Source organism: Manis pentadactyla, chromosome 16, assembly GCF_030020395.1.
Source record: "Manis pentadactyla isolate mManPen7 chromosome 16, mManPen7.hap1, whole genome shotgun sequence".
NCBI classification, from domain to species: Eukaryota; Metazoa; Chordata; class Mammalia; order Pholidota; family Manidae; genus Manis; species Manis pentadactyla.
Window position 1 is genome coordinate 23,569,793 of NC_080034.1, and position 144,179 is coordinate 23,713,971.

General features: G+C 36.0%; 1 protein-coding gene and 1 long non-coding RNA gene across 3 annotated transcripts; one reads left to right on the forward strand and one right to left on the reverse strand.

Moving 5' to 3' along the window:
* Positions 1-14,653: 14,653 nt before the first annotated feature.
* On the forward strand, positions 14,654-74,972 carry LOC130681320 (uncharacterized). Of its 2 annotated transcripts, XR_008994371.1 has the most exons (4): positions 14,654-15,490; positions 18,548-18,628; positions 56,506-56,571; positions 74,763-74,972. It is a non-coding gene; the product is annotated as an uncharacterized LOC130681320 (long non-coding RNA). The 2 variants fall into 2 exon arrangements; XR_008994370.1 differs by lacking the exons at positions 18,548-18,628; positions 74,763-74,972 and adding an exon at positions 60,012-60,107.
* Positions 69,746-71,337, reverse strand: LOC118927668 (serine/threonine/tyrosine-interacting protein-like). Its single transcript, XM_036916147.2, has one exon. It carries the CDS (start codon positions 71,332-71,334, stop codon positions 70,708-70,710), a length of 627 nt encoding a protein of 208 aa, XP_036772042.1. The 5' UTR covers positions 71,335-71,337; the 3' UTR covers positions 69,746-70,707.
* Positions 74,973-144,179: the final 69,207 nt, after the last annotated feature.

Below are 144,179 nucleotides of genomic sequence, written 5' to 3' on the forward strand. Positions count from 1 at the left end.
AAATCAATGCTAATTAAACAAGAACAGGCTGTTCTTTCTAACAGTACCCTGAGGAGGGAAAACCTGACATTACCTTTTGTCACAAGACTTACTGTCAGCATGTCAAGCTTTAACACAGGAGGTGATTGTACAGGAGTTTTGAGCATCTACAAATAGCCAGTGAGGAAGGGAATGTATCTGTGTTGAGTTCAGTGAGTTTGTTCTACTAGAGAAAGTGCAGATTCAGATCTTTTTGATGAAGGCATGGTTGTGTTAGTGGTAAGAGGCTGATCTTCCAGATGTTCTTTAAAACTGTTAATAACAAAATGTTTGTGTGACAGCCTGATATTTTGTTCCAGAAACAGTGAACGAACCAAAGTTATCTTTTGACATTAGGTCAGTCCTTTATTTGTGTCACCTCTTCATTGAGTCTCCAATTCTTACTTCCTAATTGACTATATAAACATGTAACTCCTGTAACGCTATTTCTGAGGCTTGTTTGTCCCTTCAGTTCTTCTATCTTTGAAGATCTCATGTTCTTACGTCTCCCCTGGGGCATTACCTTTGTAGACATTTCTTCTTTTTCCTATATCTTCAGTCTTTCCCTCTTTTCTGGCTTGTTTCATCTGGCCTCTATTTATGCCCTTGCTAAGAGATACATTATCTGTGACCCAATAGCTCCCCCTCTTACACAAACTTCTCTTTCATCTTCACCCCTCACATACTCCATAACCCGTGGCACTCTGCTTCTGCCCTTACTGCTCACATGAAACTGCTCTTTTTAAGGGCACTTCTGAATTCTTGATTAGACTTCCGTTGGACATTTTTCACTAATTGCCCTCTTGGATTGCTCTGATTGCTCTGTTTCATTTGCTGTTGATCCACTATTGACCCCTTTTGACTTTTCAAAATGACATTCTGTTTCTTTGAACGCCATGGCACTACAGTCCATACTGTCTCTTGGTAATTCTCTGCCTCTTCCTTTTTGTCTTCTTTGTAGGTTCTTCTTTTTGCTTTAAAAAAAATATTCCTATTTTCAGAGCTTCTCATTCAACTGACAGTTAGCTCTCAGTCTGCACATATATTCTCCATGTTACCACTAAAGGAATTCATTTAAAATTCAGGTTTGACAATACCACTTGATTCACTTAAATCCTTCAGTGACTCTGCAAAGGTGAACTCTTTAATGTGCAGATACTCTTATCTATGATCTGTCCCCTGCCTAACTCTAGCCCCATATCTCTTCATTCTCTGCCTCATAATTTACATTCTGGCATTTTAGAGCTGTTCATGCTCCCCAGCATATTTTCTCACTGCTTTGCTTTTGTTACTGTTACCCCTTCTGCCTGGCGTGTCCTTCCCTACTCCCCTTCACTCCAGCCTACCCTTTTACCTGGTTAACATCCACACATAATGATCTCAGCTCAAGTAGACATTCAGGAAGCCTTCCATTACCCCAATGGCCTCAGTTAGAGGTCACCCCCTAGTGCACATATAATACGTGTGCATGTGTTCATCAGTATACCTACCTCAGATTTTATAATTGTCTATTTATGGGTCAGTATTTCCCATAGATGATGGGCTCCTTATGAGCAGAATCCATCTATTCATCTTTGTATACCCAGAGTCCAGCATAGTTCCTGGAATATCAGTTTGTTCATCTCTTACGATTGTCTCCCAGAAAGACTTCTAATGAGAAAAGCACCTCTATTAGTCCATATTTTTTAATTTTTTGAACTTGGTAACTGTTAAATATATCAGACACTTTGTGTTACTTGTAAGGATTAAAGGCTTTGAGGATCTAGATAAGAAATGAGAGATTAGGTAAAAAATAAAATAGGTGAAAAGATATACTATTTTCTATAAATTCATATTATGAAAATCCAAGATACTTGATTTACTCTGGAATGCCAAAACTTAACTAACAGTCATGACATAATGACATTTCTATTAACTACTATAAGTAGTACTTCTAATGAAGAGTCCCATGTGACTTATGATGTAGGAAAAAAGGTCAAGTTCCATTCTTTGAATGGAGTAGTTTTCTTTAGCCATATGCCTGATTAACATTCAAAGAATAAAAAACCTGAGTTCTTTCATTTTTCATTGCATCTCTAATGCCTTTACACTTACTTCAAAGTCAGGGTAAACTTAGAAATGTGTACCTAGATGATAGGTAGCTCCAAATTGCAATATTTGTTAGACCTCAGTGATTCATGCCTACATTCTTGAGTTGCATGGTAACTGGTTTTATCAAACTTATTCTAAGTATTAGTTCCAGAGAAGCAATCAGCTCCTTCATCTATACCTCTAGAAAACCTGAGACTGTCCTACTTTCCTAATGTACCTCAGTATTTACCTATGGGTAGATCTTCTTTAATTGGAGTTATCAGGCATAATGCCCCAGAGATAGTACTAATGGCATAACTTTTAATTATTAAAATATCCCCACAAAACCTGTGGAACTGCATTTATACCCATGATTTTTTGTTAATGCTTTGCAGCAAAGGGACTCTCATGATTCATTAGCTCTTTTCACTGCTGCTCAATCTCTTCTGATTGCTGTTTCACTAATGTACCACTGGGATGCATTGCTGCCAAATGAAAGAGTATGTCAAAGGAGAGGAAAGAGTTTCTGTCCTTAAAAATCATCTGGAGCCTTCATTAAAAAATCAAGAGACTGGCCCTAATAAAACATTATAGGAGAACCAAGTTGCATAAGCTCTGAAATCATCTGACAGCATCTCCCCTCAGGACAGGACCTCTTTTTAAGTGCTAGTAATTCAGTTCCCACATGGATAGAAAAGCAAGAGAGAGTATTCTTGCTCATGACATGCATATTTTCTCTACATATTTTAAATGATTGAGTATTGTGTATTTCATTTTATATCCTATTCATTTGCTTTATATTATAACCTTTAAACTTTTCCCAGGCCTACATGGCTTGTCTTCCGTCCATTCCTCTCTTCCACTTAACAGACATTGAATTTGGTGGTCAGTTTGTGGTCAGACAGATGTGCACCTGAATCTTGACCCTAGTACTTCTTAACTGAAGGACATCAGCCATGTTACTTAACATCTTTAAGCTTAATTTCTCATCTGTAAAATGGAGATGATAATGTTTACCCAGTTATTATAATTTTGGTAAGTACATACGTGTTAATTATATCTCTTTCCATTTTTTTGGAATTAGATATCTAGAAGCGTAAGACTCTGGTCCTGAGATCAAGTTGCTCGGAAACTACTGAAGAGAGTGGACAAGTGTTGATTACTATAATGTTATGTGTTACTGGAGTTATACACAGTGCAAGCCTTTATATACATGTGACAGTTCATCAGACTATCCATAATTATCTAAATATAACTTTAACATTTTCAATAGTTTTATCTGTTTATAGCATTATCTTAGAAATTAAAATAATTCAAAGGAGGGAAAAAAATCATATTCCATGCTAAGTACTGTTGATGTCTTATATTTATTTTCAGATATTTTTCTTCTGTGTGGTATATTTTTAAAATATCTATATAGCATATCTTTGTAAATAAAGGGGCTCACATTAAATACTGCATTTTTATGACCTTGCTTTTACTTTCAACAAAGGACTATGACTTGCTTTCCAGAGCAAGAGCTTTTAAACACTTTTTTGGGCTGAAGTGTTGGATTTGGATATTCTCATCCCCTATGTCAGTGTTTCTGTTTCCTTTTTCAAGGCATCCCAGGGGGATTCAGTTCGTTCTACGGAGGTTCTTGCCAAGATTTGGTTGTGGCATATTGTGGTACCGCGTACCATCAAGTCTGGTTTCCAGAATTCTAAATATTACTTTTAACATCTGCTGTGTTGCTGGACCCTTGACAGAAAAAAATTAAATATAGGACAAGGTTATTCTTCACTCCCCCATGCCCCACCCACCATCATTAGTACTGCAGCACTTAAAAGCAGAATACAGTGAAAGAACATGTAACCTCTTTAAGCTACAGTTTTAAAAAATCTTTTTAACTGACTCAATTAGCTAATACTCTAAACTAATGCAGACAGAAAAGAGCTGAAGTTTTCTTTTTCATAATGTATGCAAAGAAGGTTTTACAGAGAAAGTTAAGAATGTAAACATGCCCAGAAAGGGATAGTTTAGATTCTTAAAAATTATTTCTTATCTGTTGAACCCATTATTTAGTTATAAACCTTATTTATATAGTACATGTGTTTTGGATATCTCAATTTCCCACCTCCTATGTCTACTTTCAGTGAATTCGCAGTTCTGATTCTCACTCAGAGTAGGCTGCAGAAATGGGTATATAGTTGCTGTGCAAAGGTTTTTGGTGGAGGAACATGTTCCCAGTGCTGCTTTCCTAGATGCTTCAGGGACCACTTCTCTTGCAGGTTCAGCAGAGTGAGAGAGTGGGGACAAAGTATTAGGGTTCTCCTTTCCTTTCTTGCTGTTCAGCTTAAATTCTGCTAAACGGACTAGCAAGATCTGAGATGCTAGGTTTATTCTTAAGATTCAGGCTATTGTTCAATGAGTATAAAGCTTCAGTTATGCATGATGAATAAATTCTAGAGATCTGCTCTACAACATAGTCTATAGTTTACTGTATTTGTTAAGTGGGTAGATCTCATGTTAAGTGGTCTTACCACAATAAGCAAGAAAGGAAGAGATGGAGAGAGAGAGAAAAGAGGGGGAGAAAAAGGGAAGGGAGTGGGAAGGGGGAGAGGGAGTGAAAGGAAAGAGGGGGAAGGAAGAAAAGAGACTAGGGGAAGTGGGATTTAGGGATAAAGGAAGATGATTCCCTTTCCTGGTTTGATTAACAGGGCTATTTCTGACTTTAAATTTGGATAGCTTATTTTCTAATCTTTTATTTTCCAATTATTTTATAGAGCTGTTCAAGTAATTGATAAGCTCTTGCTTCAAATTGTTCCTCTTTAAGTAATGTTATCATCAGATCACTTTTTTTTTTTTTTTAATGCAAGAGTTCTTTCTGTGTCTCCAGTGGTGGGAGATGGAAGAAGATCTTCCCTTCTCTATTTCGATCCTTTGTTTTGGGATTCTCTCTGACTTTTCATTATCTTATTGATGAAATATTTTTCCAGGTGTGTCTGTGTTTAGATTAGGAGCTTCTTTGAAAGCTAGGATCTGATCCTTTGTTTCCTTTTTTATTTCTCTGACTGTGCTTTATTAAGAAGGGATTTAATATATTTTGGTTAAAATACTGACTGATAGACCAAAGTTTTTAATGTCAAAGAGAATATTCTATTTTATAGTACATAATTCACAAGGCCTTTGAAGACCAGAAATAGCAAACAAAGAAAGTCATTGAAGCCTCTTTGATTGCCACACTGAAGTCAGAGCCATATCAGGTATTCCACTGGCAGAGAAACATCTGGGATTCTGTGCAATTCTTTTCTTCCTTACTACTACCAGCAGAATGAATTTGGACTATTTTTATCATAAATGAAGGTAATAAATTGACATGCTTCAGTATGCAAGGTCCATCCCCACATAATCCAGGTACTTGACTTAAAGAAAAAGGTATGTTGCTATTTGCCAAAAGGAAAATGCAAATAAAAAACAAAAGAGTAAGGATGTTGACTCATAAACTTCAAGACTTTTCCCAGCTTGGACTATGTATTCAAAAACCCCAATAAATGGTGTGTGCTGAGATGCATTCTACAGACAAAAAACAAATCATGTACCCTCACTTTACCTATTGTTCTTTGACATCCCCAAAATCAGAAAACAAGTTTCAAAAACCCCATATTTCCTTCATCAGTCCAAATGAAATGTCTTCTATATGTATTACTTTGCTGGGATTGCCATAATAAAGTTCCTCAAAGTGGGTGTCTTAAACAGTAGAGATTTATTTTCTTGCAGTCTGGAGGCTAGAAGTATAAGGTAAAGGTGTCAGCAGGGCTGGTTTCTTCTGAGGCTTCTTTCCTTGCCTTGTAGATGGCTGTCTTTTCCCTGTGTCTTTACATGGTCTTCTTTCCATACGTATCTATGTTCTAGTCTCTTTTTATAAATCATACTGGATTAGAGCCTACCCGAATGACCGTATTTCAACTTCATTACTTCTTTAACACCCTGTCTCCAAACACAATCACATTCTAATGTATGGGGGATAAGGACTTCAACATAGGAATTCTTTGAGGACACAATTCAGTCCATAACACCATGTTCGATGATACCTAATTGAAAAACTCCTAGACTTTGCTGATAATGATTCATTATTTATGATTTACATTGAAAAGTAATTAAGTAATCTTATTCTCCATAAAAAAGCTCTGTATAAGATAAGAGCAGGATTAGCAGAACTACCATGAATTAGATTTGATGCATTTAATTTAGATTTCCATTTCATTTAAAGGATCTGACTCAATAGGCAATGACCGATTGTCATTTAAATTTGGAAAGGGATTTAAGGTTACTTTTTAAAAATTAAGTTAAACCTTGCAGATTTTCCCCCCTTTATCCTTGCAAAAACATTGCTCTCCAGAATATGTATACGTGTGTTTTGGAAGTAGGTAGTACACTGAGTTTTTCGGGAGCACAGTGATCCTTTGGTTTATTTATATACATGCTATTTGTCTATATGTACAGTTTCCTTCATGTTATTGACTACTTTTTCTCTTTTCCCACAGGAATATCATAAGTTAAGATTGAGCCTACATTTTCAGTCTTCTTTATCATTCTTTCCTTTATTATATTTTTCATAGCTGTCTTTTTCCTTTACATTGTGAGAATTTCTCAATTTTGATTTTCAAATGACAAATTTTATTTTCTGTGGTATCTGTTATGTTTTTATAGTCTTTATAGTCAAAACAGATTTAAACTCTGCCCTTACTCTTTTTTTTTTTAGATAATTATTTTTTATTGAAGGGTAGTTGACACACAGTATTACATTACATTAGTTTCAGGTGTACAACATAGTGATTCAACATTTATATACATGACAATTCTAGGTACCAGCTATCACCATACCAAGCTGTTACAATATCTTGACTATATTCCTTACATCCCGGTTACTATCTTATTATTTTACCATTGGAAGTGTGTACTTTTTTTTGTTGTTGTTTGTTTGTTTGTTTGTTTGTGAGGGCATCTCTCATATTTATTGATCAAATGGTTGTTAACAACAATAAAATTCTGTATAGGGGAGTCAATGCTCAATGCACAATCATTAATCCACCCCAAGCCTAATTTTCGTCAGTCTCCAATCTTCTGAGGCATAACAAACAAGTTCTTACATTGCCCTTACTCTTTTAGGTACCTTCTTTTTAAAATATACATTAAAAAATTATCCTTTATCATTAAAATATGAAGGGGAGATTAAACATTTCCCAGATAAATGAAGGCTGAAGAATTTATAACCACTAAACTGGCATTACAGGATATGTTGAAGGGACTTCTGTAGATGGAAATGTTCTTAAGCCTAAATAGTTTTCACCAGTGGAAAAAAAAACAGTAGTAAACCAATTAACAAACAAGTACAAAATTAAAGCAAAACCAACTATACAAAAAATCAGCCAAGAAATACAGAAAAAATTCATTAAGTGTAAGGGAGGAAGAATAAAAAATAATCACTTTTAGATTGTATTTGAAATAGAGCAATCATCAACTTAATATAGACTGTTATACAGTTAGGAAGCTATCCATGAACATTATGGTAACCACAAACCCAAAGCCTGTAATAGATACACAAAAAATTAAAAAAGAAATATCCAATCACAACACTAAAGAAAACCATCAAAACATAAGAGAAGAATATAAGGGAGGAAGACAGGAACAGAGGAACTATAAAAACAACCAGAAAACAATTAATAAAATTGCAATAAGCATATACCTGTGAAGAATTACCTTAAATGTAAATGGATGGAATGCACCAATCAGAAGACATAGAATGGAAGAATGGATAAAGAAACAAGACCCATCTATATGCTGCCTACAAGAGACTCATTTCAGACCCAAACACATGCACAGACTAAAAGCAAAGGGATGGAAAAAGATATTTCATGCAAATAATAGGGAGAAAAAAAGTAGGAGTAGCAATACTTAGACAAAATAGACTTCAAAACAAAGAAAATAACAAGAGACAAAGAAGGACATTATATAATGATAAAGGGGTCAGCCCAACATGAGGATATAACCATTATAAATACCTATGCACCCAATATAGGAGCACCTATATATGTGAAAAAAAATTCTAACAGAATTAAAGGGGGAAATAGAATGCAATGTACTCATTTTAGGAGACTTTAACACACCACTTACATCAACATACAGATCTACCAGACAGGAAATAAGTAAGGAAGCAGGGGCACTGAACAATGTATTAGATCAGTGAACTTAACAGATATCTATAGAACACTCCACCCAAAGGCAGCAGGATACACATTTTTTTAAGTCCATGGAATGTTCTCTAGAATAGATCACATACTAGGCCACAAAAAGAGCCTCATTAAATTTTAAAAAATTGAAATTGTGTCAAGCAACTTCTCAGACTACAGTGGTATGAAACTAGAAATAAATTGCACAAAGAAAACAGAAAGCCCACAAACACATGGAGGCTAAACAACATGCTTCTAAATAATCAATGAATCAATGAAAAAATCAAAACAAATCAAATAATACATGGATACAAAGGAAAACAGAACTACAACAGTCCAATATTCGTGGGATGCAAAAAAAGCAGTTCTAAGAGGAAAGCAATACAGGCCTACTTCAAGAAATAAGAGAAATTCCAAATAAACAGTCCAAACTCACAATTAAAGAAACTAGAAAAAGAAGAACAAATGAAACCCAGTTAGTAAAAGGAGGGACATAATAAAGATCAGAGCAAAAATAAGTAAAATAGAGAAGAATAAAACAATAGAAAAAAAGCAACAAAACCAAGAGCTGGTTCTTTGAGAAAATAAACAAAATAGACAAATTCTTAGCCAGAATTGTCAAGAAAAAAAAAATAGAGTATGCAAATAAACAAACTCAGAAAAAAAGGAATCATTGCAACAGATACCACAGAAATACAAAGAATTATTAGAGAATTCTATAAAAAATTATATGTGAATAAATTGGACAACCTAGAAGAAATGGACAAATTCCTACAACAATATAACCTTTACAGACTGGCCCAGGAAGAAACAGAAAATCTGAACAGACCAATTACCAGTAATGAAATAAAATTGGTAATAAAAAAAATTCCCAAAAAACAAAATTCCAGGACCAGATGGCTTCACAGCTGAATTCTACCAAACATTTAAAGAGGACCTAATTCCCATCCTTCTTAAAGAATTCCAAAAAGTAGAAGAGGAGGGAACACTTCCAAACTCATTCTATGAAGCCAACATACAAAAACCAGGCAAAACACTGCAAAAATTATAGAAAATTACATCCCTGATGAACATAGATGCAAAAATCCTCAAGGAAATATTAGAAACCGAATTCAAAAATACATCAACAGGATCATCCATCATGACAAAGTGGGATTTATTTGAGGATGCAAAGATAGTATAATATTAATGAATCAATCAGCATCATATACCATATTAACAAAAGGAAGGATAAAAATCACATGAAGATCTCAGTAGATGCTGAAAAAACATTTGACAAAGTTTAACATCCATTCTTGATAAAATCTCTCAACAAAATGGGTATAGAGGGTATACCTCAACATGTACCTCAACATAATGAAGGCCATGTATAACAAACCCATAGCCAACATCATACTTAGTGGAAACAGCCAGAAGCTTTTGCTCTAAGATCAAGAACAAGACAAGGATGTCCTTTCTTATCACTTTTATTCAATATAGTACTAGAAGTCCTAGCCAGTAATCACACAAGAAAAAGAGATAAAAGGCATCCAAATTGGTAAGGAATAAGTTAAACTGTATTTGCAGGTGATATAATATCGACTCCACCAAAAAACTATTAGAACTAATAACTAGATACGCAAAATTCCAGGATGCAAAATTAATAGAGAGATCTGTTGCTTACCTATATCTTAACAATGAAATAGCAGAAAGAGAAATCAGGACAACTCCATTTACAATTGCAAAAGAATAAAATATCTAGGAATAAACACAACCATAGAGGTAAAAGACCTGTACTCTGAAAACTAAAAATAGAAATACACTCATTAGAGAAATTAAAAAAGACACAAATAAATGGAAATCTATCCCACACTCATAGATAGAAAGAATTAATATTGTTAAAATGACCATCTTGCTGAAAGCAATTTACATATTTAATGCAATCCCTAAAATACCAATATCATTTTTCAATGAACTAGAGTAAATAATCCTAAAATTCATATGGAACCATACAAGACCCCAAATAGTCAAAGCAACCCTGAGAAAGAAGAACAAAGCTGGGGGTATTATGCTTGCTGACTTAAAGCTATATTACAAAACTAAAGTAATTAAAACAATATTAATGGCACAAGAACAGACCCATAGATCAATGGAAGGGAATAAAGAGCCCAAATATAAACCCCCACATATATGGTTAATTAATGTACAATAAAGGAGCCATGAGTAAACAATGGGAAAAAGGCAGCCTCTTCAACAGCTGGTGTTGGGAAAACTGGACAGTTACATGCAAGAGAATGAAACTGGATTACTGTCTATAACTCAATATGCAAAAGTAAATTCAATATGGATAAAAATCCTGAATGTAAATCGTGAAACCATGAAACTCTTAGAAAATGTAGACAAAATCTCTTAAATATAAGCATGAGAAATTTTTTCCTGACACATCTCTTCAGGCAACGGAAACAAAATATAAAATGAACAAGTAGGACTACAACAAACTAAAAATTTCTGTACACCAAAGGATACCATTAGCAGAATGAAAAGGCAGAATATGGGAAAATATATTTGTAAATGATTTATCCATAGGGGTTAACATCCAAAATATATAAAGAACTTAATATGCATCAAAATCAAAAAAACAAATAATGTGATTAAAAAATGGGCAGAGGACCTGAACATACATTTTTCCAAAGAAGAAATAGAGATGGCCAACAGGCACATGAAAAGATGCTCCACATTGCTAATCATAAGGGAAATGCAAATCAAAACCACAATGAGATATCACCTCCTACCAGTCAGAATGGCTGCTATCCAAAGGAAAGAAATAACAAGTCTTAGCAAGGATGTGGAGAAAAGGGAACCCTCCTACACTGTTGGTGGGAATGTCAATTGGTGCAGCCAATGCAGAAAGCACTATGGAGGTTCCTCAAAAACTAAAAATAGAAATACCATATGATCTAGTAACCCTACTTTTAGGAATTTACCTAAAGAAAACAATCTTTGATTTGAAAAGATATATGCAGCAATATGTTTATTGCTGCATTATTACAAGAGCAAAGATATGAAAGCAACCAAAGTGTCCATCAGTAGATGAATGGATAAAGACTGCATAAATAACCACATAAATCTGTCAAAATCATTAAGATGGTCAACTTAAAAAAAATGGTGATTCCTATCTTTCTAAAATTATGCTTGATCAAAAAAATATATAAATATCTGCTTCATTAGTCAAGGTAGTAAATGAAAATTCTCATACAGTGGAATTCTCATAAAGTGGACATATCTTTATGGCCTTAAAAGTAGGATAATTTTTTTAAATTGAAGTATCATTGAAATACAATCTTATATTGATTTCAAGTATAAAACAAAGTGATTTGTTACCTGTATTATTAAATATTTAATCGCAACCACCAGAAAGACATCAACCATTACCTTCACTCCAGAAAGTTCTCTTGTTTATTCCTGTTTCTACATCCCTACCCTGGCAATCACTAATTTGATTTCTGTTTCCATAGTTTTGAATGTCACATAACTGGAATCACAGAATTATGTAGCTTTTGAATCTGATTTTTTTTACTTAGCATAATGCCTTTGACATTTATACATTTTCTTGCATATATTGGTAGTTTGTTCCTTTTTATCTTAAGTAATACTCCATTACATGGATGCATCACAATTCATCCAATCTCCAACTGATGAGAATTTTGGTGGTTTACTGCTTTTAATGATTATAAGTAAAACTGCTTCAAATATTCATGCACAGGTTCATGTCTTCATTTCTGTTCATTAAATAATAAGGGGAATTTAATGTAACTGCAAATTTAATGTAACTGCAAATGTAATTTCTTAAGAAACTGCCAAACTGTTTTTCAAAGTTGCTAAAACATTTTGTTTTCCCACCAGCAATGTACGAAAGTTCTAATTGCTCAGCATCCTTGTCAGTACTTGTTATTTCCAGTTTATTTTAAATTTGTGGCCATTCCAATTAGTGTGTAACAGTACATCTCTGTGGTTTTAATTTACATTTACCTAATGACTACTGATGCTGATATTAAACATCATTTTATGTGCTTGTTGCTATTCATCTCTTCTTTGGTGAAGGCACTGGTCAGATCTTTTCATCATATGTCTATTGAGTTGTCTTCTTCTATATTTTGAACTATAGCTTCTTTTTTAGAATCATCAAAGATCCCACAGACAATATGGCTCAAGTATTTCCTATGAGGTTCATTGTTTTGTTTGTATTAATTATTTTATGTCAAGTTAACAAATGACAAGTATGGTTGATAATTTGATTGATTATGGCTATATGGGGACTCGGAATTAGGGTAAGGCTAATCTAATGATTTAAAAGAGATGTGCCTACCTGTAAGTGATTAGCATTTTGTTTATGAATTGTAACATAGTTTGTAAGCATCAGTTTTTCAGAGTTGGCAAAATAAACAAGGAAGTTTTAAACAAGACTTAAAGGAGGTGCTTGCAAATGCAGTAAGGATTGTTGATTCTAATCTAGCTGAGAAATAGGGATTATAACAGATCCATCCTGACCATTTGGGAAGTCAAGCTACTTTCCCTTTAGCTGTCATCACCTATGATCATCATTCCCAGGACTTCTGAGAAGCATGTATATTATTAATGTTAGGACAGATTCTCAGAGCTTCTGAGATTCAGATGGTTGTCACATGTATCAAAAAAGAGTAACATACTTAGCTAAAAAAACATTTTATGAAAAAGGAGGCAAGGAATATAAACCATGACCATTTAAGATGCTTCATCAGGATATCTCTTCCTTCCTTTGGCTCTGTGGCAAATGCAGTTTAGACATCTGCTGGGAGAGATTTTCATTTTATATTAACTTATCCAACTTTATAATGGATTCTGTAATATTCTGCACAAAAATCAGAGGAGAATACCACTTCAGAAACTCATGGTTTTCTTATGCATAAAGTCTTTTTTCACCAGTATGTCTTAAGGCCAATGAAAAATGGCCACATGAATAGCTGTCCTCATTCAAGGAGATTATTATAATTTTTTTAGTAGTTACACTAAGGATAGTTATCAACTAGGGATTGCATTTAGCATTATGTAACAGAAACCCGACAACAGTGGCTTCACCAAAAAAGAATTATTTTTTGCATAATATAGTAACTATAGAGATATGTGGTCCAGGTCTGAGGTAGCAGCCCTTTGAAAATATTCATGTCTCAGTTTTCCTATAGCATTATGCTCCGTCATCCATGAAGTGTGGCTCTCGTACTTAATGGTTTCATGATGGTTGTTTCAGGTCCAGGTTGTATTCCAGGCGTAAAGAAGTATGTCACAAGAAAAAGTAGGATAATTGCTCATCTTAGTAATACAAAGCATTTCTAGAAGCTTCTAGCAGAATGTGGCTTATATCTCTTTGACCAGAAATGTGTCACATAGCTATCATTGCTGTAAGGGAGGTTGAAAAATATTGACTATCTGTTGTACAAAATATGTAAGTAAGAATGAAGGGGAGAATGGAGAATGGATATTAGGTAGGGGAACAGTAGTTCTAACAAAATAGGTTTCCACTGCTATTTTATCTCTCCTCCGTGAAACCAGCCTACCACTGCTAGATTTTGTTGACTTACGCCATTGTCTACTTAAACACTAAAAAGTTAATGATATATTTCTCTAGAGTAATTCTTTGCAAATAAAATGGAATTAGAGTATGCATAAAAATCTCTCTGAGTACTCATTTTTATGAGAGGAGCCATTTTCGATGAAGAGATTGCCAAATTATCTTCTTAATAGTATTGCCAAATGTGTAATAATATTTCACTACTAAGAAAATTACTGTATTAAGCATGTTTCCTGATTAACTAATTTTAAAAAGTCATCTTTTAATCAATGCCATTTAAATGAATTTTTTTCTTGGACCAGATAAATCATTTATACCATATATGATTATATGCCTATTTAAAAAAAAATAGATGAAATGTATTTTTTCCTTACACCTGATAATACTCAGATTTGTAAAGGCAAACTTAATTCCCCAATTTTAATCACAAAAGGGATATCTGTGACTTCATTAGCAATAGAATGACTTGCTTTTCTTCATTAACTTAATTCCTTGCTTAATTTCACTGGCATGCTCTTTCTAAAAAAGGAAAGCTCCAAAGGACAAACTTCCAGACTGCCAAATTTCATTAAAGACAAGTCCTCTGGGAAGGAGACAACTTGAAAAGAGGTTCAGTATTTGTTTACTGCCATCATCAACTCCTTCTGTACAGATGGAAATGTAAAAAAAAAAAGTCAAGTGGAAGCTTATAGCAATTTCAAATCCAAAAATGAGTGTTGTTGATTTATTTACCAAAGAAAATTCTAGGGGAAAAATGTTGCTGCAATTGAAATAATACAATTTTAAAATTGGTTTGTTATTATTAATGAAGTAGAAGTTTTGGATATGTCCTGATGGACATTTAGCAGAAGATTGCAGTATTGATAGTTTTTTTTTAAAGAAAGTCATTAGAATTGTTGCTTTGCTGTTGTTGTTAAGTGTTATTTAAAAGTAGAGAGGAATAGTAGATATAAGAAAATGCAGCAGGAGATTAAAGGCAGAAGAAAAAAAGACATCTTAGGAGAATTTTTATTTACTTCATGCAATAAGCAATTTAGATTCATGCAGCTTTTTACTTTTTCAGTCATTTTTTGACATTGAATAGCAGTGTATTTAAGTGAGGGGAAAGAATTATATTTGGAGACAAAGTGTTTTATACTGGAAAAATTTAAAAAAACCTTTAGAAAATCACTTTTCCTAGGGAATGTAGAATTAACAGAGAACTAAGTAAAATTAACCACTTAGTGACTACTTCCCTCAGCAGCTATTTAAATCCTGATGTGGCACAATAGATCTTTTAGCTAAGGATATCAGAGGAACTTGTCAATTTTGCTGGAGGGAAAGTCTTCATTACAAAAGAAATTAAGTAGTTGATATACCTCTCAGGATAAACAACACAGAAAGATAGATAGACATACGTGACACAGTAACAGATGCTGGACAAGTTTCTGGCCTCCTACTGTGAATAAGCACCTGTGTTTCTTTGCAGCAGATATTTTTTTCTGCTGTGCTCGGTCTGCCCAGGCTAGAAGCTCTGAGCAGTGATGCCCCAAGAAGCAGTCCGCAACAATAATGACGGGACTTGAAGGATAAATACCTCGGCTGCCTTCAGTGGGATAATTCTGAGGTGAGTTTACGTCTTCCAGAGACCCCTAAGACTTCGGAAGCCCAGCTGCCAACAGCAGTAACTGGTTCATTAGCACCCCCATATTGATGCCCTTCCCTGCCCGGTTTCACTTTCCCTCTCCTATATATTGGTGCTTCCTAAGATCATCTCACAAATAAACCACTTACCCTCAAATTCTTGTCACAGGGTCTGTTTACCGGAGAACTCCTCTTAAGACATATTATCCCATTTAACCTCAATTGCTTTACTTTTATTGGAAAAAGTCTTGAGTTTTTTAAACTTCTTTCTGATTGCCATGTTTGTTTTTGTTATTACCAGAATTATTCAGTTATATTAATTACTTGCTTTGGTTTTAAAGTCCTACCTTTAAAATGCATTATTTGTTTATATATTTGTTTTCTACTTGGTGAAAAAATTTGAGAGCATGGGAAAATACCTATGAAGAAGTAAACAAAATGAAAAATTTCCACTATTTTCTGTTTTTTCCTACTTTCCATTTTGTCTAATCTAGTAATTTTGTTGGCAATATCTGTGAAAAGGTAAAATGTCACTATGAAATGGATTGATGTGATTATGCTCATTTAATAGATATAAGCATTCCCACTTAATGATTTATCACTCAATTTTCTGCCATGTAAACCAGGTAATCAAAATAGGAATTTTCCCTCACAAAATTGGACCTTTTATAAAGTTTGTGGTCCATGCTTCTCTCATGCTTTAATTTTCTAAAGTAATACCCCCAAATTCTTTTTGAGTTCCTGTGATACCATAATTTTATATCTTCTTTTGCCTTCTGGCTACTTAGTAACTTCCCAAAACAGTCTCTCCCCAGTGTACAATTTATAAATATTCACTGAATATATGCTGTGAGGATAACTTTGTTATCCTCATTTGTAGCAAAATTGTTCATCTTGAAGCCAGAAGCTGGGATATAGGCTTCTTGATTGTGGCAATGTAGAAGTCCACTTGTTGGCTAGTTCTGTATTATTTTCCTGGAAGTAATTTCTGAAAGTAACCACAGAGAACTTTAATCCTCACATCAATTTTGTAAATACCCAATTCCCTGTATTAAACCCCTTGCTGTTTTAAATATCCAGAGTGTGTTTTCTGTTAGACTGAACCAATACAGTTCAGTGTAACGATATAATTAAGAAGACAGTATAAGCAACAGACCTCAGGGTTGGTAATTAGGAATGTATTATTTAACCTAATTGGATTTGAAGGCAGTGAGGAGCAAGTTACCATTAGAGAATAACATATTAACCCATGATATCAATCATTAAAATATTTACGGCAGACCAAGTGTGGTTGCTACAGCATATTATGATAGTCATAAATTATACAGGGACTGTAGAGTGAGACAGTTTCTGCAAATTCTGCTAGAGAGAAAATGATTGAATCAGGACTTTTAATTCTGCACTCAAGGCAATATCAGAGGGTCAGAGACTATAGTGGCCTCTGAATGCAAGAAAACCAAAGATTAGTGGCACCATCAGAGTCTTAAAAGATGTACACAAGGTTGAGGATCCTTTTATACACCTATATCAATCAATAATTTGGCCTGTATAAACAGACAACATTAAAAAATAATCTCTTATATCTTGTAACCAGCGTTTGCTTAGGTAATTCTCAGGTGCAGATTCTGTTTTGGTTATTTCCTAAATTTAAATAAAGATTAATTTTATAGTCTCAACATATCTCTTGGGGAAGTTAGGATTTATTGGGAGGGTGAGACATTGAGATATGGAATGAGGGTTGTAACTCTGGGGGAAAATATGTTCCCAGCCTGGGGCAAATTACCTTTGAAGCCGAAAACAGTCAAAGGGAGAAATGAAGTGGGAGAAACTTGTTTATTGTTTACAAGCAGTTGTCCACTTCTATTCACCTGTGTCTCTCACAACCTGGCTGCAGAAAAGGGACCCAACCAAACCTCTTCAGTCCAGACATGCCCCTGCTCCCCCAGCCCTTGTAATCACCTATTGATATGGAGAAAGACTACTTCTCTCCACCCCTTGGAAATAGCTATTGATAGGGCGATGCATTAAGGCCAACCGAGAGATTCTGGAAATATTGCTGTTTTACCCACAGGGGTATTTTGGAGGATTCAGATATATCTTATACCTCAAACTCCAAAATTTTATGGAACTTTCCATACCAGTAGAAGCTGTCCTTTATCTGTCTGAGGACCTGGTCTACATTGCTTGAAGACTCTATATTAAACTCAATATGAGCTTGCTATCTGGCAGACAGATGCCAATTCTCATGTCCAATTCCTGTAACCCCTCATTGCCTTCTCTTATATAACTAGATTCACAATGCCTGTTTGGTTTGCAAACTGGCCCCCATATATGGATGGCAAGGAGAGAACAAAAAAAGGGACAGACCACTCCAGATTGGTAGTTAGCAGGTTTAATAAGCAAGGAACTTATAAATGAGGCTTGTCTTGGGTGGCTGCATAAGAGTAGATCTCTATACCCAACTACCAGAATCTTAAAAGTTTATATAGAGGCCTTACTAGGCTTAGTCATGTGTACTATCCAGATGGTCTCAACAGCACATTTTTCTCTTAAGGCAATGTCCATGAAAACAGCTTCAGCTGTGGGAATGGACATTCCAAGGACCAGGAGGGGATCCTACAATTGCCTGGGTCCTTCTCAGTTTAACAGGTATCAAGGCCTATCAGTGACCTCCTCTAATAATGTGCTATGGTGAACAAGGCTGATTGTAAATTCAAGCCTTATAGGAAAGGTTTACACATGAAAAGACTTGTAAGACTTAAAATCTGGAGAATTTGTAGTACAATAGGTGCTAAGAATGCTATACCAGGGAGAGGGGAACAAGATTTTAAATAAGACTGGATTTATTAATCTGAGGCATGTAAAAGAAACTCTGCCCTAGTCTGAGCAGCTGATAGACATTTAATTTGTTAACTACAACTAAGGGGAAGCCTATAATGAAAAATTTCAGATGCTAGAAATTGCTACATATAATATAGAGGAAGGAATCCAAATGTTTAGGAAGAAAAGGCTCAGAAGACTTTCCTTTTTACCAAAACAGTAAGAGCTACATTGATGAGGAGGACACCAATTTCTCTGAGGATTCTGTGGTGGCTCTGTTGGATTCGGAAAGAAGGATAAGGTAAGAGATGCTGCCAGTAAAATGAATTACCTCATTTAAGCAAAGAAGATCCCTTAATTACTACTGACTTGGTGGACATAGTTACCAAGATAGCACATGACCCGAGGAATTGGAACAGAATGGTTTAAATTTCACTGACCTTCGGAAATAGTTATCTGATCATGCAAGAACTAGGACTGAGGGTCCTAGATGCCACAAAACTCAAGGCCAGAAAATTTCTACCTTGACCTGTTTAAACAAAAGCACTCTATGCTGACTTGAGTCATCAAAATTAAATTATGGTTTCTCTAAAACTAAAATGAGAGCCATGTCACAGAGCCTCACCTCTCTAACGGAAGAGTGGCCAGGTACACTTGAGAAGGACCCTTTAGGATTTTACATGCCACATCTTCCTCTTTCCACAGACCTGCAGACATTTACTAAAGTAACAGTGGACTGGATGAAAGGATATTCTCAGACCTTCATAGTTTTTTTTAATTAAGGTACTATTGATATACACTCTCATAAAGGTTTCACATGAAAAAACAATGTGGTTACTACATTTACCCATATTATCAAGTCCCCACCCATATCCCAGTGCAGTCACTGTCCATCAGTATAGTAAGATGCTACAGATTCACTGTTTGCCTTCTCTGTGCTACACTGTTTTCCCTGTTACCCCCCACACCATGTGTACTAAACATAATACCCCTCAGTCGCCTTGTCCCTCCCTCCCCACCCGCCCTCCCACACCCCCCCTCCTTTGGTAACCACTAGTCCCTTCTTAGAGTCTGTGAGTCTGCTACTATTTTGTTCCTTCAGTTTCACTTCGTTGTTATACTCCACAAATGAGGGTAATCATTTGGCACTTGTCTTTCTCCACCTGGCTTATTTCAGTGAGCATAATATCCTCCAGTTCCATCCATGTTGTTGCAAATGGTAGGATTTGTTTTCTTCCTATGACTGAATAGTATTCCATTGTGTATATGTACCACCTCTTCTTTATCCATTCATCTACTGATGGACACTTAGGTTACTTCCATATCTTGGCTATTGTAAATAGTGCTGCAATAAACATAGGGGTGCATATGTCTTTTTGAGTCTGAGAAGTTGTATTCTTTGGGTAAATTCCAAGGAGTGAGATTCCTGGGTCAAATGGTATTTCTATTAGTTTTTTGAAGAACCTCCATATTGCTTTCCACAATGGTTGAACTAGCTTACATTCCCACCAGCAGTATAGGAGGGTTCCCCTTTCTCTGCATCCTCAGCAGCATTTGTTGTTCTTAGTCTTTTCAATGCTGGCCATCCTTACTGGTGAGAGGTGATATCTCATTGTGGTTTTAATTTGCACTTCCCTGATGATTAGTGATGTGGAGCATCTTTTCATGTGCCTGTTGGCCATATGAATTTCTTCTTTGGAGAACTGTCTCTTCATATTCTCTGCCCATTTTTTAATTGGGTTATTTGCTTTTTGGGTGTTGAGGCATGTGAGTTCTTTATATATTTTGGTCATTAACCTCTTATCGGATATGTCAATCACAAATATATTCTCCCATACTGTAGGATGCCTTTTTGTTCTGTTGATGGTGTCCTTTTCTGTACAGAAACTTTTGATTTTGATGTAGTCCCATGAGTTCATTTTTGCTTTTGTTTCCCTTGCTTGAGGAGATGTGTTCCAGAAGAAGTTGCTCATGCTTATATTCAGGAGATTTTTGCCTATGTTTTCTTCTAAGAGTTTTATGGTTTCATGACTTACATTCAGGTCTTTGATCCATTTCAAATTTACTTTTGTGTATGGGTTAGACAGTGATCCAGTTTCATTCTCTTACATGTAGCTGTCCAGTTTTGCCAACACCAGCTGTTGAAGAAGCTGTCATTTCCCCATTGTATGTCCATAGCTCCTTTATCATATGTTAATTGACCATATATGGTTGGGTTTATATCAGGGCTCTCTAGTCTGTTTCATTAGTCTATGGTTCTGTTCTTGTGCCAGTACCAAATTGTCTTGATTACTGTGGCTTTGTAGTAGAGCTTGAAGTTGGGGAGCATAATCCCCCCAGCTTTATTCTTCCTTCTCAGGATTGCTTTGGCTATTCAGGGTATTTTGTAGTTATATATGAATTTTTAAATGATTTGCTCTAGTTCATTGAAGAATGTTGTTGGTATTTTGATAGAAATTGCATTGAATCTATAGATTGCTTTAGGCAGGATGGCTATTTTGATAATATTAATTCTTCCTATCCATGAGCACAGGCTGTGTTTCCATTTATTGGTATCTTCTTGAATTTCTCTCAGGAGTGTCTTGTAGTTTTCAGAGTATAGGTCTTTCACTTCCTTGGTTAGTTTTATTCCTTGGCATTTTATTCTTTTTGATGCAACTGTGAATGGAATTGTTTTCCTGATTTCTCTTTCTGCTAGTTCATTGTTAATTTATAGGAATACAACAGATTTCTGTGTGTTAATTTTGTATCCCACAACTTTGCTGAATTCAGATATTAGATCTAGTAGTTTTGGAGTGGATTTTTTAGGGTTTTTTATGTACAATATCATGTCATCTGCAAACAGGAACAGTTTAACTTCTTCCTTGCCAATCTGGATGCTTTTTATTTCTTTGTGTTGTCTGATTTCCGTGGCTAGGACCTCCAGTACTGTGTTGAATAGAAGTGGGGAGAGTGGAAATCCTTGTCTCGTTCCTGAACTTTAGGGAAAAGTTTTCAGCTTCTTGCTGTTAAGTATAATGTTGGCTGTGGGTTTGTCATATATGGCCTTTATTATGTTGAGATTCTTGCCCTCTATATCGACTTTGTTGAGAATTTTTATCATGAATGGATGTTGCTCCATAGATTTTTAAAAATATTTTTTCTTGAAGTAACAGATTCATAATGCTATTGAGTACCATCAGGCAGAGTGGGGAAATTAGGTATTTGGGTAGATGGCATTTTGGCCCAAATTCCTGTCTCTAGTGGTCCTAGTAGGTCTGAGAAAACTTTCTATGGTTATTTTATCAGTTCCTGACTTAACAGTAGGAATAAATACATTCAGCAACTGACAGAATCCTTACATGGACCAACTAGTGTAGGCTCTTATGGTAAGAAAGGCCATGGAAGAGTTATGGAAATTTCCCATTATCACTTAAATAAATCAAAGTCAATGCCCAATCCCTTGGAGGAATTAGGAAGATTAGTGGCACCATCAAACTCTTAAAAGATATATACAAGGTTGATGATCCTTTTATACACCTATTTAAAATGACAATTTGGACTGTAGAAAACAAATTCTGTTGGACAGTGAGTAAACTTAATCAATGAATGACTGTAATTACAGATGCTTGTCCAAATGTGGTATATTTAATGAAGCATATAAATAGAGCCAATGTCTTTGTGACTTGATCTGGTGAATATATTTTTAAAATTGGAGTTAAAAAGCAGTTTGTTTCACCGTATTAACATAGCTATATGCCTTCATCTTGTCTTAGGGTTAGAGCAACTTTCCAACCTTCTGCCATGTTATTACTTATATTGATGATATCATGTTGATAGTTCCTTGATGAGAAGAGCATAGCAAGATGCATTGATTAAACAAATATGTAAAAGGAGATGTGAGGTAAACCCTACATAGGCTATGTTGAGTATGAAAGATTTTACGATTTGGCCTAAGAGCAGGAATAATTGTTTTACTGTAAAGAATCAGATAGCAAAATATGTTAGGTTTTTCAGGCCAAGAGACCAAATCAAAGGTATTAGATAAGTACTTACACAATGAGAGAGAAAACACATTTTCATGACTTTTTACTGATAAAATTTTAAATATAATAATAATTGAGTACAATATTTTATAATACAGGTCTATTAATGAGAAGAGTGGAATAGCATTTTATTTTGGGTGAATAATAATTTACTTAATTGGTATTATAAATTAATGGTCTCCATCATCAAAACTGACTATAAATGTATATCTGTTAATGCTAAACTATAATAATATTTTGTATATTTCATCTTTGAAAATATATTTTCACTCAAAAAGTTGTTGCCAAACACTGATATGAATACATGAGCATATGATTTTAACTGAACATATTCAATTTGTATGGTATTTATGTTTCTATTATTATATGAAGTCATATACACCGTTCAGATTGTCTAACTACCACATCACTGTCTCAAGGCTATTGCTCAAGGCTATTATTCTGGAGTATTACCTTGTTCAGTTCTCATAGCCCACTGTGATCTGCCATGAGCCATCTGGCTTTTTGACTGGCCATACCTGGCTGTTGAAAGGAGGGAAGGCAAAGTATGCAATCCCCACTCACTGCAGTTCTTAAATAATTTCCCCTGTCTTCTTATGGCCCCAGGCAATTTATATTGTTTGACAGTTACCACTGTTTATGGGCTCACAGGCTTACTGGTTCCCAGTTGGTATTTCCCCCAAACACTGGTTTGATTATTTTAACCTGGTAGCAGAATTCACTAATGGAGGTTTGCAGAGTTTAACTTTGGAGGTTAGTGATTCCCAATATGTTCTCTAATACTGGAGAAATTAGAAACCTCATGTTCTCAGCATTAGAATATTCAATTTGCAGTGTCAAAAGGATCTTCCTGACCATAACTGTCTGTCCTCCATAACCATCAATGGTACTGAAGGGACAAGAAATCTTCTGAGTTTGACCATGTGTTAGAGTACATTTGGCTCCAATCCCTTTTGTTTATTTCTGGGGGACCAGTGAATAGTGAGCTCAATTGATTGTTCTGACCATCTCTAATGGCCCTCACCTGGCGGCAATGACCTGCATTGCTATAACCAGGATATGGAAGGCACCCACCCCAAATGGGACTGTATCCCAGTAACTCTGGGGGGAAATATGTTCCTAGCATGGGGCAAATAACCTTTGAAGCTGAAATCAGTCAAAGGGAGAAATAAAGTGGGAGAAACCCATTTATTGTTTAGAAGCAGTCATCTACATCTGCTCTCCTGTGTCTCTCATGACCCAGCTGCAAAAGGACCCCCAAAATAATTCTCTAGTCCAGGTGTCCACTTCCTCCCCATCTATTTTGTAATCACCTATTGATATGGAGATGGACTACCTCTCTCCACCCCTTGTAAACAACTATTGATAGGGAGATGCACTAAGACCAGGTGAGAGATTCTGGAAATATTACAATTTTACCCACAATCCTTGAGGCCTTTTTTGGAGGAGGCCTCATACCATCAGGGATGATAGGACCAGATACGGTGCAACAAAGGGTCATTCATTCATATCACGTACCCTATGCCCTCATGTTCTCTCCCTGTATTCACTTCCAGAAACTTCCCTCTGCTCTTATGAAACATAACAAAATGAACTATTAGAATAAAGCATTTCTTCTCCTAGTGATATTTGCTTTTACTTGATTAAAACCTCAAGTTATAAGCCTATGATAATCAAATTTCAGGAATTGGAGAACATTTTGGAAGAAAATTCACTCTAAAAACTGACCTATGATCGTAGCACAGTACAAAAGGCATGGGCTTCAAGATTTTTAAATTGTGCATTGATTTTTTTGAAGGATTTTAGCTGGAAAAAGATGGTTATTTTCTATTATGCCTGGAGGTTAGCAGTACATTTTGGTTCCCTAAGAAAAGCCAATGATGCTCAGTGTGATTTACAAGAAGAGTATTTCAGGAATGGTGAAATACATAAAGACAGTGTTTTTAAGGACAACTCCACCACAGCAGTATAACTCCCTATGGCAAAATTTCTTTCAAAGGCTTATGAACCTGACAATTATTCAGTCAGAGAATTATACTGGACAGGGAATTAGGAATATCTAGAAGGCCCAAAGGGGCAAGTGCTGAATAAGATGTAATTTTAAGGTGTTAAATTAGTTTTAACAAAGCCTATAGGGTAATTGAATCTAGTATTCTCTGAACACTGCAAAATTAATGTTTTTGGCCTAAAATAAATATTTGTGTAGAGATTAAGCTCTCTTTGATGCAGAATAACATAACAACAGATATATGGTTGGAGAGAGAAATTGAAGTTCATAGGTGTGTTCCATGTCAATAGGCAGTTTAGAATTATTACAGTAACCCTTCTAGCTTGCACATTCTATGTGGAAGGCTTGGAATCCCTTGGTACATTTGCTCTCCTAAGTAACATGTCTGATCCTGATGAATACCCCCCACCTTCCTCAGAATTTATCTGAGTTGTTGAATGTGAAAGTCAATAGAAACTCTGCAGTCTGGATTAGAGATATTTATCAGAACAAAGAAATGATACAGATATGGAGCAAAGTGAGTATCCTCAGGCCTAAAGTAATGATGATCAGGCCTATGCAGGAAGATGAAGTCAAAGTCTTTTGGCAAAGACAATAGGAAAACACAAAAAATAAGACAGAAGCATTAACATTTGCATCTGTGACGGGATTTGTGGCTAGGGAGCCTCAAATAATAAATCTGCGATTTACTAGCCAAATGATTTGTAACAAAAAAGTTCTTTAACTTAATTTAGCTTGTTTTTTTTCATTATAAAATGGGGATATTAATAATAAAAATAAATCTGCAGTATTGTTTTGGGGTAAAGGTAATATATAGAAAGTGCCCAGCCCACAGGTGATGTTCAGAAAAACTACTATCTTTCCACCATGCAGTTTATTACACTTGCAGTGTTCCTCTCTCTTTTGGGTAGATAGTTAAATCTCACATATACTTTTAGACTCAGCTTGCATTGTTTGTGATTATATTTTGCCAATTTGTGAACTGCACTGAAAGCTGCTGGCAGATGGGAACACGTCATGTTCTTTTTGTTTTCCTAGCACATAGCACAATCTGTGTCATTAGGTAGAAGCTTCAGTAACACTCCAGTTCAGACGAATGTCATCGTCTGAATTTAAATGTGTAATGTCTGTACCACTTATTTGTTAATTAAGGGCCACCTTTCCTATTTCTCAAGTTAACATCTTGTGATTTGGTTTTCACATGCAAGTCTCAGCTCACAAGCAGATTTTAAACTCCTTTAGGGTAGAAATCAAGCATATTATTTCTTTATATCCCATACTTTGCTTATTACAATGAATACACATAAAACATTTGTTGCAAGAACAAAAGTTTGAGTGACTTGGGTAGGAATATTAGAGTAGAACCTAAATTAAATATCTATGGGTTAACATATTTTGAACTTTTAATTAGTCTAAGTATTTTGAAGTTATATTTGCTGTTATTAAGTAGATTTTTCACTCAATTTCTTTCTTTCTTTTTTGTATGTACTGAAGTATAGTTTGACTTCAGTATCATAAATAAAACAATTTTATAGTGTATAAGGTATGAAATCTAGCCTGGAGATTTTAATGAAAAATTAGTCTCAGAGAACTTGTTGAATTTGCTTCTTAATTAGGATAGGATTCATCTTTGCATTTTATTGCAGATGAATTTTGAACTAATTTAGAATTAAATAAATGGGAACAATCTTGAAATGAAGAAACTGACTTAACAATAAGGAATCACTATTTCTCAATGTGAAATGAAAAAACATTTATTTCATATGAGAGGTCAATTTATTAGCCAAGGGAAAAAAGTCTTAAGGTTTTTTCAGGAGGAAATTATTAATTTATGTTAATGCTAAGATCAAGAACATAAATTAATTTAATTATTGATGAGGAAATCTTGTAGCTTAGATTTACTAACTGAAGAAAAGTTAACCAAAAATCTAGAGGTTGAAGGTGGGATTTGTCTTCATTATTCCTCTCCAAATGTTGTCTAATAATCTATTGTCCATTTTTTCTGCTGAAGTGGATGTGAAGTAACAGTTCTGGAGAAAACAAAGCCTATAGTCATTGATCATACTGATACATTTAAAAATAATTTTCTATTGTAGAGCACAGTTTGGCTCTCTTTAAATTATAGGAAAACCAGTTTCACCTTTTTTAGTCTAATCATGTATCATAAATCTACATTGATTCTTAAAAACCTGCAAATGGATATTGACTTTTGTAAAATGACTTTTCTACTTTTTGCTGATCTTTTTGTGATTTTTTTTTTCAGTTCTTTAATATAGTAAATTATATTTTTGACAAATGTTGAATTAGGATTGCTTTCCTAGGTTAAATTATGCTTGGCCATAATATTTTAACATCTCTATGTTTCTGGATCTGACAATATTTATTGAAGATTTTTGCATATATGTTCATGAGCAATATATATATTTTTTATTTTGGTATCATTAATATACAATTACATGAGCAACATTATGGTTACTAGACTTGCCCCATCATCAAGTCCCCCCCATATACCCCATTACAGTCATTGTCCATCAGCATAGTAAGATGCTGTAGACTCACTACTTGTCTTCTCTGTGTTATACTGCCTTCATGAGCAATATTGGTCTGTGGTTTTACTTTCTAATATGTTTTTGGCCTTGATATCAGGGTAATCCTGGCCTCATAAATAGTTGGAAAGAGCTCTCCTCTTCTCTGGATTTTATCATATAGGGTTGGTGTTGTTTCCTCTTTAAATGGTTTGTCTGACTCACCATTGAAATGACTTTGGCTTGGAGTTTTCCTTGTGGAAAATTCTCTACTACCAATTCAATTTATTTCAGAGACATAAAAAAATTTAGGTTATCTATTTCTTCATGGCTGTGTTTTGGTAGTTTGAGATTTTTAAGGAATTTGTACATTTCATCTAAATTGTTGGACTTATGAGAATTATGTTATTCTGAGTATTTATTCCCTTACTGTTCTTTTAATGTCTGTGTGGTCTGTAGTGATAGTCACTTTTTTGTTGCCAATATTGGTAATTTGTGTCTTTTCATTGTTTTCTTGTTTATTCTAGCTAGAGATTTTTCAATATTATTGAGCTTTTCAAAGACACAGATCTTGGTCTTATGGATTTTTCTTTATTGTTTCTGTCTTTAAATTCATTAATTTCCCCTTTATTATATATTGTTATCATTACTATTACTACTACTATTAATATTATTTCTGATTGATTTCATTTAATTATCTTTTTCTAGTTTATTAAGGTAGAATCTTAGATTGAGACCTTTTTAAAATTAATATAACCATTTCATGCAATAAAATTCTAAGTACTTCTCTCTTTCTCATACATCTTGATATTTGTGCTTTTATTTTTATTCAGTTAAAAATATTTTCTAATTTCTCCTGGTATTGTGTCTTTGGACCATAGATTATTTAGAAGTTTTTAAAAATTTATTTCATTTAGATTTATCATATATTATAATAAATTCTGTTAATTAATTAATTAAAATATTTGAGAATGTTTCTGATATCTTTCTGTGATTTTGTTATTGTTTAGTTTTAATATGGCCAGAGAACATACTTTCCTTGATTTCAATTATTTTATCTTTGTTAAACTTTGTTTTGTGACACAGAAAATAGTCTATCTTGGAAAATATTCCATGTGTACTTCAAAAGAACGTTGAATTTGTCTTTGTTTGCTTTCAGGATTACATTAGACATTCTGTACTATGTTGAAATCACAGAGGACAATATTATAAAGCACAGTCCTTAATTTGCCACTATTAAGGCCATGAGAGACTAGAAATTGGAAAATAGAGGAATGGGCTAATGTCACAGAGCTGACTTTACGTTGGTGATTATTATTCTTCATCACATGTTGTAGTAGTACAGAAGCATTGGTAGTATAGTCTGGTACTGTTAGCTCACTTTTCAATTTATATTTCAAAAATAAACTGTAAGCTCCTTGAGTGTAAGGACAGTGGAGCTTAGAGCATAGCATGACTTGAATGCAGTGGGCACTCAACATTTACAAATAGATTTATAAAGATTGCTAAAAACTGGATTTCTTGGTTTTTTTTCCCTAGTTGTGGTTTCTCACTGATAAATTATATTCCTTCCTAGCACATGCAAACAGGATTACTATCTAATTGAGTACTTCTAGAGTGGTTACCTAAAATAGCTTTCTACCAAGAGTACTATAGTAATTCTATATATACTTATTTGTGATGTGATTTCAGCAAAATTGACTGGACTGACATTAAAATATGTAGCTATATGAGGTCTCTAAATGATTTCCTGGCTCTCCTCAACATGTGTATACAGAAATGCCATAATTTCTGTTTGGATTCCTTTACACCTCATTTGGCAGAAAGTATAACTCTTCCATAATCAAAGCCAGAACATGAGAGAAAAGAAAATTAAATTGTTAATTACTCAGTGTCATCTAGAGTAAATTGTTTTCCTCATCTACAAAAATATGGGCTAGATGACCTATAGGTTCTTTCCAATCCTAACATTTTATGCTCCTATGAGACAGCATAGGGCTTGCACATTTGCAATTTGAAATCAGAAAGAGAGGAACTGCCCTGGAAATAGGACTAGGTGGGGCACTAAAATGAGGGGAAGTAGATAGTGATGGGTAGCGTGAAGATACTAGGCACTCAAGGAATTTTATGTGTACAAAACTGGGATGCTAAAAATAAGGACAAGGGAACATTAAAAACAACATTAAATTTTACATATGACTAGGAAAACCAATGAAATTGTCTATATCTCAACTTCTATTTGTAATAGTAGATATAATCATATGCACTATCTATTTGAAAACATCAATTAAAATGCCATATACGTAAATTTTGATTATTGAAATATTCTAAAAGAAGCTACTAGAATATGTTTCCAAGCAAAATGAAGATAGTCATACTTAGAGAAATACATATTTTATACTATGCAGCTTTCTGGAAGGCTTATTTCTAAGAGATCCAGGTAAAATCTGTTTTACTTTCCTCAGTTTGATAAATTATGCAGACATTTCCTGGACTCAATCTTGGGCATTCATTTTCCTTTTCTCTCTTTCTCTCTCTCTCATTCTTTCTTTCCTTTTTCCTTTTTTTCTGCTTGAAGGTTTCCATAGCATGCTTTTGCCTTATAGATCTTTGTGTTTTTATTATTAAATAAAGCAGTTTACCAGCTCTTTTAGCATTTCATGGCAATTTGTTGTGGTTCTTTCTTTATTAACTTAAAAATTAACTAAAATCATAAATTTTCATTGCTGCAAGAAGGCTTACATTCCAGTATCTCCTCAGTAGGGTGACATTGATCTTGAGAATTAATCAACCACATTTTGGGTCTGGGATATTTTGAACATCTTTTCCAATTTTTAGATAGCTTTTTCAGAAAATTTAAAGGTTGAGTAGATAGGTATTGACTTGCACATACCATCTATGGGGAACCTGGGAATTATCTCTTACTGAAATGCTTTAATTAGAAACTCCTCCACTATGTCTATACATTTTTGAAAACACCACAAGTAATAAAAATTACTTTGAGTGGTTTAGTGACATTTTTAGGCATTAATTAAAACTTAAAAGATCTCTATGGGCCTATAAGATGGTAATGTGTCTTGCTGCAAAGTCTATTAATAGTTTTGATATGGCTTATTAAAACAATTCTGGGAAACCGAAACTTAACTCAGTTTAAAAGAGAATTTCAAGTACCATCCTACAAAACAGAAACATTAAAAAGTTCCAGCTGACACCCAAGATTTAGCTGAGGTGCATTTTTATGACAATCATCCCTTAATAAATATGCAGAACCATAGTACATAGATGCTTTCAGAGAAAGGGAATCTGGTAAAGCCCAAAGTATCACTGTAATACATCATAAACAATGAAGTGGAATGGAGAGCTTAATGTAAGAACAAAATGGCCTTTCCACAAAGAGAACCTTCCTAGGTTCAGACTTCGGACTGAAATAGAGGTTTCAGTCTACTGAAATCTGTTGGGTTTGTGTACCTTGCTCAGTTGCTTACTCCACAAGATCAGAGCTGACATGGAATTGTTTTCAGTCTACTATTTTGAAGAGATGTAGCACTTCGCAATGTGAGGGTTCTTACAAAAGGTTCAACCTGGGGCAGGGTCAATGCTTTCTCCCAGCTTAATATTTTCTGCAGTTCCATGGTGGGGAAACCTGGAGCTGGTGGAGAGACTGGGACCTAAAGATGAAATAAAGCAGGCTTCCCTAGATTGGACTGGAGCAGAAAGTTGTCAGGGAGTGAGGAGCACTGGTGTTGAAGAGTTACGTGGGGATGAGATCATGAAGCACCTTGAATGCAGGCTGAAGAGTGTTGGGGAAACATACCATGGTGTGAGGAACCTGAGGCCAGTCTTTTTTTTACAACTAAACACAAAGACGTCTATTCATATAAAGAAATGGATGACTGAATAATATAGTAGTGGTAGTAGTGAGGACATTTCTTTCATACTTCTGATTTTTCCTTTTGTCGGGGCTGAACTGGGGAACACTACATCTATCTCTCCACTTCTTCACCACTTCCTTTACTCTGGTGGAAATGAGTGGCTTATCTCCTGTTAATTTGTGAATAAATTAAACCAGCAGTGAGTACCTCTACTATTTCAGTCTGAAGTCTGAACCTAGGCAGGTTCTCTTTGTGGAAAGGCCATTTTGTTCTCACATTAAGCTCTCCATTCCACTTTAATGTGATAATTTGGACTTTACCAGATTCCCTTTCTCTTATTTCTAAATTTGTTTGGAATTTGTAAAGAGAAAAAGTATGCTCTTTGTTGGGCCTCCTGCAAGATGCCAGCTTTAATACCAACTAACATTTATAAGGTAGTTCATGTGTGACAGGTCCCAGACTGTCCTTGTTACTGACATCAAGATATAGGTCCTCATCACACTCGGAATGTACCCAATGTTCCTGTCCTAGTATAATTGTTATTTTATTATTTTAGTTTTAATAAGGGTAAAATTTCCATGACAGATCAGAATTAAAGAATTTGAGGGCATACATATATAGGTTTTAAAGAAATGGGCTCTTGTGTTGAGTTTCTATAATACATGCTCTACCCAAACTTGAATCTCACATGCAGTTTGCACATAAAACAAACACGATGTCCTTTGTTGATATTTCTAAGATCCACAACATCAATTCCATGTAGGTTGCTTTCTTGGAAAATGGTATGATTTGTCTGAGAGATGGAATAATCCATGAGCATTTTTTTTCCAGCTTAAAATTATTTTTTTTTTGTATTTCTCTTTTTGAGAGATCCATTAACTTTTCCAAGTTCAACAAGGATAAAGCCTTCGTTGTGGACATGTAAATGTTCCTATCTGCTTATCTCCATTTTACAAGCCTGGGAGTAGTGAAGGACATGTGGAAGTATTAAATGGTGCTGTGAAGGCTTCTTAATTAGTGGTAATTAACTGAAGGCTCCACTGTGATCACTGCAACAGCGCTTTGATACCACATGAGAAGTTGTTGGTAATGCAAATTTTGGGCCCCAATCCCAGATTTATTGAAACTCTGGGATGGGATTTAGCCATCTTGCATTTTAATAAGCCCTCTAGATGACACTAACTTGAGAACCACTGCCTTACCTTAGAGAAAGCAGTTGTCTGCTGAAATCCTCAGCATGGGAGATCTCATTTGGGAAATACATCCTCAGCTCCTGTAAACTTTCTGAATGCAGGCAGAAGAAAAATAGCCCCATTTGTGAGATTACTACACCCCTGGTTGTGAAGAATCACTTCTTCTGAATTCTAAAAAGATTACACAGTTATTTCCTGAGTAGCTGCTATGTGTCTGGACTGGAAATATTCTAGGCTCAGTGAATGTAGGAGTGAACAGAAGGAAATATCTCCGCCCTCATGCATTTTACTGTTCACGAGAACAGTTAGGAAGCAAGCAAACAAATTTGCAAACTGTGATAAGGTTTAGCTGAGAAATATCAGAAAGTGGATCTACTTAAAAAGTGTGGTTGGGAAAGGGCCTGCTATGTCAAGAGCTGGTGAAGAGTATTTCAAAGGTTCTGAGATAGGAATACGTTTAGCCTTTCCTAAGAACCTATGGAAAACCAATACAACTACATGATGAACTACAGGAGATTGGCATGAAGTGAGGCTGGATTTGTAAGCAGAGGCTAAACCACTCTATTCCAAAAGGGTTAGTCTGTGCACCTCTTCCTGACTGGTTCCTCATCCCTTGTGAATATCAAACAGTTGTTTTTTTCTTACAGTCAGAATATACTCACCCAGCTTAAACTTCAGGCTGTAAATATTTGTCCTTGCCTGTGTTTTCTCTGTGGCTTAATACCCTCAAGTTTAGAGTGTGTTTATATGTGTATAAAATATCCTTAATACCCTTTATATTAACTTTGACTTCAAGACTCTTGTTTTTCAGATATTAGTATATAATAGTGTTCTTCCCTAACCCATTTATCTTTTAGAGCCTTTTATTAAAAATAGACCCAGGGCAACTTCATTCATTATACATAACACATTATCCCATACCCTACAAGTTTAAAACAACAACTATTTATTATTTAACAACTTACTCAGCTCAAGAATACAGGAGTGGCTGCTGGGTAATTTTGGCTCAGGGTCTCTGATAAGGTTGCCATCTAACTACTGACCAGGACTGCAGCCCCCTGAAGGCTTGACTGGTCTTGGTGAATCTGTTTGTAAGATCACTTACATAGTTGTTGGTATGAGCCTCTCCTGTAGACTCCTCATAACATGACATTCAGCTTCCCTCAAAGCAAATGATCCAGGAGACAGAAGAACCAAAATGGAAGCCATGATGTCTTTTATAACATAATATCAAAAAGTGACAAAGCATCACTTCTTCCATATTCTATTGATCACAGATGAACACTGGTACACTGTGAGCAGAGATTACACAAGGATATGATATATGATGAGGTAGGGATTATTAGGGGCTGACTTGGAGGAGGCCATCACATTGATTTTGGATTAAAATTGCTAGTTTTAAGTTTTAGCTCTCCCATTTACTACTTATATGTATGTTTTCATGTATTTGTACCCTTACACACATTTTTACCTCTTCTCAGCCATGATTTCTAGCAAAATGCTTTCTAAAACATTTGCCTACCAATCTGTCCCTTCTTTGCTCTTTTGTCCTTGTCCTAATAATGATCACATTATGGTAGCAGCAGCCACCACTAAGTATAGGAACAGGCCAGGAGGCACATTCAGAAACACAGACATTGGAAACCTAAAATGGGTTACAAGGGAAGATTATATACATTTCTAAGTATTCATCATGAATCACCAATAAGGCCATTGTGCTGAGTTTCAGCCTTGTGTTTTTCTCTTGTAAATTTTCCAGTTTTGTAAATATCACCCATTAACTCAAATATTATTCAGTGTACAAGTTTTGCTGAGGCCAGACCTCTTTTGAAAATGGCCCTCATATTTATCAAAGAGCAGAACATCCTAGATATTAGTGGCAGTTAGCAGTTAATGAAATTAAAATAAGAAAAATATCATTTTAAACATTTAAATTGTCTTTTGTGCATGATGTAGTACATTTCTGGACATTTTTTATTTAAAAATCTGCTCAGCCTTTTTTTTCCAATAAAGCAATTCTCAAAGCATACCTCCTTCAATGGAGCCCAAGAGACATTGTTTAATGGACAAATAGGGGAGCCATTGAGCTCTTAATTATAGTGACTTTGTATCATGAATATTTGAGATAATAAATTTTGAGGTGTTTTTTATGCTTAATAATGAAAAATGGGTAGATATTACAGGATACGCCATGCCTTGTTGGTATTCTCTTGTTAATTATATTTATCACTCTGAAGTCTTACTGCTACAGCATATGTATGAATTAAATTCAGTCAATTAATTTGTACATATTTTAGGAACTGCATTTATTAAGCATAACAATGCCAAGACTCTTAGTAGAATTTAAATGGCTGTGCTTAGGAGATAGCAACATTTATTTAATTATAATTATTCCTGAAGCTTGAAAGTGATATATATATAGCAAACCCTTTTTCCTTTTCTGCAATATCTTTATGTGGATGAAGATTGGTCTAGTCTGGTTAAGAAGTAAAAGAATGAAAATGTCACTTGGTTTTTATTTATGGCCATTTTATACTAAATAATTTTTGATGCTGAAATGGTCAAGGAAGCTTGAAATGTAAATTAAGTTTGGTGCCATCGAGGATAGTAATTATGGAAGTAAAGGAAATAAGAGAGTATATGGAAAACAAACCCTGAGTTCGTGGTTTATTTCTCTTAAGAAATTTATGATTCAGTATTAGGATTATCTATTCACATGTCTGTTTTCTCTAGTAGATTTTGAATTCTCTGGGCAAGGACTGAGCTTTGTTTATATTTTATCCACAGCAGTAAACACAATATATAGGACATACTAAGTGCTTTGTAAAATAATGATGAATAAGGGAAACTATCTTGACCCTGGGTCAAGATAAATGGAGAAGTATAGCCTATAAATAGTAAATAATTAAAATATATAGTATTAATATTAGAAAGTGAGGAATTGAGTCCAATAAAGGGTGGTAAAAATGTATTTTGGATAAGATGTGAGGCATATTCCATTCAAACTCATGAGAGAAAAGAAAGATGTGACCACAGTTAGAACTATATTTCTGTCTATAGAAGATAGCTGGGTGTGTATGGAAGGCTGATGTCACCAGATCAAAGTGCCCTGTTATCTTCTCCTAAGCTCTGAATAGAGTTGTCCTGGTGATATTAAACATGTCCAATCGTTTATATTGGAGAAGTCATCTAGGCACTTCTGGTGTGCATGAAGGATCAGTAAAACTAAATAGGTTTGGTAAGGTTTCAATAATTTTTTCCAAAATAGCCGAGATACTCTTGACTTTCACATCTACACTATACAGGTTGATTGGAATTTCATAAAGTAAAACTAAGAATTCATTTTTACTAATCATGCACTTTAAAGTCTAGATATGGTATATGGTGCTGAGAATGACGAAGTCAGCAGTAGGAGTTAGTTAACCCCACAGAAGATGTGAAATACAATGTAGTAAGATGAAAGTTAATGAATTTTTGAATTAAGATTACCAGTATGAAGTCCTACCTCTTTTATTTGATGGTTGTATGACCTTAGAAGAGGTCATTTTTGCCTCTTTGCTTCCTAGTGTCTTCATTTGTAAATGAAGATTTTAATGGTTGCTGTAAAGTACTAGGCATAGGGCTTTTGAGTATTTTGAAGGTCAACACATATTAAATATAGGAGGAATTCCTGATCTGTTTGGAGGTAGCAAATAGATGAGAGACAGAAACAGAGAGAGAGACAGAGTCATAGAATTAAAATGTTTTAAAAGGATTTATAGCAATTCCATTGGCTGAGTTAAATTGTGTTTAAGTTATCATCTAAGAAAGATTAATTTAGGCTCATTTCTCAAAGAAGCAAGTGAATTGATATACTGTATAATTATTTAGTGAATATGATTTTTATTATAAATTATACACATAAGTACCATTTCCCACCTATTTGGTTTAAATCTTATATTATTTCCCTACATTTTAACCCTATTTTACTCTCAATTATCAATTTTGCTTTTCAATCTTTTCCTCCCTTCACTAAACTTGTATCCAGTACATTTCTTGTAGGTCCTTTGTCTTGGCCCATGAACTGGTGTTTCTTTCCTGGTTGAGGATATGCAATCTCTGTGATAACTGGTCCAGAAAGTTTCTATTGCCATATCTTTGAGCTCTCTGATTCTTTCCTTTGCTGTGTCTAGTCTACTAAAGAGGCATTCTTCACTTCAGTGCTTTTGATGTCTAATATTTCCTTTCTATTTTTTCATAGAATTTCTCTCTCTGCTGTTATTATCTATCTGTTTGTTTACTTTTTCCATTACAGGTCTTTATATATGAATCCTAGTGATTTTAAAGTCCCTGTCTGATAATTCAGTATCTGTTTCATATCTGAGTGTGGTTCTGGTGCTTGCCCTGTTATTTCAGTCTGTGCTTTTTCTTGCCTTTTAGCATGCCAGCATCTGCATCTATGCCATACCTTGCTTCCAGAGCATAGCCTTCCAGGGACTCCAGTTGATGATCTGGTATGTTTATTGGGGCCCATTTCCTTGAAAGGTCTTTATCTTAGTACCATGAGAATGTAGCAAATACCATTCTGCTTTTCAGAGTTTTTGGGGTTTTTTTAAGCTCATTTCTGGAATCCCTTGTTTTGCATAGCTTAATAATTCAGCAAATTTCTTGAGAAGCTTGCCAATTTTACATTTATGTCATTCTGGCTCCTGACGATCACCAAAGCTTTGTTGGGTTTTTATTTTTTTATTTTTTATTAAGGTATTATTGGTAATACACTCTTATGAAGGATTCACATGAAAAAGCAATGTGGTTACTACATTTACCCATATTATCAAGTCCCCACCCATACCCCAATGCAGTTACTGTCCGTTAGTGTAGTAAGATGCCACAGATTCACTGTTTGCTTTCTCTGTGCTACACTGTTTTCCCTGTGACCCCCCAAACCATGTGTACTAAACATAGTACCCCTCAATCCCCTTCTCCCTCCCTCTCCACCTTCCCTCCCACACCCCTCCCCTTTGGTAACCACTAGTCCCTTCTTGGAGTCTGTGAGTCTGTTGCTATTTTGTTCCTTCAGTTTTGCTTCGTTGTTATAGCTTTGTTGGTTTTTATGTCCCTTAGAGGTAGTCCTATTCCCAAGCAAAGTCTGAATTCTCAAGCACTAGTCCATTCTCAGAACAGGCAAATGCCCACAGGGAAAAGGTAGTTGTCCATCAGGTAATTGCTGAAGCTCTTCTCTATTGTAATTTTACATTTATGTCATTCTGGCTTCTGACGATCACCAAAGCTTTGTTGGGTTTTTATTTTTTTATTGGAAAGGACACTTTTGAAATAACTTCTGTGATTTGACCTTTGACCCATCCCTTGAAGATTTATCTGTAATTGTTATTTATCTGAGAGCTGGAAGAGTGACCAAAAAAAAAAAAAATAATATCTTTATCACTTCAAGAAATTGAGAGACCATTTTGTGGACTTGTGGCAAAATCCATTATACATATGATCAAGACACCTCAGCAAGAATAAAGTAGATGGCAAAGAAAGAAAAATTAGCATACAGCAGAGTAAAGACCTTGAAGAAATAACATGAACGCCTTGGACAAGTCATTACATAGATCAAAACCATGTCCGTATCAGTTCACATCATGTTGAATCCATCACAAGCTACAGAGCTTAGGATAACAGGGACACAGGGAGAGGATCTCAGTCCACCTGACAACAGTGAAAGAGTTCAGCACTCATCCAAGAGACTGGATGAGTTGTCTTGGGACTCTGCCAGGAGTAGAAGGACTTTTGCAAGGTGAGAAGAATGCTTTGCGTCTATTGATTTCTCTAGTGGTGTCCAGACTCTCAAACTACTATTAGTAAGATCCACATAATTTGGTTACATTCTCCAATGTTGCTGTGGATATTAGAAAAACATAAGACAGGTGAATTTGGTTAGGTGAGAAAATTACAAATTATGCTCAGAAAATAGGAAGTACTATGAGACCATTAGCTAATACTACAAATAAGACTTTTCTTTAGTTGAGAGTCTTTATTTCATTTATTGTTTAAAGTATCCTTTGAATTGTCAGAATGAGAAATCACTTAGAGGTAAAAATCATTTTTAACAGAGTCAGTGATTAAGGCTGTGGGCCCTAAAAAAGCCTTTTGTCACAAATAGTCTGAAATGTAAGATGGTATCCTCTGTATATTTCTCCTGTGGATCTAAAAGAGTAATCATTTCAACAAAGGCTTGAACTCTAAAGCATCTGAGTTTGAAAGAATTTGTTTTGATCATATATTGCATTTCTGTTAAATGCCCAGGCAATAAAAGTAATTCATTCTGTCTTCCTGGAATATTAAATTGACAGAAGAATTGGGAGTTTTGGTAGAAAGCTCATCTGTTTGATGTTACATTCTTAGGTGGAGGCATTTAAAAGTGACCCTTCTGTGTACTCACATTATAGATACTCCCCAATAATATGTAAAAATTCTTTCTCCTTAGAGGGAAGAAGGATGACACTTCTAAATGCTCTCAGTCCTCCAGGTTTCTCCTTTCTCTGGGACTAGAGGTCAGTGTAATAGGCTAACCCAATTTAGTCTTTCAACATTTTCCTATTGGCAGGTTATAATCAGAGTGAACCTACCTGCATCTTCAAAAACTGCTCTGAGTGTCCACACTTCCCAACAGGACAGACATAAGTCTCTCAGGGTTTTGAAGATTTTATATAATTGACCCATCAGGATTCTGTTGATAGAGCTACTATTTAGCTAGAGAGCAAGCCTTTGAGATGCTGCCTAGTAAGAATTTAAGGGACATCACACTGAAGGGCTAGGACATATCAGCTTGGAAAGATTATCCCTAACATATAACTGTATGGCCAGACTAAATATCTGTCCCGTGAATAGTCAAAGGGAGATAAGAGACTGGAGAGAGGAAGATTACAGAAAGAATGAGGGAAGAAGCAAAGGGACACAGAGGGGAAGTTTAAATCAAGCTGATTTACGGGAGGCATGAATTTCAATCCACAGATGATAAGGGTTCTGACAGCACTAGAGATAAATTATTTCTTAAAAAGAAATGGCACTGAGGATTTCCTACTGAGAAAGAAATGAACAACATAAAGATAAAAAATTGAGGGAGTTGCCTAAAAGAAAGAAAACCCACCGAAAATGGCTTTGGTGTTCACTACTGCTATTCAAAGATACACATCTTTAGAGATGAAATGAGAGTACTGTATACATCAGGAGACTATTACTATTTTATCTTTTAGTTAAACAGACTTTAAATAAAAGAGGCTGGGAAACACTATACTACTAAAGCTTGTATGAAAAAATCAAGAGAATATAAATTACAGTATGCAGCTGAGCATTTGCTTATTTAGGAATGGATGTAATTTCTGAATTATTTATGCCCCTCTCTGAGGAAAACCCCCTGCCTTTCGATACATATTATATTTGTATTTTTGAAGATCGGCTGCCAGCTTCTGTTTATTAGGGATACTTGATTGCTCTTGCAATTGTTTAAGAGTTAAGTCCGTAATTTATAGGTGATGGATCATTTGGGCCCCTAGCCAGAAACAGATGGTACATTCGAAAGCATTTGCCTAGAACTAATTTAATAAAAAGCTTTGTACAAAGGCATGTTCAGAGTGATGGGAACCAGCAATAAGGCAGCCAGACACTACTGATCATCAACCAGGAAGCAGCTAGAGCTGCATCAGCCATTGCCAGAATTAAGCTGGGAATAGGAAGGGATTCTGGTCAGTAAACATCCAACCTCTCTCATTCCCATCTTTTATCTCCTTTCAGAGACCCCCAACGATGAAACCAAAAAGGAAATCAGAGACTAGAGAACCTCTGCAATATAGTCTGTAGAGGTTTCAGCCTCTGAAAATAGGGCAAGAGGATTGATTTATTTAGTATGTAACATAATTAAATTTGGGAAATAATTTGCTTGATGAACTTATAGAAATGCAGATGGATATTTTTCATTAGAGCTATATTTGGGCATGCTGTTTATGTGTATCCATATCAAATGGACTTCAGGATGTGAAAAATGATTTAATATAAAAATAAATATGACAAAATGCAAACACTGGCACAGAAAAATTGATGAATCAGAATGAATGATAATGTCAGAGATAGGGCTGTGAGATAAAATTCAGGACTCCCAGTTACATGTAAATTTCAGATAAATTATTTATTTCAATTTAAATATGGTGTGCCTTAATACTTATTACTCATACAATTATCAATCAATCTCTAGATAATCAAGTAGTTGATTTTATAAAAAGCATTTGCTATGTATCAGACACTATTGACTTAATTCTTAGGACCCTCTGAGGTAAACGCATTATTATCTTCATTTAATGTATGAAGGACTTAAGGCGCATTAAGTCCAAGGTTTTATAGCTAAGAGTTTCTGGAGCCAAAATGCCAACCCAGGGACTTGCATTCCTGAGTCTGTGTTTTAACGGCATTTCTGCCTCTGAATGAAATGAAAAATAGGTACTAAAATTTATCAAAAGAGGGTGAGTCACAGTAGACCCTGGAATGTTAATCATATCAATGTGTAGGAGGTGGGGTTTAAGACATCACTGTGAGTTAAGTCTAAATGTTTGCTTTTCTAAAATCTGAAATCTTAGACACCTCTGACAAGAAAACAGTTTTAATGAAATCCTAAAGTTTTAAGTTCTGTAATTCCATGATTTTTCCCTTTGGAATAGAAAATAATTTTCCCTTTGTTGTTTACATGCCAGAGGTATAGTGCATTTTTTTCTTACTAGAATATGTCATGCATCTGTATAACCACATGATGCTCTGAGAATATTAAATATTCCCTTCTGCAGCATATAAAATGCAGTAAAGTTTATTCTTTTCATTTTTAGTCAAACAAAAATAAAGAGTAGCAATGCATAGAAAGTTATACATTTTAGATCGTGATGGATAATTAATGCATCTTCCTGTGTCTAATTGTATAATTTACAACACATCAATTATACATTACAAATCTTTTCTTTTAATTGTTCCTCAGAGAGCTTTAATAAAAATTGGAGAATATCTTAAAACAATCAGTTTGCTATCTTAAAGCTCCTTGTTTATAGTAAATTGTATAACAAATTGATAGCACCTAGTATGCTGGCTTTTCTGCAAACATAGGAAATTACAGCTTTTAATTTCATTTTTCCCAATATAATTTATTTTTGTACTTCATTAATAAAAAGGCTTTGTTTATGAACGTGCTTGTATGTTTGTAAGATACTTGATTCCATCCAATGTTAAAATGAAAACATTTACTCTTTCATCAAAATTGTTTTGACAGCTTTGTTTCTATTTCCTAAAACTTTCCTGCCAAGACCTCATTATGAGTATACAATATTTTAATCTCTCATTTTATATGCAGTTGGAAGGGAGAACATTTGGACAGGAGAAAAAAATAAGCCTAAATTGTCACAAAACTTACAAAATACCTCCCTCTGTAACTTTTACTCCTTTCTTTTTATTAGGGGGAAGGAAGTGTCCTTCTTCTTACTATGGCTAACTCCTCTTCCCCTGCTCTGGATCCCAAACATTAGCCTACCTTCTAAAATAAATTGAATGTATGTATGTATGAACGAATGCATTCTGTATTCCCCTTGACACAGGAAGCTAATTTGGGACTCTAACTTTGACCAAGGCCCCAAATACCAAGAACCACACAACTGATGTCAAGAATTCCCACATTTAAAGCAAAGCAGAAGACTAGTAAGATTATTTACAAAGGAAGTGGCTTAAAACCAAAGTTGGAAGCTTCTTTGGAGAACTCAAAGCAGGTGAGGGCATTAGAGCATTAAAGCAGGCCAGGAGCCATCTTAAAGAGCCTTTGTCCAAGAGGGCTGTCTAGAGGCGGGGTGGCCCTCATAAAATGTCAGTGCAGCAATAGACCACAGAGAATCAGGGCTGAAATAGGCACTAAAATGTTCACACAGATAGTAAACCAACACTTTCAGACATTTGCAGGTATGAGAGCACAATCAATGGGATGGGGGATATTTCTGAAGGGTGAGACAGACTGACAGGAGAAATTTTGCATGGTCTAAACTCAGCCTTTTAGTTAACCACCCATCACATATTGTTATGCCAGCCATTCCCCATTATCAAAATAATTACTTCGTATGTGGAAAATAGTTAACTGCAATGGTTGCAGCTGATTTACTGTTTGAAAGTTATCTATATTTTCCTGATATACTAATTTAATCTTTTAAGCACTTTTTTAAAAAATAGGCACTTTTTTTCTATAGGGATTCTGTAGAAGTTATATACAAAATTAATTTAAGTGCAAGTCAGTAGTTCTATAGATCCAGTCATGAGTTGATCTTTAATATATATAATATTTATAAACCTTAAATATTTGAGATTTAAATGTATGAGCCTAAATGACTTATATATAAATCCAGAGTATGAATTAAATACATTTATATGTATGTATATAAAATTGGGATTTTCTCACTGGAATATAATGTGGACTTTGTAGAAGCATGTAATTCGCTCATTTATGCTCCTTAGTGGTCTGTGATTTAGATAAATTCAGCTGTTAGAATCCCTACCAAAATTTATTATCCAAGAATTATCTGTATGAAGAGATAACTTAATGATATTATACTTACTTTCCAGATTTAATGTAGCTTTTCCAGAGAAGAAATATAAGAATCAAGCAGTTATCTGTGCAATTACTAGGTTACTACTCTTAACTTCCTCTGTCATTGTGATACTGAAATTGATAAAAATCAAGGATTTCAAGTGTCTGTGTTATACTCATAAAATCAAACATGATGTTTAAAACTCTGCATTTTAAAATTATGTAAATATGATAATATCAAATGAAATAAACAACATGAGGAAAGGAAGAGCAAGATTTCAACTTTCCCCTCTGACATTTTGTCAGTTTATAATCCACTATTATTCATAGAGAGCATTAAAAATACATCTGTTCTTGAGTATTCAGACTTTTGTTTTTACAGATGACACTGGGTCTCATAATAACTCATTAATCATTACAGCAAATAAAACCAAAGGTCATTATCACTTTCAATCTGGCAGAATTTGTCATACAGCATTAATCTCCTGTGTTGACAAATTTGAAAAATTGCAATGTATGCAAAAAGAAATTAGATGAGGGAAACAAAAGAAATTATTGACATGAAGTTTAAAGGACCTGTAAATAGTCCTATTTTACTATGATGAAAGACTTATGTTTCCTATTTCACATCTGGAAATATTTATAGCATAAGAGTTTATAGTTTTGCTCATGCATTGTCACATTTAATCTCAAAATAATCCAAGAGATAAAAATTATTATTAACCATATGAACAAATGAGGAAATTGTAGCTCAAAGAATGTTTATCATATTGCATATCTAGGAAGTGACTAAAATCGGACAAACTCAGGCTTGTCTCCTACAGAACCCATGCTTTTAACTACTGTTGAGTGGAAATAACAGATCATATATGAAAACCACCAAATGTAGTGCTTGGATGACAGATTTTCAATAAATAAATGCAGTCCTTCTTTTCTTCTGAACCTTACTGCAGGTCTTAATTTTCTAAATTCATGATAAATATTCAAAAGAAAGTTTTTGATGTATAAAGATGGTGACCAGGAAACTATATAGTGTGACACTTAGATTACCTAGGATTTTTCATCTCTTTTCCATTCTGCTCTGGGAATAAATCCCCGAAATTTACCTTATCTTACACATGTAATTGGTAATAAAACAGAATTCATTCCTTAACTCTCAAGGTCATCTCAAGGAAAGCCATTCTTAATTCTGTTAAAACAGTGTTTCTCAACCAGCAGTGACTTTACTTCCCCACTCTCCTCCAGGGGACATTTGGCAGCGTTTGAAGAATTTTTGGTGTCAAAATTAGGAGTGTATGTGTGTTACTGGTATCTGGTGGTAGAGGCCAGAGAGACGCTGAATTTTCTACAAGGCACAGAGCAAATCTGCAACAAAGATGTGTCTGATCCAAAATGCCGATAGTGCCAGGTTGAGAAACCCTATGTTAGAAAAGATGAATTAATGACAAAGAGAGAGTAACAGTTTGGAAGCTGGCCACACAATACATTTTCTATTTACCCTCCACCCCACCAAAAAATCCCTGGCTACAAATATATCATTGTGTCAGTTTAGTAGAACTTATACTCATTTTCAAAAAGTGTTTTCGAATGGCTGTATCAAAGACATGTGTGTGTGTGTGTGTGTGTGTGTGTGTGTGTGTGTGTGTGTGTTCTTCATACAATATCATTATTAAAATAGAAAACAAAAGTCACAAAGAGGACAGGTCTAGGCTTCTTGGAGTTAAGGCAGGTAGGGAAGCAAATTGTTGCCTTTTCTCAAGGCAATCTTAACTCAAATTTTTATGTGGTCACGTTCTACTGATGTATTTCCCTCTATTTTACTCTTTAGCTCTGTGAAAGTTCAGACAGAGATGAGAAAACTGAGACATAGAAGCACAATTACATTCTTTAAAGTAGTTGGTACTATACAGGGGCAGAAATATGACTTCCTGACTTTCAGTGTGTTTCTACTTCCTTACTCTGAGAAAGATATAAAGTTTGTATTACATTGTATCTCATAAATCAAAGTTGACAGCTCATAATCTTGACCATGAAAAAAGAATGAAAAGGAACACAAAATAAGCACAATTTAGAACTAAGAAAAATCAAAACCAACAAATTATAATTTGGAGCTTATTGTAATATTGTTGAGGCAACAGTACCCTCCCCAACACACAAAACAACCTAGAAACAAAGAGAATTCAATTAAAAAATGAATAAAATAAAATTGAGAGTGTGCATGTGTCAATATACTTGTAGAGCTATAATGTGTGTGCCATGGTCTATCTCACAGTCTGAGATCTGGTGTGATCTCAGGCCCTCTCGTCATTCCACTTCCCAGAACAAGTGCCATGGGCAGGACCATCTGGCCAGATGAAGCTTTATCTGAAGTATCAGTAATATATTGATGGATCAATAATGCATATTACAGTGAATAAACATATGGTGGGACAAATGGACCCTCCTTCTCCACTTAGTGTGATATTCCTTGCAACCTGCATTTATAGACTCTTGCTCATGCCATGGTGGCAGGACCAAGCAGGTTTATACTAGAGGACCTGGAAAAGAGGACCTATACTAGAGGCCTGGAAAAGAGGCCATGGAAATTAGCCTGATTTTTATCTAAGCTAATGCCTGCCTCTAGTTTGATCAAAAACTGTCCATGTACCTCTTATGCAGTCTAGTCTAGTTAACTAGGTACCCTACAGTGCAATTGAGGGGAATGTAAAAGAAAAATATAGAATAACTTCTGCATATTTGGCTTAAAATATTGCATATTAGGCAATAATATTTATTAAGAAGGTAGCCTGCTTTTCAATGATGGAGGATGAGAGTTCCCTTTGCTGCATTAAATTAGAAATAGGAAACTTTATAAACATTATGACATGTACATGAAAGGTCTATGCTAGAGAGAATAATTTGGGGTTCATTGATATGTAGGTAGTTTTTAAAATAAGAAATATAAGCTTCTTTGGATGAGTAATATACAGAAAGAAGAGAAAGGGGTGTTGGACATCTTTGGACACATCCCAACATTAATATACCAAGCAGAGGAGGAGGTGGCAAAGAATGCAAAATAGATAGTATGAAAACCATCAGAGATGGTGTTCAATCTGCCATGAGAAGAAAAATTTTCAGTTATATTTATTTATTATCTGTTTGAAAATTGAGAAGGTAGTTGAATGTGATACAAATTTTTTTTATTTTGTTTCTTTCTTTGATGTAGAAATTAATATATATGTTTGCAACTATTAAGAATGATCCACTAGAGACAGGGAAATTGATATGACAGGATATAAGGAAGAAAACTGTTAAGTATAGATTCCCTGAGAGAAGAATGGATTCTAATCAGAGGGGATATGTGAGCCTTTTAGGAGCAAAGACCATCTCTGGGGTCATGGCAGCAGAGCTACTACAGACAAAAAGAGATGTGGATGGGCTAGATGTGTGGTGACTAGTTGTGGCGCTTCTATTGCCCTACTAAGATAACAGACAAAGCCATTTGCCAGGGTGGAGGTAGTGGATGGAACGTAAACTTGTCAACAGAAGAGAAAGTATGAATCATTTGGGGCCATGGAAAATCAAGCATATTAGGAAAATGGACAAGGTTTCTAGGCAATGTCGTGTGATCTTTAATAATCTGTGGAAGAACACCTCACTGGTGGTGATGAGGTCCAGGAATCAGAGACCTCACTCTGTTTCCTAAGAGAGGTGGGTAGGTATAATACATGCTTATGGCTGTGCTTCTTGCCTCACTTGCCCTTTTGCTCCCCATTTTAACTAATTCTTGAGTTTTCACTTCCTGTGTTTGCCTATTTTGGGATCCAAATGTACTCTCAGTTTCCTATATGTAAGAATAAATATAAGAAATCTGTTATATTATTGGTTGCAATTAAGTATCAAGGATATATCTGATGTATGGATACATAGATGCATAGAGCCCTAGAAGTAATACACTAACCCTATAGGAGATACTACTTTGGCACTATATTGAAAGAAAATCTACAGAGTAACAAAACTCAGGGGTCTTTGAAATAACCTAACCAACACAATGAGTACAAAATAAAAAAAATCAGCAATATTAAGCAAATAAATTAACTCTGCATGTCAGAGTTTGACTTTTCTTTTCCTCTTTTTTTCTTTTCAGACATTTTTATGAAAGATGCAAAGGGCATCATAAAACGATTCTAGGAAGTTTTAATTTTATCTCACTTTATATATGAATGCACTTTTAAGGAAAAAAAATGTGTCTATAGGACACTCTAAGAGAGGATCTTAGGGATATTGGAAACTTTTTTTCTTTGTAAATCTTGTATTTTTTTCTATTTTTCTTAAATAGAGGTAAATGTGCCAACTTTCACTGCATCTTTGTCTTTAATATTTATAAAATAAAAACCTGCAAAAAGTTTACCTATTCCCCCAACTGCAATCAGGCATATCTAAGGCATTGCTGCTTCAATTAGTGACAAGGTGATAAGCTAATTTTATTGTTACTGCTTTCTTCTCTCCCTATAAATTGTGTCTATTAGTGTTTAGACTTATATAAACCCATTTTGTCAAAATGTGAACCTTGTTTGAGGAAGGGAATAGCAATTAGAAGAAGAGGAACTGAATTTTGTGGTATAATCTGTGCTAAAATGTATCTTCTTGCTCCAGTGTTTCCAGAAATGAGGTCCCTCTGTTTCTCCTTCTATAAGTTATTTCATTTTATAAGGGTGATTTTGGGAAGTAGAGGCCTAAAGAATCTTCTGTGTAAAATATATATTTGTACTGGTTTCTGTATGGGCCACAACCCTATTGATATTCTCTCCTTATGTCTGTCTTCTCCACATATTTCTGTACACTGTTTGACTTGAAAAATAGGATGATACATACTTTCTCCTCAGAAGAACATAGGAGACAAATCACCATGAATAAACAAAGTGAATAGCTATACCATGCACTTTTCCTGAGTGGTAGCATCTAAATCCATTTCCTAATTTCCACTCATATGTTGATGACTGTCTAGTGAAAATGTGCCAGGCTTTTGACTGAACAGTACCTTTGAAAATCTGTCCTTTGGGGAATTTCACAAATCACTTGTTTGTGTTTTTCCAAGATGAAAGCCAGAAACACTTTCACTGCTTCCTTAGCACCTGGGTCACAAGTATGTGTGACCCAAACTGTATCCATCAGACATAAAAATATGAGACTTTGATTCAGAAGTAAATGTGATGAAGCAGATAACATGGAATCCATTCTTGTTCAACTGACCTCAGTACTATTCAGCTTCAGAGACAGCCTGAATTATAATGTTAACATCTAGTGCCCATCATCAATGATGCAAGTTGTGGTATCTGTACTGAACATCAGCAGTGTTGGATCGATTATGGAGTAATTCAGGGGACATTCTTGGCTACATAGCTTTTTGCCTGATCCTTTCATTCCTCTTAGAGCACCCACATTACCCTAATAGTTTGATTCCATCATTCCTTGGAGCTATTGATTTAAAATTTAAGTCTACTGTAGGTATCTGAACTAACAATTGCAAGATCCCTAGCAGAGAATGCACATTTTGTCTACAGAGCTTGTGTTTGAATAAGGATCAGATAGCCTCCCTGGGGGAAGAAATTAATTGAAGAAGCTTTGGAATTAGCAACCAGCACCCTAAAGACTAGACATTGACACTAAATTAAAAAGGGTAAAGTATGTTCCTTGTAGGCCCAATAAATGCCCTTGCAATGCAGAACCATGAAGTAGATGACTCTTAAGTTAATCATTCTTTTTAATAATATTAATTAATTTTCCTCACAGGAGACTATTTTGTAGTTAGATAATAATTTTTAATGTCAGTTCTGAAGCAATTTGTCCAAAATTTCTTCAAGAAGCTAAAATCATTTATCAAATAAATGCTTCTCATATTAGAGATGCTATAAAAAGATAAGAGATAAGGTCATAATTTTTGACATTTAAAATAAATTTAGCACCGTTGGGGAGAAACAATGCTCTCAGAGACCAAGCAGCTGATGCATTTGTAAAATATAAAGAAGACAGAAGGAGTGATACCAATGAAGCAAACCCCAAAGTCACTCTAAGGTTAGTTCATATAATTCATATACAGAAAATAATAGCAGGAGAAGAGCATCTGAAGCTATTAGTAGGTGGTATGGTATAGGGTACTGGATGCATCAGGGAAAAAATCTTTAAACATACAAAAGAATGTATGACCACCATGTGGTTATAATGGCAGGAACTGGAATTCCAGCAACTTTGCAGATAAAATATCAGATCCAAGAGCAGTTGTCATCATTGTTATCATTCACATCTAATCTGTAAGTAGGCTAGAGTGTCATGTGTTTCAAATTAAGCATGGACTTTGGTGTAAGACACATGTTAAAAGAAATAACTTGCAAAATGTTTAGTACAGTGCCTATTATAGATTAGAAATTTGATAAATATTATTTTCCTCTGTTAGCAAATAAGATTTTATGGTTTGAACATTCAATGTGCTGAAGAGACAATCCAGTGGATGATGAAATAGCTGTGAAAAGTAGAACAACCAACTAGGAGATTTAAGGTAGGAAAATGCAACATCTTAGCTAATAAAAGTCCTGATAGAAAAGGATGAAACTTATGTATGACCTTGATTTTTTAACAGGAAAATATCTGTAGCTTTAAAAATAATGATATTTCAGCTGCTGGTAATGACAGAGTAGCTTGTTTGGATAGACTAATCATCGTAGAGATAGCAATTATAAAACCCAACTATTTCAAAGCACTGGAAAGCAATAAAAAGCAAATAGAAATTGTACAGGAGTTTACCCATGAAAGAGAAATAGGAATGTGAAAGGTGTGTGACTTTGTGGCCTTTTGCCTGAAAGCACTCCCTGAATCATACATAATTTGAGATTCAGGAAATCACAAATGTATAATCTTTAGTTGTCATAGGACAGAGTTAAGGTCTGGAAGAACAGTCAGAAGTTTAGGGGAGAAACTTCTTGAAGGGAAAGATTATAGGAGAGCTGAGATCCCAAATATACCCTCATAACCAGATGACTGTTAAATTATATACATAAAGACACCAAGGGACCCTGTGGAAAAGCATCAACTGGAAGCTGAAAAAAAAACTAAGCAGAAATATCAACTGCTGCACATTATATAGAAGCAGGATTTATAGTTCAAGTTTATTCAGATTAACTATACTAGAACAAAAATCATTCAGAAACAACACAGTGATCTTCTTTATGTCCTTATTCATCCAAAGTTAAAGATATATGAAAAAAAAATGTTTAAGTGACGCATACCTAAGAATAAAGCAGTCTGTAGAAACCAACCTGAGATGACCAAAATGCTGCAGTTATTTAAATTAGGCATGAAAATGTGTTCAGAGTTTATAGGAAAATTCCTGTAATAAATGAACACTGGGAAAATGTAATCAAATAATTAAAAATTATAATAGTGAGTCAAATGGCAATCCTAGAACTACAAAATGCAATAACATTAATGAAAAATTTGATGAATGGGCTTAAAGTCAAATTAGAGCCAGCAGAAGAAAGAGTCAAGGAACTTGAAGATAGATGAGCAGAAATTATCCAATCCAAAATATTGGAAAAAATTGAAAACAAATGCACAGAGATAAAAGACCTGCAAGACATTAATAAGCAATCTAAAATACATATTATTAGAGTCTAAGAAAGAGACACAAGAGAAAACAGAGCAGAGTAAATATTTGAAGAATCAACAGCAAAATGTTTTTAAAATTTGGTGAAATTTATCTCCTAGGAGATCTACAAAGTTCAAGGAAACCCAAGCAGGATAAGAATAAAGTCACATGTAAGCACACTATGGCCAAACTGCTAAAATCCAAAGCTAAGAAAAGCTTAGAAACAGAGAAAATGACATGTTACTTTCAGAGGAACAGTGATTCAAAGGTAAGACTTGTCATCAGAAAAGATCAACAACTTTAAAGTGTGTAATAAAAGAGAAGTTAACCCAGAGTTCCATGTTATTAAATTATTTAAAATAAAGTAAAATAATTTTCAAATAAAAAAATTAAACTTTCATTGACAGAGATATGCATTATAAAAAAATAGCAAAAGGAAGTTCTTTGGGCTGAAGATAAATGATTTTAAATAATAATTCAGATCAACAGGATGGAGAAAGCTGCAGAAAATTTCTTTAAAAGGCATATGAATGTTTAAAGAAAAAGGTTTTAATATTACATTGTAGGGTTTGTAGTATATATACTTGGAATGTATTTTTAGCATAATATTATTTCAAACCAGTATACAATTTGATTGTTTCTTGTGTTTAAGAACACATCTTTTTGAGAGAATATTCCTAATTATTTTATACCAGAAAGGATGCTGAGTAAATGTATTTTGAATAAAAATTAATGACATCTCAAGCTTTTGGTGGTATTTGAATAACATAATTGTTATAAATTTTATATAGATCAAAATCAATTAAAAGAGAAAAAAGAATGGTAGTATTTTCCTAATATACAGTTATGTTGAATTAATAAAATTAATCCAATTAATCAATAGATATGTTTATATTCTTCATTTTGTAAATAATACTAAATTGATGTTTCACACAACTGAGCCATTAAAGAACTTGTAAGTAGATTTCTATACAAGAATTACCAAGATTAATGAGGGCAAGAGGGAAAAACTAATGGCAGAAAGGGCATAAAATATTATTTTAATTTTACAGTTAAAAAATGTTATGCCATCAAATGAAAAAGGCCATTACCCGCTGGTTGTTAGTACCCCAGAAATGCTTTTTGTGCAATAATTGAAATGCAAAAGCCTGTCATTTCCATTTTATTGGGTATAGGAAGCCACAAAGTAGATTTTTATAGGGACATTCAGAATTACAGCTATTATCCATAGCTCTTCTTTCTCAAATGTAACCAACTAATGTAAATTGTTTTCAGTTGTACTGATTTATGATATAATCATAGCAATTATAGCAGGGCAAGGCCTGTTTGGCAAGTCAGCCAAACACTTTTAGCTGACACTGTTGAATTACAGCTTTCAGAATGCACCCCCTGGGTCTTTAAAGTGTGTATCACCAAACCTGGAATGAAATCAATTTAATAAACAGCAGAAATTATGGGTGCTACCACATGTTATGGTGTCACTTTGGAAGATTTTGTGCATCCATTCCAATGCATTTATCATTGCCCAAGAGCATTTTGTTACTTTCCTTTAAGAATTATTACAATGGACTTTATTTTAATTATCCTGAATGGTAGAAAACCTATTCTTTGTGGATGATCATAATGTTTAAAAACACATGTAATTGTTTTGGAGCCAGGATGGTGAAATGAATATGTGAATATTCAATATATAACTCACTATGTAGAAATTGAATATATATTCATTAATGTCTGAATATATACATATACATTCCTATCTATCTATCTAATTTGGATAGTAGTGAAAAAAATCCCCACTTTTATAAAGTAATCAATATTCTCAGTGGCGCATAATCTTTTGTGGCAGTTCTGGAAAAAGTATTTGAGAGATATTTTAAGCAAAGAATCATTACTATAATAGTCTCCGAGGAAGATACTTCTGCAAAGTATAAAGCACAATTTAATATGTATTTCATGGCATGTTAATTAGAATATCTATCTATTTTGTAGCTGCATATTTACAAGGACTTTGAATACTTCTAAAAGTGGTTTGCTTTTTATTTTTAATGTTATTTTGAAATAATCTGAGATATGTAAAATTGCAAAAAGAGAAAGTTCTTGCACAAAGGTTAATAGTTTATTTAACTAAAGTACAAGGAGTAAAACCAAACCAACACCTATATAATACTATTAACTCATCTACAGACCTTATTCAATGGCCAATTTCACAAATTTCTGTTCAAGGATCCCATATTGCATTCAGTTGTCATGCTGTTAAATTTCCTCCAATCTGAAAGTTATTCAGTCTTTTTTTTTTGTCTTTCATAACCTTTATATGTTTGAAAAGAAATGGCCAATTATTTTGCAGAATTTCTTACAATTTGGATTTGTCTGATGTTTCTTGATGATTAAATTCAGAGAATGCATTCTTTTTGAATGTGAGAAAACCACAAAAATAATACTATGTCCCTCTCAGTACATCATAATAAGAGGCACATAATGTCAGTGTGTGTCATTAATGGTGATTCCAGTTATACATATATTAGATTAGTGGTATTTTCCAACAAGTGTCTGATTCCCTGATCCTTTATTCTTCTGTGGCCATTCTAATATAAAGTCCATCCAATAAATTCTTAATCTCAAATATTATATATTTTTCAATTCCACAACTTGTATTTGGTTCTTTTTTAGGGATTCCACTTACTTTTTATTTTTTTTAATTTTTTTCTTCCTTACCCCTCCATTTATCTTTTTAAATGCTCCAACTTCTCCATCATTTTGTCTATCTTTTTTTCTAAAACCTTTAACATATTATTAATGGTTATCTTAAAGACTTTGCTATTTTTGATATCTGGGTCATTTGTTGGCCTGCTTCTATTGATTGTTTTATTCCCCAATCACAGGCACATATTTTTGCTTCATATTTTTCCTATTTTTAAATTTATGTCAAATATTGTTCATAAAGTATTATTAGAGATGGAAATGGATGTTTCTTTTTCCAGAAAGTGCTCATTAGTTCCACTGTCAGACAGGCAAGGTTGAAGGGATGATCTTTCTGATCAAAGTAGGATTGAACTATGTTGGACCTGGGTTGTAGCCTTAGTTAGCTTGGTTCACCTCTTACATTCAGTGTCTTTAGGATGGAACAAGGACCTTCCTTTCAGCAATGCTCTGGATCCTTAGCATTGTAAGACTAAGAAATACTTATTTTTCAGCCCAGTCTTCAATTTCCACTTTCTTAGCAAAAGTTCTATGAGGGAGAAATGTTGATTGAGGAGAATTAGCTTTGTGTTTGGGGCTTCTTCAATTTCAGTTTAACATGCCAATCCACAGTGATTTTAAAAATTAGCTCATTTTCCTTATTACAATAAAGTCTCTTAATTTCCTCCAAGTGTTAATATTCAAGCTAGGGAATTAACTCCAGGAATAAAAGTGCCACTGTTTTCTGCTTATCATTCTCTTCAATGACTTTAGTAAAAATTATGGTTTTTAAAAATATTATCTGATTTTCTTTTTGGTTGTTATAGTACAAGTAATGATATTTGGCAATTGTCTATAAACTAACTAGAATTGAAACATAGATTCTTTAAATTTGAAGATGAATTGATGCTTTTGTTACTTACTCTATGAACTATTTTTATAGTTAGTAAAGTGATATTATAGACATTGAGGTCCTACTAACATTGAGCTATGGCAGATATACTGTGCTATGAAATATTTGGGAAAATACTGCTGTAGAGCTATTATTTTTAGGCAAAAGAATGTGATTTAATTTATTGAATCATCCTTAAGCCTTATTACATTAAACATTGGTTAATTAAATAGATCTTGTTTCATTGATTACCTTATAGACCTTAACTGTTTGGATTTCTATCTGTGTTAAATAGCACTGTCAGAAATATCAAAACTGCTTACAAATAAATATCATCGCTGAGGGTATTGATGGATAGTCAGAACACAATAAAAATACGAGGAATTGATAAACAAAATCCATGTTGGAGCCTTGTCTTTTTTTCTACATCCTTTAACATATTATTATGTTGGTAAAATGATGGCAGATGAATTTAAACAATTTTTTAACAAATACTTATTGATTGACAACTACTTCCAAGAAACCATGGCAAAAATCATAACTGAGAAATACTTTAAAGTTTATGTGCCTGTGTATACTTGGAAGCTGAATATAAACTGGGAACTCCTGGTACTGGAGATATAGATAGATACAGTAGTATTTCAAGAGTGACCTAGTGCCTCTCTCTTTCTCTATGAAGTTTACCTTTTATTTTTTTAAGAAATGTGTAAGAAAAGTAAATGTCATCAAAATAGATCAGCACAATTCTGTTCCATTTGTGAAGTACTAGTTTTTAAAGATCTTTATTTTTAAACGGGTGTATTAAAAGGGAATTGAGAATATGTCATTAGAAATTGTTGACTTTTGCATTCTGTCCTGTGTTCTAAAGGGAAAAATGCAAGGCAGATCTAACAGATTAGAAAAAAATAGTGATTTGAAGAAATGGTTTGAAAAATAGAAACTATTCATCTGTGTTTATTTTGGGAGACTTTTAGGTCAATGCTTTTTAAATGCTACAAGTGAAGAGCTGACTCTTTTAGAAATTTGTGACCCTGCTCATCAGATATGCAGATTGATTTGACTTCCAAGCCTGTGCAGTTAGTAACCTCAAGGGCATCAAATGATTCCTTCAAACAAAAAGATGAACTCTCTTGCTTTAATGCTGTAATTAACTACTTTTTATTCTAAGTATCATTCTCTATTACAGAAGTAATGATTGATAAAATAACTATTTTAACAGACATTTATTATTTACCAAATATGTTTCAAATGCTGTTTGAGTTGCTAGAGATACAATAATAATGAGAATGGTGACTAAATATTTCATCACCAAAATGAGATCCTTTTGAAAGTGTTACTACAAATATACCTGAATAGTAAATGTAAACTGTGACTATGGTCACTGACAAGGCATTTTTTAAAAAGGAACCTAAAAAAAACCCAAACTTCCTTAAAGGCTGTTGGCACAAAAGAGAAAATAAAGAGGTGGATGTTTACAATACTATGTAGTAAGTGCTAAATTAAATACTAGGGTAGGGTGTAGGAGTAGAAAGCTGATTGTAGTGGTTAGGCTTTAGGTCAACCCTCACCCTCAATAATCCTTGTCTACTGGTATTTGTTCTTGTGGAGTCCCATTTTTCCACATTTTTGAATTAGAGATGGAGCTGTGTAACAAAGGCTACTTCATAAATGGACTTGCAGCATCCCCCCTCACCTCTAACTGTTTGGAAGGGTACTTGATAAGCTTCTGGAAAAGGAGATAAATTAATGTGACTTGACTCACCTATGGGTAATTTCTTATGGACCTTCACCTTGGTAGGAGAGAACAGGCAGGCAGCTAGAAAAAGCTGTTTTGTGAGAACTATTGTATTAGAGAAAATACTGGGTTCGTACTGAGGTGAGATGAATTCCATCCAGGATTAGGATCTGCACTGCCATGTGGATAGCCTCATGCTTTCAGCTATCATGCACTCAGTTCCGTTAGTCCTTCATATTGCCCTAGTAACATTTCAGCTCTTTGCTCACACATACAGTCAGATTATTTTTCGAGCATAAAAGGGCGCAAAAGCTCAAATCATATAGTTCTTCTTAATTGCAGTATGGAAAAAATTGCATTCAGATAATAATTATGTGTATTTTATAGTTTTTATTCCAGGATATGTTAAGATGTTGACTTATAATGAATGTGAAAAGCCATCAAGAATGAGGAGGGACACTCTTTTTCCTTCCTGTCAATTAATGTCACAATTTGATTCTGGTTTTCTAAGTCATGGTTTTTCCCATGGTTAAGACAAATGGATTGACCAGGCTTTTTAAATTTAAATAAATTTAAAATATATTTCCCTTTGTTTAACTTTAGGTTGGATGAGAAATTTTGGCCATCCTAATTCATTTTCAGTTAAAAGTAATGGTAACAACCTCAATTCAAATCATTTATAGAACCTCACAGCCTTATAAATATGGATTATAATAAGAATGATGATTTGTAGAAAATGGGCTTTTTGTCTTTCTCTGGCATGTTCTTATGGCCGAAGGACATTCTGGGTTCTGTTCCTGTATTTCTTTTTCTGTGTCTGTCACTTTAGCTGTGACTTTAAGTTCTTAGTGTTACTGCTATCTAGGAGAATGTAATCCAGAATACATGGCATAAAAAGTAGAAGTAACAGCATAAATTTGATTATATTTTTCCTCTTATTATGAGGTTAAAACTATTGTGGGATTGATTTTTACAGTTTTCATTTTCTGAGTTCCATTGAAGGCAATAAAAAGGATCTAATGCTTTTCCTTACCTTCCTCCAGGTATATGAAGTCCACGGAAGTGCGTTATTATGCACTATTTGGAAAGGAGGAAGCAGGAAGCTGGAAGTAAGTAAAATACAGAGTTGATGGATACAGAGTTCACAAAACTGCGCCACTGTTGGTCATTGATAACATCTTTAGACAAACTTTAAAGAATTAAGTAAAATATATACAAAGTTAAGGAAATAATGGGGTTAGTGGACAATGCTGCCTTTCTGAGATCTTCTGGCAAGTAAGAGCAACCTAGATGTATACCACAGCGGTAAGTTCCTAGACTAGAGATTCTTCATGCTGTTACTAATATTGTGATATTAGGTAGATAACATGACCTCTCCATACTCATTTTTTTTTCATCTGTAAAATGAGGTTAAAATTAGACTAATAATTAGATCTACTTTATGAGAACCCTATGAAGGGCAAGTAAGAGTGTATGTACAGTTCATAGCCCAATGCCTGAAAAGAGTTAACATTCAATAATGTTGGCTATTTTCATCAGAGGTAGACATACTTGCCTCAGGGAACTGGAAACAGAGCTGGTAGAAGTTATCCAGAAACTTTCTCATTTGCACTGAGGCTCAGATTTTGCTTTCTGTCTTGTGGAAGCAGTATAATATTCCCTGTATTTACTGGTTCTTTCTGGTCCATGTAAAGGTAAGGGGGAAAAACAGATAGTACTTGTTCCAATGTCTTCTCCTTCAGCTAACTGAGGTGCTTCCAGTAGGGTGAATAGTAGTTCAAGGGACTGGGTACAGTAAATAGCTTATGAACTTTACTTTACCTCCCTTTGTATCCCAATCTGTTCAAAACTTATAAAGTGGATTAAATAATGCATAGAATATGTGGAAGCCAAAAATTTTTAAAGAGTGTTATTGTAAAATGGCATGAACCACTATTATAATTAATTATATACAGCTCTTGCCTAGAAAATCTATATAAAGTGTTACATTCTTTGAAGCTTTTTGGAAATATTGTATGCATGATTTATGTTTAAGAAAACTGAGGCAGAGACTTAACATATCTTGCACAACACAAAATTATTAAGTGAAATTCAAATGTTTCATTAATATTGCCTCTAATGAGAAGTGAATGCTTTACTTAATAATTGTTATGTGTGTTTTATATAGCTTGTGAGGGTGTTATCTAGGAAGTTTCTTTAATTGTTTACCTTTCCTTGGCATAAATACATTAGTGATGCATGGAGTATCTTTAAAATTTCAGAGGCTTGTGAAAATAATTTATAATTGAACACAAAGAGCAACACACATTTTACCTATTCTTCTCCCCTTCTATCACGATTACCCTTTCAAGTTTGTAGTAGGCTGCTTTTTAAAATTTGGTGATTGTAATCACTAATTATGAATGATAAATTTCTGTATTTAATTTATTCTAAGAATGAATTTATTCTAAAGATGAGATTCCCTATGTCCATAAATTGTAAGAGAAAGGATTGTAAATTATATTGTGGGAATTGGGAGGATATAAAAAAATGTAGGGGATAAGCTGTAATCTGAGACATTAAAAAATATTCTACTGTAATTACACTGATAATATAAAATACAAAATAAAGTAACTTGACTACTTTAATTGCTTTAGATATCAGTATTAGAGAAATCCTTTTTTACTACCTTCTCTTTTTAAGGACAAAAATTTTAGCTAGTTTACAAAAGAAGTGGATCCGTTAATATAATTGATAAATAAATGGCTATTTATGTAGAACTATTTTTGCCTCCAGATTGAGAAGATACAAAATTTACTTAAAATGGATTGAAGTACCTCAAAACAACTAATTTTGTTAGCATTTTAAACAGTTCATAAGGAAGAATGACATTTGTTCATAAAACATGATCAGTGAGGTCTGCAGTATTTTTTTTATTATTATCCAAAAAGTTGTTGCAAATAATCCTGAGTTTAGAAATGCTCAATTAATAGCATTGCTGTAGATAATTAACTTGAAAGTTCTACATATTCTGCTAAGTTGTGCCTGATAGTGCCTAACTTCATAATAGTTAAATGACAAATAACAACTCAAAATGATGTGTGAAGTTCTATTATTCAATGACATGACAGAATGGATGAAAGGGAAGGAAACAAGTTGCTATTTGAAGGGAAAAAAAGGGAACAGGTCTCAAGAGAATCCAAAGTGAGCTAATCATCATTACAAACGGGCCGAGAACCACAACCTGATTTGGTAAATACCCTCTAAATGGCCAACTTCTCCATGAAATATGTTATGGTCAATCAGTTTTTTTTTCTTGCAGTTTTATTGAGAACAGTAGACAGATATCACTCTGTAAGTTTAAGGTGTACAGCATGATGGTTTCTTTACATATATTGTGAAATTATTTCTGCAATAGACTCAGCTTACATCCATCTTCTCATATAGATACAATGAAAAGAAAAGAAAGAAAAAAGGAAAATCATGTGATGAGAACTCTTAGGATTTAGTCTCAATAAATTTCCCATATACCATACAGCAGTGTTAACTATAGTCATCATGTTGTACATTATATCCCTACTACTTACTGATTTTAACTAGAAGTTTGTACCTTTTGACTACCTTCCTCCAATACCCTCTCCCCCATCCTCTCCATAAGACTGATCTTTTTCTATGAGTTTGTTGGGTTTTTGTGTGTTTTTTTTTAGATTCTACATATAAGTGAGATCATACAATATTTATCTTTCTCTGATTTATTTTACTTAGCATAATGCCTTCAAGGCCCATCCATGTTGTCATAAATGTTACAATTTTCTCATTTTTTGTGGCTGAATTATATTCCATTCCATATATACATATATATACACACACACACACACACATACATATACATATGTATGCCACAACTTTATCCATTCATCCATTGATGGACACTTGGGTTGTTTCCATGTCTTGGTTATTATAAATAATGCTGCTGTGAATATGGGGGTGAAGATTTTTTTTGAATTAGTATTTTTGCTTCCTTTGGATGTATTTCCAGAAGTAGAACAGTTGGATCATATGATGGTTTTATTTTTAATTTCTTGAGGATCCTCCTCCATACTGTTTTCCATAGTGACTATACCAATTTACAATCCCACCAACTATAAACAAGTGTTTCCTTTTCTCCATGTCCATGACAACATTTATTATCTCTTCGCTTGTCTTTTTGATGATGACCATTCTAATAGGTGTGAGGTAATATCTCATTGTGGTTTTAACTTGCATTTCTCTAATGACAAGTAATTTTGAGCATTTTTTTATGTACCTGTTGGCCTTTTGTGTATCTTCTTTAGAGAAATGTATATTCAGGTCCTTTGCCCATTTTTTAACTGGGTTATTTGTTTGCTATTGAGTTATATGAGTTCTTTATATTTTGAATCTTAATTCCTTATCAGATACATGTTTTACAAATATTTCTTCCTATCTATAGGTTGTGTTTTCACTGTGTTGATAGCTTCTTTTGCTATGCAGAAGCTTTTAAATTTGGTGTAGTTGCACTTGCTTGTTTTTTATTTTGTTTGTGCTTTAGGTTTCTTCCAAGAAATCATAACCAAGATTCATGACAAGGAGCTTTATTCCTATATTTCCTTCTGGGAGTTTTGTGGTTTCAGATCTTACTTGTAAGTATTTGATCTATTTTGAGTTAATTTTTGTGAGTGGTATAAGATATGGGTCCAGTTTCATTATTTACATGTGAATATCCAATTATCCCAGCACCATTTATTGAAGAGACTATGTTTTCTCCATTGAGTATTCTGGGCTCCCTTCTGAAATATTAGTTGACAACAACTGTTTGGGTTTATTTATGGGCTCTTGATTCTGTTCTATTGTCTGTTTTCATGCCAGTACCTTACTGTTTTGATGGCTCTAGCTTTATGTTGTAGCTTGAAATCAGGAAATGTGATGCTTCCTGCTTTGTTCTTCTTTCTCAGGATTTCTTTGGCTATTTGGAGTCTTTTGTGGTTCCACATAAATTTTAGGAGTGTTCCTATTTCTGTAAGAAATGTCTTTGGAGTCTTGATAGGATTGCATTGAATCTATATATGGCTTTTTATAGTGCTGACATTTTAACTATGTTAATTTATCCAATCCATGAACGTGGGATACGTTTCCATTCATTTGTTTTCTTCTTTGATTTCTTTCATCATAGTCTAGTAGTTTATTCAGTAGTTTATTATTTCACCTCCTTAGTTAAATTTATTCCTCAGTATTTTTTTGTTTTTGATGCTAAGTGGGATTTATTTGTCTATTTCTTACTCAGAAAATTTATTGTTAATGTATGAAATACTGCTGGTTTTTGTATGTCAGTTTGTATCTTTACTGAATTCATTGATTAGATCTAACAGTTTTTTGGTTGACTCTTCAGGATTTTTGGTGTATAAAAACATGTCATCTGCAAATACAGATACTTTTACTTCTTTCTTTTCAATTCTGATAGCTTTTATTTCTTTTTCTTTCTGATTGCTCTAGTTGGATGTCATATTTACCTGATTTTTAATGATTCTCAATTTCTTATGTTGGTATCTGCACATTTGAGTAATTGGGCTCCTCTTCCAGGCCTTACTGGTTGGCTTTGCCAGAGAGTTTTTTACCAGTCAGCTCAGTTTGGGTTTCACGGTGTGTCTGCTTATAATGTCCTTGGGCCTGCTATTATGCTATTTTTGGGTGAAGCAACTTTTGGAGCTCTGAGAACAGGTATGTGTGCCATGGTCTGAGAATAGTCATATGGAACTAATAACTTGATTCTCTACTCAAGTTAGGCTGTAGGCTGGATTCTGCAGTTGCCTGGATTCTCTAGTTAGGCTTACTAGTTGGTTGGGACTAGGTACTATGTTCAGTAATTTATGGGGCTATGAATAAGCTTCCCTGCCTTGGCAGGGAAGTGGAACATGACCTAGCTCATTGTTTGGGAACCCAAAGTGCTTCAGAGTTTCTGAATTCCCTGGTCAGGTGAGGCTACTGGTTTTGCTCTGCAGATTGGGGAAGCCATGGGCTGTCTTCTCTGTTTAAGTGCCACTGTATGTAGGGCTATTGAATGAGACGCAGCTTTCAGTGTGCTCTCATTAGGTTCTCAGTTGGGCAAGCAGTAGGCTTTATTCAGCAATGAACAGGATTATGAATTAGATTTCCTCCCCAGGTGCAGCAGGAGAAGCAGCTCTAAAGCTGGTAAAGCTCTTTTTTTAGTTCTATTAACTCAAGATGGCCCACACCCCAAGTTCTGTGATTGAACAAGGTCAGGGAGGCCTGGGGCTTTGCTCTTCAAGCTATCAGCTCTGTCTGCCTCTTGGCTTGAGTGCCACTGGGCCACACAGCTTCTGGGAATTTTCTCCAGTCCTTCTGGTCAAATAAGACCAGAACACACTCTCCACAATTGGTGGGGCTATATCTCAGCTTCCTTGCCTGGGCAGGACCTGGGAGGGGGAAGGGGGCCCTCTAGGCTACTCTTAATTTCCCATACAGGCTCTCTGGTTGGGAGGGGCCTGGAGCTACTCTCAGCCTTCATTATGGATTTTGTCTTTTTTATCAAGGAGATAACATATCTAGGAAGGGAGATTGATTAAAATAAATAGGCCAATGACACTGTGCAGTAAGGGTTGTAATTGCAATAACTGACAAATTGAAGAAAGAATGGAATACATTCTTAATCATACACATTTCTTAAATCTATAAAAGACTTGATGAATTACTACAGGAATATAGAGAAAACAATGGTGCATCATGCTTGAACAAGAAAGTCTTGGAAAGTTTGAATGAAAAGAAGAAATTTGAGTTAGGGCTTAAATAGTGACATGGATTTTATCAAGTCAGAGGGCTGGTATTTCAGGCAGAAGAAACTGCAACAACAATGGTGCTGTGACATGGATATATCAACAACAATAACGGGAGATCTGGTGTGACTGGCAATGAGGAGCTGTAACTCCTGGGGAGGAGGTGAATCCTGGGGCAAAATACCTTTGAAACTGAAATCAGCGAAAGGGAGAAATGAAGTAGGAGAAACCCATTTATTTTTTAGAAGTATTCCACTTCTGCTCTCCTGTGTCTTTCAAGAAATGGCTGCAGAAGAAGAGGCCCCCACCCAATCTCTCTGGTCCAGATAAGCCCTTGCTGGACCTTGTAATTACCTATTGACATAGAGATGGACTACTCTCCACTCCTTAGAAACACCTATTGTGTGGAGATGCACTAAAGCCAGGCAAGAGATTCTGGAAACACTGCAGTTTTACCCACAGGAGCTATAGATGACTTCTGAGCAGATGTGTAGGAGATATAAAAAGGGTTATAAAAATAGAATTATGATGCATTGGGTTGGATACATTCGAGTTGAGGGAGACAAGAAGCAGGGCCTAGTGTTAGAAGCCATTGTCTTAGTGAGAAATTACAGGGAGTGGAATAGACTAATACCGGTGAAAAAGGAGTCAGGAGGAAATGAGAGAATATTAGAAGATATTAATATTTCTAGTTTCAGTGGCAAATAAATTATAATTATGCAGCTATAGGGAGCACAGGAGAGGATAAATTTTTAAGGGAGTGAGGATAAGCAGTTTCAGTTTGGGGGAAGTTGACTTTGACATGATTTTGAAACATTTGAGAAAATGATGGAAGGCATTTGTCCCTATGGGCCTTGGCCTTTGTAGAGTTTTTGGGACTGGAGATAAATTTACAGGCTGCTAATGGAGATGGTCATTGAATTTCTGGTGGTGAATGAGCCCTGTAAGGGCTGAAAGGAGAGAGCCTAAATATAAGGGGAGGTAAAAAGGCTTTATTTATGGTTTGCATATACTGTGTTAGGCTCTTCATCTATGTTATTTAAACAGGGTTAAGATTGGAACCTTAGGGAAAAGTGGCATCTACTAGGTGAAATGAATGTAGACAAAGGAGAAGCATGCAGGAGAGAAGAGTCTCTCTAAAGACAAAAGTAAGAAAAATGTCAAAGGGAAGAGTGTCAAATGCTGCAATGGGATGAAAGCCAAGTATTTATCATTTAGGGTGGTTGTAAATACTTTTCATTTTTATGTGAAAACATAGGCCAACTATTCCCTTTTATATCACTGTTGTTCCCCTAGTTGGTCTGGAACCATAAAATAATCTTTAGTGCTAAACAGCTCTTGCAGAATTGGAAAAGAACACTCAGTTGACCACAGCATCCTGTGTCAACTTATTTCCCCCTTTTCTATGCAGATCAGCTGCTGTGGACTCCAGTTGCTCACAGAAGCAGTAGTTGCCATGGATTCTGCCCCAAGGAACTAAACAAGAGTCAAATTATGCTGGGGAGAAGGTAGAGGGAGGTAGAACAGAGGCAAAATTTTACCTCTGCCTTCTTAGGGGTTTTTAGGTAGGCCTGAGAATTAAATTGGCATCAGACAGATTAACAGATTAAAAGCATATGAATTTATATGTTTTATGTGACATAAGGGCCCTCCTAAGGAAATGAAGACTCAAAGAAACTGTGAAACCTAAAGATTTTTATATTGGTCGAACAAAGAGGCAATTGCGGAAAAGTAACTAAAATATATGGGGAAGCTAAATCAAGATGAAAATTATTTTAGCAATGTCTATTCGTACAAACTTCTCTCATTTTTCACTCTCCATTGAAGAATATTGCTTTGCTCTTGGTACAGATAGAGCATCTTTTGCATGGGAGTTTTTTTTTTATCTTGTTTTCGGAAAGAAGGGAGAGATTAGAATGGCCTTCTCACATCTGCTGTCTTTTAAGTGCCTTTAGCTGAAAACAATCCTTAGGCCAAGTGGCATATTTTGGGGTGGCATATTCTGTCATCCTTCAAGCTCATTTCTTATTCAACAGAGTTGCTGCCTTTTAGACAAATAAGAGACAACAGTGGACCTGAACATCTAAGAAGGTTTTCCTCTTGCTCTTCTCTGATATTAGTTATGGTTTGTGTTCATTTAAAGAGAGTTGCTGGTTAAGATATATTTAAAAATTTTAAATCCTATATTTGAGATAGTTTAAACAAGTAATTGTTGAGTTGCCAAATTATAGGTCTTCACTGTTGGGATGAGGAAGTGAAGGACCATGTGGAGAATGTCCTGCTTCCTTTAAGGAGTGGAGTTGCAGGAATGGAAGGTTTGCAAATCCCACTGCATTCCTTTCCTAAGAAACAAACCAGAGACAACCAGGAAACAAACAAAAAAACTAACAAACTCCTGTACATTTATGAGCCCAGTCTCTTATCTGGATGTAGAATCACTAAATAGAGTTTATTATCTTCTGTAAAAATATTTACTATCCTCTAGAATTATGTTTTATTTTGGGCTTTGCTGAGTGCGTTCTGTGCACTAGAAATGATTATTCTTGCCTCGACAACCTTGCTGACGTCTGGGTGCTAGTTTTTCTTAGTGTTTCTTGGAGAAGTAAAAGGCATGAACCTCGTTAAACAAATTGTATTTTTTTTTCTTTTCTTTTAAGGATATTTATAAATAGATGCATTACTCTGCTCTGAATTATCTTGGTTTCCCAGGAAGATGAAAGTTGACATTGAATTATATATTTTTTTCAGGTCCTATCAAGTTATTTGTTTTTACTGCCCACAACAATATTTCAATTCACTTTAATTTAGAATGCTAGTGTTCTTAATCCCAAAATATGAACAGTTCTATTGAAGAAGACAAAAAAGAATAAAATGGTAATTTTCCCTATCTCAAAATACAAGAAAAGTATAACTGTCACTGCCCAGGTTCCCTAGAAAAAAGAACCTGAGGAAAGGATAAAAGCAATAATGCAGCAATTTTGAAGGTGAAAGCCAGCATAGTGCAGCATGGGAGAGAAAGAAGAAAGTGAGGCAGCGATAGAGGGGGAACAGTGGGGTCACAGGGCCCAGCGGCTCCAGTTCAGGGCAGCTGCACAGAAAACCAGCAGCTTCTTAGCAAGGGCATTGGTGGACATGAGCTGTTCTGGCGGACGACAAGGAGAATGGACTCTGACTTTGAGTAATCTGTGGAAGGGAGGAAGGAGAGAGAACTCTCTAATTTTTTGCTTCCCATAAATCAAAGTTGACCCTTTATGGGAGTTGACCCTCTCATATTCTGAGATGCATCATTTGGCTCTTTCTGTAGAAGCTCAAAATATCAAGTTCTCTCTTGTGATGTGGTGTTTCATCAAATTTTGGAAGTAGAAGGAGGAGGCAGAAACCCTGACCATGCAGTTTATTGATCTGCCTGTGCACAGTCAAGGGTAAAGGGTGTGCTATTCCCTGGTCAAGTGAACAGTTGGAACGAGGACTGAGGAGACCTTCAGTGAACATCATTCAATATGGCAGCTTCAGAAGTAAGCCAGTGTTGAGAAGGCGACTGGCAATGAAGGAATGTGAGGAAGTGCATAAGGTTTGTGTCTCAAAAAATAACCTGAATCTATAAAAATAACTACCAAGCAGTATCTAGAGATGAGTAAGACTTATCACTAATTCTGTCAAATGTAGGTGAACACAAAAAAACATTATTTTAAGATGAATTTTAAAAATCAGACATTTTTCTCTTATAATCAGACTAAGTTAAGTTTTACACTCATCAACATATTGTGCAATCTAACTCTTTGTTATATTATTTGGATCCTTTTTCCTGCATTGGCATTCATGTCACAAGCTCTACAATTAACAAAATGAAGAATTTTGTGCTTTAAGTGATGTAATAACCACATGCTGGGTGAAAAATGATAATAGCATAAGGATATCCAGCAGAGCTTTCCATAATTCAGTTGCAAATTTTGCAGGAAGTAGTGTATAAGATTAGTGCTTTTTTATTTTTTTCTTATTTAAACTAACAATCAACTTAATTCAGACCCCTAAGATTCTATGGCATGTTCATTGGAAACATTTTAAATCACTATCATGGCTTTTGCTATTGGTAGGAAAAATGTCCTTCAAATACAAAGTGGTGTCATAATTCAAGGATTCATTCTTTCTGCTTTTCAGTATTAACCAACAGAGTTCATTTGAGGAAGAGAGAAATAGAGAAGTCCTGCTCACAGTAATATCTGTTTTCTCCCTCCATTTTACTGCTAAAGATTTGCAGCAAAGTCAACATATTTGCAAGGAACTCTGGTTTACAAAGGGTATGAGAGAATGGAAAATCATGTTTTCTCTTGACTTCATATCATCAGGATCTTCTGGTGCAGGGAAGCAGAAGAAATTCTCTGCTAATTTGTTGTAGAAAAAGCCAGTCTGGTTCTCCTTCTTGCCCCAGTTCATCCCACTGAACAGTAAAAGTAAAATGTCACCAAGGACAGAGCAAATAAATGATTATCCCAGTTGTCAGTATGAGGGTCTGCTATTCAATGGACACAAATTAATGGCAGATTTACTTAAAGGCTGATTTGCCAAACAAAGTTAATCTAGGGACTTTTGATTAATAAAAATTGTTATCACTTAGTGCATGCTTTTTTATGTGCCAGACAGTGTTTTAAGTATTTTAAAGTAATTTTAATCCTCTCAACAGCCCTAAGGGCTAAGTACTACCATTACCCTCATCATATGGAGAAGGAAACTGAGACTCACAATGCTTAGGTCACCTCCCTTAGGCCACAGGCAGCCAATAAAATAGAGCTGCAATTTGAGCAGTCTGGGGCCAGCAGCTTCCGGTTAGCTAAAAATGATGGTTTGTCACTCCTAACACTTTAAATGATATATACATGCATGTGAGAGTGTGTAATATGAATATGAGTGTATATGACTTCTTGTTTCCTTTATTTGCTCAGTTAAACAGAGAGTAATGTAAATCAACGGGTACATATAAATCAGGAAGGGAATCTGAGGTACCTTGAAATTATCCTTTCCTCAACTCCCACAAGCTTTATATCAAATTTAAGGAATCTACCTCCTTGTCCTTCATAAATGTACTCAGGTTTATGAAACATGAAAAGTGACATATTGTTTATGAAGTCATTTAATCACTAACACATCTCCTCTCGCAGATAGTGAGATATTACTCCAGCTGCCAGGAAAGTTAATAAGCTCATAACTAAGTGATTGAGAAAAGCTGTAATACATCTCTAACTGTCTCATAGTACAAGGTAAATAAGCTAAGGATTCTCTCTTGACACTTACAGGGCTGCCTGGAGACAGAAAGCATCTCCTCCAGGTTCTACCAAATTTATGTCATGTAAATTTTACTGGCTCTTGCCAGGGAATACAAATTTAGAGGACAGGAGATTGAGGGCTTCAAAACACTTTACTCTTGGGATCTGTCCCCAGAACAACTCCAAGCATGAAACAGAAAATGCTTCTAAGATTTAAGATGTGCCCAAATTCACAGTAAATCCATCTCTGTCTCCTTCCATCAGGCATTCAGAATCTTTTCTGATGTACATCTAAGTTTTAGATGAGTGTGAGGGCATCTAGAATCAACTAGTTGATAATTGGAGTTATAAGGATATAGTCACACATTATTTACTTTTCTTGGTACAAGTTTAAATTCCTTTTTTTTTGGATCCTTTTTTCCTAACTACCAACTTCTAGGTAAGGGTTGGCTGTATCTCTGCAATTTGTGCAGTGCCCAATTCTAGGATTTGTCTAGACTTATGCACAACTGTATTATGAGCTTACTCATTTCCCAGTAATCAGTATGAGGTTCCCTTGCCTAAAGTAAATTATCATATCAGACTAACAATACATGCAATGCAGTTCACTTGAGAATCAAGCTGGTGGCTGAAACCTTTCCCAGCTGTTGCACTTGTAAGTTATAGTTCAGAGTAAGGAACTCAGCTTTATCATATGTCTAAAGTAAAATAAGCGATTCTAATAACTTTTATAGAGCAATTGCTTTGTGCTGAGTGCTATCTTGGTTCTGATATTGCTGATACTTGGAGAAGAGAAATACAAATGATTGCATTTGTACGAAGCCTTCAATCTTGAAAGGAGGCACCCAAGGTCTTAGATTTGATCTCTCATCTGGTAGGAGTACCAGTTTTGTCTTAGCCATATTGCCGAAACCTTAAGCACCCAAAGGACTTACGATTTTTCTGTTTACTTTGATACTCAATGTGCTAAACTTAAAAATACATTAAATTATTCCTCTAAATATTTAATACTGCTTGTCTAATTAATAAATAAAAACTAATATTTTATAAAGCTCAATCTGTTAAGAATTTAAAAATTGCAAACTTAACTGGTCAAATTCTTCTATCAATAAAATTGAGTCTCACATGCCAACTTCTCCTAAGTGCTTTTAATGATGTAAACTCAGGTAAAAGTCATGACAATATTTAGAAATTTTCTTTTGTTCATATACTTAAATTTTACAGAACAGTAATACTAAATTTGATTGATTTGTCATATAAATTTGTTCTATGTCATTGGGGGGTAAATGGCAGAATTTCCAGAATCTCCAACCTAGCCTTAGTTCATTTGTATATCAAGAGGTATTTACCACTGCAGAGACTCCCGTCTATCTGGGGTAAGGGGTGGAGAGAAAATGTCCATTCTCTCCTCTCCTCCATTCCTGGTATGTAATTTGCCAGTCACCAGGGATTCACCCATGGAGTTCCTCGCAGAAGGGGCAGTTAGGAGAAGGGGAACACAAGCCATGGGGAGAGTGTGAGTAGTAGCCGGAGGGGATGGATGTTGCCAAGCCTGGTTAACAACTGTAAGAAATAAAAGCCTTTCTCCCAACCTACCATTTCCCTTGACTTATTTCAATTAGACCCATTTCATTGGGGACCTGCCTTGGGCTGGAAACACTCTGCCCCTTGGAGCTACAGTCATCTTGGGGTAACAATAATTTATTCTTGTGATTTCAAAGGAAATTGATTTGTAAGAAACAATTTAATTTTTGCATTAGCCAAATTTTCAGGGTGACTGAATGCTGTACTGGCTTCCTCCTCATAGTAACAGTTCACTGGTTATGTCACCAGGATTATCTGATCTCTGCTTTTACTTGGAATTGCCTTTCTTCATTCCCCCCACCCATCTAGCTATGCTTAGTTCCAATGTATTTCATCTCAGTTTACCATGGCTACATATTTCTTACTGGAATTTTAGTAGGGATTTGAGGAGAGAGTTTTACAGATAACACGAGAAGTGCCGATATCAGTCTTTCTTTTTAATTTTTGTTTGCTTAGAGGAAATTTTCTTTTTAATTAAAATTTTCTTTTGATTTTTATATAGTTGTAGATATACATGCAGTTGTAGGAAATAATACAAAGTAATCCCATACACTTTATCAGTTTCATCCAATAGTTTTGCCCAATGGTAACATCTTGCAAAATTACATTTTTTTAAATTTCTTTTTTTATTATTTCAATAATTTAAAATTAATGATGCAAGGCACTTTTCTTTTTTGGGCTTCATTTGGAGAAAAACAGTGCTACATTGGTTTCTTATGGTCGACTTAGAACCATCTTGGACAAAAAACAAAAAAATGGGCTAAGCAACTCTAAAAAGAACAAACACAACATTTGGCTTTGAAGAAATGCAAAAAAGGAAAGTCACTTGAAAACCTAAAACTCATTTTCGAGAATCTGGTATTATGAAGCAAAGTATATTCTTTTGTTCATTAAACTATTTTCTAGGAAAAAAATTACGAAAGTAATAGGAACGGAGGCAATACTTGGATCATGTTAAAGTAAGCATAGTTGGCTAATATCATGATTTAAAGATTATTAATAAGGGATTAATAAGTTTAAAATAAAAGGGTAATTAAGCTATTGAATTGTACTAAAGAAGAAATGTGGCAGATTCCTGCATTAATGTTTCTGTAAGAGGCTCCATCATAAAACTGAACTGTAAAATTAGTTTAAAATGTAATATATAGAACACAAAATGATTTTTAGCGAACTTTAGTAAATTCTTTTGCTATAAATTACCCAGATTTTATAAATAAATCCCTCCTAGCTTGCATCTTGTTTAAAGTAAATAACTTTATATCACACAAATAAATTTCAAGTATGAAAAGTGCATTATTGCAATACCTCTTTGCAAGTCCAAAATTCTTGGTTTATAATAATAATAAAACTGTAACATGTCAAAAAAAAAAAAGAGTAAAACCTTCAGTGCCATCTGTTGCAGAAGTCCAACATCTTAAAATGTTGCTTGACAAGTTGCAGAGAAACAGATTTGGAAGCAATATATAATTGAAAAGGGACTACTTTGTTTATACCATTTTACATTATTACTATGTCTAATATTTTATGCTTCCCAAATAGAAATTCACATCCTCTATAATGTTGCTGGAGTCAGCTATTCTGTGCAGTCACCACTTGCATGTTTCCAAAATCATCACCATCTTCGTGTGTTCTCTTCAAACTGCCAGTGGTACCAGAATGAACAGATAGACCTTTCTATCTGGAGTGGTGACATCATCTGTATTGTTAATTTTGCTAGGTAGATGGCTTCATATTCCTGAAGTTGATGAACAAATCCAGCATTAGGATTAATACAAAATCTTCTTTCTTGAACATAGGCAAATGCATCTCTGTACTTCATTCCAAATGTTTCCATTATGTATGCAATAACAAAGGCAGCACTCCTGGAGATTCCTGCATTTCCATGGACAAGAACTTTTCCTCCAGTTTGTAAGCTCCCATCAATAAATTCTTTAGTCATGGGGAAAAAACGTATTATATTTTCAACTGGATTATCTGCAATATCCAAGACAAAATATCTAAATAATTGTTGAAAGTTTGGTTTAATGAAGTTTGCTTCAATATTTTGTCTTATGCAAATTATATGTATTATTCCATATTTCTGTAGTATAGATAGCTTGCTTTTCATAGCAGAAGAATACAGACCTAAGAACAATCCAGGTAAAATTTCCTGCATCTCTCGTCTCATTGGATAGGTCCACTCCTCAGCATCTTCTCTGCACTGTGGGAGCGAGGGGAACTCCAGCTTCATGTCCTCCATGGTCCCGGCCAAGCCGCCGGCCCGACCCTCAGGCTGACAGTGGCGATGAAAGGAAGGAGGGCCGGTGGGTCGGAGGGCTGACGGGCGGGCAGTGGGCTTACAACTAACACACGCAGACTAAAGGGTCCCAACGACTCCGGCGGCGACAGCGGGGAAGAGGAGGGTTGGGCAGCTCATACCCTGCCGCCATGCTGCTGCCGTCTCCCTCCCGCAGTCTTCAGGCCCCTCAGACCGCCGCCCAGGCTCTGGCACAAGCCCTAATGCTACCGCAAAATTACATTTTGACATCACAACTAGGAGATCACTGTGATACAGTCAAGATACAAAACATTTCCATCATAAAGATCTTTTGTGTTACCCTGTTATAGCTATATCCGCTTCCTGCTTGCTTCCACTCCCTCCTGAAACCTTAGCAGCAACTAATTTGCTCTCCATTTCTATAATGTGTCATTTCAAGAATGTTAATGGATGAAACAGTTCAGAAAGGTACAAACTTCTAGTTATAAGATAAGTAAGTCCTGGGAATGTAATGCATGGTAACTATAGTTAACACTACAGTATGATATAAAGTAGCTGAAGAGAGTTGATCTTAACTATTCTCACCACAAGAAATGGTAGTTATATGAGGTGATGTAGGTGTTAATTAATGCTACTGTGATAATCATTTCTCAAGATGTTAAGTGTATAAATCAACACACTGTTCACCTTAAGCTTACACAATGTTATATGTCTATTATATCCCAATAGAGTTGGAGAAAAAGACATTACAAAAAAAGAAAGTGCAAATTTATGACATTTGTTTTGGTGCCAATGAATAATAGTCACTTTCAATATATTTTGCATAAAAGGGTAGAATTTTTATTACCAATTTAGTGAGAGAAAATGCATGACAAAGAAACTTGTGGAGAAATACAACTATCTCTAATATTTCCTCCAAGATTTAAAATTGTAGGAACTGCATAATCAAGGTCAAGTGAATGACTCCAAAGAAGTGACTTTTCAAACAATGTTGAGTTAAATTTATTATGATTACAACAAAGATTATCATGGTTTCCATCAAGCAAACAGAACTCACCATTCCACATGTGATTAGTTACACAAGATTTATTATCTGCCTAAAGTCTTGAACACTAACTCCAATGGGATGATCACTGAACTGAGAATCATAACACCTGACCCCTTTCAAAAACAATAAAAAAACCATAAGTATGACCTTGGACAGACTATATCACTGATTTATCTATTCACTGGTAGGAAAATTGGATCAGATGATCTCTAAATACCTGCCAGTTCAAACTAGGCTTTGGGTTAAACTTTTCACATTATTGTGGATAAAGGATGTAAATCTATCAGTGATCAAAATGCAGCAGAAAGTTGATAATTATTTAGTTAAAAAAACAAAACAAAACAAAACAGTGTGATCTAGTAATCCCACTCTTAGGAATTCACCGTAAGAAAACAAAATCCATGATTCAAGATGACATATGCACCCCTATGTTTATTGCTGCACTGTTTGTAATAGCCAAGATATGGAAGCAACCTAAATGTCCGTCAATAGAAGAATGGATAAAGAAGATGTGGTACAATGGAATGATACACAATGGAATATTATTCCACCATAAAAAGAAAAGAAATCCTGCCATTTGCAACAACATGAATGGATCCAGAGGGTATTATGCTTAGTGAAATAAGCCAGGTGAAGAAAGACAACTACCATATGATTTCACTCATTTGTGAAATAGAAAAACAAAGCAAAACAGAAGGAACACAACAGCATTAGACTCATAGACATTGAGAAATGACTAGTGGTTACCCAAGGGGAGGGGAGTGGGCTGGAGTGGGCTGGAGGGGGAGGTGGACTGTTGAACCACTGTTATATACATTTGAAAAATTTGAAAAATAGGACAATAATAAAAGGATTTTTAAAAATTGATGTGTGAAGATACAAAGAAGGAGTCTGATCCATCTCCTGTCTTTGGTTAGCAGAGCAATTACACAAAACAGATATCTAGATGTAAGGACCTCTAGCTTCTGATATAGTCAAGCGAAAAATGTGCATTCATAGGGTTCACCTAGTATACTAATAGATGTTCACAAGCTTCTTCTGCATGGTAAGTTATCCTGGTGACCCGGGGAAGTTTAACTTTATGACTTTCCTGTTTGGCACTCTGTCAGATTCCTAATAAGCACTTAATAACTTTATCTTGACAAATGAAATAGTACCAGGGGGTAGTTGGGCTGTTCATGGAATTATAAGTTGTTAGTACTATCAAGGACCTCATCCATCATGCAACTATTTGTTTATGTCATCTAATAATTCTCAACTTGGTTGCTCAATAGCGAAAGCTGGAGAGCTTTGAAAATATACAACACCTATAACCCACCCCCACGGCTTCCGATGTAATCGATTTGGAATGGGGCTCAGCACAGTGTTTTGTAAAGGCTTTCTGGGTGATTCAGCTAGGGGTGGAAAACAAAAGAAAACAGATTTTGCCCATTTCCATCATTTTACACAGTCAATCACAGAGATTTGAGGTAATCAGTTATGCGTGTTCATGTCATAGCCCAGCTGGCACTTGATCTCGGACTCTGCACTACAGGGGATGATTTCTATTGGATTAAGTTTTGCACACAAAATATAATTAACTTACACAAATAAGGAGTGGAGAATAAAAAGTTTGACTCTAACACTTTTTTTATAATTGTAAAAAGAGCATGGAATCCCTTTAAGAATTTGAATAATTTATACCTTTCAGTCATTCATCATGGGTTAGTTTTTCTCTAAAGAAAAATTTGTTGGTGCTAATAGCATAGTAGGTAACATAGATAATTTTGAATTTGACCTCTACCTCCACAATTATTGTTAATACTTGGCCATATTACTCAAGTTCCTTTAAAATCCAGTTTCCTTACCTGTAAATGGAAATTAAAGCATTTCCTCCTTAAAGCTGTTGTAAGGATTAAATGAAGTTATATATTTTAGAGAAGTCTTGATACTATCTTTAATAAAGAAAAGCATTCCCTACATGACAGTTACCATTCTGTATTTTTATTTCTTTCCTTGGACCAGTAAATAAAAAAGTTATTTGAAGACATTTTTGTTAAGATGCAAAGATTTTGATGTCCAAATGTTTTTTTTGTTTGCTTGTTTTGTTTTCCTGCTTGTTTGATTGCTACAGGGAATTAAGTCCTTTCTCTTCCTTTGATGAGAAAAAAAATCATTTTATTTATGTCTACTGGGCAAGTTCAGAATGAAGTTAGGGCAAATGTTGAGTCAAAACGAGTATTTTTTAAGCAAAGAAATCCCACCTGTACAGCTTTCAGCAAATTTACCCCAGACCTAAGAAAGTTTCTCGAGCTCCCTGGACCGATTGCTTCCTCACTGTCTCCCATTCAATTGCTGCTTCTGTTCCATTGAATCTCCACAGGAAGAAAACCATGCCATCAGGCAAGCATGGCCACCGTACAGCCTGTTCTGCAGCAGCTTAATATGGGCACCCTGCACCACCAAATAGTCCCATTAGCCCCACAACTTTATACCACACCTTTTGCTGTATGGATGCAGCCACCCAGCAAAGAGGAACAACTCCCTGTGGATGCAAAACACTTAGGGGCCAGAACAACTGGTCAGCACAGTGAGAGGTGAGGTCATTTCTTGCTTGTTTCAAAGGGGGTTGTTACACCAAAAAGCCATGCCTTCCTCAAGCCTCATTTTTTTTTTAATTGGAAAAATCTGAAGGTGTGTAGGAGGAGGGAAGGTGATGAATCATTTTTCCTACTGAAATTTTAAAAAAGAGGAACAAAATATAAAAGGGGAGGGATTACATTAATGTGTATATATGTAAATTCCCAACCAGCTGTAAGGACCAATAAAATTTAAAATAAAAGTCTTATTCCTGCTAAGAATAAGGGAAGAAATGTCCCTCCTTTTTCTTAGAGCATTTTCTTATGTAAACTTTTAATTGTAAATTCTTTATCTTTTGAAATCTGTATACATGCTTTTTAAAAAGCCTGTTGCAAGATTTTTAACTCAGGAATGTCCCAAGGACGTGAGAGTCATCTCGCTGAAATAGGAGCATCAGGGAGATAGCACCCTGTCTCCCAGTTTCTGTGGGAGGGTAAGAGCCTAGCTTTGTTGTTTCTGTCCTCCAGTTTGTATATTTAGGGATTGTGGTAGACATGGGGAAGCACTGTTCAGGTCCCTCTTTGGGAAAGGCCTCCCTAACCAGCTTCCAGGAACACAGCAATTGAGAGGCTCTCTCTGTTAACATTTTTAAAGTCTGCTTCAGCTTTCAGGCCATAACCACTCTTCTTAGGGGCAGACCCTGGCTAAAGATGAGCAGAAAGAGTCCCACCAGTTCTTCCAATACAAGACTTGTAGAACTAACAAGCTTTGCACCTGAGCTCTCGTCGGGAAAGGGGAGACTTTGCCTATGTGTATTACGGTCTGATGGTTCCTCCAACCAGGAAATTTCCTTCCTTCTCTTTTTCCCCTAAATAACTTGTACTCACCTTTGAGCTCTCAGGTCAAACATGAATCCCTCAGGAAAACCTTGCTGACTAGGTCCCATTTCCCAAGTAAAAACTCCCATTGTGCTTTCTCTTAGCTGAATTTTGTTTTTGCAATAATTTGGTTAATGTGGGTTTCCTACATTAGCCTGCAAGAGCCATTATGTCTATTTTTTGCTGCTGTTGTATTGTCTTGGCCTAGCACAATGGGCATAGTCACTAAAACAAACAATAAACATTTACTGGTTTGAGGTAATAGTAGAAGACATTATGAGGGATTTGACCTATAACTTCCTACCCCAATCAGTCATTCAAGGTTTGGTGTTGAGAATGAAATATTTCGACACTTTTAGGATGATAGCTTCACTGATAATGTAAAAGATTGTATAGAGGAGTGAGATGATGAAGGTAAACACTTTGGATAGATAGGACATTAATAGGAGTGAAGGAAAGGGAATGGAGACATAACAAATTGGAAAGGGAGGTAACAAGAGCTTAGCGAGTGTTAAATGTGAGAAGCAAACAGTGTTTTATTACTAGAAAAAATGATAAATTCTCAGACTACTGAGAGTGAAGGTTTCTTCTTGATGAGCTTTAGCCGCCTAATGGGTTTTTATTTACCCTGTTGTCCTCTGTTGTGCTGAAAATAGCCAGAGAACCAGGGCAGTCTAACACTTGTCCTTTTGCTCAAGGCTACCTCTAGCAACTTAATTATTTGTTCAGGGCAGGATGGAAATAGTTCAGTTTCCTTGCTTAGTGATTTTAATGAAAACAGGTCATTGTAAAGAGATCTCATGTTACTCTTCTAAAAGTTAAGAACAGGGAAGGCAGTAAGTTATCTATTATACTTTATGCTGATTTACTTAACCACACACAGAATGTATTATCTTACATTTTTAATGTAGAATTTATTTCTCTGAAGAAATGCACAATGCTGAACCTCCTGTCGAGATCAGCATGACTGTTATATTTAAGAAAGATAAAGTTTTTCACAATCTTCCTGAGACCCATGGCCTGAGAGCAGCCCATCCGTGTATTCTTATAAACTGCTCCCTTTGTTGAAGACATCTTAACTACTTTCTCTACATCAGGGAGTACACGCAGGAAAAGGTTACATTTTTCACTACATCAAGCAATGTGTTATGCATACATCTTGGTAATGTCCTAAAGGATCATGCTGTACACAGTCCAGTGCTATGTGTGTGAGAAGATGCAAGGATAGAGTCTCATTAGGTGGATTACCTCATCTTCCTTTGGGGATGGACAGGGCATCTAGGACATTATTTTATCAATGCTGATCAGAGAATTCCTAACTCTATATTTCTGGGAGAGGTTGCAACTACAACTATTTACTACCTAATACCTAAATTAGGTTAAGTATGAAGCCCCAGTTTGGTGACTTGGCCTAGCAGAAGTGACACCATGTTGAGCCTGTCTTTCTTTGTAACACTCCTGAGAAAGAACAATTATTTTATAGGGCTGACCTGGAGCTAATCACTGCTTCTTGCACTCAGTAGGCAGCCTGTACCTTGCTGCCCATAGGCTTACTCCTTACCACTCTAAACTGTTTAAACTTCCCCTCACACAAGGACATAGAGGAAAGTGTACTGTGACCTTCTTGAGAGAAGGCATGTTTTTTTTCTCTCTGTAGCTTAAGTACCTGAAAAGCATTAGTAAGTATTCAAGGAAGGAAGGAAAAATGATCCATTATAGGGAAATAGACAAGGAAATGTGAAGAAGATATCATGAATTGAAAAGAAGAAGAAAATGCACTAGGTGGAATGTTGTGGAAGAAGAAATAAATTTCTTTCTTTTTGTTTATATGAAGACCGAGCCTGTAGAAGTGACGAGGGAATAATGGAATGGCAGAAGGAAAGGCAGACAGAGGAGTAGGGAGAGATGAGTAAGGAAAAGGACAGGGACCCTGGGTCATGTTTATGTATAAAGGTTGGATGAACCTGACATTCAAGCCTTCTGGGCTTACGTATGACCAGTACTCATCTCCAGAGGCACTAAGTGCAATTAGCAGCTCATTGGGAATTGATATCTCCTTATGGTACTTAAAAAAAAAGAATCTACACATTGCTAAGCTACGGGTACTGCATTAGTGCATTTGCAGAATACTCCTTAATTAGAAAAGGGATGGAGAATTTCATCGGAAATAGGCACATTGGAGCAGAAAGTGGAAAAGGCAAATGTGCTGCCATGTAAGGTGACTGAACCTGTTTCTTCTGGGAAAGAAGCCGGTTTAACTTTGTTTTCTCCAGAATTCAATGTTTGAATCTCCTCTATAACATCGTAATAAGTAGCAGTACAAACTTTGCCCGAGCACCTTTGGCATCAGGAAATTTATGAAAATTTACCAACATGTGAGGGGGCCGTGTCCATTTTTGAAAGGCTCTACGAAAAATTTCTTCCTCCGATTGAGTCACCATCTGCTTCTTCGCTATAACTCACGCTCATTTCTTTTAGGTCTGCCGTTTGTGCTCACACTGAACAAATTTGTCTCTTTTCCATGCCTATTCTTCCAATATCCTTTCTTCTCTCAGTTTTTGTCAAATGTTTTTCATATGATATGGTCCCTGGACTATCCTGGTCATTCTTTGCAAGCCCCGTAACATCTTATTTAGTATCATATGCTATAGTCTCAAATTCATGTTTTCATTATGTAGATGTCAGGGAACTTAAACTCAGTCTTCACACCTGAAATCCTATTGTTGAGATAGTTCCTCCAAAGCAAATTGCTATGCTATTTTACTTTCCTGCTAAAATTGCAAACAAAATAACAAACACAGCCTTCTTGTATTCTTTATTAAAATATTAATTTCTTGATGATGAATTTAATTCAACTTCTGAATTGTTAAAATTTCTGTATTTTAGTTTTTAAAACTACAGAAGATATCATGTCTTTACTTAAAATAATAAGATGTAAAAGCAGTTAATGAAATCAACAGTTGACTGTATCATGCCTTTAACTACTTACAAAATATAAAACTAAAGGACAAAACTAAGAAAATTTTAGGCATGTTTCACCTAGACATATGCCACATAAATTAGCATAATAGAAAAATCCTACTAAGGTTCTTAAACAGGGACTTCTTTCATAACATACTTCATCAGTTACAAATGAAGGTTACAAAGAAAGGGAATGAAAAATAATGACAGACAAAATTGCTAGCTGAAACTGGGACAGAAGAAGAACCCCAAAGAATGAGAATAATACCTGCTTTGTTGATTTTAAGTAGCTTTAGGCACTGGTAAGCTTTTCAAAATCCCTATATATTATTTTGTATATGTGAGAACTATATGTATTTTCTAATTAATTAAATATTACCTTCTCTGTGCACAGTTATTTTATCCTTCTTAGGCAGAATTGTAGTAGATAAAAAATGGAAATTGTTTTTGTAAATTAGTTGTTTATCTGTTGGCTAAAGTATTTTTGGAGAGCAGAGACTGCTAGTTTTATTCTGATTGCTCTCATAAATGAGCCGAGGAAAGAGACGCCAAAGAAACAAAACAGAGTCCAGAATGTTTTGTTTTGTTGTTGTTTTGGTAGCTTTTTGTCAGCTTTTAAACCTGTTTGCCACTTTATTAAGATATAATTTACACATAATAAAATTCACCTCTTTTAATTGTATAGTTCAGAGAGTTTGAGGAATATAAGCATTCATGTAACAATTTCATCAAGATACCCAACATTTCCATCAATCTTTAAGTTTTCACGCAGGAGCCCAAAATTTTGAGAGAGGAGTATGATTTTATATTTGCTAAGCAAGCAATTATTTGAAAAGTGAAGTTTAAAGAATGTGCTTGCCAGTGCCCAAAGTACCTTTTACACAAAACTCCAAAATATTTTAATGAAACCGAGTGCATGGTGGTAGATTTGAGTCTACTTGTATCAGCAGTACCCTGAAGACATACAGAGACTAAATGCATGTGGCCAGCATGACCATTCTGTCGCTATAAAATAAGATCCAGTTCCTGCCAAAGCCAATACTAAACATTACAGTCAACTGCAAATATCCATTCCAAAGGACCAAACCTGTCAAAGCAGAATTGCAATGGACAAAGTTCAAGTGGTAAGGAAAACCTTACAAAGCAATTGGAGTAGGGGAGAGGGATCAGAACCCAATCTAAGCTCAGCTCCACAGAAACAAAGGGCAGAAAAGGAGAGCTTTCTGGAGCTGGGGAGGGGGCTGTCATAGTCCATCCATGTTTGTGAACTGGCCTTACCCAAAGGAGGCCTTACCTCCTATCTTCATGACGGAAGGTAGTTTTAAAACTTGGAGCAAGACACCAGAAAAGTTAAGCTGTTACCCTCCCACACATTCGGACAAAGTCAAGCTGTGCTCCTTGATGATTACATTTCAAAGGGATGGCTCCCAGGCCTTTGAGGAAGACAGTTCTGGGATGCAAAACATCCTAGACTTTCAGAGGCTTCTAAAACACTTATACCTCAAAGGAACAGAGAAATAATATAAAATTATAAAATTTCTAAAATAAATGTTCTAAAAAAGGGAGAGGAGTGACCTAAAATCTGGGAGAAGCCTTTCTAAAGTTGAGTCAGGTGAAGGGGAAAGTTTAGCTCCTCTTGGTCAAACCTGACCTTGGAGTCCTTCAAGAGTTCATCTCCCTTTCTGCTCATGATTAGCTTTCAGCTGACGGTCAACACTCTAACAATGAAGAATGCTTCTAACATCTCTACACCTAAAAATACTGGTTCAATTGTTCCCAACTACCGCCAGTAAAAGGAAATTATTTTCTTCCTTAGTCCAATGTTTACTTCATTTTCTGCCTTACAATTAAACATTTCTGAGATTGATTGACAGCAAAAATTTATTTTCTTTCTCAGAGGAACACAAAGCCCATCCATCACTGTGAGATAGATGCCAATGACCCAGACAGAATAATCACTGTGGTACATTTTACAAATGCAGGATATTCAGCCTTCAATGACAAGATTGCAGTTTGGGTCTTCAGGGTCAAGCCAAATAAATTCCTTTTTAAGTGCTTCTTTCAGTTTTAGTATTTCTGATCTCTGGCAAGTAATTATCTTGGATAAAAATCACAGAACTTATCAAGAACAAGAACAAAACTTAAGGCAGTTGGAAGTTACAAGTTTTGAAAAAAGCCTGCATCTCTAATGCATTACAATTCTGTCGAAGCTCTTCAATTCATATTATTAAGCTTATTATGAAGCATCCATGTTTGAGTTTCTCCACTGTATATAAAGGTTGCCCCCAAATAATGGGTAGGTAGTTACTTGTGTACTAAAAGGGGCCTCTCAGAACAGAAGAGTTTTCTCCAAAGGCAAATTTTAGTTTCATCCCTGGTAAGCAGAAACTGCTTGAAATTCCCAAATGGTAGTGCTTTTCCAGCCTTATAAAAACTTTGCTATCTATCTATACCGGGTGCCCTGCTACAATTAGATTATGGTAATTGGCCAACATCTGCCCTTTTCCCATATCTCTACAGATAAATCAGTTTGATGATTGCTTATAGCTGCTGAGACTAAATTTGGAGTCTATTCTATGTCTAGGAGCATTCTAGGAATTCCCATTAGCATTTAAAATTAATATTTTCAGGCTGCTAAGAAAATAGAGAGACATCTCTAAATGGTGAAGGATTTATATTTCTCCCTGCTCCCTTTGCCCTGTGAGCAGACACTCTTCTGCTAGGATTTCTAGCCAGATGGGTGGTCCCTGAAGCTCTGAGAGGGCTGCACTTGCACAGCATCCACTCCTGGACACCTTGGGTAGAAGGCCAGCCTGGGAGGCAGCCTCCTGCTTTGCCCAAGTGCCTCTGAGAAGATCCTGGGCCAGCAAGTAATGGTATTGAAGCTTGAGGCCCTTGGCTTCCATTGAGTCTAAAAAAGCATTGCCTGGGCCCTTGCTCTATCATGGCTCCACCTCATGCCGTGTGCCCAGAAACAAGAAACACACAGTCTCCTGCTGCTGTGCTCTCACTGACCAGTGGGGACTATGTGTAAATGTGTGAGTGCGCCACATCCCTGCAGTGGGCAAAAGTGTATACCAAAGGTAGTCTCTTTGGCAGGTGGGCAAGCAGGGGTGCTTGCTTGCCTAGACTGATGAGGGTGCACTGGTCAGGGAAGCCTCCATTAAAGGAGGCTTTTAAACTGGTAAGACATCAGTTTTTTGTTGGGTAGGCTGGTAGAGGTGGCTATGTGTGAATAGAAAACAATAAGAGTATACAGAAATAAGATATACAGAAAGAGTTATAGTCTCTGGATGTGGCTATTCATCTTCTGTCCAGGTTAATTATTGTTTGTGTGCATTCACCAAGAGAAAAATATATCAGGCAGCTTAATTTTTTTTCTAGTTTAGAATCAAGTTTTAGAAAATGAAAAGAGGAAAAGAAGCTATACTCTCTGGAATTCAAAACCAAGTAGTATCCTAACATGTTTCAATTCATCACAGAATTCTAAGGAGAAAGGTCTTAATATGCTCATTTCAATTGTAGGAGGCTAATTTAATTAGATGTATTCTATCACTAGCCATTGATCTTGGTAACATAGACCGAATAAAAGGATTGTTTTGATTTTATTAATTACACAAAAGTTTATTGAAAATCTGAGGTTGATAATAATAATCCCCAAAGTCAAGTAACCATGAAATAGGCTATTTCATACAGGATATAACTGAGCAAACCCGAGAGCTCATTCTCATTTGCAGGAACATCTTATAGTTTAAATGGTGCTATTTTCTAAGTACAATGAATAAGGAAATTTTTTCCATCTGAAGAGTACCGTCAGATCTCGGCACTCAATCAGGTAACAGAACCATTTAATTGGGTAGCAGTGGGATGGAGGAAAGTATTCAAGGTGAGGGAACAAAAGTGCAAAGACCCTGGGGGAGTAGAGAATTCAGTATTTTTGGACATCCAATTGGAAGGCTAATGTGACCCAGTGCCATGAGTGCAAAGAGAGCAGTGAGAAATAATATCAAAGAGGTTGGCAGCAGAGGCCAGAACTTGAAGAAACCCACAAGGCATAGTCCAAGCAAGGACAGACATAGTCCTCATTAGGTGTCAGAGTCAGGGCCTCACCAGGTGAGCAGCATTACAGCATCCCTGACCCCCACGTTTGGCCTCTTATCTGTTACCCAAAGTCAACCAAGGTCTGGAAGCAGATGATCCTCCTTCTAACTTCCTGTCAGATCAGTAGTCATCTAACACTACATCACAACACCTATATCACTCACCTAACTTCATCTCATCAAGTAAACATTTTATCATCTCACAGCATCACAAGAAAGGTGAGTAAAGTCTCACAAGATACTTTGAGAGAGAGAAACCATATTCACATAACTTCTTTTGCAGTATTTATAATTGTCCTATTTTATTAGTTATTGTCATTAATTTCCCTCTGTACCTCATTTATAAATTAAACTTTATCATGCATATGTATGTGTAGGAAAAAACATAGGGCATATAGGGTTCAATACTATCTGTGGTTTCAGGCGTCCACTAGTTGCGTTAGAACAGCCCCGGTGGATAAAGGAGGACAGCTCAGGCTGGTCATGCGGTAGGCTCAGCTGACAGGAATGGTTTCATATACCTGTGCTATAGCTGTCACTTTGGTGAGGAAGAAGTGAGCATTTGAAACTTTAAAAAGACAGAAAAAATAGCATATTGTGGATTCTTGTCAAGTTTGGGATAGCCTTTAGAAGAAAAAAAATCATGTGACTTTTAAGCTTCTACAACAGACTTCAGACTATGCAATAGAAGTGAAGAAGGGGAAGGAAGATGTGAAGGGGAAAAAAAGAGCTAAATTATAGGAAGTAAAAATATTAAATTATAAGACAGACATAGATCTGCATATATATGATGTTGGAAAAAGTAATGGATATTTAGAAATTCTCATTTCTGAAAAAACAACAAAAAAGTCTTGCAAACACTATCAGAATCAACTTTAGCAGAACTTCAGGAGTTACCTAAAGGCTTGCAGCAATCCAGGGAATATTTATTGAAGAAAAACCGCTGATTCAAAAAACAAAAAAAAAAGAACCCAAAAACAAAAAACAGTGAGTGTTGTGGTGTTTCAAGTGGCCCTAGTTTCTCTGATACTTTTGGTTTTTTTCAGTGGCCTCAAAAACTAACAAGCGACATTGTGGTGAAAAGTAGCAGCAGAGAAGCCACGGGCGAGAGCGGAACCAAGCTAGAGCTTATTCAATGTTTCATTCCAAGAGAATGATCATTATTTTACCTCTCTAGTGTGTCCTTGGAAGACCCCGTGTGCAATGGTGTTAGTGTTTGACCAGACCCTTAACTCTTGCAAGAGGCTTTTTCCCTAGGGGTAGCTGTGGATGGAGGGGTGGGCATTTGTCAAAAAAGAGAGAAACACATAATGTGATTTCAACCCTCCTCCTGGGACCATAGTTGCCCTGCTCAGAGATCTCCCTCTTCCAGTGTTTTGTGTTCTTGTGAGTCCTTGCTGCTGCTGTCACACCACCAGGAGGCTGGTCCAGGGCAGGGGCACTGGAGAAAGGAGCCAAGGAGAACAACTGGGAGATTCCCTGACTCCCTGTGATTGTTGAGGGGCCACTGCTTAAGCCAGAGCTAAATTGCTGCTCTTTAACTCTGTGCACACTGATGGCCACATCTAGTTTTTAGCACCTGTTGAGTCCAAGCTCCAGGATGCTGGAGAAAAGATAAGAAGATAAATGGTAAATAGGCCACGGGTCCAGGGATGCCATTATCTATATTTCAGAGTCCTCACATTGCTGCTCCAAATATTTTCTCTGGGCTTTATAGCCACATTGGTGGGAGAGATGGGCCATGTGTGTTTATGCCTTCTTACCCAGAACCAGACTCCAATCTATTATTCTTTCTCTTTTTCTGGGCAAGTTCAATTATGCAACCTGGTCCTCTTTTGCATAGGTTTTAAATGTGTTCTGGAAAAAGGCAGGAAAATGGAAAAGAAGAAATGAAAAAGAAGTGGAGGGAGGATGAAAGGTAAAAATCAAGGAAAATTAAAAAGGAGAAAGGAAAGAGGGAAGATTTGTATTATAGATTTTTCTAAAACACTTTGGTTTCTAGAAACATTATTCCATCTATATGACAGATGAAGCCAAGTTCTTAATAATGGACATTAAAGGCAGAGAGGAATTGGGTCATAAGCTTAAAACTGTGTTTTGTCTTCCTTTCTTGTCAAACTGTTACTTATAGAACTTTGTGATTTGTTTTTATTTAGGGATGTCCAATAATAGGCCTGACATTTCAGGTGTCAATTCTGTTACATAAATAAAACAATTAGAGGTTGCCCACCACACACTGCTAAATGATATCAGTATTTTCCAATGCTGAGGTTGTTTGGCAATAAAAGGATATTTCCTGGTCTTTCTAGAGCAATATCTGTCCTATGCTTCAATCTCACTCCATTTTATACAAGCCAAGGGACTATTTGGTAAACTGATAGATTAGCTATCCAAAAACTTGCAGGTATCTGAATTCTATTCACATTTATTTTTGTCACAAATGAAAAGATCTTTTTCTTAGAAACTGGGTTTGTTGTTTTGCTTTGTACTAAGTTTTATGATTCTTTCTGGGTTTTATGTATGAAAGATCAGTATTTGGAATAGGACCAGTACTCTTGTTTTTTTCTCTTTCCAGGTTCAGCTGGTTGATGCTACTAGGATTATATTGTACATACAAGTAATGCAATCCAGAGACCTAGAGGAGTGCTAGATGATGTGCTCATGTAAGTGTTATTTCCATGTGTAATGCATATAAAAGAGGTAAATATATTGAAACAAATTTATTGAAGGATATTGAGGTAAAGGATCATTCTACCCTCACTAAATGTGGGCATACCCAAAAATGTCTCACAAGTTTTCAGGGTAGATCTCCTAATAATTTTTTTTTGAGGGGATTCTGGAACAAAATTCTTCTGAGGCAGAATGGAAACCACAAACCTCTTTATGCCATATGCATTACGGTTTAGGCCATAAGCTTGGCCTAGAATAATAGGTTATTAGCAAGAGGACTAATGTTGACTATAGAGTACTGTGTGTGACTTGGATTACTTGGTAGTTAAGGCCTCCCTGATTCAGTCCTGAGTCTGAACTCAAGAGGGGTCTATAGAAAAGAGCAAAAAGAGCTATATCTTTAGTATTTTTGTAAGGTCTGAGTAATTTAGACAACATTGCTTGGCCAGCCGCTTTTATAAATAGAGGTTGATGATATTTGCAGTGCCTAAAATAAGTAAATAAATGAAGATGTAGAGTGGAGGAGTAGCAGGATGTATTTTGAATCCCAGCAAGAAGGCAATTGTGAGAAAGATGTAGGTAAGGCAATTTCTTGGTCAGGTTCTTGCAAAACCAACATCAGGATCAGAAAAAGGAAAATGACAGATATCATGGGGCAACCAGGCAGCCTGTGATCACTTGGGGGACAGCCTCTGGAGGCCTCTTGAACTAGTTCAGAAGAGGGTCTGCTTTGCAAGTGTTCTCAAAACTGGTCCCTGAAACAGAAGGACCTCATCGTATCATTGTCTTGAAGACACATCTGTATCTGCAAACTGGTTTCTTATGAAAACATGAGTTACACATGTGTTTCTTTTTTCTTTTACCTGAAGGAGTAGAATAGAATTTAGAACTTATAAATGTTGAAGATAACATTCAAGAGCATAAACAAAAATTTTGTTGAATATAATGTTTCTACCACGTTTCATGTTCCCTTGTATTTTATCTAGTTACAGACAACTCGTATCAGCAAAAAGAAATAACAACAATAAAAAAAAATGTCAAAATCCAGAGAGGCATTGTAGCTGAGAGGTGATAGCATAGTTATATATGCTGCACATGGTACAAGAAGATAGAGCTTTGATTCCTCGCAACTTCTTTTGAAATGTTTGCATCATCCTGTATGGGCTCTAAAGCTACTCATGCTCAGCTGTGGATAAGTCTGGGCTTTTTTTTTTTCTGGAAAAGTCTATTCCCTGAGTGCTCTTGCAAGTGTTTTGGATATTACAAAGATTACTTTTTTCTCTCTTTGAAAATTTTCTACTGTAGGAAATTCTATGCTTTGGGGACCTTTACAGCCTTGTTATTAAGGAAAACTTGTTAAACTAAGTTTCAGGATATCTGCATTCTTAACCCAGATTTTACGGAAGGGGAGAGGGTGGGTATCAGAATCACGGAGATGGTCTTATACTTGGATAGGGAACAGTGGACTAGCTGGGCATCCCTGTCCATGTAAATTTGTTGGTCACAAAGCAGAAACAGCATTCATAATACTAGGAATTGATTGAAATATTTCAGATAAGTGTTTCTCTGGGATTGGTCACGGCTCTGCCCAGAATGTGGATATGCTTCTAGATGCAAAACAGATAGCTGCCTAAGACTACATGGCATTCATAGTATCTGTGAAGCAAGACAGTTTAACTGAGTGTTTCTTTACCAATGATCATATAATATGTATGGATATAAGCATTCTGAGGGATTTGAATAGAAAAACTGTAATCAGTTTGAAACCAAAAAGCCAAAATTGAACTGCTCAGAGTTAGTCACAAAAATGAACACACAGTATTGGAAGATGTCAGTGATGGGGATGATTCTGATGGTGCAAATAAATCCATCAATGTGTTGGATCAAATGCTCCAATGCCAAAACTGTAAGCTTCTTGAGAGCACAGGCAATAGGTCTTTGCTTGTGTAACTCCTTTAGTCATACATTCTTTCTCTGAATTATTGAGGACACACTGAAGCCCAACACCATGCTAAGCATGGAAATAACGGTGAACAAGTTAAGGTTGTGTAGTGCAATGTTGAAACCAAGGTAAATTTTAATAAGCTTTTACTAAACTGAACACTTCTTTCTTCATTTTCCCTCCTTACCTTCATTTTGCAAACATTTATCTATTGATGATGCTTAATTATCAGTGATTATATATCTAATCTGTATGTTGTAAAGACATATCAAAAGGTACATCTACCTCAGTTGCAGAAACTGGGTTCTTTAAATAGATTTCCTGACCTTTACTCATGACCAAGAAAATTTTTATAATGAGTGGTGAAGGGCTGACCATCATTTTCAATCATTGCCTTTCTTCGGAGCTTCTTGTATTATATCCTGACTCATTTACCATTTTAACTGTTTTCATTTTATACACTGATGTATATTCTTTCCCAATCTTCCATTTACAAATGATTTTTATAATAAGAATCATTAATTTAGCTTATTGCCATTTTATTTTATGTTTTCTGTAAAATATGACCCACAGGCACAAGAGTTTTGTCTCCACAATAAGCCATCTTCCATTGAATAGACTGTTAGCAATTGCATATTTATGTCCTCTTTACATTCTTTTATTGTCAGAATTAGTGATGGATCTTCTTGTATATTTATTTTATCCTCCAAAACATTAAGAACAGATGTTATTTATTTTTAAATTGATACTTAACTCTGTGTAATATGATCTATTTTTTCCCCTGACCTTTAATGGTGACATTTGCATTCATACTGCCTGGTGGGTTTCTGTTTGTTGTGTATTGTTGTATTATCTAAATGAGTATACATGAAATTCCCAACACTTTGCAAGGAAAAGACAGTCTTAATACTTAGTCTGTATTGAGGTTATATTTTGTTTTTCTCACTTTGCATGTTCTTCAAAATTTCTCATGTACTTTGTACTATTATTTCTGGTTACCATTGAAATGGTTGGTGAATCACTGAATATAGTGGAAGAGACTAGTAGATGATACAAGTCAATTTTCTAGGGCCTAATTGCTTTTTTTCTAGATAAATATCGCAATTTGAGTGGCTTTAAATCCTATTTAATTTACATTATTAGGGAATAGAGCTCTTGCCATTATAGATAACCTGGAAATGTAAGTACAATCATGAGATACAAGAATAAAAAAAATGCTGAGGAGAAAGACAACTTTAAGCCAATTCCAGTAACTCTGAAATTAAATGGCGTGTAAATAGTGCATATGTGAACGCATACCATTTCCAGTATGAAGGACCCCTAATTTCCAGTAGATTCTTAAAGATATTCTTGATCTGTGCAAAATAACAATTATTCTAGTTAAATCTACCATCTTTTTGGATAAAACAATCCATTAATTGTGCATACTGATTTAGTTGCTCACACTTCTGGGTCTGTTTCATGTTTTAATTCCTTCGAAATAGTTACTCTAAGGAGAAGTTGATGTTTACACATCCTGTGGTTCTATTAAATATATGGTCTTTAAATATTCCACCATGTGTACTTGTAGCCTCTAATCTCTGCAGCCAGGGCCAGATCCGGAAGCCCTCTTGGGGGAGTGAGGCTGTCGTGCATAGTTTACTGGCTCCCTAGGATGAAATGACCTTGGGTCCCATTCACATGCTCCATTGGTGACTATCCTTAGGAAGGGTCTAGAAATCAGATTCTCCCTCTTTCTCAGGGTTTACTGTTTTTGTTATTGTTGATTTTTTTTTATTGTTGTTGGTTTCTGGAAATTAGGATACCAAGGTGCATTTGAGTTTCTGTGTATTCTAGGTCCTGACTATTCACTGGAATCAAACAAGTACAAGTTTATGGGGAAACGTCTAATTTCCAAGAACACTGTAAATTATCACAGGCAATAGAAAAACATACAAACAAATTCAGTCACCTTAAATGTTTATGCATCCATGGGGGAAGCTTCATCGGTTGCTGGCTCAGAATTGACTCTTAGGGGTTAGCAGAGTAGAACACATCATGTCCTGCCCTTGATATTCAAACAGAGGGAATAGGAAAGTTGATAATAATCCACAAGTCAGGTATTCAGAAAAGGTGGGTGCAAATCGAACATCTGCAATTTAATACAGAAAATATACATACTAATTCAAATAATTACCATAGGGTGTTGGTGTTATTCTTTTACCAAAACCTTCATGAAAAATAAAAATAAATGTTTTACTGCTGTTAAACTGAAACTATCTAGCATTTGCTAACATTATTTCCCTCTCCTGTTTTCCGTGAGAACTGCTTAAATGTTTCCTATTCCCTTATGACCTGTGGAAATAGTTTTCTCAGCAAAATTGCCGTTTTACATAAATAGTATGGTCCTGCTTCAGAGATTACATAGATTAAAACAGCTGCTCGTTTTCTATTAGTCTGTGAAGCTGAGCTGGGCTCTGGAACTATTAGAATATCCCTTAGGTTTCCCAGTATGCAAGTGTGATCAGTGGTGGGTGACTGGCCTCAAGATTTGGCTGCTCAGCGTGTTTTCCTAAATTCCGAGGCATTATCATGTACTAGCCAGCAGAAAAGGCTTTCCTTTTCTGCTGGTCCAGGTAAGGTACTAAAGAGAAGTAAAGGGTAGGAGGGAAAGCACTGAAATGAGAAGTGGAAATGAGGCCTGTATCTGCCTCTATCCATCTCTGTGAAAGATGCACCATCCACCTTTTAATACTATGGCTCTCATTTTTTACTTCACTCTTCTAAACTTGGAGTTCGGTGGGACCAAGAAATAATCCACCATTTCTATACATTTTATTTTATTAAAATGTCAGAAAGTGATATGAATTAAATTTTATTTCAAAGAATTTTATTGTAAAATAAGATACAAATAATGCAAACCACACAAAACAAATTTGTAGCTTAATCAATTATTTTAAAACAGACTCTCTTTTAAATACTACCCAGGTCAAGAAATGTCATAGCCAGCCACTCCAGTTCCTCTTCGTGCCCCATCTTAATCATACCATTCTTTTTATCCTCTCATAGTGGTACAAATTTACCCTACTATCCAAAAGTAGAGCATTCTTATGAAATATTTCCTAAACTAAAATGACATAAAGCAAGGAATATCCTCTGCTTTCCAAACGTTCATGTTATACACTTCATTTTTACAGAAGACCTAGGTTACTATGGTAATGGCTTTTTTTTTTGGTAGGTCTTTTTGTTAGGCATACAGACAGATATGAGAAGGGGAGAGGGAGAATAAAGCCAGTAAAGCCCACTAAAAGGGACTCAAAGAATTAACCAGATAAAACCAGAGAGTCAGAAAGGACTCACAGAGTTAATGAGTTAACTAGTTGAAATTTCAAAGTTCAGTAGTGACTTGGAAGGTCCAGATATTCCCCAGATAGAGAAAAGTCAATCAAGGACTTCTCTGCCCTACCCCATGAGGTGGAACAGGGAAATAGGACAAGGGTAATGCCATTGTAAAATCTACTTAGCCTGTGAAAAAGGCCCAGCTTATTCTTCAACTTAATCTATATGCTGTTCTTCCTCTTTTTCTAGCCCCTTAACTAAGTAACTTTATAACCAGGTTTGGGTAAAATTGTAATATTTCCAGAATATCTCACCTGGCCTTAGTGATCTGCATATCAACAGGTGTTCCTCAGGGGTGGAATATATGGTTCATCTCCATATCAGTGGGTAATTACCTGGACAACCAAGGCCTTATTTGAATCTGAGAGGTGAGGTGGAGGTCTTGTTTGCTTCTGCCAGAGCAGGAAAGACAGCCCGGGACTGCAGTTTGTAAGCAATATTTGGTTTTTAAACTTTATTTCTCCCTTTGACTGATTTTGGTTTTAGAGATATTTTGCCCCAGCATTTCCTCTTCCTAGAGTTACACCAGGGCAGAAGATAGACCTCTGAAGTGTAAATAAACCAATGTGGATAAAAAAATGCCGAGCTCCAGACCAACACAGTCACCCAAATAACCCTATTCTTAAGACAAAACTTCAAAGGAATTATGAATCACCTGTATACATCATGCCTTATGCTGACTTCTACTAAAAAGCCCCTATAAAACCCCAGACTCTAAACCTTTAAGTACACCTCCTCTCTGAGGTTACCCACACTTTCCTTTCTTCAAATGTGTCATTCTTTCTGTTCTACTCCAGATAAGAAGGGAGATGCCACTGAGAGCTCTGATTTGGGTGTACAAATTCACATTGCCTAGGTGACCCAGATGGGACTGCAGCTGTATCATGCTCTAGTAGTCTGCTGGAAATCTCCTTTCTTTGCCTTTGGGAAGTTCCCGGAACACAATCTCACTCCGTCCACTGCTCTGCAGCTTCCCCAAATCCTGGGGTGGGAAGAACTTAGTTCCACACTGTGTAGATTCAAGCCTGGTGACCCCAACTTCAGGAGTTGGCAAGGGATTTGCCCAGTGCCAAGCAGGAGTTCGATGAGACCTTTCCTCTCTCTGTTCTTCCTTGCTCTCTGCTGCTTGCAAGGCAGCTGCCATTCCCTGCCTGTTATTCTCATTTTAATGAATTCCTTCCTTATCTTTCTCTCTGACTTCCCTGTGTCTCTGAGCTGAATTTCCTTACCAACACTTTCATAAAACAAAGTGGTGTAACATGAACTTTTGGAAATGGGATTCTGTACTATGAGGATCTATATAACAATCACTTCCATTTCTTTCTTTAAAGATTTATCAGGCAAATTACTGGATACTATAGTTTAGGTTTGCCCATTTTTGTATTTGATGTTTCTGTTAAGTTTCTGGCAATGTGTAGTATTTCCCTCTATCCCTTTTCTTTTTCTGATAATTTATAATTTTATAAATTATAAATTTATAATTATGTAATTATAAGTTGTGTATATTATAATTTATAATTTTCTTTTTCTTATAATTTATCTGTTGAAAAACTGGGCCTTTGAACCTATGGAGTTTCTTATCATCTAGATTATTTTTGATTACATACTCATGGTATAGTTTATCATGTTCCTCTTATAGGGGAAGAAAATAATTTCCCTCTACCCTTCTAAGTTTCTTAGCTGAGACATTTGGGTAATAAAAGACAGATTGACAGGAGAAAACCAAAGTTTAGTAACATGTAAACCTCCTATACATATGAGAGATACCCAGGAAAACCAGGTAACTCCCCCTACATAGCCTAAGCCGCCACTTCAAATAAGATCTTCAGCTAAAAACAAGATGTTGGAGGGTTGGGGGCCAGATATGTCAGGTTTTCAGGTAAAGCATAGTAAAGTAAAGAGTTGTTATCAATTGCTTTATCCATAGATAAGTGTTTCTAGAGATTTACTCATCTCTCTGCCACAACCCCGTTCAAGGTACTGGAGGGAGATGCCCTTACAAATGGAGATTTTTCCTTATAAATGTAAATGTGTCTTACAAAAGGCTAACTTCTCAGGTTTTAGAGCATCTCCTTTTTTTGCTGTCTCTTAAATTATCAGCCTAGTCTTTATGCCAGTGAAGCATATTTAGGGGGCAACTCTGCTCCCCTTCTATTTACTGAATTTTCTACGAATTGTCAGTGGTGATTTGCTAGCATTCTTTGGCTTGCACACATATCACCTCTGCTTTCTCTTCACAAGGCAATCTTCTTTTGTGTCCAAATTTCCTCTTTTTATAAGGACATAGTCATATTGGATTAGGGGTCATCCTAATGAAGTCATATTAACTTTGTTGTTTGCAAAGATATTGTTTTAAAATAAGGTCACATTCATATGTGGATTAGGACTTCCACACATTTTGCAGGAACAGAATTCAACCCTTAACAGTAGATAAATACTTGACCATGTGAATCTCAAAGCTAATTGTGATAGTTTGTAACTCTGGGCAAATTATCTTTGAAACCAAAATCAGTCAAAGGGAGAAATAAAATAGGAGAAATCCATTTATTGCTTACAAACAGTCACACATTTCTGCTTGCCCACGTCTCTCACAACTGGGCTACAAAGAGGGACTCCACCCAACCTCTTGGGTCCAGATATATCCTCACCCCCCAACCATGTAATCACGTGTTGATATGGAGATAGACTACTTTCCACCCCTTGGAAGCACCTACTGATATAGAGATGCATTAAGGCCAGGTGAAAGATTCTGGAAATATTGCAATTTTATCTGCATAGTTTTAGTTAGTTTTCAGAGAATAGCCAGGATAAAGGAGGGTGGGGCACACTGCATTTTATAGCTGCTGAACTTGTACCAATAACTCCCAGAAGTAAAGAGACTGATAATCTAGAGAGAAAATCAGTTCATGATGATTTGACAAATGTGTTTCTTCTTTATTTTCTAATCAGATACACCCACCATAGACAAAGGCCTTATAAAATATTTTAAACTAATTGAAATAAAAGCAGGTCAGATTATTTCAATGAGATTTCTCTAGGGTAAATTTAAGTACACTAAAATCTTCAGGTAGAAATAGCAGTATTTACATTATTTTCATGTGTTCATGTTTTACCCCTGAGTATAAAATGGACACATAAGCACCCTAGAAGTAACTGTAGCTAGATATGTTTACTCTTAAATTGTTTGAAAAATAAATGACCTTAAAATTTTGTTGATTAAAATTTCTGTAGACATTTGCTTCAACCAGAAGCAATCCTAAAAAGATTCACTTATATTTTAAGAGAACTTACAATCTTCCCACCACTCTAACTCGAGATAGAAAAAGTACCCTTTTGTCATGTAGCTACAAAAAGCTCACTTTTTAATCATTCTGATAATTTATGGTGTATAGATTATCTTTTCTACATTTTAAAAACCATAGCAACTGTAATAAATCCAGAAAGTTCTCCCATCTCAGAGATTCTGGTAGAAAGACTGCACTCTTCTCTCTTTCCTCTATCTAATATCCCCTGTAAGAAATGCTTAACTGGGCAGACCCAGAGACAGTTGCCTCCGGGAAATAAAAGGGAGCCTTTTTATGTAAAGATGGATATTCAGTAAGTGGGTTTAGGTTTCATAGGCAAACAGGCGAGGTCTTGGAGTTCAGGCTTGCTCCACTCACGTTGGGCAGCGGAGATTTTGGCTATATTTGGTTCTCATGGGAACTGTCATGATGCGTGGTGTGATTTTTACTATGTTAATAGCAGAGGGCTGTAATTTTTACTATGTTCATGCATGATTAATATATTTTGAGAAGAAGTTTGGTTCAACTTCCTCCATGTTGGAAACAGCCGGTTTTTGCTAGTCTGTTATCTACATTCTCACTCCCCATACTCCTGGGAACAGCTTACTTACATGGAATGTGTAGGATGTAAGCATACAGCCAAATGTAAATACTAGCAAACTGTAAACACAGATGAAGTCCCCACCCCACCCCCTTCCCTGCTCATGTCTGGCTGTCTACCTACTCTAATACATTTATTCAGCCATGACATTTACCACCCTGTTTTTCATGAGGAGTAAAAGTACAAAAGCAAGACTATAAAAATACAAGCTCAATTTTATTGGATCTATGATCTGCATATTCTTATGGATCTGTGTTCTGCATGTTCTGCATGGAATCTCAAGAAAAACATATTGGAACCTAAGATATTACGGGATTTATTTCTGTCAGTATAATCCAGTCTTGCTCTAGTGAAATCAGCATTTATTGATCACATAAGTGAGAAGTTAAGACATCTGTATAGATGACTTATGAGGTTGTTAAAATGCATCCTCTAAGGTCTTTAAAAGTGATATATTATTCATTAGGTTTTTATTTTAATGTTTTAATTACAAAGCACTTTGTGATTAACTTGCCCTAAAACACTAAGTGGCAAGAAGAAAGGCCCAAGCCACATCCCAGTGACCTAACCAATCTATTGTTTTACCTTCTAAGCAAAAGTATCACTGATAATGCCTCAAAATTTTAAACTTGCCTCCACATTTTTCTTCTTGATCTTGATTATAACTCTGGAAAGAGGTATGGTACAACTATAAAACTGAAAGATTTCCGGAACTCCTCATCTCAGTCCTGAGGGGCAAAGGGGAATTTAATTACAGAAGGGAAAAGGGTAGACTCAATATGACCCATCCAAGTGGAGAGTAAATTTGCACTGGAGCTTGGAAGTAAAAGTTTGCTACTTTTTTATACTCTCACTGTCTTCTTATTATATTGCTACCTTGTTTATACTTCTGTGTAATTAGATCAGAGGTGCAACTTTGACCTTTTGTTTGATTTTTTAATATTTGTTTAGTGTTGTTGTTGTTCTGCAGTCAATAAATAGAATCCAAGTAACCTTTGGCCTGAAGTGATTAAACTGTAATGTCCCTAGTTATTGTTATGAATTCAAGGGGAGAAGATAGAGCAACACAAATTCTATTGTCTTAATCACTCTAATTAAAGATTTTCAGGCGCTTTTTAAGGGTAAAATTAGGAGATTGGTGTCAGAATCCACTGTATATCTTTGGATATAAGTATATGTAGTATCATGTGCACTAGGACTTCTGGGAATTTGAACTAAAGCCCAGAGTTGAAGATATATATTAAATAGCCCCGATTATAAAGCAGGGTTTTAGATACACCCATGAGTGTCATGAAAATAATGAGCATAGTTGTGCCAACTGCTATTAATTCCATCAAAACTATGTAAGAGAAATTGGAAATTTAGTAGCAATATATTTCAAAGAGAAGGAAATATTTTGATATAGAAACTTGATACCAATTAAGGAATACTATAAGGGAACTATACTTCATATGAATTTGTTCATAACTCTGTGAACTTTATATATTCCCATTGGGATATTCTTCTGGTTGACTTTGCTTTAATTTTAGAGGTGTTTATATATTAGGAACAATAATTATTTTCTGTTGTAAGATTTGATAAATTTCCCAGATTGTCATTTCTCCTTAACTTGCTTTGTGATTTTAGCATGCAGTTTTATTTTTTAAACAACACTTGAGATGTAATTCACATACATAAAATTCATTGTCTTAAAGTATTTAATAAAATTTTTAAAATTAAAGTATCATTGATATACAATCTTATGAACGATTCACGTGAACAACATTGTGGTTTCAACTTTCACCCATGTTATCAAGTTTTCACCCCCAACCCCATTGCAGTCACTGTGTATCAGTGTAGTAAGATGCCATAGAGCCATTATTTGTCTTCTGTGTGCTATACTGCCTTCCCTGTGACCTCTCTACATTATGAGTGCTAGTTATAATGCCCCTTAATCCCCTCTCCCTCCCTCCTCACCCACCCTCCCACACTCCTCCCCTTTGGTAACCACTAGTCCCTTCTTGGAGGCTGTGAGTCTGCTGCTCTTTTTTCCTTCAGTTTTGCTTTGTTGTTATACTCCACAAATGAGTGAAATCATTTGGTACTTGTCTTTCTCCACATGGCTTATTTCACTGAGCATATATCCTCCAACTCCATCCATGTTGTTGCAAATGGGAGGATTTATTTTCTTCTTATGGCTGAATAATATTGCATTGTGTATACCACCTCTTTTTTATCCATTCATCTACTGATGGACATTTAGGTTGCTTTAGTATCTTGGCTATTGTAAATAGTGTTGTGATCAACATATTTTCATGACACTTGTGGGTGTATCTAAAACCCTGCTTTACAATGGGGGCTATTAAATATATAATATCTTCAACTCTGGGCTTTAGCTCAAGTGCATACGTCTTTCTGAATCAGGGTTTTGTTTTCTTCAGGTAAATTCCTAGGAGTGGAATTCCTGGGTCAAATGGTATTTTTATTTTTAGTTTTTTGAGGAACCTCCATATTGCTTTCCACAACAGTTTAACTAATTTACATTCCCACCAACAATGTAGGAGGGATTCCCTTTCTCCACATCCTCCTCAGCATTTATTGTTTCTTGTCTTTTGGATGTTGGCCATCCTAACTGGTGTGAAGTGATATCTCATTGTGGTTTTAATTTGCCTTTCCCTGATGATTAGCGATGTGGAGCACCTTTTCTTGTGCCTGTTGGCCATCCGAATTTCTTCTTTGGAGAAGTGTCTGTTCAGATCCTCTGCCCATTTTTTAATCGGGTTATTTGTATTTTAGGTGTTGAGGCATGTGACTTCTTTATATATTTTGGATGTTAACACCTTATCAGATAAGTAATTTATGATTATATTCTCCCATACTGTAGGATGCCTTTTTGTTGTACTGAAGGTGTCCTTTGCTGTGCAGAAGCTTTTTGGTTTGATGTAGTTCCACTTGTTCACTTTTTATTTTGTTACCTTTGCCCAAGGAGATGTGTCCAGGAAAATGTTGCCCATGTTTATATTCAAGAAATTTTTGTCTATATTTTCTTCTATGAGTTTTATGGTTTGTGACTTACATTCAGGTCTTTTACCCATTTCAAGCTTACTCTTGTGTATCAAGTTAGACAGTAATCCAGTTTCATTTTCTTACATGTAGCTGTCCAGTTTTACCAATACCAGTTGTTGAAGAGGCTATCTTTTCCCCATTGTACATCCATGGATCCTTTATCATATATGAGTTGGCCATATATGTGTAGGTTTATATTTTAGCTCTCTACTCTGTTCCATTGATCTATGGGTCTGTTCTTGTGCCAGTACCAAATTGTTTTGATTACTGTGACTTTGTAGCAGAAATTGAAGTTAGGGAGTACAATCCCCCCCAGCTTTGTTCTTCTTTCCCAGGATTGCTTTGGCTATTCAGGGTCTTTTGTGGTTCCATATGAATTTTAGAACTATTTGTTCCTAGTTCATTGAAGAATGTAATTGGTATTTTGATAGGAATGGCATTGAATCTGTAGATTAGGCAGGATGGCCATTTTGACAATATTAATTCTTACTATCCATGTGCATGGGATGCATTTCCTTTTATTGGTGTCTTCTTTAATTCCTCTCATGAGTGTCTTGTAGTTTTCAGAGTACAGGTTTTCACCTCCTTGGTTAGGTTTATTCGTAGGTATTTTATTCTTTTTGATGCAATTGTAAATAGAGTTGTTTTCCTCATTTTTCTTTCTGCTAGTTCACCAATTGTATATAGGAATGCAACAGATTTCTGTGTATTAATTTTGTACCCTGGAACTTTGCTGAATTCAGTTATTAGTTCTAATAGTTTTTGGTGGAGTGTTTAGGGTTTTCTATGTATAAGATCATGCCATCTGCAAACAGTGGCAGTTTAATTTCTTCCTTGCCCATCTGGATGCTTTTTATTTCTTTGTGTTGTCTGATTGCCTTGGCCAGGACCTCCAGTACTATGTTGAATAAAAGTGGGGAGAGATGGCATCCTTGTCTTATTCCCAGTCTTGGAGGAAAAGCTTTCAGCTCTTCACTGTTAAGTATGATGTTGGCTGTGGGTTTGTAATATATGGCCTTTATTATGTAGAGGTACTTGCCCTCTATACCCATTTTGTTGAGATTTTTTATCATGAATGGACGTTGAATTTTCTCAAATGCTTTTTCAGTGTCTACTGAGATGATGGTGTGATTTTTGGCCTTCTTTTTGTTGATTTGGTGTATGATGTTGATTGATTTTCTAATATTGTACCATCCTTGCATGCCTGGAATAAATCCCATTTGGTCATTATGGGTGATCTTTTTGATGTATTTTTGAATTTGGTTTGCTAATATTTTGTTGAGTATTTTTGCATCTGTGTTCATCAGGGATATTGGTCTGCAATTTTCTTTTTTTGTGGTGTCTTTGGTTTTGGTATTACAGTGATGCTGGCCTTACAGATGAGTTTGGAAGTATTCCCTCCTCTTCTACTTTTTGGAAAACTTTAAGAAGAATAGGTATTAGCTCTTCTTTAAATATTTGTTAAAATTCAGCAGTGAAGCCATCTGGTCCAGTGGTTTTGTTCTTATGTAGATTTTTGATTACCAATTCAATTTCATTGTTGGTTATTGGTCTGTTCATATTTTCTGTTTCTTCCAGGGTCAATTTTGGAAGGTTGTATTTTTCTAGAAAGTTTCTTCTAGCTTGTCCAATTTATTTGCATATAATTTTTCATAGCATTCTCTAATAATTTTTTTTATTTCCTTGGTGTCCTTGTGATTTTTCCTTTCTCATTTCTGATTCTGTTTATGTGTGTACACTCTCTTTTCTTCTTGATGAGTCTGACTAGGGGTTTATCTATTTTATTTATTTTTCTCAAAGAACCAGCTTCTGCCTTCATTTATTCTTTCTATTGTTTTATTCTTCTTAATTTTATTTATTTCTGCTCTTATCTTTATTATATCCCTCCTTCTACTGATTTTGGGCCTCATTTATTCTTTTTTTCTAGTTTCATTAATTATGAGTTTAGACCATTCATTTGGGATTGTTTTTCTTTCTTGAGGTAAGCCTGTATTGCAGTATACTTTCCTCTTAAAACTGCCTTCACTGTGTCCCATAGGTTTTGGGCTGTTGAGTTGCTGTTTTCATTTGACTCACTATATTGCTTGATCTCTGTTTTAATTTGGTCACTGATTCTTTGATTATTTCGGAGCATGTTGTTAAGTCTTCATGTGTTTGTGGGCCTTTTTGTTTTCTTTGCAAAATTTATTTCTAGTTTCATACCTTTGTGGTCTGAGAAGCTGGTTGGTACAATTTCAATCCTTCTGAAATTACTGAGGCTCTTTTATGGCCTAGTATGTGATCTATTCTGGAAAATGTTCCAGGCACACTTGAGAAGAATGTGTATCCTGCAGCTTTTGGGTGGAGTGCTCTGTAGACGTCTGTGAGGTCTACCTGTTCTAATGTGTTGCTCAGTGCCTTTGTCTCCTTACCTATTTTCTGTCTGGTTGATCTGTCCTTTAGAGTGAGTGGTGTATTGACATCTCCTAAAATGAATGCATTACATTCTATTTCCTCCTTTAATTCTGTTAGTATTTGTTTCATATATGTAGGTGCTCCTGTGTTGTGTGCATAAGTATTTATAAAAATTATATCTTCCTGTTGGACTGACCCCTTTATCATTATGTAATGTCTTTCTTTGACTCTTGTTACTTTCTTTGTTTTGAAGTCTATTTTATTGATACAAGTTCTGCAACTCCTGCTTTTTGTTCCCTATTGTTTACATGAAATATCTTTTTCCTCCCCTTCACGTTTAGTCTATGTATATCTTTGGGTTTGAAGTGAGTCTCTTGTAGGCAGCATGTTGATGGGTCTTGCTTTTTAATCCATTCTGTAATTCTGTATCTTTTGATTGGTGTATTCAGTCCATTTACATTTAGGGTGATTATTGAGATATGTACTTATTGCCATTGCAGGCTTTGTATTCGTGGTTATCGAAGGTTCAAGGGCATCTTCTTTACTATCTAACAGTCTAACTTAACTCATTTATTATGCTATTACAAACACAATCTGAAGGTTGCTTTTTTTCCCCTCCCTTCTTTTTCTTCCTCCTCCACTTTTTATATGTTAGGTGCCATATTCTGAAATCTTTATGTATCCCCTGACTAACTTTGTGAGTAGTTGATTTAATTTTGTATTTCCTTAGTAATTAATTTATCTACTATCTTTACTGTGGGTTTATTTTCTCTAGTGACTGCTATACAGCCTTAGGAGTATTTCCATCTTGAACTTAAAGAGATCTTAAAGAAATGGTTTGGTAGTGCTGAATTCCCTCAACTTTTGCTTATCTGGAAATTATTTAATTCATACTTCAAATTTAAATTATAATTTTTCTGGGTAGACTATTCTTGGTTGGAGGCCCTTCTGTTTCATTACATAAAATATATCATGCCACCCCCTTCTGGCCTGTAAGGTTTCTTCTGAGAAGTCTGCTCATAGCCTGTTGGTGTTCCCATTATAAGTGGTCTCTTTTTCTCTCTCTGGCAGCTTTCAGTACTCTCTGCTTGTCCCTGATCTTAACCATTTTGATTATTATATGTCTTGGTGTTGTCTTCCTAATGTTCCTTTTGTTGGGTGATCTTTGTGCTTCCATGACCTGAGTGTCTATTTCTTTTCCCAGATTCAGGAAGTTTTCAGCAATTATTTATTCAAAGAGACTTTCTATCCCTTTGTCTCTCTCTTCTTCTTCTGGTACTTCTATAATGTGAATGTTGTTCCATTTGGATTGGTCACACAGCTCTCTTATTATTCTTTCATTCCTAGAGATCCTTTTTTCTGTCTGTTCCTCATCTTTGTTTTCCTCTTCTCTATACATTTACTGTCTCCTCTACCTCATCTAACCTACTTTCAAATCTCTCCATGTTTCATTTCAGATATTGTATTCTTCAGCTCTGAGTGGTTTTTTTTTTTTGAGGATATCTCTCTTATAAGTCGTTCTTTAGATCTTGAATACTTTTCTGTAAATCCATGAGCATGTTTATTTTGAAACCTTTTTGAGAAGATTGGTGATTTCAGTTTCACTAAGCCCTCTTTCTGGTGTTTTTTCTTGAATTTTTGTTTGGACCAAATTTCTCTGTCTCTTAATTTTTTTTATGTTTCTTATGAAATAATAGATTTGTGTATGAAGCACCCTGTAGTGTCCAGAAGCTCAATTTTCTGTGCGGGGGCACCAGCTGTTGGAGTGCACTGGGTGTGGCATCTGTCTGCCTTGCTTGTAGCGTTCTGATTTTATGTGGGCTGTGTGGGCCATCAGCTGATCATAGGAGCGGGGAGAAGACTCTCTGGAGCTGCTGTGGGCTGAGCCTCCCTCCCTCCAGTCTGCCACCCATGGCAGGGGCCACTGGCAAGCAGTACTGGCACCTGCTTGGGAAGTAAGAGCTCCTAGGAGCCACACACATGTGCATAGGGAAGAGTACCAGTGCTGCAGGGCTGGAGATGTCATGGGCGACCTGCACTCTGCCTGGCCTGCTGCAATGGTGTGGGCCACTGGCACACAGGGCCAGTGCCTGCCTGGTGGAAAGAGCTCCCATGTCTGGTTCTTGCATGCAGCTCCCTGGCTGGTCCAAAATAGGGCTGAGCAGGCTGGGGGTTTTCCCCCTGCCTACCTGGGATCAAAGTCTGATTTCACTGCCAATTGGCAGGCCATGTGCCACCACTAGAGGCCTCTGGGTTGTATTGTCAGTGAAGAGGATGGATTAGGAGGCAACTACTGCAGCTCCTAAGGCTCCGAACCTGTTGGGCTGAGGGTGAGCTGTGAAGAATTGTTCCCCTGACCTTGCTGGGAAGTCTTTCAAACTGCCAGCTGTGCTTTCTTTCTCAGGGGGTCCAGTAGAGTCATGCGTTTTCTCCACATGTTTCTGGATTCTCAGCATCCCTGAATATTCTGCCCGTCTCTGTTGTTCAGCCCACCAATCATGAGGGCACCATGAAATGTGGGCTCATGTTCCTGAAGCAGATCTACAGAGCCTGGTGTTCAGAGGTCCTTGGCTTCTACTCCCTCCCCACTCTATTCGTCCTTGTCCTACCTGTAGTCCTGAGTAGGGGGAGGGCTTGAGTCCCACTGGATTGCAGTTTTGCTGCTTTACCCTTTTCTGTAGAGTCTTTTCTTCTTCCCCAGATGTAGGTGGTCAGTTCTGCCATTTCAGGTTGCTTTCAGGCAAACTTGTATTTGCTGTATTTTCATGATCTATGTGATTTTTGAGAAGGTTTTTTTGCCTTGCCTTCCTACACCACCATCTTTTTTTCCATCAGTATTATTTTGTTAGTATTTCAAAAGTTTGAAAAACCATCAGAGTTATCAAATTTTAGAACATTTTCATCATCCGCAAAGAAACCTATAACAATTAGCTGTCTTTAATTCCATCTCCACTTAGTTGCTGGCAATTACTAATCAACTTCCTGTCTTTATGTGTTTGTCTATTCTGGACTATATTAATGCCTTTTATGACCCACATCTTTCACTTAGCATAATGCTTTCAAGGTTCATCCATGTTGCAGCATGCATTAGTAATTCATTCTTTTTACTGCCAAATAATATTTATTGTGTGGATATAATACATACCATTCATTTGTTTTTCAGTTGGTGGACATTTAAAGTGTTTCCACTTTTTGTCTGTTGTGAAAATGCTGCTATAAACCTTATTGTACAAGTTTCAGTGTAGACATGTTTTCATTTCATTTTGATTTTATAACAAAGGATGGAATCAGGGAGTCAAATGTTAACTTTATGTTTAACATTTTGAGAAATTACCAAAATGTTTTCAAATATGGTTGTACTATTTACATTCACATCATCAATTTTTGAGGTTTCAACTTCTCCAAACCTTCCCCAACAGTTTTTATTATATATCCTTTTGGTTTTCACTATGCATGTGGATGTGAAATAAAGTTTTATCTCATTGTGGTTTTGATTTGCATTTCTTTAATAACTAATGTTGTTAAACATATTTTCATGTGCTTAGTGGCCATTTCTTTATCTTCTTTGGAGAGATGTCTATTCAAGTCATTTGCCCATTTATTTCATTGGGTTATTTGTCTTTTTATTATTGAGTTGTAAGAAGTTTTTATATTCTCAATGCTGTATTCCAGTTCTCTGGATTGTCATTACACTTTCTTGATGGTGTGCTTTAAGTACAAAAGTTTTAATTTTGATGATATCTAATTCATCTGTTTTTATTGACACTTGTGCTTTATTTATTATAGCTAGTAGACTGTTGACCATTGCTTAATACAAGACAATGAAAGTTTACTTATGCATTTTATTTTTAGAGTTTTAGAGTTTTAGCTCTTACATTTAGGCCTAAGATTCATTCTGAGTTAGTTTTATAGATAATATGAGATAGGGGTCTATGTAAGTGTCCTATTGCATGTGGATATTCAATTTTCCAAGCTACATTTGTAGAAAAGACTACTCTTTCTCCATATAATTGTATTGGAACTCTTGTAAAAAATAAATTGTCTGTAAATTTAAGAGTATGTTTCTGGACTTTTAATTCTATTCCATTGATCTATGTCTATTTTTAGGCCAGTACTATACTGCCTGGTTACTGTAGCTTTATAGGTATAGGTAGTTTTGAAATTAGAAATGTGAGTCCTTCAACTTTGTTTTTGTGTTTCAAGATTGTATTGGCTATTCTGAGTACATGAATTTTAGGTATAACTTGTCCATTTCTACAAAAAAAATCAGCTGGGATTTTTATGAGAATTATACTGAATTTGTACATCAATTAGGGGCACATTGTCATTTTAATAATATCATGTCTTCCAATCCATGAACATGGAATGTTTTCCATTTATTTAGATGTTTTTTTTTCTTTCAGTCACGTTTTATAGTTTTCAGTGTATGAGACTTGCAATTCCTTTGTTAAATTTATTTTTAAGTATGTTATTTTTGATGTGGTTATAAATATGTTTTTCTTAATTGCATTTTTAAATTGTTCATTGTATAATATGTAGAAATACACTGTAATATAGAGTGTTTATGTATATATATATACACATTCCATATATACACTATAAGCTCATGTATAGAAATACAATTGATTTTATTTTTTATTTTTTATTTTTATTGAAGGGTAGTTGACAACAGTATTACATTACATTAGTTTCAGGTGTACAACACAATGATTCAACATTTATATACATGATAATTCTAGGTACCAGCTATCACCATACCAAGTTGTTACAATATTTTGACTATATTCCTTATGCTATACATTACATCCCGGTTACTTATTTATTTTACAATTGGAAGTGTGTTTATATATATATAAATTTTTTTTTTTTGTGAGGGCATCTCTCATATTTATTGATCAAATAGTTGTTAACAACAATAAATTTCTGTATAGAGGGGTCAATACTCAATGCACAATCATTAATCCACCCCAAGCCTAATTTTCGTCAGTCTCCAATCTTCTGATGCATAACCAACAAATTCTTACATGGAGTACAAATTCTTACATAGTGAATAAGTTACATGGTGAACAGTGCAAGGGCAGTCATCACAGAAGCTTTCGGTTTTGTTCATGCATTATGAACTATACACAGTCAGTTCAAATATGAATATTCATTTGATTTTTAAACTTGATTTATATGTGGATACCACATTTCTCTCTTTATTATTATTTTTAGTAAAATGCTGAAGTGGTAGGTAGATACGAGATAAAGGTAGAAAACAGAGTTTACTGTTGTAAGAGAGCAAATGTAGATGATCAGGTGTGTGCCTGTAGACTATGTGTTAATCCGAGCTAGATGAGGGCAATAAACATCCACGTATGCAGCAGATTTCTCTCAGAACAGGCGGGGTGAGGTCCTAAGCCTCACCTCTGTTGATCCCCAATTTCTCACCTGATGGTCCCCCTGCGACTGTGCCTGTCTTAGGTTGTTCCTCCCTTGAGGAATCTTACCCGTCTCTGGCTAACCAGTCATCTTCCAGGGCCATACAGGGAAATGTTAAGTTGGTAAGTGAGAGAGAAGCCTTATTGTTTGAAAACGTTAGCTTTTTACTTCTTTGCATATTTATGCCCTGTGGCTTCTATGCCCAGCATTTGTCTTGAGGTGTCTTTACCACTTGGAAGAATTATGATACTCGGTAAATTCGACAAGTGGCAAGAGTTCTATTTAAAGGTTGTGATTCGGTAGGAAGAAGAAAAGCTATAGAAGTAGCAGGCAGAAGAAAACCTGGGAAGATTGATTATTTCTTTGACATATCTTCTTGTAGAGTAACTTCAGCATGGATACGTTTTAAACTACTAATTAAATTGTGCACACACATTAACATAATAGGAATATAGTTACCTAACCAAAGCATACCTGTAATTACCAGCCATCTCCAGTGAAACCAAGAAAACCAGTTAGGCACCTTAGGCATTTGTGAAAACTTATCTATGATATGGTGGATATTGTCCGACTGAACTTAAACAGTCTGAGAGAATTCAGATAAACTAGAACAACCCATTCCTGGGGACTGTTCATATCCCATATGTTCTTTTAACGATAAATAGTCTGTGGTTGTAAGATTTTGGAGTGCTACAATTTGCACTTCTCCTAATTCTTGGTTGAGTTCCAACAGTATAGATCCAGTCCAATTTTTGTTTTACTGTATGCACAGGCCAGCTTAGATATCTCCTTCATCATTCCCATGGCAAGTCCAGGAACTGGTGGGATGAGTGCATCTACACCTGTGACAGTGCGTGGATCTTTGTTGGAGTTTTTTTTTTTGCTGATCATCTTCTGTCATGAGTCTTCCCGAGAGTGCTGACGTTGGAAGTTATTTTTCATATCGTATCTTAGTTCATTTTCGGGGTAGCCAAATTAGGCTTTGATCCTCTGTATAAACACAAACAGACCCTTTGCCTACACTTTTATATGCCCTTTATATCATTGTGTAGAACTCATTAGAGGTCACCACATAGGAACTGCTTTTTTTTTTTTTTTTAATCATTAATCTACACTTACATGACAAATACTTTGTTTACTAGGCTCTCCCCTATACCAGGTCCCCCCTATATACTCCTTTACAGTCACTGTCCCTCAGCGTAGCAAACTGTTGTAGAATCACTACTTGTCTTCTCTGTGTTGTACAGCCCTCCCCTTTCTCCCACCCCGCTATGGATGCTCATCTTAATACCCCTCTTTTTCTGCCCCCCCTTATCCCTCCCTACCCACCCATCCTCCCCAGTCCCTTTCCCTTTGGTACCTGTTAGTCCATTCTTGAGTTCTGTGATTCTGTTGCTGTTTTGTTCCTTCAGTTTTTCCTTTGTTCTTATATTCCACAGATGAGTGAAATCATTTGGTATTTCTCTTTCTCTACTTGGCTTGTTTCACTGAGCATAATACCCTCCAGCTCCATCCATGTTGCTGCAAATGGTTGGATTTGCCCTTTTCTTATGGCTGAGTAGTATTCCATTGTGTATATGTACCACATCTTCTTTATCCATTCATCTATCGATGGACATTTAGGTTGCTTCCAATTCTTGGCTATTGTAAATAGTGCTGCGATAAACATAGGCGTGCACTGATCTTTCTCATACTTGATTGCTGCATTCTTAGGGTAAATTCCTAGGAGTGCAATTCCTGGGTCAAATGGTAAGTCTGTTTTGAGCATTTTGATGTACCTCCATACTGCTTTCCACAATGGTTGAACAAGTTTACATTCCCACCAGCAGTGTAGGAGGGTTCCCCTTTCTCCACAGCCTCGCCAACATTTGTTGTTGTTTGTCTTTTGGATGGCAGCCATCCTTACTGGTGTGAGGTGATACCTCATTGTAGTTTTAATTTGCATTTCTCTGATAATTAGCGATGTGGAGCATCTTTTCATGTGTCTGTTGGCCATCTGTATTTCTTTTTTGGAGAACCGTCTGTTCAGTTCCTTTGCCCATTTTTTTAATTGGGTTATTTGTTTTTTGTTTGTTGAGGCATGTGAGCTCTTTATATATTCTGGATGTCAAGCCTTTATCGGATGTGTCATTTTCAAATATATTCTCCCATACTGTAGGGATCCTTTTTGTTCTATTGATGGTGTCTTTTGCTGTACAGAAGCTTTTCAGCTTAATATAGTCCCACTTGTTCATTTTTGCTGTTGTTTTCCTTGCCCGGGGAGATATGTTCAAGCAGAGGTCACTCATGTTTATGTCTAAGAGGTTTTTGTCTATGTTTTCTTCCAATACAATTGATTTTGTACATTAATCTTATAACCTGCAACTTTCCTGAATGCATTTATTAATTCTAATATTTGTGGGTTTTGGGTTTGTGGGTGTATGTGTGGGATTCTTTGGGATTGTTTATATACAAGATCATGTAATCTGTGAACAGAGATTGTTTTACTCCTTCTTTTCCGATCTGGATGATTTTTGGTTAGAACTGAAGTGGTGCAAGTAGACATCCTCGTCTTTTTCCTGATCTAATGGGAAAACTTTCAGTCTTTCACCATTACATATGTTAGCTGTGGGTTTTTTCTAGACGTCCTTTACCAACTTAGAAAATTATCCTCTGTAGCTAGCTCGTTGAGTTTGGGTTATTTGTTTATTTGTTTTTTAATCACAAAGAGCATTCAAATGCTTTTTGGTGTCATTGAGATAATCATGTAGTGATCTTTATTCTATTAAAATGCTGAATTACATTTTTTTAAATATTACACAAATATTGGTAATGTATTGGTTATGTGTTGGTCTGTAATTTTCTGTTATTGTCTGGGTTTGATAGCAGGCTAATAATGGCTTCACAGAATGAATTGGAAAGTATTCCTTATTCTTCTATTGTTTGAAAGATTTTAGGCAAGATTAGTATTAATTGTTCTGTAAGGATTTGGTATAATTTACCAGTGAAGTCAATTGAATGTTGGCTTTTCTTTGTGGGAAGTATTTAAATTGCTAATTCAGTATCCTTACTTGTTCAAGTTTTCCTGTCTTCTAGTTAGTTTTAGCAGTTTGTATCTTTCTAGGAATTTGTCCAGTATGTCTAGATTGTCTAATTCATTGGCATGAAGTTTCTTATAGGATTCCCTTATAGTCCTTTTTATTTCTGTTAGCTTGGTATTAGTGTCCCCTGTCATTTTTATTTTAGTAATTTGATTCCTCTCATTTTTTCCCCTTATCAGTCTAGGTAAAGGTTTGTAAATTTTTTCAAACTTTTCACCAAATTAATTTTCTAAAAATTTTTCTTAATATTTTATTCTTTATTTCATTTTTTTCTGCTTTATTCTTTATTATGTAAGTTTGGATTTGAGAAATTTCCTTTTTTAGTGTAAGTGCTTACAGCCACAGATGTCTTGGGGAGTATTGCTTTCACTGCATGTCATAAGTTTGGGTACATTGTGTTTTCCTTTTCATTTAACCAAAGTATTTTATCATTTTCCTTGTTATTTTTTCTTAGACCCATTGTTTATTTAGGAATATGTTGATTAATTTCTACATATTCCAAGTTTCTTTCAAATATTGATTTCTAATTCCTTTGACTGTGATCTGGAAATATATTCAATATATCACAATCCTTTTAAATTTAATGAAGCTTGTTTTATGGCCTAATATGTCATCTATACCTGAGCATGCTCTATACTTGAGAAGAATGTGTATTCTGCTTTTTTTGAATGGAGTGTTCTATACAGGTATGTTAGGCCTATTGGTTTATACTGTTATTCAAGTATTCTTTTTCATGTTGACCTTATGTCTAGTTACACTATCTATTAAAGTAGTTATTATTAAAAATGTTATCTTATTGTTGAATTGGCTATTCTCCAATTGTGTCAGTTTTTGCTTTACTTATTTTGGGACTCCAAGGTACACATATATTTATTGTTGGTATACCATCTTGTTAAACTGGCCCATTTATCATAATAAAATGTCCTTTTTGTCTCAAATAATAATTGTTTTGAAGTCCATTTTGTCTGATATTAGTATAGCCAGTCCAATTTTATTTTGTTTTCAATTTGTAAAATATGTTTCCCTCTTTTACTTTGAATATTTATCTTTTAATCAAAGTCCATCTCTTGTAGAAAGCATCAGTTGGATAATGTTTTCTTTTTTAAATTCATTTTGCCTATCTGCCTTTTGAGTAGAATATTTTATTTTAATGCAATTATGATAAGATAGAATTTATGCCTGCAATATTGCTATTTTTTATGTCTTTTGTCTTTTTTAATCCCTCTATCCTTCCACTATTGCCTCCTTTTGTCTTAGATATTTTCTAGTAGCATCTTAAATTCCTTGTTTGCTTTACAATATATTTAAAAAGTTATTTTCTTAGTAGTTCCCTTGGGAATTTCCGTTACTAATTTAATTTCAAATAATCTTATTTTGTTAAGTTACCAGTAATACTAACTTCAATATTATATCCAGTATAACTCTGTTCTCTCCCCATGCTTTGTGTGATTATTTTTTCCATAAAAATTATCTACATACATCATAATCCCATCAACTTACTTTAATAATTAGTGCTTTATACAATGTTTTTAAAATCAGATAGAGAAGAAAATTAAGTTACTGTGTAACATCTTTTCGTTTAAGAGAGTGTTAAAGGACTCCCTTTAGTATTTCTTGTAGACTAGGTCTGCTAGTGACAAATTCTGTTTTGTCTATCCAGAGTGTCTTAATTTCTTCTTCATTTCTGAAAAACAGTCTGCTGCATATGGTATTCTTGGTTGACATTCTTTATTCCTTCAAAACTTTGAATATGTCATCCTACTAACACCTGTCATTGTACTTTTTACTGAGTAGTCATTAATATTATTGTAGGTCCCTTATAATGATAATTAGTTTTCTTCTGCTGCATTTGAATTCACTCTCCATATCTGTCTTTTGACAGTTTTTCTTTGATGTGTCTAAGTGTGTTGGTCTCATGTAGAATGTGTTGAGCTCCCTGTATGTGTGGACTAATTTTTTCATCAAATTTAGAAAGCTTTTATGCTATTGTTTCTTAGGATATTCTTTCTTCCCCTTTCATTCTGTCCTTTCTTCTGGGACACATATTATATACATATAATGGGAATATTATGTGTATATTGTGATGCATTATGGCATTTCACAGGTCTCTGGGGCTCTGTTCAAATTTCTTATTTCTTTTTTCTTTCTGTTCCCCATGCTATAAAATTCAATTGCTCTATCTTCAAGTTTGTGGATTTCTTACTCTGCAAGCCATAATCTACTACTAAGCAGTGAATTTTTCATTTCAGTTACTGTACTTTTCTATTCCATAATTTATATTTATTCTTTTATATAATAACTAATTGGTGAGACATTGTTCTTATACTTTAATTCTTTACATATGATTTCCTTGAGTTCTTTGAGTATATTTATAATAAAATTTTGTGTAATAAGTAAAATTTTGGCTTTCTCATGATACTTTTATTGACTAATTTTTCCCCATATGTGAATCATAATATCCTGTTTATTTGTGTGTATTATAACTTTGTGTGGAATACTGGATGTTGAAATAATATCATGTGGCAACTCTGCAAACCAGATAATCTATAATTTCCAAGGTTTATTCTTACCAATGTTGGTAAATACTGGCATTGTTGTTGCTATTGTTTTTTTGTGGAGTAGTTTCTTAGACTAATTCTATAAAATCTATTTTTTTTTGTCTCATGTACAGACACTGAAATATTTGTTTGGTTAGTTTAGTAATAGTAAGAGATTACATAGTAGTGTCTTCTCATAAGATTGCATATCATTGATACCTTAATAAAAAAAAAGATTAAATTGAACAAGAATGTGAATATACTCAAACTCTAAGTAAGGTGTAAATATCTGTCCTTATCACAGTTAATTGTAGACATTTAACACAGTAAATTACCAAGCGTATTAAAAGAAGAACAGAGACAAGTGATAATGAGAAGTGGTGGGGGAGAGTTAACTTTCTTTGATTTTAATCTCTCATTTCAAACTCTGAAGTCTTAGATGTTATATTCATTTAATTCTGTGAACAATTAATGTATTCATGCATGCTATACAAACCAAGTAATTACTGCTTTTGCATATTTTCCTTTGGGTTTTTGTCAATTGCAACTAAAAGTTCCCTGACATACTTCAATCAAGGAGAAGATGAATTGCAATTACAAAGTGATTCAGAAGATCCTGCTATGTTTCTCAATAAGGAATTTTTGTCTGAGTCACGGAACACAGGAAGTAATTTGAGTAAATATATTCTTGATTTTTTTCCAAAGTGATACATAATTGATATCCTTCTAAATGGATAGAAGTTAATTCATTACATCATTGAATGCTTTAGAGATTTAAGGTTTAATTCTCAACAAATACCAATTCTAATTGAGACATATTGCATGATCCATTACTAATTATTATTATTTTTTAAATAATAACTGTCCAAATCTCTTAGTTTACATTTTTCTCCATGAGACAGTGCCACATGGTGTATAATCTATCAAACCTGACTACCTGTTATCAAATCAGGCCACACAACTTACCTTGTGACCTTGTACAAATTAACTTCTGTATGCCTCAGTTTCTTCATATGTGAACCATGAGTAGTTATAGTACTTATCTCGTAGGGCTGTTATGAGGATGAAACAAATATGTGATCAAATAGTTCCTGGCACATGATAAGAAAAGAAGTTGCTGCTATTGATGTTGTGGGCATTCCCTCCATCCTCCTTCTTCTTTTAAATATATTCTATTTTATTTCTTGGATGATTCTGATTAAATATCACTTATCTTTATACTAAATATGGTATTTAAATAAAGAACCCAATCTTTCAAGTTAAGTGCTCACTAATATTGCAACTTATACAAAATCTTCTCTTTCATGTAATTTAAAAATTAGTGAAGTCCCCCTCAAAGATTCAAGAACCCAGTTAGATAGAATTGAAGAGTCTTATAGACTTTACTGTGGTTTGTGATTCAACATATAGAAACGAGTATTCTATGTTTTTTGAGACAATGTAATCATTCAATAAAGCAGAGGGAGAAGAATCATAGTATTTTGGGTTGATCTGTAGAAACTTTGGGTTTATTTTCATAGAATACTCATGAATCCAAATCTCTTAGAATTTAGCCTAAGAAATAGTCATTAACCTATATAGAGTGACTATTTGCAACATAGTTTTAGCTTTTGGACCCAAAAAAGGCAACAGAATTTATTTGCAAGCATCTTAGAACTAATATTTAAACTGGAGAGTAAAAACTAGGCTTTTATCTTTGACCCAGTATTCCCTTCTCAGTGATTATGCTAAGCAGATCATTCAGATAATGTTATTTTGCAACATTCAAATAATATTATTATAGTGCTTAACAAAATAAACAATTTTAGGTATATCACATTTTGGAAGAAAGTAGCAATAAGGATAAATACTGAATAAAAGAATAAACACATATCACCTACAGGAATTATCTTCTATGCTGTGGATTACTTGAATTACTGCAAATTGTAGCCTAATTCCTCTCTATGTCAGAACCTATTTACCAAGGAAACCCTTCTATACATTACCCAGCAGGCCTAAGGCTGAGACATCTAGGGCATAGCGTAAATAACAATTTTGGACATCTCCTTACACTTCTTCTGATCTTAGTCCACCAAATGAAGATCAGTGTCACATCCCATTACTGGTGAATACCATTAATCATAGACCCACTCCTTACAATAGTCAGAAGAGCACAGGCTTGGGAGGGATTTTTAGAGTTAACCTAATTTATTCTCTTACTAGTAAGATATTCCTTGAATCTATCCAGAGAGGGCACTTAAATATGGTTCTTCCAATTTGTCCTGTTTGATTATTTCAGAATCACTCTGCTTAGTTTGTTTTAACAACTCATAACCCAGTCAGTAAGTTATCACTTATTTCTAACCTAGCCCTTGCTGATGTAAAATACATTTATGTTCTACTAATAACTTTAGTAGTACATTTGTATTACATTCATTAGAAGAATATTAGAGCACTTAAATATCCTGTTCCAGGTACTCTTGCTTCATAACAAAGTAATAAAAAATTAGAAATTTAAGACAGCCATTACTATAAGGCTTACAAATTCTGAGGCAAAAAGGATCAAACAGAGGAAACCAAGGATTGCTTGTTTCTGCTCTACAATGACTGGCACTTCCATTTAGAAGACTTGAAGGTGGGGGTAAATTGCAGCTGCCAGAGTGAGATCATCTGAGGATCCATTCACTCATGCATCTGGCCCCTGGGCTGGGATGACTCAAAGACTAGTAATGGTGACCAGAGCATCTACACAAGTTCTCTATGTGGCTTCCCTATAGTGTGTGTCATGGCCTTAGAATAGTCAGTGGGGGCAAGATCCCAAGATTAGTGTTTCAAGATGAAGATGTATTTCCTTTTATGACCTAGTCTTGGAATTCACATAGTGTCATTTCTACCTAACTCAGTTAGTTAAAAGCATGCCCAGATTCAAGAAGATAGAACTAGACTCTTCCTTTTGATGGGGTTGTGTCAAGGCCACATTATAAAGGAACATGTGAGGTGAAAATTATTGTTGGGGTTTTTTTTTTGAAAATACAGTCAGCCATATACCTTAAGAGTATGAAATTGATTGAGATATACAAATGTGCAAATATAGGGACTTTCTTATTTCAACTTACAATTGTGCATAAAGGCCTACAGTAATATACAGTAAAAATAGTCTTCTAAAATATATTAATATTTTGCTCATATTACAGTTCTAATACATATATATTCTGACATACCAAGGTGGTGTGCAACTAGTTCAATCATATGTGAGATAATATTATTTAGGGAAGAATTTTAGGAGCAAACAACTTTGGGCTAGTGATGACCACCTGCATCTATCTGATCCTCATGTTCTTGTTAAAATGCAGATTCCCAGGACCCATCTGAGACTAGCCAAGTCAGAATTCATATTGTGGGTAGAACTTTATAATTTGATTCTTAACAAATTCTTCAGGGCATTTTTATATACTTTAAAAGTTTGACAAACATTGTTATTCATGGAAAAAGGAGAATGGCTCTCTTAGAGTCATAGTGAAATTACAAACATCCTTGATCTTTCTTTCTATTCCTGTGGGAATTGGTGGGATAGCCAAAAGTCTAGAAGCAACAAGAAACAAGGTAAAAGTGATTGTCTCTTGCTATGAAGTTGATTTTAATCCTGGATTCATGGTCCTTTTTTAATCTGCCTCCAAGAGCTATGTTGTCAACATTTTCAAATAATTTTATTCTCACCTTGATAACTAATCTCTTTCTTTTCCATTTTGGTACTACTAATAAGAGAAGTTAAATACATAAATTTGCATAGACTTCCCTTAGATGACTTCCATATACATTTTAAATTATACGATTAGTAAGTAGAATTGAGAATGAAATATCATAGGTTTAAATGCATTATGGGCAGATTTTTATTCATTTGTTATATCTGTATTAAGTATCTGTTCAGTGAAAGTCTGTAGAGCCATCCTGAGAAAGGAGGGATACGCTATAGTAATGAAATGAGAGGCAAGAGCTTTTTTATGTAAGTACCCTACCCTACCCTAAACAAAATTTTCCTGGAACTTCAGCAAATAGAAATATGAATAACTCATTTTTATAGATCATTAGGATTCTCTGTATCTCCTAACAGAGAAATATCTAAGCTGTTTGAATTCTAGGAAGTGATTATGAATCCTTAAAGATTAGTATGAACATGGCTTCTTCAGCTGTACTATCTGATGCCTTTCACAACTTATAACCCTTAAGAGGGTTGCATAGTGGGTGCTGAGCCAATCCTTACAGAGGTAGGAGCCTTCAATGTTTCAGCCCTAGCTTTACATTAACGTATCCACTCAGATCTGGTGCTTTCTGACTGATATATTTATTCTCTTGGGCTTTGCTTATTTGCAAAAGTGACATAATACTAACAAAAGAAATAGCACTGCATAATTCTCACTTCTAAGATGATCTACATATATAAAAATTTAATGAAAACTCCTTAATAATTGTCCAATTAGAAGTTGAAACATAATGTGCTTTAGTGGTTCAGAAATAGGAATATTTACTGTAGGCTGAAAATAATAGGAAGATTTTACAAAAGATACATTTGGATCTGGACCCCTAGTAAATAGGAGAAATTTCAGATAGAAATGAGAAACAGGCAGAATATTCCAGGTTTAGGAAGCCTTTCTAATTTAGTAGAAACAAACCCCAATTTTAGAATATTCCTCAATGCATAATACCCTTCGTACAATGTTTAGGATGGTGCTTGATGAGGATAGGCGTGTTAAAAGTAATACCATCTTATTCTAATAGAGCCACAATTTTTCTTTTGGGAATTTCTAGTATTCTCTAAAGCAATTTTCCCTTTATGATGCAAATGAGAAAAAAAAAAAAGAGAGAGAGAATAAATATGTCAGAAGGCACCAGATCTGAGTGGTACTTTAATATAAAGCTGCATCAAAAACTAAGGCTGACACATTGAAGGTTCCTTCCTCTGTCAGAATTGGCTCGGCACCCACTGTGCAATCAGTCTTTAAGATTGTAAGTTGTGAAAGGACGTCAGATGGTACAGCTGAAGAAGCCATGTTCATATTAATCTTCAAGGATTCATAATCACTCTCTAGAATTAAAACAGCTTAGATATTTCTTTCTTAGGATTTATAAAGAATCCCGATGATTTATAAAAATGAGATACCTATGTTTTTATTTGTAGATGCTCCTGGAAAATTTTGTTTATTAACAAAATTTGTTATTAAATGTTGTTAATTTTGTTTTTTGCTTATTCTTAAAATTTGGTTTATCACATTAAAATGCCATTGCCTCATATTTCATTATCACAGCACATCCTTTCTTAGTATGGATCTTAGTCATTCCTAGAAACTCAAACTTTATGTTTTAAATATGAATTATTTTTTTAAATGTATCACACAGTTTGATGGGCTTAGGTTGAGAGCATTAAAGAATGGACTGTTGCTTCTAGGGTTTGGTAGACTCCGGTGTGGGTTCAAGGAGATCAGAAAAGTCAAAAGAGAACAAAAACCACTTTTGTACTTCATAGATTCTTATATATACTTCTCTTTAATATTTCTGTCTCCAATTTGGAGATAATTCTCTGTCCCCACTTCCCCTCACCACAGGCAAATTGTTAGAAGCTAGATGTCTTTATTTCCTTCTAACAATCAGAATCATGAATTGATGATTACATTGGTAATGATAAGCCTGGAAGAAAGGACTTGAAATACTAGCTCTGAGTATTTGCACCAATAGATTATTTTTGTCTTTATATTGTTTCCTAGGTAGCTAAAAATAAAAGGTAATAGTCCAAATGAGATAAATATATGAGGATGGTGAACCAAACTTTTATCTTGGATATTAATATTCAGATAAGTTTATGTTGCCAAAAAGTGAAAACAGTGAGGTTCACAAAAATTAGCTGCATATTCATAATGTTAAAATAAACAAATTATTATTTTAGCAGAGTTTATTCAGCATGTCAGACATACTTTTTCAATTATTTAATTGCTTTAATTTCATTACAAACAGGCTGATGAAGCACATGTTTAAAAAGTTTTAAAGCCCTGTTCAGACATCTCATAAATTAGAAACGACTTCTGATGGGATGAGGCAATTTAATCAGCAATGAAAGATTTAGAAATAATTTTAAAAAGTTTAAACACTATTAACACCATATGGATTACCAGCAGTAGATATTGAGTCCCAGGCTGCTATCTCCATTCTGGTCCTCGTATTGTAAGATAACTTCTTTAGTCAGACAAGACACAGTATAAAAATGAATGTTACCAAAGTAAAATCATATGGAATGACAAAGTTAATTTGGCTTATTGATTTAATAAAAAAGTCACAACTATCACAAAACATAAGTTAAAATTTTACTGAGGTCCAGTGAGTATAGTTTCAGGGAAACCATTAATGTTCGCTCAGTTAGAACACACATTATAAGCCTCCATCACATCACAGTAAGTTTCTATTATAACCTCCCCAATTCCTTATGGACTCAACTCCACTTTATCAAATGTATGTATGTGTCCTAATCCCCAGGCTCTACCTGCTGACCCCAAACAAATATGTAGTACAGAAAGGATTCCAATGCTCTAAGGCTGGACACATTCATTATTCCAAGTTCTTCAAGCTAATTAGAAATTATATGATTTTTTAGTTTTAAACATGTATCTCAGGACATGATGTTCGATGTCCTGACAAGATCACTAAGGGATGGTGTGAATTTGCTCCTAGAGTGGCCCCCGGGATCCTAGAGAAAGTGATACCCATGGTAAGTGAAAGTGAGCTGGCATAACTGTCACTGTAGATGGTGGAAGGAGGACTGAAAAGCTCCAGAAAATGAGCATTCTGAAGTGGATACGTTGTGTGAGGCCAAGAGACCCATCAGACTATTACGTTCCACAAGAAGGCCCAGAGGCCAAACTATTTACATGGACGCTTGGGATGCAGTGGGGAGAGGAGCACCAGCATCAGCAGAAAGCTCAGGGATGATTCCTCTCTGCAGGCCAGAAAAAGTTAGTTCTACAGGAAAAAGTTGATAGATTCAACTCTATCAAAATTACAAACTATTGCTAATCAAAAGACATCGTATATATAATGAAAAAAATAAAAGCTATGGAGATAAAATATTTGAGACATACATTCCCACAAATGACTTATTTTTGTATTAATTGTGGTAAAGCTTGCTCCCATTAAGGAAAAAACCCTCAAAACATCTTAGTGGTATAACACAATAAAATTTGCCATTTACCTAAAGTCCAATTAGTGGTCAGGGTAGGGGTTGGGGAGGCTTTACTCTACACAAGCATCTGGGAACACAAACTGGTTCAGAGTCTCTGACATCTTTCACACTTGGCTTTCAAAGTCACCGTAGTTATTAATATCCACCAGTAGGTGGGAAAAAGAACATAGAGGAACGTGTAGGAGCTTGTTTTGACAAGAAGTGGAAATGGTATATGTCACTGCAGCCCACTTCCCAGTATACAGAATTCATTCTAGATATAGCTTACTGTAAGGCAGATTGAGAAATGTGGTCTAGTGCTGTGCCCAGAAAAGAATGGAAGTTATTTTATGATCAACTAGCCAATCTCTTCCTCAGCCAACCGTTTTCTTATCTAATTTATCTTTTTTTCCCAGAGATAAAACATACTCACCTTCTCCTGAAGGATTTTCTTCCAAATTCATGTGTAATTAATGCATCTGGATTTAGGATCAGTGTTTCAGCCCTAGAGGTGTTTCTTTGTGATCCTATATTCTTTGAGTTATGAAAACAATAACCTGTCTACTCTATCTGAGATTGATTAATACCTGGGATATCATGTTAATATCTGAATGGAAAAATGTCCTTCTTGTAGCTGACACAGCTTTATCAACCTGCATCTCAGTCAGGTTAATTTGGAACACGATAGTGTGTGTTAAGGTTTTTCAAGGTTTTCACAATCATAAACTTTTTAAAATTCATGTGTATGGCTTCCCTATCAAAACTCCCTCATATACCTACTTGGCTTTTCATCTGTTTCTTTCTAGATAGTTCCATTTGCCAAGATGCATACTTAAAGTTCAACCCTGTGCACATTTCTCAAATCTCATTTATTTCTTTATTTCTTCTTTGTCATGCCTTTCTCTCCTACAAGCTACTATGAGCCATAACTTTTCACCAAAAGATTAAAAGGGTGTGTCCTTAATTTGAGTTTTGTCATAGAACTGAATCTTAATAGATTTTTATCACTCATAACATTGCTCAGTATTATTGATTACTATCTGGAGTCCAAAAGAAGTCAGCTTTTCTAACTCTCAAGACCTCTCCTTTGGTCAATGGGCACCAACTCATTTGTAAATGAATACTTTTCATTATTGGAAAACCTTAAGAATACAATCTGTCATAGCTTTTAAAAAACAGAAAATGAAATAAAACAGCCTTAAATGCAGCTGATTAATAAGGCCTTTTTCTTTTATGGACTCAAACTTATTTGATCATCTACTGGCATTGCTGAGATTAAATGAAGTGCCCTTATTGATTTATAGATCATCTGCAATGGTTTCAGTATGAAGTGCACATCATAAAGTCAGTAATAGCCAAGATCGATCGTGTCTTCTACTTCTTTGGACCAGGTTTTTCCCCCCTGTTATTCAGCAATTTTGAAATCATATCTCTTTCAGCTGACAGTCCTATCATAACCTAATTGAAAATGTGACTAGAAAGCATCTCATCATTTAGACAACCCACTCATTCATTATGATAACATAGGGAAAGTATAACAAAGGAGTTCTTCGTACTTAGAATTCAGTTTTTAAAAATAATATGGCATATGCAAAAGAAGCGTGTAAGTATGTTAGATATCACAGAGTTTTCATTCTGTAAATTCATTTACTGAAGAAATTCCTATTTCTGTCACTTCACTTTTGTGATCATGATCTTAGTTGCATTAAATATATTTTATGGTTCACAAACAGGTGCTAATTTAAAATGAATTACAATTCACTTTGTATGGAGACATTTCAGGAAATTCAAATATCCCTTGAGGGTAAACATAATGATATTTACCTAACTAGAATTGCAAACTTCTGAACCCATCACTTGCTTTCCATTCATTTGAAATAAATTTGCATTTTTTCTTTCTTAATTCAGTCTATTGCATATTAAAATTCCAAATGAGGTATGTCCTTTATCCCTTCATTACTTTTGATATTCAGATATAACATTTCCCAAAATAAAATTTCAAAATCAGCTTTATTTATGGTACTCTGTAACAAATGCCTTAAAATATTCTAAATTTATTTTTGTGAAAACATTGTGAAAGGGACAATTAGTCACTATTTAATGGATAAAGATAACTAGTGAAAAGTTGGTTTCATTAGGAGCCATCTTTGAAGTCAAATTACCACACTTAGTTATATTTATTCATTATTTATTCACTCAGAATTTTGGAGCCTTTATATTAATGTGTAATATATTGTAGCTTTTGTTGTTCTGAACATTTGAAAACATATAAACATATTTCTGGGATATTTAAATCATGGACCAGAGCAAAATTTTTTACTCCAATTGAGGAGAACAAATGAGTTTAAAATATTCCACCAACTATAGTTAACTTTTAAAAAATTCCCAGTTAACAGATTTCTTTAGCAATTTAACTGCTACTTAAATTCATTTTATTCTATGCAAGGACATTTAAAAACCATTGGCCTAAAATTAATAGACAATAACAATCCTGTTAACTTTTGAGAAATTGCATCATTTATAAGTGAGTTTGCTTTGACATAGCCATTTTGTGAATTATCTGAGGAAGAGTTAATATGTTTTCTATCTTATGTATTTTTGCATCTTTTTTTCCCTCATTTTTGTGCCACAGATTGACTTCTGTTGGCTCCCAAATTAGATCCTGATTTCCAAATCTAAGTAGGAGAAATGAACATTCCAGTTTTAGCTGGAGGTCATTTAAACAGGCAAATCTAGGGAGTCAAGAAGAAAAAGAACCGAACAGAAGTCATACTGCATGCATTCCTAATATCTATTAATCTGCTGTGTATTCCTCTCCTTTGCCTCCTCATTATCATGATCATGATTAATATACTTATTTAGTATTTATGTATCTCTCTCATTTACCTTCTCATATGTCCTCTTATTTAAAACCTTTCAAATATCCACATGCATATTTTATAGATGAGGAAAATGAGCCTTAAAGAAGGTAGATGACTTGTTCATCCTAAAATTAGCAAAGGCAGAAGCAGGCTTCATATCTAATGATATCTCTTTCCTTACTAAATAATATTAGGAAAATAAAGAATGGTTCTTAGGGACAACTAAAAAAAAAAAAGAAAGAAATACCAGTCTCAATTCCTTCATCAAACCAAAATTCAGTCTTGTGAGAAGTACTAGGCTTAGTAACAAGCAAGTTCTCTCCTTTGACTCTGGTGCCTTTTGTTCTGTAACCCAGCTTCACAGGAGGGGAAAACATTTCAACAGGGTGAATGTAGTCGCTCTTGCATAATTTTAGAACAAGCAGATCCACTTCTAGTATGACAGGTGCTTAGCAGGTGAAAATGCAATAAATATTTCAGATAGTGAACTGACAACACTGAAGTGAAATAGAAAGAAATGACTCTAGAATATATGCACTTATTATGTGGCATTTGTCTCTAAACATGGCTGGACTCTTTTTTTCCCCGCTCACTTTTAAAATTAGATTCAGTAATTGATATGTTTGAACTATCTTCTACAGTTCTTATGAAAATTTTTTTTTTTTTAGATAATTATTTTTTTATTGAAGGGTAGTTGACGCACAGTATTACATTACATTAGTTTCAAGTGTACAACACAGTGATAAAACATTTATATACATAATTCTAGGTTCCAGCTATCACCCTACCAAGCTGTTACAATATCTTGACTATATTCCTTATGCTATACATTACATCATTACATCCCGGTTACTTCTTTATTTTACAATTGGAAGTCTGTCTTTTTTATTTTATTTTATTTTATTTTATTTTTTTTGTGAGGGCATCTCTCATATTTATTGATCAAATGGTTGTTAACGACAATAAAATTCTGTATAGGGGAGTCAATGCTCAATGCACAATCATTAATCCACCCCAAGCCTAATTTTCGTCAGTCTCCAATCTTCTGAGGCATAACAAGCAAGTTCTTACATGGAGAACAAATTCTTACATAGTGAATAAGTTACATGGTGAACAGTACAAGGGCAGTCATCACAGAAACTTTCGGTTTTGCTCATGCATTATGAACTATAAACAGTCAGTTCAAATATGAATACGCATTTGGTTTTTATACTTGATTTATATGTGGATACCACATTTCTCTCTTTATTATTATTATTTTTAATAAAATGCTGAAGTGGTAGGTAGATACAAGATAAAGGTACAAAACATAGTTTAGTGTTGTAAGAGAGCAAATGTAGATGATCAAGTGTGTGCCTGTAGACTATGTGTTAATCCAAGCTAGACAAGGGCAATAAAACATCCACGTATGCAGAAGATTTCTCTCAGAATGGGGGGGTGAGGTTCTAAGCCTCACCTCTGTTGATCCCCAATTTCTCACCTGATGAGCCCCCTGCGACTGTGCCTGTCTTAGGTTGTTCCTCCCTTGAGGAATCTTACCCGTCTCTGGCTAACCAGTCATCTTCCAGGGCCATACAGGGAAATGTAAAGTTGGTAAGTGAGAGAGAAGCCTTATTGTTTGAAATGGTTAGCTTTTTATTTCTTTGCATATTTATGCCCTGTAGCTTCTATGACCAGCATTTGTCTTGAGGTATCTTTACCACTTGGAAGAATTATGATACTCGGTAAATTTGATATGAGGCACGAATTCTATTTAAGGGTTGTAATTAGGAAGGAAGAAGAAAAGCTATAGAAGTAGCAGGCGGAAGAAAACATGGGAAGATTGATTATTTCTTTGACATATCTTCTTGTAGAGTAACTTCAGCATGTATAGGTTTTAAGCTACTACTTAAATTGCACACACACATTAACATAATAGGAGTATAGTTACATAACCAAAGCATATCTGTAATTACCAGTCATCTCCAGTGAAACCAAGAAAACCAGTTAGGCACCTTAGGCATTTGTGAAAACTTATCAATGATATGGTGGATATTGTCCAACTGAACTTGAACAGTCTGAGAGAAATCAGACAAATTAAAACAACCCATTCCTGGGCAATGTTCACATCCCTTATGTTCTTTTAACAGTAAATAGTCTGTAGTTGTAAGATTTTGGAGCGCTACAATTTGCACTTCTCCTAATTCTTGGTTGAGTTCCAACAGTATAGATCCAGTCAAATGTGTTGTTTTACTGTATGCACAGGCCAGCTTAGATATCTCCTTCATTCCCATGGCAAGTCCAGGAGCTGGTGGGATGAGTGCATCTACAGCTGTAGCAGTGCGTGGATCTTTGTTTGGGTTTTTTGATGATCATCTTCTGGCATGAGTCTTCCAGAGAGTGCTGATTTGGAAGGTCTCTTTCATATCGTATCTTAGTTCATTTTCGGGGTAGCCCAATTAGGCTTTGATCTTCTATATATACGCAAACAGACCCTTTGCCTACACTTTTATATGCCCTTTATACTCTTGTGTAGAACTCATTGGAGGTTACCACACAGGAACTGCCCTTTTTTTGTTTTGTTTTGTTTTGTTTTTGGTATCACTAATCTACACTTACATGACGAATATTATGTTTACTAGGCTCTCTCCTATACCAGGTCTCCCCTATAAACCCCTTTACAGTCACTGTCCATCAGCATAGCAAAATGTTGTAGAATCACTACTTGCCTTCTCTGTGTTGTACAGCCCTCCCTTTTCTCCTACCCCCCCATGCATGTTAATCTTAATACCCCCCTGCTTCTCCCCCCTTATCCCTCCCTACCCACCCATCCTCCCCAGTCCATTTCCCCTTGGTACCTGTTAGTCCATTCTTGAGTTCTGTGATTCTGGTGCTGTTTTGTCCCTTCAGTTTTTCCTTTGTTCTTATATTCCACAGATAAGTGAAATCATTTGGTATTTCTCTTTCTCCGCTTGGCTTGTTTCACTGAGCATAATACCCTCCAGCTCCATCCATGTTGCTGCAAATGGTTGGATTTGCCCTTTTCTTATGGCTGAGTAGTATTCCATTGTGTATATGTACCACTTCTTCTTTATCCATTCATCTATCGATGGACATTTAGGTTGCTTCCAATTCTTGGCTATTGTAAATAGTGCTGCGATAAACATAGGCGTGCACTGATCTTTCTCATACTTGATTACTGCATTCTTAGGGTAAATTCCTAGGAATGCAATTCCTGGGTCAAATGGTAGGTCTGTTTTGAGCATTTTGATGTTCCTCCATAATGCTTTCCACAAAGGTTGAACTAACTTACATTCCCACCAGCAGTGTAGGAGGGTTCCCCTTTCTCCACAGCCTCGCCAACATTTGTTGTTGTTTGTCTTTTGGATGGCAGCCATCCTTACTGGTGTGAGGTGATACCTCATTGTAGTTTTAATTTGCATTTCTCTGATAATTAGCGATGTGGAGCATCTTTTCATGTGTCTGTTGGCCATCTGTATTTCTTTTTTGGAGAACCGTCTGTTCAGTTCCTCTGCCCATTTTTTAATTGGGTTATTTGTTTTTTGTTTGTTGAGGCGTGTGAGCTCTTTATATATTCTGGACGTCAAGCCTTTATCGGATCTGTCATTTTCAAATATATTCTCCCATACTGTAGGGTTCCTTTTTGTTCTATTGATGGTGTCTTTTGCTGTACAGAAGCTTTTCAGCTTAATATAGTCCCACTTGTTCATTTTTGCTGTTGTTTTCCTTGCCCGGGGAGATATGTTCAAGAAGAGGTCACTCATGTTTATGTCTAAGAGGTTTGTGCCTATGTTTTCTTCCAAGAGTTTAATGGTTTCATGGCTTACATTCAGGTCTTTGATCCATTTTGAGTTTACTTTTGTATATGGGGTTAGACAATGGTCCAGTTTCATTTCCCTACATGTAGCTGTCCAGTTTTGCCAGCACCACCTGTTGAAGAGACTGTCATTTTGCCATTGTATGTCCATGGCTCCTTTATCAAATATTAATTGACCATATATGTCTGGGTTAATGTCTGGATTCTCTAGTCTGTTCCATTGGTCTGTGGCTCTGCTCTTGTGCCAGTACCAAATTGTCTTGATTACTATGGCTTTATAGTAGAGCTTGAAGTTGGGGAGTGAGATCCCCCCTACTTTATTCTTCTTTCTCAGGATTGCTTTGGCTATTCGGGGTCTTTGGTGTTTCCATATGAATTTTTGAATTATTTGTTCCAGTTCATTGAAGAATGTTGCTGGTAGTTTCATAGGGATTGCATCAAATCTGTGTATTGCTTTGGGCAGAATGGCCATTTTGACTATATTAATTCTTCCTAGCCACGAGCATGGGATGAGTTTCCATCTGTTAGTGTCCCCTTTAATTTCTCTTAAGAGTGACTTGTAGTTTTCAGACATAAGTCTTTCACTTCTTTGGTTAGGTTGATTCCTACATATTTTATTTTTTTTGATGCAATTGTGAATGGAGTTGTTTTCCTGATTTCTCTTTCTGTTGGTTCATTGTTAGTATATAGGAAAGCCACAGACTTCTGTGTGTTGATTTTGTATCCTGCAACTTTGCTGTATTCCGATATCAGTTCTAGTAGTTTTGGGGTGGAGTCTTTAGGGTTTTTTATGTACAGTATCATGTCATCTGCAAATAGTGACAGTTTAACTTCTCCTTTCCAATCTGGATTCCTTGTATTTCTTTGTTTTGTCTGATTGCTGTGGCTAGGACCTCCAGTACTATGTTAAATAACCGTGGAGAGAGTGGGCATCCCTGTCTAGTTCCCGATCTCAGAGGAAATGCTTTCAGCTTCTCGCTGTTCAATATAATGTTGGCTGTGGGTTTATCATAGATGGCCTTTATTATGTTGAGGTACTTGCCCTCTATTCCCATTTTGCTGAGAGTTTTTATCATGAATGGATGTTGAACTTTGTCAAATGCTTTTTCAGCATCTATGGAGATGATCGTGTGGTTTTTGTCTTTCTTTTTGTTGATGTGGTGGATGATGTTGATGGACTTTCGAATGTTGTACCATCCTTGCATCTCTGGAATGAATCCCACTTGGTCATGGTGTATGATCCTTTTGCTGTATTTTTTAATTCGGTTTGCTAATATTTTGTTGAGTATTTTTGCATCTACGTTCATCAGGGATATTGGTCTGTAGTTTTCTTTTTTGGTGGGGTCTTTGCATGGTTTTGGTATTAGGGTGATGTTACCTTCATAGAATGAGTTTGGGAGTATCCCCTCCTCCTCTATTTTTTGGAAAACTCTAAGGAGAATGGGTATTATGTCTTCCCTGTATGTCTGATAAAATTCCGAGGTAAATCCATCTGGCCGAAGGGTTTTGTTCTTTGGTAGTTTTTTGATTACCGCTTTAATTTCGTTGCTGGTAATTGGTCTGTTTAGATTTTCTGTTTCTTCCTGGGTCAATCTTGGAAGGTTGTATTTTTCTAGGAAGTTGTCCATTTCTCCTAGGTTTCCCAGCTTGTTAGCATATAGGTTTTCATAGTATTCTCTAATAATTCTTTGTATTTCTGTGGGGTCCGTCGTGATTTTTCCTTTCTCGTTTCTGATACTGTTAATTTCTGTTGACTCTCTTTTCCTCTTAATAAGTCTGGCTCGAGGCTTATCTATTTTGCTTATTTTCTCCAAGAACCAACTCCTGGTTTCATTGATTTTTGGTATTGTTTTATTCTTCTCAATTTTATTTATTTCTTCTCTGATCTTTATTATGTCCCTCCTTCTGCTGACCTTCGGCCTCATCTGTTCTTCTTTTTCCAATTTCGATAATTGTGACATTAGACCATTCATTTGGGATTGCTCTTCCTTTTTTAAATATGCTTGGATTGCTATATACTTTCCTCTTAAGACTGCTTTTGCTGTGTCCCACAGAAGTTGGGGCTTAGTGTTGTTGTTGTCATTTGTTTCCATATATTGCTGGATCTCCATTTTGATTTGGTCATTGATCCATTGATTATTTAGGAGCGTGTTGTTAAGCTTCCATGTGTTTGTGAGCCTCTTTGCTTTCTTTGTACAGTTTATTTCTAGTTTTATGCCTTTGTGGTCTGAAAAGTTGGTTGGTAGGATTTCAATCTTTTGGTATTTTCTGAGGCTCTTTATGTGGCCTAGTATGTGGTCTATTCTGGAGAATGTTCCATGTGCACTTGAGAAGAATGTATATCCCGCTGCTTTTGGATGTAGAGTTCTATAGATGTCTATTAGGTCCATCTGCTCTACTGTGTTGTTCAGTGCTTCCGTGTCCTTACTTATTTTCTGCCCAGTGGATCTATCCTTTGGGGTGAGTGGTGTGTTGAAGTCTCCTAGAATGAATGCATTGCAGTCTATATCCCCCTTTAGTTCTGTTAGTATTTGTTTCACATATGCTGGTGCTCCTGTGTTGGGTGCATATATATTTAGAATGGTTATATCCTCTTGTGTGACTGAGCCCTTTATCATTATGTAGTGTCCTTCTTTATCTCTTGTTACTTTCTTTGTTTTGTAGTCTATTTTGTCTGATATTAGTACTGCAACCCCTGCTTTCTTCTCACTGTTGTTTGCTTGAAATATGTTTTTCCATCCCTTGACTTTTAGTCTGTACATGTCTTTGGGTTTGAGGTGAGTTTCTTGTAAGCAGCATATAGATGGGTCTTGCTTTTTTATCCATTCTGTTACTCTGTGTCTTTTGATTGGTGCATTCAACCCATTAACATTTAGTGTGACTATTGAAAGATATGTACTTATTGCCATTGCAGGCTTTAAATTCGTGGTTACCAAAGGTTCAAGGTTAGCCTCTTTAGTATCTTACTGCCTAACTTAGCTCGCTTATTGAGCTGTTATATACACTGTCTGGAGATTCTTTTCTTCTCTCCCTTCTTGTTCCTCCTCCTCGATTCTTTATATGTTGGGTGTTTTGTGCTGTGCTCTTTTTAGGAGTGCTCCCATCTAGAGCAGTCCCTGTAAGATGTTCTGTAGAGGTGGTTTGTGGGAAGCAAATTCCCTCAGCTTTTGTTTGTCTGGGAATTGTTTAATCCCACCGTCATATTTGAATGATAGTCATGCTGGATACAGTATCCTTGGTTCAAGGCCCTTCTGTTTCATTGTATTAAATATATCATGCCATTCTCTTCTGGCCTGTAGGGTTTCTGTTGAGAAATCTGATGTTAGCCTGATGGGTTTCCCTTTATAGGTGACCTTTTTCTCTCTAGCTGCCTTTAACACTCTTTCCTTGTCCTTGATCTTTGCCATTTTAATTATTATGTGTCTTGGTGTTGTCCTTCTTGGATCCTTTCTGTTGGGGGTTCTGTGTATTTCCGTGGTCTGTTCGATTATTTCCTCCCCCAGTTTGGGGAAGTTTTCAGCAATTATTTCTTCTACGATACTTTCCATCTCTTTTCCTCTCTCTTCTTCTTCTGGGACCCCTATAATACGGATATTGTTCCTTTTGGATTGGTCACACAGTTCTCTTAATATTGTTTCATTCCTGGAGATCCTTTTGTCTCTCTCTGTGTCAGCTTCTATGCGTTCCTGTTCTCTGATTTCAGTTCCATCAATGGCCTCTTGCATCCTATCCATTTTGCTTATTAACCCTTCCAGAGTTTGTTTCATTTCTGCGATCTCCTTTCTGGCATCTGTGAGCTCCCTCCGGACTTCATCCCATTTTTCTTGCATATTTCTCTGCATCTGTGTCAGCATGTTTATGATTCTTATTTTGAATTCTTTTTCAGGAAGACTGGTTAGGTCTGTCTCCTTCTCTGGTGTTGTCTCTGTGATCTTTGTCTGCCTGTAGCTTTGCCTTTTCATGGTGATAGGAATAGTTTGCAGAGCTGGGACGAGTGACGGCTGGAAAGACTTCCTTTTTTGTTGGTTTGTGGCCCTCCTCTCCTGGGAGAACAGCGTCCTCTAGTGGCTTGTGCTGCACAGCTGCGCGCAGACAGGGTTTCTGCTTCCTGCCCGGTTGATATGGAGTTAATCTCCGCTGTTGCTGTGGGCGTGGCCTGGCTCGGGCAGCTACTCCAAAATGGTGGTGTCGCGTTGGAGCAGGAGCTGCTGGGAGGCTATTTATCTCCTTAAGGGGCCTCCCTGCTCCCTGCAGCCCCGGGATTAGGGTGCCCAGAGATCCCCGGATTCCCTACCTCTGGATTAAGTGTCCCGCCGTGCCCCTTTAAGACTTCCAAAAAGCACCCGCCAAAACAAAACAATGAGCACCAAAAAAAAAAGAAAAAAAAATTTAAATTTAAAAAAAAAAAAATTTTTTTTAATCAAAATAAAAGGTGGTCCCTCGTTTTTCTTTATTCTCCGGTGCCAGCCTCAGACCTCTGCTCACCGGTCTTGCTGCCCTGTTTCCCTAGTATTGGGGTCCCTATCCCTTTAAGACGTCCAAAAAGCGCTCGCCAAAACAAAACAGCAAAAAAGCAAAAAAAAAAATGGTCGCGCGCTTTTCTTATGTCCTCCGACACCCAGCCTCCAGTGCCCGCTCACTGTTCTTGCTACCCTGTTTTCCTAGTATCCAGGACCCTGTACTCTGGCCCGGATGGCTGGGGCTGGGTGTTTGGCAGCCCTGCGCTCCGTCTCCCTCCAGCTCTGCCTATTCGTCTCCCGCCGGGAGCCGGGGGGAGGGGCGCTCGGCTCCCGCCTTGCCGGGGCTTGTATCTTACTCCCTTCGTGAGGCGCTGGGTTCTCTCAGGTGCGGATGTGGTCTGGATATTGTCCTGTGTCCTCTGGTCTTTATTCTAGGAAGGGTTGTCTTTGTTATATTTTCATAGATATATGTTGTTTTGGGAGGAGATTTCCGCTGCTCTACTCACGCCATCATCTTCCGCCCCCTTCTGAAAACTTTTTAAGAAAGATAGAGTATGTTAAATTACCTTTGTAAGTTATAAAGTGCTATAAAAAAATCTGGCATTAGTTAGTATTGCCTCATACTGATGTATAGTGTACTGATACATGGAAAAATTTGCAATCTCAGAGTCAGGAATACCTGTTTATCAGTATCTAATTGTGTGACATTGTACATTAACTAAATTTTCTACCCTAGTTTTCTTTTTTGGTTCAATGACCTAATGCAATCTGAGCCTAGCTAAGCCTAGGAAATTAAGACTTACAAATAAGTAGTCCTTAATGTAGCACATTTTTCTAAAGTTCCTGATGTCCTTCAAACTTTATTCTTCATAAATCTGCCCCCAGAGCTTGTAGTTTTCATGCCTTTCCCTAGAGATAATTTGGTTAAAAAAAAAAAGGCAGCATTACATAGTTCTTTTAAATATGCAAAAGTAAATTTAATTAGAAATGTTCAAAGTTGTATATATACAGGAATGAAACTTACTGAGAACATTTTTTTTCTCCATAGGCTTTTAAAAGGAGAAGTTAAATCAGACTTCTGTGAGATTGCTGCTAATATGACCAGACTTTCACATTTATTTCCAACAGGCAGTTCTAGTATTGATTAAATACAATCATGGATCTGATGGTTCCTGAGCTTCTATCTATCTTTCCCAAGAAAGAATAGTTAGACCATTGTCTATGTATTATATATATGTATTGTATATATGTATTATATATGTATATATATATATATATAAAATAAATAGTACTACACATTATTCCATCAGTTAAAAAAAAAAACTCAGCATGCCTACACTTTCTTTGGTGAATTTATCTAAAAATCCTTGACTTTTCTAGAATCATTTAATCTTCTTGTTTACTTCACCTCTTCTTTACAAATGATAGTATTTTCTGAAAGATGCCTCAGTAATCATTTTCACTCTATATAGGGAAAGAAAGACTGAGATCAATGCTGTTATCAACTAAAATCATTACATTTCTAGATGTAACAATGAGAAATAATAACTGGTAAAAGAACAGAAAGATGCCGACAATTTTCTATTGCAGAGACTTAACTCTCAACCTGGCCACCTTTCAGAATAATCAGCGACTCATTGTAACTCCAATGAGAGGAAATCCCAGGACAAAATACTTCTAAAACTGAAATCAGTCAAAGGAAGAAATAAAGTTTAAAACCCATTTATTGCTTACAAAATGCAGTCTGGGGCCATCTCTTTGCTCTCCAGAAGAAGCAAGCAAGACCTCCCCCTAACCTCTCAGGTTCAGATAAGCCCTCAGTTGCCTAGGAAATTATCCATTAATATGGCGATGAACTTTCTCCACCCCTGAGGAATGTCTATTGATATGCATATGCAGTAAAGCCAGGCAAGATATTCTGGAATAACAATTTTACCCACAGGCCACCCCTCCAGAAATCTCACCTTGCAATCTACTTGTTTCCCCTCTTCCACAGTGGTCCCTGCGTAAGAAAACTGGAGCATTGTGACCAGACTAATGACATACAATAGCAACAACAATAAAATCATGTTAATCCTCAAGCCAGATGATTTAGCTACGTTCAAAGTTCTACATAGGTTAAGTCTGTAGCTCACCCATTCCATAGGTAGGCAGTAGCTGGAGGGGTAGATGGTTCAGAGCAATCATCATGTGGCAGTTGCAGCCATATGGTGTATCCAGGCCATAAGGACTATAGGAGAAAATAACCTTAAGGGACATCAGCATAAGCAAATCTTATCCATCAGGTATGATATGTGCAAGAGAGTGGTTCTGTGATAAAACAGTGGCAGGAATGAGATCTTGTCCTGGTCTAGTATACCAGACTTTAACCCACTCCCTGTGGGAGCTACAGATGAGTCAGTATATAGGGCTAAAGACAGTTCATGCACTGGCCATAAAGATAAAACAAAACTTCCCCATAAGAAGCTCTTACCTCCTGGACATTTTGGGTATACTACTATGATCTGGGGGGCCACTCTGCTGTTACTCCAGGAATACACATGAGGCCAGCTCCCAGGCCTTTTCCCCAAGGTACCAGAAGGGCCAGCAAGTGCTGGTCTATGTGTCAAAATGTCCAGGGCCAGGTCCATTCAACAGTGTCTCCAGGGCTTAATGCAGTAGGGGCTGGCAGCAGGATGTTGCTCTGCTGGCCATATCCTGGCTTCAGTAACTCCTCTTTGGTTTGCACATACAGTTGTATAGGAGAGGCAGCAAGGTGTGAGAGCATATCCACAGGGCTCAAAGTTCCTTTACGTGGCTTCTCATTCAAATGCCATAGCACTGTCCATAGGCAAACTGACAAGCCCTGTAGACTTAATGTCCAACTTCAGGCCAGATTTCAACAAACCTTTGTACCTCTATCATGGCTGCCCTGGTAGGTTATATGGTACATGCAATTCCATTTTATTCTTAATTGCTGCACCCATCTTTGTAATGCATGTCCACTAAAGTGGGTGCCTTGATTGCTCTTAATCACCTGCCCCCGGCCATAGGCTGCAAAGAGACACCCTAGGCCCCTCTTGGTGGTTTGCTGATCTGCACAACATGCAGGAAAAGCAATCAATAGTCCAGTAGCCATGTCTACACAAGTTATGGCATAATGATATCCTTCTTATATGGACAGAGGCCCTATATAGTCTATCTGCCACCTGATAATGGGTATTGGTCCCCTTACTATTGTCCCAGGTTGCTGCAGGACTCGGTGTAAGTCCCTCTTAGAGCACCGAAGGCACTCCTTCCGGGCTCTGCTGACTTCCTCAGCTACAGACCACATTGTCTTTTGCCCTGTGTGCAGCAAATGCTGATGTAACCATCAGGCCATATCAGAGGCAGGCTTTCCTTCCAGCCAATCCACCTGGGCCAGTGTGTCTGCTTCATCATCCCCTGGGGATGCCAAAGGCAAATGGCCAGTCACGTGATAGATGGAAACTGTTTTAGCCTGACCGGAGGCCCATAGGCCTTGCCACAACTCTTGCCTCCAAAAAGGGGCTGGTGACCAACCATCCAGTTGGCATGGTATTATGTCAGTAGCCACAGGGTCAAGCCCCGATAGACAGTCCAGCTGTTAGTACAGACAACTATAGGGGAGGGCTCCTGGGTATTCACAAGCCATACTGCCTGCAACTCAGCCCATTGGCTGCTCTTCCCCTCTCCAGTCTCCATCCATACTGTCTCCGTCTTGGGATGGAAAGCCACAGCTCTCCACTTCGGGGACTGCCCATGACTGGAGTCATCTGTATATCAAGCATCTTCAGGTATAGGGGCTTTTTCCTCCAGATAAGGACTCTTGGTTACCAATAGCTCAAAAGCAAGTTCCTCCTGCTTTCCACTGGTATAGGTCACTGGCCCCGATAGGCATTGGAGTTCTCCACATAAGAGGCTCATAGACAGGGCACTGCACTGCTGTAAATATGTGCCCCATTTGGCCATTGTAGGCATCTGTGCCATGCCACTCCATGGCCTTTGGGTCCAGTTTCTTACCCTCCCTGAGATGGGATTGGTGATTATTACCTTGGTTGGAGCTGTTCTGGCAATGGGCTCTGTAGCTGGCAAGGTGTGCTACACAGCAGCCAGTTGCTTCTCTATCAATGTGTACTAGACCTCTGCTCCTTTCTATAGTTGTAATCAGAATCCAATAGTTTTGTGTGTCTATTCAAGCCGCTGCCAAGGACCCCATCCATAATTATCTTCAGTTATATGAGCATCTAGCTCACAGGGCCTTGATGAGTCCATTACATTAAAGGCCTATATGGCCTCGACTGCCTGCTTGGCAGTAATAAAAGCAGCTGCATATGTCTCATCCCAGTCCCAAATGATTCCCTTTCATACCAATCAGTATAAGGGCTCCACAATTTGTGCCAAGTGTGGTATAAACACTCTCCAGTAGCCCAAAAGACCCAAAACTCTTGTAAGATTGCCACAGTGGTAGGGGTAGGGAAAGCCTGGGCCTTGTCTATGACTGCTTCTGGGATAACTTTAGTTTTACCCAACCAGACAACCCCCAAGAACTTTACAGATAAACCAGGTCCCTGAACCTTGGTGCTGTTCACAGCCCATTCTTTTTCCTGTAGATGTTGCAACAGTCTAGGAACTGCTCCTTCTAAATATGCAAGGGAATCAGATGTTAGCATGATATCAACAATGTAGTGATACAACCACACTGTTTGCTGTTTCTTCCATGTGGCCAAGTCCTGAGCTACAAGTCTTTGACATATGGTGGGACTGTGGAGGTATCCCTATGGAAGGACAGTGAATGTCCACTGCCGGCCTTCCCACGTGAAGGCAATCTGTTCCTGACTTCCCTGTGCTATGTCAATAGAGATGAAAGCATTAGCAAGGTCCACAACATAATGATACATTCCTAGTTCATGACTGAGTCTGTCCATAAGGGCCACTATAGAGGGGACAGCAGCATGCAAAGGGGGTGTGACTTCATTCAATTCCCTGTATTCCTCAGTCATGTGCCAGGAGCCATCTGGCTTTTTCACTGGCCACACTGGGGAATTAAAAGGACTATGAGTGGGCTTTATAATGCCCACCTTCTCCAACTCCTGTAGAGTTTCTCCAATTTCCTTGTGCCCCCCCAGGCAATTTATGCTGCTTAGTATTTGTCACCCACCGGCAGAGCTACAAGTGGGTGCTTAGCATGTCCACTCAGAACTGCCTTTACCCCATGTATACTCAGTCTGAACTCACCTGCAGTGCTCTGTAACCACAGGCCCTGCAGGATATCTACCATCAAAATTTATTCAGGGATGGGAGAAATGTACACAGTATACTTCTTTGGGGGTAAACACCCTATCCCCACTGGGGTTTGGGCTTTCTTCACTCTAATTGTCTTATCTCAATAGCCATCTATCAGAGCAGGGGTCCCAGGAAAACACTCAGGGTTGCCAACCTCCCCCATATCTGCTAAAGTATGAGTCTCACTTATGGGTTGCCCTATACGAGGGGCAAGAATGGTCAGTAGGGACCCAAAGAGAGATGGGGAAGCTGTATGGAGCACTCATTCCTACAGTGAATAACTCCTCGTCGAGGCCTTGGGAGGCCATATTATAGATAATATTTTTCATGCCCAACTCCCATAACACCTGCTGGAGTTCTGCATATGTTTTCCAGCTAGTGGTTAAGTATGGTAAATCATCCTAATTAGGCCAAACTGCCCTGATGGCTGCTGTCAGCCAATCCAGAAGGGCCTGATTCCCTGAGGTGTGACAGGCACTTTGAAACAGTTGCCGGAGAGAAGGGTGAGTCATCAGGGAGGCCAGTCTATCCATTTCAGAACCCGATATAGCAATGTTTTCCACCCCCACTGCCAAAGGCACAAAAGCAATGTAGCCAGTTTCCAATAGCTTCTGTCGAAACTAGATGCTCATGTCCATTAGCTCATCCTAGAGATTGGAGCAAGCACGGAGTGCTCCACAACCTGGGGAGGGGGCTACTCTTCTCCCTGAGCTGCCTGTGGGTGCTGTGTTTTTCTTTTCTTAATTATAACAGAGCGGGTCTTTAATATGGGAGGGGCTGGTGCCTCCGGTGGTGACCTCAGCTCCAATCCCTCATCTTCCCCTGTTGTCTCCTCTACCTTCTCTGGGGCTGAAGGTACAGCTCCTTCCTCCCTTTCCCCACAGCCTCCTGCAACATGGACTCTCCTGCAGCTCCTCCCTTGCTGCTAACATATCTTCCAGGAGTGCAACCTGTCTTCTCAATAACTGTCTCTCTTTCTTAAGTACATTGCATAGGTCATTGCCTAGCTTTTCCAGGTGACATCAAAGTGTGTCTCCAGTCTTCTATCTCATGGAGGGCTAATTCCACAGCTTCCAGGGTCTCCACCCTTCCCCAATTCTAGGTAAGGCCCCACCCCTCTAGGAGGTGCTTTACCCTAGACCAGTTCCACACTAGGGGCTCTCCAGTTGGAAACCCCAGAGATAGAGGGCTCCTGGATGAAGCAGCATTCTCTACTGCAGCAGCCACTGGGGCCTTCCCACCATCCAAAGGGGGAGGTTCTGGGTGTATCCCCACCATCTTTAGGGGCTGCTCACCCAAGCATCACACCCATGAAGACAGATTTCCGATTCAGAGGTCCTGCCAACTACCACCAGGTGAAACTCCTGGGGGAAAATATGTTCTCATCCCAGGGCAAATAACCTTTGAAGCAGAAATCAGTCAAAGAAAGAAATAAAGTGGGAGAAACCCATTTATTGCTTGTAATAAGTCATCTCCTGTTTGCCTATGCATCTCACAATCTGGCTGCCAAAGGATCCCAAAAATTCCTCCCCAGTCCAGGTGCCGGCGTCCTCCCCAGTCACTTTGTAATCACCTATTGATACAGAGATGGACTACTTCTCTCCACCCCCTTGGAAACACCAATCAATATGGAGATGCACTAAGGCCAGGCAAGAGATTCTGGAAATATTGCAATTTTATCCACACCCACCCTCTCATTTGTAGAGTCTATAGTCTAAGAGAGAAGACAGAAAATTAAATGACAATTTTAAAATAAAGCATAGGGTGGGTTATATTAATGAAGTACAGGGTATTATGAGAGTAAATATAGGTCAATCTGTAGCCATGGAGCAAATGATCAACATAAATGCAAGGGAAGACTGATATGTATGACAATTGTTACTTAAACCAGGGGTTTGCAAACTTTTTCTCTAATGGACCAGGTGGTAAACATTTAATGCTTTACAGGTGTAGGGGTACAGGCCACCCAAAATATGCCACATTGGCATAATGATTATTTTGAATTAAAGTTACTTAATAAACAGCCAGTGCAAAAATGACAGTCTTCTTTGTTCCCCTGAAAGCAGGAAATAAATCTCCCAAGTGAAAGGTACCTTACCAGTACCAGCAGGTAAAAAGACATCCTTGTAACCAGACAGGGAATTCAGAGCTGAGAAGGCTGTATAAACAAACCTATGTTACTCTAACTTGCTACCCAGGCTCAAATTCTGTTTAGAATTTTTTATCAACTGAAGCGCCCAAATACAAATTTTCTTTGCCCTCACAATTCCTCATAGATATATATTTCTTTGTATAAAATGTATAAAACTTAACTGGGTAGATCATTTTTTAGGCCTCAATTTTATTATTGGGCCTCCATTTGCACATAATTAAACTTTGTTTTTTCCGTGTACATCTGTCTCTTGTCAGTTTAATTCTTAGACCATTTAGGAGAACCCTGAAAGGCAGAGGAAAAATTTTTTTTACTCCCTAACACAGGCCATACGGCCTCTGTCACAGTTACTAACCTTTGCCCTTATAGTGTGAACACAGCTGTACAACATACAATGTATAAGCAAATGAGTATGGCTGTTTGTTAATAAAGTTTATATATGGACACCGAATTTTGAATTTCACCCAATTTTCCTGTTATTATTTTAATTCTTTTCAATTATTTAAAAATGTAAAATCCATTCTTAGCTATCAGGCTATAAACAAATAGCGGGCAAGATTTGGCCCACAAGCTGTATTTTGCTAATCCTGGCCTAAATAACAGATAAAAGGAAAGAGTAACTTTTAGATATGGTAAAAAGAGAACAAATACATGACAAGTTTTATTTAGTTAACCTTTACTGCACTTTATTTCTTTGACACAATTATTCTGAAGGGGATTAAAATAGTTTTGTTAGACCCCTTTTGTAGCTGAATAAATGAGCTTATCTGAAGTCCCAAAAGTAGTTACATAGTTTTTATCTTTATTGACCAGTAAATGCACTCACTGGGTAATGCAACAAATTTGTCTGGGATGATCAGCTTATTGAGAATTTTATCTTATTCTGGATATTTTTATAGATTTGGGGCACATAAAAAAGAATATCACAAACTCTGTCCTCAAAGAACTATATAAATCTGGTGGGGAATGTTCATCTATGAATAATAAAAGTATAGTGTCAAAGTAAAACATTATATATTTCAACAAATATTTATGGAACAACTTTTATGTGCTGGGTTCTATTTAAATGCTAAGGAAATAGTTGTGTAGACACACAAAGTCCTGGATGTCATAGATTTTGTATTCTCTTGGTGGGGTAACACACAATAAATAAACAAAGGAATAAATAAAATAATTTCTGCTAAGTATTATGAAGAAAATACTAATATAATACATAATGACTGTATACTGTTATATATTATGTTGTATTGAGTTATATTGAATTGTTATACTGGGTTGAGCAGTCAGGAAAGTTTTCTTTACAAATGTGGCTCTGAAACTGAAATTTGAATGAGAAGCAGGGCCTGTCATGTGTAAATCTAGGAGAAATTGTTAATAAATTTGGAGGAATAGACTGACAGCCCCTGTTGGCATAAAATAAGCAAGGAAGTAAGTCACACACATATATATATAAGATAAAAAATGTAGGCAGGGTCTGGGGGCATCTAGGAGATTTTAGCTTATGGCAAGAAGTTTTTATTTTACATTACTATAAATGGCAAAACTTGGGATAGTTATTTTTTGGATAGTTTTATTTAATTTTGAAAAGTCTACTTTTGTACTGATTAGTTTATCAAGCCTTGTTCTTGCTTTTAATAATCACTTTAATTCACTTTCACTAATTCCCTTTTAGAAACTTCCTCCAAGAGGAACTGCACATAAATATCCTAAGCATATCCCTCTTTATTTCCTCTGACCCTTATTATACAGATGTTAATTTTCTTTTGCTGAAGATTGTCTTTCTTCTTAATGTCTCATTGTCATAATTTCTTTTCTTTGACAGCTTTTATTAGGTCTGTCTTATTTGGAAAGAATGGCTATGGAAACTGCTCTTGTCTACAAAAGCTTTTTATCACTTGCGACTCTGGGTCAATCAATTGCATTTTATGTCCCTTGAAGCAATAGTTATTAATCTTTAGCATGCATCAGAATCACTAGGAGAGGTGGTTAAAACACAGATTGCTGGGCCTTACTCCCAGGTTTCCCATCCATTGCTGCCCATGGATTTGCATGGCTAAAAAATTCCCAGTTGATGCTGGCCGAGGGACCATACTTTAAATTGCACCGGCTTAGGAACCTTTCCTTGTTCAGAAGGCTTTTGATCTTAATTATATTGATATTGCCATATGCTTAGCTACTTGTTTTTCCAAATTTCCTGCCATTTGTTATCTAACATACATTCTCTTGTATTTCTTCTACTTTTAATTTCTGCAAAATTCATATTATGGCTTATTTACATAGAGAAACTTGTGAAATGTAAAATTAAATACATATGGCTCTTTGATATTACTGAAGTTCTGTAGTTGAGTTGTATGGATACAAAGAAAGCAAATGCTGCTATGACACAAAGGCATGAGCTGGAAAGACATTTAGTCTCTCTACTCTACACCCCCTCTGAGTTTAACACTACCTCCTAGACTCTTGTGGCTGCCCTATGAAATGATTAGAGTCCTTCAATTGTGGTTTGGCTGTTGATACTATTGCTAGCACATACACCAGGAACATTTGAAAAGAAGTTTATCATTCACACAAATGACTCATAGAGAGAAAAGGACGTGCACAAGCTGATCCAGGATGGCTTTAAGGAAGGGGGTGGTATGTTGGTTTTAGTTTGAACTGTGGTCAGGAGATGATATCTGTGTGTGGGTTTCGCATATGGGAATAGGGTTTTTACATGATTTGAATTTTCCTGAGGTAGAAAGAGAGAGGAAGGGAAGACTCTTATTTACTTGTCCAGATGTGGGGCAAAAAGCAAAGGTGGATAGGTGGAACTTGAGAGGTATTAGGAGTCAAACATCACAAATGAAGTTGGACTTCATTATATAGACTAATAAGGCAAAGTCCTTGCTAATCAACCTCTAATTTTTCATCTGTGTTTTAAATATTTGGTAATGCAACACAAATTAATTAATTTCAGGGTAAAATTTCACTTCTTTTAAAAAATACAGAATCTCATGAGGTCCATAAAGTAAAGCTGGAGTGCTTTAACCATGGAAAAATACATCGTTAAGTGAGCATCTTACAGAATTAAATAATGGAAGCATTGAAACAAATAGAAAGGTAACAAAAATAACATGTATTTCAAAAGAGGTTTTTTTTTTTTCTTTGAGAGGGCATCTCTCTTATTTATTGATCAAATGGTTGTTAACAACAATAAAATTCTGTATAGGGGACTCAATGCACAATCATTAATTAACCCCAAGCCTAATTCTCAACAGTCTCCAATCTTCTGAAGCATAACGAACAAGTTCTTACATGGTGAACAAATTCTTACATAGTGAGTAAGTTCTTACATGGTGAACAGTGCAAGGGCAGTCATCACAGAAACTTTTGGTTTTGATCACGCATCATGAACTATAAACAATCAGGTCAAATATGATTATTCGTTTGATTTTTATACTTGATTTATATGTGAATCTCACATTTCTCCCTTATTATTATTATTATTATATTTTTAAATAAAATGCTGAAGTGGTAGGTAGATGCAAGATAAAGGTAGAAAACATAGTTTAGTGCTGTAAGAGGGCAAATGTAGATGATCAGGTGTGTGCCTATAGACTAAGTATTAATCCAAGCTAGACAAGGGCAACAAAACATCCATGGATGCAGAAGATTTCTCTCAAAACAGGGGGGGTGGGGTTCTAAGCCTCACCTCTGTTGATCCCCAATTTCTCACCTGATGGACCTCCTGCGACTGTGCCTGTCTTAGTTTGTTCCTCCCTTGAGGAATCTTACCCGTCTCTGGCTAACCAGTCATCTTCTGGAGCCATACAGGGAAATGTAAAGTTGGTAAGTGAGAGAGAAGCAATATTCTTTGAAAAGGTTAGCTTTTTACTTCTTTGCAGATTTATGCCCTGTGGCTTCTATGCCCAGCATTTGTCTTGAGGTATCTTTACCACTTGGAAGAATTATGATACTCGGTAATTTCGATATGAGGCACAAATTCTACTTAAGGGTTGTAATTAGGAAGGAAGAAGAAAAGCTATAGAAGTAGCAGATGGAAGAAAACATGGGAAGATTGATTATTTCTTTGACATATCTTCTTGTAGAGTAACATAAGCATGTATAGGTTTTAAACTACTAATTAAATTGTGTACACACATTAACATAATAGGAATACAGCTACATAACCAAAGCAGACCTACAATTACCAGCCATCTCCAGTGAAACCAAAAAAACCAGTTATGCACCCTAGGCATTTGTGAAAACTTATCAATGATATGATGGATATTGTCTAACTGAATTTGAATAGTTTGAGAAAAATCAGACAAATTAAAACAACCCATTCCTGGGAACTGTTCACATCCCATATGTTCTTTTAACAGTAGACAGTCTATAGTCGCAAGATTTTGGAGTGCTGCAACTTGCACTTCTCCTAATTCTTGGTTGAGTTCCAACAGTATAGATCCAGTCAAATTTGTTGTTTTACTGTATGCACAGGCCAGCTTAGATATTTCCTTCTTCATTCCAATGGCAAGTCCAGGAACCAGTGGGATGAATGCAGCTACAACTGCAACAGTGCCAGGATCTTTGTTGAAGTTTTTTGATGATCATCTTCTGGAATGACTCTTCCAGAGAATGTTGATGTTGGAAGTTCTTCTTCATATAGTATCTTAATTCGTTTTCTGGGTAGCCGAATTAGGCTTTGATCCTCTGTATAAACACAAACAAACCCTTTGCCCACACTTTGATATGCCCTCAAAAGAGGTTTTTTTAATAAGTATTTTAGAAAACATTTTGGCAGTTTCTTTTAAAGTTAAGTATATATCTACAATGTGGCCCAAAAATTCCATTCCTAGATATTTACACAAGAGAATGAGAACATATGACCATGAAAGGTGTTGTTTATGTTTATTTCAGCTTAATTCATAATAGCAAAAAACTAAAAACCTACCAAATGTCCATTACCAAGTGAATAAGTAAACAGAAGTTGTAGTATAGGTATATAATAGAATATTTCTCATCAATAAAAAGGAAGAAACTGCTGATATATGTCTCAATGTGGATGACTCTAAAAATAAAACAAAATGAACAATACAACAGTAGACTCATAGACACTGAGAAGTGACTTGTGGTTACCATGGGGGAGGGGTTGATAGAGAGGGGGATGGGTGATGGACATAAAGAGGCACAAGAATCTCAATCATTACATTATATGAGTTGGTCACAGGGATGGAAGTACAGCACAGAGAATATAGTCAATAGATCTGTAACATCTTTCTATACTGACTGATAGTAACTGCACTCATGGAGGTGAGGATTTAATAATGTATATAACTGTTGAATCACTGTGTTGTACACTTGAAACCAATATAATATTGTATATCAACTGTACTTCAGAAAAACCCATAAATTAAGCCAGACACAGAAAAATGGTTACATTTGTATGAAATTCTGGAAGAGGTAAAAATAACCTACATTCCTAAAGATCAGTAGTTGTGACAGGGCAGCAAAGTAGGGAAAATAATGCAAATGAGCAGAAGTACTATTTTGGTGTTAATAGGAATTTCCTATATCTTGATGATGGTGATGGTTACATGAGTGTATGTACTTGTCAAGACTCAATGAACCACATACTTAAGCTTATGTATTAAATGTATGTAAATTATACTTTAATAATGTTGACTGAAACAAAAAGGCAATGATATAAAAATCAAAGAATTAAGAGAACCCCTTAGGAAAATGATGGCAACAATAAACTTGGAAGAGGTGAATCTGCTGGAAACAGGAGATAGGTGGGCATGGAGAATGAGGGGACAGGGAAGTTGCAGGCTTAGGGCTTGCATGACTGGGGAACAGTGGTGCCATTTGTCTGGAGGGGACACTAAAAGGGGATCAGATTTGAAGAGAGGATCATAAGGCTAATCTAGGACCAACTAAGTCTGAATTTCCTTTGATATATCCAAGATATAACATAAAGTCTATTGCTGTACATATTCAAAAGTAAAATGACTTTGTTCTTGACATGCACCATTATTTCATGTACTTCTTAAAAGGAAAAATGACATTGATTTGCATATTCATCCAGATTTTAGAGGTGTTAAAATGTGAAAAAAAGTGTCTTCAAATTGATGATATAAGGTAGATATCAGGGCTTTGTATTAAAAAAATAACCTTTAGATTCATCTGTATATATTTGGCAGATGAGTGAAAATATAGTAGAGCCTAAGGCAGTAAAAGAAAAAACTCTTGCTTCCTACTCCACTCACAACACATTGGACACCAAATGTGTGGGGGTTTTCCTACACCATCCGATTCTCCCACTGTCTGGACACTGACTAGATGTCCTGCAAATCAATTATGACTCTAATTACATAGAGTTAGTACAGCACCTGTAAGTTAAGGACCCAGTCGCACAAGATTGTCTTCCACTTCAGATGCTGTTGCAAATCCCAGGTTGTCATCTTCACTTCTGATCAGTCATATATAAATCAGGGATTCCTGCAACCCCCTTCTCAGGTTTGATACTTTGCTATAATTGCTCACGAGACTCAGGGAAACACTTATGTACATTTATTGTTTTATGATAAAGGTTATAATAAGGGAAATGATCAAACAGCCAGATGAAGAGGTACATAGGGTAATATCTGGAAGAACCTTGAGTGCAGGAGTTTCTTCCCTCGTGAAGCTGGGGTGCACCACCCTCTAGTCATGTTGACCTGTCTGCTGCCTGGGAAGTTCTCTGAATCCCATAGTTCAGGGATTTTTTTTTTTTATGGAGGCTCTATCTTGTAGGCATGGTCAATTATTACCTCAATCTCTAGCCCCTCTCCCTTCCCTGGAGTACTGGGAGGTAGGACTGAAAGTTCTAAGATTCTAGAACTTTCTGGTGAGCAGCCCCCATCCAGAAATCACCTCATTAGAACAGAAGATGCTCCTCTCCTAGGGAATTTAGGAGTTCTGTGTAAGATGCCCCCACCGCCTTCACGCAGGAGATTACAGGGGTCTTGGGCACTCTGTGTCAGAAACTGGGATAGAGACCAAATAGATATTTCTTACTGTGTCCCAGAAGGTGACTTCAGGATGCCCCTACCTTTCATTTAATGGCTCAGGAGATTAGGAGACCCAGAAAAATCTAGAGTGATTGCTCAGGTCAAATGTATACTATCTCTATGGGATACTGTTCTACTCAGA

What these genes read in the sequence shown, in the direction of transcription:
- LOC118927668 (XM_036916147.2), bottom strand. Translation starts at nt 71,334, where the DNA reads ATGGAGGACATGAAGCTGGAGTTCCCCTCGCTCCCACAGTGCAGAGAA.